Consider the following 144,179-nt stretch of genomic DNA (forward strand, 5'->3'; position numbering starts at 1 on the left):
TAAAGGGCTCGTCCACCCACAACCGCTGCACCATGAAGAGCTCTGCCCGTCTCTAACACAGTATATCCTGTAGATCAATTCTTTCTATTTTTTTTTAAATATCTGCTTCTTATCAGTGAATGGGAACATTGTAGTTTACCCCAGAGACTAGTAAAGAGCTGCTACCTCCAACAGCTGGTGGTTTGTTGCAATGTATAACTGTAGACAGCGAAGTCCATGACATGGCAGAGCTGTGTGTGTCCTATGATGTCACAGCGTGGTCATGTTATGTCACATGACTGGGAAAACCTGAATTACCAGCTGAGAGCGACTTACCGGAGAGCCTTCATATAGAAGAAAGAGGCCCCGGCGTGGAGATATTTGAGGTAAGTGACTCTGCTGCCAGCGCAAGGTGTGAAAGTATGAGGGACGCCTGCCAACAATACTGAGGGGGGGATAGCGAGATCTGGGGGCACTTTATGTCTCGTCCTATAAGCTCACACTCTTGTCGCCCTCCTCTGTTGCAACTGTCAAGTTGCAACTTTTTTTCTGCAACGTTTTAATAAGATAAGTTCCAGTGACTAATCTGGAGTGAAGCTCATTAACATAGATGGCCACGCCCACTCTACGACTCATTTTTTTTTTAAATTGTAGTGAGAGGTGTGAAAATAGAAAAAGTTGCAAATTTTTTGCTGAGCCCCCAAAAAAAATCCGAACATTTTGCAACTTTTTGAAGCCAAAATTCGGGAGTAAAGACATGGATAAATCAGGGCGTCTGTTCCTATGAGCTCAAATACATGGATCCATCCCGGTCTGTGTGTTGTACTTACTTTGGGTTAAAAACACCAAAACTGGACATCCAGAGATGAATTATTAAGACAAAGATATTTAATAGTTTCTATTCCAGAACAGAAAAATAACGCAAAGTCCTTGTAGTCATGAAGTCCCGTGTCTCCATGGAGGCGCTCACCATAACGAAGACAACATCTGACATGTACTCGACGAGAGCCAAAGAACCTCCACAAAGTTAAACTGCAAGTAACCAGTCACAAATCCTCCCATGACATCACTGATATGGTGGCGGCCAATCATAATGCGAGACACTCCAACACTGAAGGCCCACAGGACGAGGAGAACCCGCAACGGGATGGCGAGCACTAGATGGTTGAGGAAGAACTTGGACACCATAGTGGCCCGACTGGCATGTCCTGCTGGGAAGGCATAGACATCGAGAACGAGATAATCCAAGATACTAGGATTAACTTCATATGGACCACGGCGTTTCATCAACTTCTGTAGTCCAGCCACTGTGAGAATGTCCAGAAGAAGAGCTGCCAGGGAAGGAAGGAGAATATGGTAAAATATAACTGCTATAATACTGCCTCCTATGTACAAGAATATAACTACTATAATACTGCTCCTATGTACAAGAATATAACTACTATAATACTGCCTCCTATGTACAGGAATATAACTACTATAATACTGCCTCCTATGTACAGGAATATAACTGCTATAATACTGCTCCTATGTACAAGAATATAACTACTATAATACTGCTCCTATGTACAAGAATATAACTACTATAATACTGCCTCCTATGTACAAGAATATAACTGCTATAATACTGCTCCTATGTACAAAAATATAACTACTATAATACTGCTCCTATGTACAAGAATATAACTACTATAATACTGCCTCCTATGTACAGGAATATAACTACTATAATACTGCTCCTATGTACAAGAATATAACTACTATAATACTGCCTCCTATGTACAAGAATATAACTACTATAATACTGCCTCCTATGTACAGGAATATAACTACTATAATACTGCCTCCTATGTACAGGAATATAACTGCTATAATACTGCCTCCTATGTACAAGACTATAACTACTATAATACTGCCTCCTATGTACAAGAATATAACTACTATAATACTGCTCCTATGTACAAGACTATAACTACTATAATACTGCCTCCTATGTACAAGAATATAACTACTATAATACTGCTCCTATATAACCACTATAATACTGCCCCTATGTACAAGAATATAACTACTATAATACTGCTCCTATGTACAAGAATATAACTACTATAATACTGCCCCCTATGTACAAGAATATAACTACTATAATACTGCCCCCTATGTACAAGAATATAACTACTATAATACTGCCTCCTATGTACAAGAATATAACTGCTATAATACTGCCTCCTATGTACAAGAATAGAACTACTATAATACTGCTCCTCTGTACAAGAATAGAACTACTATAATACTGCTCCTCTGTACAAGAATATAACTACTATAATACTGCTCCTATGTACAAGAATAGAACTACTATAATACTGCTCCTATGTACAGGAATATAACTACTATAATACTGCCTACTATGTACAAGAATATAACTACTATAATACTGCTCCTATGTACAAGAATATAACTACTATAATACTGCTCCTATGTACAAGAATATAACTACTATAATACTGCTCCTATGTACAAGAATATAACTACTATAATACTGCTCCTATGTACAAGAATATAACTACTATAATACTGCTCCTATGTACAAGAATATAACTACTATAATACTGCTCCTATGTACAAGAATATAACTACTATAATACTGCTCCTATGTACAGGAATATAACTACTATAATACTGCTCCTATGTACAGGAATATAACTACTATAATACTGCTCCTATGTACAAGAATATAACTACTATAATACTGCTCCTATGTACAAGAATATAACTACTATAATACTGCCTCCTATGTACAAGAATATAACTACTATAATACTGCCTCCTATGTACAAGAATATAACTACTATAATACTGCTCCTATGTACAAGAATATAACTACTATAATACTGCTCCTATGTACAAGAATATAACTACTATAATACTGCTCCTATGTACAAGAATATCACTGCTATAATACTGCTCCTATGTACAAGAATATAACTACTATAATACTGCTCCTATGTACTAGAATATAACTACTATAATACTGCCTCCTATGTACAAGAATATAACTACTATAATACTGCTCCTATGTACAAGAATATAACTACTATAATACTGCTCCTATGTACAAGAATATAACTGCTATAATACTGCCCCTATGTACAAGAATATAACTACTATAATACTGCTCCTATGTACAGGAATATAACTGCTATAATACTGCCTCCTATGTACAAGAATATAACTACTATAATACTGCTCCTATGTACAAGAATATAACTACTATAATACTGCTCCTATGTACAAGAATATAACTGCTATAATACTGCCTCCTATGTACAAGAATATAACTACTATAATACTGCTCCTGGTTGGGGGTCGGTTAGTTGATTGCAGTGGGTGACGTGCGCTCAGTGATTTGCTATGAGGACATCACTGGTTTTGCCGCGTGTCTCTGCTCTCGCTGCGCTCTCTCCGGAGGGTGCAGTCTCGTGGCCGTCTCTTTCTCCTGCTGTGATTCAGCAGGGGATCAGTTTGAGGGTGTCAGCACTTTAGACGCTCTACCCCCAGAAATAGCTGCAGGTGGTGCAGTCAGTCACAGATCACCTAATCCCGCTCCTGGTGTTCTTTGACCCAAATAATTAGGATCAGGGAGAATCGCCGGGCGCTGGCGTCCTGACACACTGTGACGGGTCTGCTCTCTGTCACACGCAGGGATCTCGCTGCCTCTGGACAGAATGTTCCTGAAAACATGAGCTAGAAAAGACTGTGAATTGTGGCGCGGGCTCATGATGTCTGTGTTTAGTGCTCAGCTGCACTGGGGCCCTCAGGGGCCCTACACCTGTGATGAACCTGTCACTAGGACAGTATAGACATATTTAAATATTTATGCCTCAAACCTTCACCATTTTCACAATCTCTGCTTGCGGTCAGTGAATGGGATTACTGCCAGAGGCTGACAACGCATCCTACTCTCCAGTTGATTTAATTCCTGATTTCGGTACAACGTATCGCATGATCAGGATGGGTCTTCAGAACATGTGCTCCAACTGACAGCAAGCAGAGATCTTCAAAACTGAGAAGAACTGAAACAATATTGGAGAAATTTACATAAAACTGGGCAAACTCTTCATGATATTCCTGCACTGTTATGTAGGCCCTGGGTGGCACAGTTATGTAGGCCCTGGATGGCAGTTATGTAGGCACTGGGTTGTCCTGTTATGTAGGCCCTGGGTGGCACAGTTATGTAGGCCCTGGGTGGCACAGTTATGTAGGCCCTGGGTGGCAGTTATGTAGGCCCTGGGTGGCACTGTTATATAGGCCCTGGGTGGCACTGTTATGTAGGCACTGGATGGCACTGTTATGTAGGCCCTGGATGGCACTGTTATGTAGGCCCTGGATGGCACTGTTATGTAGGCCCTGGATGGCACTGTTATGTAGGCCCTGGATGGCACTGTTATGTAGGCCCTGGATGGCACTGTTATGTAGGCCCTGGATGGCACTGTTATGTAGGCCCTGGGTGGCACTGTTATGTAGGCCCTGGGTGGCACTGTTATGTAGGCCCTGGGTGGCACTGTTATGTAGGCCCTGGGTGGCACTGTTATGTAGGCCCTGGGTGGCACTGTTATGTAGGCCCTGGGTGGCACAGTTATGTAGGCCCTGGGTGGCACAGTTATGTAGGCCCTGGGTGGCACAGTTATGTAGGCCCTGGGTGGCACAGTTATGTGGACACTGTGTGGCACAGTTATGTGGACACTGTGTGGCAATGTTAGGGCTTGTTCACACGACCATATGGCTTTTTCAGTGTTTTGAGGGCCGTTTTAAACGGATCAGTTTTTACGTTTTTTGTTTCAGTAGTGTTTCCCGGCACTGGGTGGTCCTGTTATGTATACACTGTATGGCACTGTTATGTAGGCACTGTATGGCACTGTTATGTAGGCACTGTATGGCACTGTTATGTAGGCACTGTATGGCACTGTTATGTAGGCACTGTATGGCACTGTTATGTAGGCACTGTATGGCACTGTTATGTAGGCACTGTATGGCACCATTATTTAGACACTGTTATGTAGGTATATGACACTGTTATGTAGGCACTGTATGGCACTGTTATGTAGGCACTGTATGGCACTGTTATGTAGGCACTGTATGGCACTGTTATGTAGGCACTGTATGGCACCATTATTTAGACACTGTTATGTAGGTATATGACACTGTTATGTAGGCACTGTATGGCACTGTTATGTAGGCACTGTATGGCACTGTTATGTAGGCACTGTATGGCACTGTTATGTAGGCACTGTATGGCACCATTATTTAGACACTGTGATGTAGGTATATGACACTGTTATGTAGGCACTGTATGGCACTGTTATGTAGGCACTGTATGGCACTGTTATGTAGGCACTGTATGGCACTGTTATGTAGGCACTGTATGGCACTGTTATGTAGGCACTGTATGGCACCATTATTTAGACACTGTTATGTAGGGACTGTATGGCACTGTTATGTAGGGACTGTATGGCACTGTTATGTAGGCACTGTATGGCACTGTTATGTAGGCACCGTATGGCACTGTTATGTAGGCACCGTATGGCACTGTTATGTAGGCACTGTATGGCACTGTTATGTAGGCACCGTATGGCACTGTTATGTAGGCACCGTATGGCACTGTTATGTAGGCACCGTATGGCACTGTTATGTAGGCACCGTATGGCACTGTTATGTAGGCACCGTATGGCACTGTTATGTAGGCACCGTATGGCACTGTTATGTAGGCACCGTATGGCACTGTTATGTAGGCACCGTATGGTCCTGTTATGTAGGCACCGTATGGTCCTGTTATGTGGACATTGTATGGCACTGTTATGTAGGCACCGTATGGCACTGTTATGTAGGCACCGTATGGCACTGTTATGTAGGCACCGTATGGTCCTGTTATGTGGACATTGTATGGCACTGTTATGTAGGCACTGTAATGTGAGTACTGTTATGTAGGCACTGTATGGCACTGTTATGTAGGCACTGTATGGCACCGTTATTTAGACACTGTTATGTAGGGACTGTATGGCACTGTTATGTAGGTACTGTTATGTAGGCACCGTATGGCACTGTTATGTAGGTATATGGCACTGTTATGTAGGCACCGTATGGCACTGTTATGTAGGTATATGGCACTGTTATGTAGGCACCGTATGGCACTGTTATGTAGGTATATGGCACTGTTATGTAGACACTGTATGGCACTGTTATGTAGGTATATGGCACTGTTATGTAGACACTGTATGGCACTGTTATGTAGGCACTGTATGGCACTGTTATGTAGGCACCGTATGGCACTGTTATGTAGGCACCGTATGGCACTGTTATGTAGGCACCGTATGGCACTGTTATGTAGGCACCGTATGGCACTGTTATGTAGGCACCGTATGGCACTGTTATGTAGGCACCGTATGGCACTGTTATGTAGGCACCGTATGGCACTGTTATGTAGGCACCGTATGGCACTGTTATGTAGGCACCGTATGGCACTGTTATGTAGGCATCGTATGGCACTGTTATGTAGGCATCGTATGGCACTGTTATGTAGGCACTGTTTGGCACTATGTTATATGGGCCCTGTAGGGGCCTTCACTGTCTTGATCTCGTCTGACTTAAAGGGGCAGGCCGGGCTGTAGAGATGACTGCCCCCCCATGTGATATGCCCGCTCCAGGCGGCACTACGGCTGCACACAGGTCTCAGTGCCAGGCTTCTATTTCACTTGGGAATAATCGGAGGCAGAGGCGTCTGGTGGACGCTTATCTCCGTTGCTCCATTAACATCTCTTGCTAAGCTAAGGGGCCGCCGCCCGGCCTCCATCACTCCTGTCACAGGTCACGTCTGCACTTCTCGTGTCTTCTCCACTCACATCAAGAGCTGCTTTCAAAATGATACTGGTCGCCCTTGGAGACCCGCAGCCGCTTAGCTCCACCCCTCTTCTAGACATGTGACCTGACCTGTGAATATTATCTGCGCTCCCCTGATGCCATTCTCTGGATGCAGCTTTGGATGTGACTGGAGAAGAAAACATAATGTGGAGAAGGAAAGCAAAAGGCTGTAAACTGTATAAATCAAAACACGTGGCCTGAGGTGGTCACCTGACCCCCTGACCAGCTAGCCTGGGTAACGGGCTACAACCCCTGTGGCGGCCATATTGGTTTCCACTCAGCTTTCCCAAAAACAGATACAATCTAGAGATGGCTAAACTGAATTCGGAATGGATCACATGTAGTATAGACTTTCTGTTCCAATTCCTAATTCTTTTTAAGACCTCTGCTTGCTGTCAGTAAATAGGAATAGTCTTATTTACATCCATAAGCTGCCGTACACCCCTCCTGACCTGATCCTTCTCACAGCTGAGGGTTTGTTACAGTTGTTTCCAGTCTGTGGGCTGCAGACTGATACTTTGTAACAAACTGTCAGGACAGGAGAGAGATGAGCGCTGCTGGGGTGAGAGGATTGTGCAGACTGTAACAAACCCTCAGCTGGGATGTAAACAAAAGGCTCCTTTTCACTGACAGCAAGCAGAGCTACATGAGGAGGCGGCTAAGAGCAAAGTCTTACCCAGCAGCAGGTTCACCAGGACTTCTTGGCCGGCCAGAGTGTTGCTCTTCCACAGGCAGATCACTGTGCCCAGGATCCAGGGGAAGCCGTGGCTGGTTATGCCGATGAGCTTGACCATGGAGCGGGCGCTGCCCCAAGACGAGGTGCTGTGGGCACAGACGCCGAGCCTCTTGGACATGGCGATATCTATGGCGATGAGGGAGTTCCAGGCGATGCCTTTAAAGGACGGGTTGAGCTGCATGCAGTCCTCCTCCGGCAGCTGCTGGCTCTGCCGCCTCTCGCGGGCGCCCTCGCTGGGGTTGCCGTACTGCCCGCTCTGCTTCCTGTTGAAGTTTCTGCCCTCCTGGGGCGATGTCGTCGGCTGGTTCAGGGACATGAACTCCGGTCGGGCCAGCACGTTGTTCCGGTCCCGGACTCTGTTCCGTTTCTGGGGGGCTGGCATCTTTACGGGACCCCCAAAGCTGTGGGCACAGCTTTCTTCAAAAGACGGCGGGCACGAGAGAGGCTTTGTTGTATGGGCGAGGGCGCTGCTCCCTGCCACATGTCCCAAGTTATATTTAGTTAAGGCAGATGCCCCATGTGTTTATCCATAGTCCTGCCGACGAGCCGTCCAATGGGGAAGGCCGCCCCTTGGAAAGTAACCTGAGGCCTGACATGGGCTATTTAAACCCGAGGGCGCAGAGGATTCTGGGATTTGTAGTCACTGGCGGTGCCAACTCCACTTCTCACATGACGTGAGGATGAGCAGAAGCAGCTGCCCGGCTCACAGCGGGGTCACCTCAGTTCAGGGCTTTATCTACAGCTTATTTCTGGGTGACAACCAATATGGCCGCCGGGACGGCTCCCCAAGGGGCTCTTACTCATACATTGCAGTGGCCGTTCTGGAACCCTGGAAAGTTGGGTTTTATCAACCGATATCCTATAGACAAGTCATCAATATGTTGGTCCTGGAATAATCCTTTAAAATGTAAGATGACAGCTTGATGATTGTATCCAATAACAACCAGCAGAACAGTGAGTGCAGCTCTGGAGTCTAATACAGGATGTAACTCAGGATCAGTACAGGATAAGTAATGTATGTACACAGTGACTGCACCAGCAGAATAGTGAGTGCAGCTCTGGACCAGCTGTTCCTGAGCTGCGATTACCTGTGGGTGTGGTCGCCTGTGGCTGTGTGTAGCTGCTGCTGCTGCTGCTGCTCCTGAGCGTTTGGAGGAAAATCTATCCACCTGAGGCCGGCTCTCTCCTCCCCAGGGGGAGAGTGGGTTCTCAGGCATGAGCGAGGGAAGCAAGCCCCAGGCTCCTGTTCCCAGCGGCAGGCCTTCAGGGGATAGGAGAAGCCAGCGTTTGGCCTGCATGGAGGACTCAGGGGTAAGAAGATCTGGCAGGAGTCGCAGTAATGTGGCTTCTGTCTCCCCTGAGTCTGAGGGTAGTAGGAAGAGCCGCAAGGCTGGATCCGCTAAGGAGGACCCGAATGCCAGCATGGGTGAGAGTGGCCCTTCCGGGGCCCAGCAAAAGCCGAGTGTTCACGGAGGTGAAGCAGATCTTGAGGAGGAAGGCTGGGGCGTACTGAGGGCCCGGGAGTCCATTTCCACCTACGGATCCCGGGTCATGAGCCACCTCCGTGAGTACGAAGACGCGACTAAGACCCTGAGGAGGCTCCGGGAGGAGCTGCGCGGCTTGAGGTCTTGTGTTGGAGTGGCCCCAAAGAGGAAGAAGCAGGGGCTGGAGAACCAAATAAAGCAGCTACAAGCTGACATTGGCGAGATTGAGCAAAGGCGGACTGTACTCCGAGATAAAAGCGGCCCGTTTAAGGAAAAACTCCTAAACGAGGAACGTTTTCGGAAGATGGCGGAGGAGAAGGGGCAGATGGGGCAGCAGCCTGACAGCCAGGTGGAGAAGGAACCAGTCGTGCAGGAGGAGGATGATGATGATGACCAGCAAGATCCACCTGGCAGCCTGCAGGAGCAGATTCCGTACAGTGGGCCCCCTGCACGCCAAATAGCAAGGTCACCCAGCTGCGGCTCGGGGGATGAGTATGAGACCTGCAGCCCGGGAGGGGCCCTAGTGGAGGAGATCCAGCTCCTGGAGTCCCCAGTGCGTTTCCAGGACTTATGCTTTGGTGATGAGTTGCCACCGGAGACGCCTGGGGAAGGAAAGAAAAAGGCTAAGAAGACCAAGCTCCAGGAGCAGGTAAGATATGTATACACCCCCCTCCCTGGGACCCCCGGGTCGACCGCAGGGCCGGCTCACTGTATTAGCCCCTCTTCTCAGCCCAGCCCGTGTCCTGCAGTGGACTCGGTGCAGGAGAGAGGGGAGAGCGAGGTATCCGATATGGTGGTGAGCTCCGTCTCTGTTTGCAGTAACGGGGATGGAGCTGGTGCGACACCGGCTGAAAAGCCGGACAGGAAGGTTACTGCGGAGGATGAGAGAAAAATCTCTGGCGCTGGAGTTTGCTCCCTGATGGGAGGAGGGGGTGGCTCCACGCCACAGATGGCTGCAGGAGCTCCGATGGCTCCAACCGCTGATGACGCTGTTCCCTCGGGCCAGCAGAGGCATGAAGGAGCTGTCGGAGCTATGACGGTTACGCCTCCCAATGAAGGTCAAGAACTGATGCCAAAGCCTTTGTTTTGTATTGGCGCTGCTGGTCCAGATGAGCGGCGCCATGAAAGAACAGATCAGCAGCGTTTGGATCAGCGGCGCCCGGTAATGGATCAGCGGCGCCCAAAAGTTGTAAATGGTAGTACTGAGGAAGCGGAGGGCAATGATAAAAGTGGGGTTGGGGCTGTGGCCTGTCTTTTGGGGGCAGCTCTGACCCCAGGGCCCAGTGATGCTGAGGTACCAATAATTACACCAAAACACACCGGTTCAGCCAGTATGAGTGAGGGAGCAGGTGGGGGGCAGAAAATTATTTTTAATAAAAATATGTCTGGGGGTTTGGATGGTGGAGTGAATGGTGTTAGGAGGGAAGGAAGGGAGGTCGCAGAATCTGTTGTAAGTAAGGCTGGTTTGGGGATGGAAGATATGGAAGTGGGTGGTGGAGGGTCTTTGGTAAGCGGGGAGGGTGTGGAACCTGGTCCGGTTGCCCCCCCGGCTGTGGCAGCCCCTGTGCGCAGTTTTGCTACTGTCACGGCCGGGGTGAGTAGGGGACCCTCCTTGTCCTCTGGCTCTGGGGACGGCGTTTTGCAGCGGCGTCTTCTGGAGGCTCTAAAGAGAGGGGAGAGCACAATCAATGTAGAGGGGAGGGAGGTTGATCTATCCTTTTGGATAGATAGGCATGGCCTCTCAGCCTTCCGAGAGCAAAGGAGCGGGGAGACCACGTGGTCCCTCCCGACAGCTGGGCAGGGTGCTCTCCGTAGGAATGTGGTCCGTCTGAGGTGGAGGGGCAGTGATACATTTCCTTCAAGATCAGAAGTTGTTGAGCTCCTTCTAAAGATGGGCTTCAAGGCGACAGACATCTACGCCTTGATACATCCCTATGGGACCCCTGAGTTCGATGTCAGCTTTGTTCGGCCGGAGGGACTTGAGCTCTTCTGGTCGAACTATGAGATGGCAAAGGACGAGCCCAGCTGGCGAGATTTTGCCGTCCAGGCAGTGTCTCGTCAGAACAATGTGAAGAGGGTGACCGTTCTAACCCGTAACGAGTCACTCTCGTGTATCGACATCATGACGTGGCTCGGCCGATATGGGGAGGTGGTGGAGGTTCCCAAGAAGAACAGGGATGAACATGGCATCTGGTCTGGGGCCTGGACGTTCATGGTAAAACTTAGGCTTTTAGGAAACACAGTTACTCACATACCATCTGCCACCTTCCTTGGAAGGGATCGCATCCAGATTTTCTACCAGGGTCAGCCGAAGCTCTGTCACAGATGCGGCAGCCCCACACACTTCAGTGCTAACTGCACTGTACAGAAGTGCGCGCTGTGTGGGGAGATTGGCCACCTCGCTGCATCATGTGCAGAGATTAGGTGTCACCTGTGTGGTGACTTAGGTCACCCATTCAGTCGCTGCCCTCATTCCTTTGCCAATGCGGTCAATGCCCCGGCGGGAGGAAGCCGTGAGGCCAATTCTACTGGGGCAGGGGCTGGCAGAAGTGAAGGAACAGAGGGGCCAGGGAAGAAAAGTAAGCAAAAGACGCCTGCCCAACTGAGGCGTCAGGAAAATCGCCGAAGGGAGAGGGAGATGGGTGAATCCCGGGAACCTCAGGCAACTGGGGAAGCTGGGATGACCCCTGATCTCACCCCTGAGACTGCTGCTACTGCTGAGGCCCAAAGGGACAGTGAGCTGGATGAGGAAATTAGGAGGATCCAGGAAGAGGAAGGTGCCATCTCCTCATTATCCCCCCATGACGGGGGAAGTGGGGGATGGCAAAAGCAGGGTAATAAACGTACAGGGAAAAAGGGAGATTTAAGATCTTCTCCCACCCGCCAGATGCCAAAGGAAGGTACAACCAACCCCCCTCTGATTAGTCTCTCAAACCGGTTCCAAGCCATTGGTGACACCTCCCCCTCCTCAGGGGAGGGAGCCGGTGGGGAGGTTTCGGGAGTCGCGGTGACACCTGGGCCTGCGGGGGACGCCGAGCCTCCTTCTACTGGGGAAAACATGTCCTCAGGGGTGGGGGCTGGCTTGGAGTCAGAGCACAAGGGCAGAGGTGAAATGGACACATCTGTTTGTTTGAAGAGGGGTAAGCCATCATCTGATGAAAAAGTTGGTGGGGGCAGTGGGAAAAGAAAGCCATCTAATTCAATCACCCATGATGGCGGCACTCACTCCGTTGACGCTGGCGTCCATTAATGTCGCCAGCATTAAGTCAGATACGGCTAGATTTGCGGCCTTTGATTTTTTCAGCCGGGTTGAAGCTGACATTTTGTTTTTGCAGGAGACCAGGCTGCCAGATTTGGCATCTGTATTTAAAGCTAAAAGGGAGTGGCGACGCGGATCCTCCTACTGGTCTCTTGCGGCCGAGCCGTATAGCGGGGTGGCAGTCCTTTTTACTGCACCGGTAGAATGCCGACGGGTTATTGAATTAGAAATGGGGAGGTGCCTGATCCTGGATGTCCTCATGAGGGGACAAGAACTTCGTCTAATTAACATCTATGGTCCCCAGTCCAAGTGGGACCGTAAGTGTCTCTTCATGAGGATCAAGCCCTATCTTTTTACAAGTCGGCAGGTGGTCTTTGGAGGGGACTTCAATACTGTCACGAGGCCCCAGGATAGGGGAGGTTCCAGGGACAAGCTGACTTACGACAGCATTGCGCTTAATAAAATAGCTAGTGAGGCTCGTCTGGTGGATGTCCACATCCGGCACACCCCAGGCCACCCGGGGTTCACCTATCATAGGGCTAGTTGTAGGTCTAGAATAGACAGGTTTTATTTAAAGGAGGAAGCCGTCTCTTCAGCCGTGTCCGCTGTGGAGGTGGAGTTCTCCGACCACTGTATGATTTTGTTTTCTCTGAATGTTGCAGAGACCCCCCGAATGGGAAGGGGCTACTGGAGGCTCAATTCGTCTCTCTTGGAAGAAGCGGAGATAAGACAGTCCTTTGAGGATTTCGTTCAGAGCCAGGTACCATTGCTGGATCTCTGCGGCAGTAAGTCTGAGTGGTGGGAGATCTTCAAGGAAAGGGTGGGGAGATTCTTCCGCCAGCTCTCGAGCCTTAGGAGTCTGAGTAAGTATCGCCTGTATCAGGGCCTGAGGAGGAAACTCGAACGTCTTGTCTCGACTGGGGGTAGCCGTGAGGAGATCTCCAGAGTGAAGTCTTTGCTTATGAGGTGTCAGTACGATAGGCACGCATCTTTGGTTTTTGAGAGGGATTACGGGAAATACCGCTCGCCCGACCCTTACAAAAACTGCAGGATGTCAGTGAGTAGTAAGATTGTGTCAGGACTGATTGATAGTACGGGTTCTCTGAGAAGGTCCAGATCAGGGATTCTGGAGGTTGTCAGATCCTTTTACTCACATCTCATGGCAAGGAGGGATCTTGATCGTGATAAGATATCGGCTTTCCTGACTGAAACTGTCCCTGAACCAGGGGTAGACCCCTCTCTTGACGGTTTGACGGAAATGATCAGTGAAGAGGAAGTCAGTCTGGTGATTGAGGGGCTTGCTCCCAAAAAATCACCTGGTCCGGATGGCTTAACATCTGAGTTTTACAAGACCTTTAAGGACACCTTAGTTCCCCTCTTGACTGAGGTATTAAATGAGTGTCTCTCCTCGGGTACTCTACCAAAGTCAATGAGGAGGTCGGCCCTGATCATCCTGTCAAAGGGTAAAGATCCTTTCCACATTGAGAATTGGCGTCCCATAGCGCTCCTCGGTGTGGACAGAAAGATTTTGGCAAAGGTGCTATTTAATCGGCTGGTGAAGTTTGCACCCCAGCTCCTTTCTGGGGCCCAGCATTGCTCTGTTCCCGGCCACAGTACTTTTAGTGCTGTGCTCAGTGTCCGGGAGGCCGTGGAGCAGGGCAGGGCAGGTCACTGGAAGGGGTACATGCTGTCCTTGGATCAGGCAAAAGCATTTGATCGTGTTAACCACGAGTACCTCTGGTCTGTCCTTCTGAGATATGGCCTGCCCGGGGGGTTTGTTGATTGGCTTAAGACCTTGTATGCAGGGGCAGAGAGTTTCCCGCTTGTGAATGGTTGGATTGGGCGTCCTTTTGGGGTGGGATCTGGGGTTCGCCAGGGTTGTCCTCTGAGCCCGCTTTTGTACGTGTTCGCGATCGATCCCTTCCTTAGAGGGGTTGATCGTGGGCCGTTGGCGGGCATCGGGATGGACCGGGCGGCTCCGGAGACTACACTGAGGGTGGTGGCGTATGCTGATGACGTAACTATCTTTGTGTCTTCGAGAGGGGAGGCAGAGTGGGTACTGTCTGAGGTAGAGCGCTACTCAGAGTCATCTGGGTCCAAGATCAACCGAGATAAGTGTGAGAGTCTCTGGCTGGGAGGTGGAGATCCTGGTTTTGATCTCCCGGACACCCTTCCAGAGCCCCAGGAATCTACAAAAGTCCTCGGCATTGAATTTGGCCAGGGGGATTACCCCCATCAAAACTGGGATAGCAGGCTTAAGATTGCCGCTCAGAAGGTGGACCAGTGGAAGGGTTGGTCTTTAACCCTCAGGGAAAGGGTGAACATTATCAAAACCTACCTGATCCCTTTGCTGTTATATCTGGGCAGTGTGTGCGTCTTGCCGGAACCTTTCTGGACTCGGGTCTACAGTCTGTTCTTCCAGATGTTATGGGGAAACAGACTGAACCTTGTCAAGAGGGAGGTTACTTACCGTACGAGGAGACTAGGAGGGTTGGGTATGGTCAACCCTGTGGTGTTCCTGGTGAACACCTTTATTAAGATTAATCTCTCGAACCTCTGGCAAGAGAGGGCTCCTCTGTGGGTAGCCTCCTGTCGGGGATGGTTTCGGCCTTTCTTCCAGGAATGGGAGACAGGGGGGCAAGTGAAGGATCTCCGCACACCACATGGGCATCTCCCGGCTTATGCTGCCCTGGTTCTGAAGGTATTACGTCGGTGGGGTCTGGGGATGTGGGAAATCAGGACTCAGTCAAGGAGACTCCTTGACCAGAGGGTTCTGTTGACCCATTTCCAGAAACCTCTGGCCCTCAGGGACTGCCCAGGTCGGGATCTGAGGGTTGGGTTACGGCTTTTAAATTCCAATAGGATCCCCTTGAAGTTCTTTGACTTGACTTGGCGCTGCTTCCATGGGAAACTGTGTGTGAGGGACAATCTGAAGTGTAGGAGCTCTGAGGACAGGGGGTGTCCCCGTGAGGAGTGCGGTGGTGTGCTGGAAAGCATGGACCACTTCCTGCTTCATTGTCCCTTTAACACAGAGGTTTACACCAGGGTGGGGACCTCCATTGGCTGGCCTAGGCTGGTCACTCTCTCCTATGCGGAATGGGCCTATGGAGCATTCAGACACCTGGGTGGTAGGGACCTTTGCACTTTATTCCTAGTCAGCTCAGTGGTCAGGTACTACACGTGGCATGCACGGTGTTTAGTTTCGACGCAACGCAAAATCCTCCCCGAGGATGAGGTGGTTAGGAACATTCTCGGAGACCTGGTGAAGGTGCGCTCTCTGGAGTACGAGAGGTTGGGGGCGGGTAGAGCCTCTCTCCTCTGGAGGGGTTTTGCCTTTAGGGTACCCTAGCCTGTTGTCTCCCCTCCCGGTGGTGGGCTGAAGCTGACACTGTAGATTTTTGTTTTGTTTTGGTGGCTGTATGAGGACATAGGGCTTGCAGGCGCCAAACTTGGGCTTTAATGGGTTGTGTGTGGCTGAAAAGCCTCACGGTGGGTGGTGAGGTTAAGGTCTACTATGTAATGTACTATGTAATGTAGTTTATATGTCTTTATGTCTATATATATATTTGTATATTTGTATAGGTTGAGTTGTCGGGTGTAGTGTTAGGTTGGGTGGTGGGTAAATGGGGGGAGGGTTCCATGGAACATTGGGGACTTTGGGACATATAAGAAAATCCTGGGCTGGTTCATGGACGTCTGTTATCATGTACTGGGGGCATGGGATGCGGGACCAGCTCAGGGACCAAAAAAAAAAAAAAAAAAAAAAAAAATATATATATATATATATAATATATAAAAAATAAAATAAATTGTGTGTTGCATTGGGGTGGTGGTGGGTGGGCTTTTTGTAAGTTTAACTTCTGTATTTGTTAAGTGTAGGTAGGTGCAACCGGATCAGGAAGGTTAGTACATGTACATAGGTATTGTAAATATTGTACATAGCTGGTGTTCTGTGGCGAGTGGGCTGGACCGGTGCTGTCTGCGCCGCGCTGAGGAGCATCATGTCCTGTATGGTTGGTTTGGTCTCTGTTTTATATATTTATTTATCTGTTTGTTTTAAAATTTTAATAAAAGAAATACAGGATGTAACTCGGGACCAGTACAGGATAAGTAATGTATGTACACAGTGACTGCACCAGCAGAATAGTGAGTGCAGCTCTGGAGTATAATACAGGATGTAACTCAGGACCAGTACAGGATAAGTAATGTATGTACACAGTGACTGCACCAGCAGAATAGTGAGTGCAGCTCTGGAGTATAATACAGGATGTAACTCAGGATCAGTACAGGATAAGTAATGTATGTACACAGTGACTGCACCAGCAGAATAGTGAGTGCAGCTCTGGAGTATAATACAGGATGTAACTCAGAATAAGTACAGGATAAGTAATGTATGTACACAGTGACTGCACCAGCAGAATAGTGAGTACAGCTCTGGAGTATAATACAGGATGTAACTCAGGATCAGTACAGGATAAGTAATGTATGTACACAGTGACTGCACCAGCAGAATAGTGAGTGCAGCTCTGGAGTATAATACAGGATGTAACTCAGGATCAGTACAGGATAAGTAATGTATGTACACAGTGACTGCACCAGCAGAATAGTGAGTGCAGCTCTGCAGTATAATACAGGATGTAATTCAGGATCAGTACAGGATAAGTAATGTATGTACACAGTGACTGCACCAGCAGATTAGCGAGTGCAGCTCTGGAGTATAATACAGGATGTAACTCAGGATCAGTACAGGATAAGTAATATGTACACAGTGACTGCACCAGCAGATTAGCGAGTGCAGCTCTGGAGTATAATACAGGATGTAACTCAGGATCAGTACAGGATAAGTAATGTATGTACACAGGGACTGTACCAGCAGAATAGTGAGTGCAGCTCTGGAGTATAATACAGAATGTAACTCAGGATCAGTACAGGATAAGTAATGTATGTGCACAGTGACTGCACCAGCAGAATAGCGAGTGCAGCTCTGAAGTATAATGCAGGATGTAACCCGGGATCAGTACAGGTACTGCTGCACCCGATTCCCCACCTACAGCCCGTCTGACCCCGGCAGTGATATTTCCAGAGCTCGCGTCTTCTCCCCTCATTTTAATCGCATCGCTCTAATCCACCGGCGATTAAATAAATTCTGCATGTTTTTATAATGCAGTAAATCTGGGATTTACGATCCGCTGCAGACGAGGCTGAGACACTGCAATGGTCTCACTACGATCCTGGCGTCCATTACAAGGGGCAGCAATTACGTAATTAACTCCTGCTCCTCCGGTTCCTCCAGGGATGGCCTGGTCCTGACATGATATAATTATAAGGAAGTTGACTGATTGTAATCTCGTGTAACTGCATTAGCCGCCATTATCCGATGCACGCAATCAGCGCTGAGCGCAGCGTCGACGTTCAGATTCTATACCGTCAGTTCAACGACCGGAAACTCACTGTGGGTTCATCTTTTCCACTTTTTCCGGAAATATCGCGCTTCCCACAACCTACACGTGACATGTGAGATATAGAACTACGATACAGACTGCGGAGAAGATTTCCGAGAATGCTCTTGTCCGCCGTAGGCAGCCATTCTGCGGGCCATGGCATTGATCTTTGGTCACCCGGTCACCCACTTGTTCACGCAGACGCTTCGCCGCTCTTCCCCTCCATGCCCATCACACGTTTTTCTCCCTCATGTGGCCTCTTGGATTAGTCCTCTGCTTCAGAGGATTCTTAGTTTTCTCTGCTCCTGGGAAAGCTGGGTGACGACCCTTGTGGCCTCCATTACAGCTTCCAGTTCTGCCCCCTGCTTTTCTGGGCTCCAGATCCAGCAGAGAGGGATGTATCACTGCAGAATGAGACTCATTTGCCCTTCTGGGTCTGGAAAAGCTGGGTGACGAGTCATTTCATGACTGAACAGAATATGGCCACTGTCTAGAGACCGATGACAAGTGCACAAGGCCCGACGCCCAGGGGCCCCGCTCACAGCGCCCTTCAGACATCACCCAGCAGCAGCTGTGCAGGGATTTAGTGCAGCAGCGAGGAGGATGGGGGCTGTCACCAGAAAACAGACCGATAGGCTGCACTGCAGACAGCATGCATGATGAGAGTTGTCTATCAGCAGACGGGTCTTTGAAGATTGTATCATCCTAACTCTTGTCCCCTAATACTGCTGGGTGGAGTAGTACCCTGCACTGCAGAGTCCCTCCATGGGAGGATAAGGATGTATGGGCATTAAACCAGTGAGTATTCCTGCAGCTGAGCCCGGATGATGACTACTCCAGCCTCCTGCAACACAGAATCTAGACCATGACTTCTTCAGCTGAGACCCTGGATGATGACTACTCCAGCTGCTGGGACCCTGGATGATGACTACTCCAGCTGCTGGGACCCTGGATGATGACTACTCCAGCTGCTGAGACCCTGGATGATGACTACTCCAGCTGCTGAGACCCTGGATGATGACTACTCCAGCTGCTGGGACCCTGGATGATGACTACCTCCGTCTCATGCAGCTGAAACTCTGGATGTTAACTATTCAAACCAATTGAAGCTGAGACCCTGGATGATGACTACTCCAGCTGCTGAGACCCTAGATGATGACTACTCCAGCTGCTGAGACCCTAGATGATGACTACTCCAGCTGCTGAGACCCTAGATGATGACTACTCCAGCTGCTGAGACCCTAGATGATGACTACTCCAGCTGCTGAGACCCTAGATGATAACTATGTCAGCCAATTGCAGCTCAGAGCCTGTAAACGGATGATGACTACTCCAGCTGTGGATCAGGATGATGACTAATTGGCCTCTTGTATCTGAGACCCTGGATGATGACTACTCTGGCCTCCTTCAGCCGATGCCCTGGATGATAACTACTCCGGTCTCTTGCAGCTGAGAAAATGGATGTTGATTACTCCAACTAATTGAAGCTTATACCCTGGATGATGACTACTCCAGCTTCCTGCTGCTGACCCTAGATGATGACTACTCCAGACTCTCACACAGCTGAGGATCAGGATGATGACTACTTCAGCCTCACACAGCTGAGGATCAGTATGGTGACTACTTCAGCCTCACACAGCTGAGGATCAGGATGATGACTACTTCAGCCTCACACAGCTGAGGATCAGTAGGATGACTACTTCAGCCTCACACAGCTGAGGATCAGGATGATGACTACTTCAGCCTCACACAGCTGAGGATCAGGATGATGACTACTTCAGCCTCACACAGCTGAGGATCAGGATGATGACTACTTCTGCCTCACACAGCTGAGGATCAGGATGATGACTACTTCTGCCTCACACAGCTGAGGATCAGGATGATGACTACTTCGGCCTCACACAGCTGAGGATCAGGATGATGACTACTTCAGCCTCACACAGCTGAGGATCAGTATTGTGACTACTTCAGCCTCACACAGCTGAGGATCAGGATGATGACTACTTCAGCCGCACACAGCTGAGGATCAGGATGATGACTACTTCAGCCTCACACAGCTGAGGATCAGGATGGTGACTACTTCAGCCTCACACAGCTGAGGATCAGGATGATGACTACTTCAGCCTCACACAGCTGAGGATCAGTATTGTGACTACTTCAGCCTCACACAGCTGAGGATCAGGATGATGACTACTTCAGACTCACACAGCTGAGGATCAGTATGGTGACTACTTCAGCCTTACACAGCTGAGGATCAGTATGATGACTACTTCAGACTCACACAGCTGAGGATCAGGATGATGACTACTTCTGCCTCACACAGCTGAGGATCAGTATGGTGACTACTTCAGCCTTACACAGCTGAGGATCAGTATGATGACTACTTCAGCCTCACACAGCTGAGGATCAGGATGGTGACTACTTCAGCCTCACACAGCTGAGGATCAGGATGATGACTACTTCAGCCTCACACAGCTGAGGATCAGGATGATGACTACTTCCGCCTCACACAGCTGAGGATCAGGATGATGACTACTTTTGCCTCACACAGCTGTGGATCAGGATGATGACTACTTCAGCCGCACACAGCTGAGGATCAGGATGATGACTACTTCTGCCTCACACAGCTGAGTACCAGGATGATGACTACTTCTGCCTCACACAGCTGAGGATCAGGCTGGTGACTACTTCAGCCGCACACAGCTGAGGATCAGGCTGGTGACTACTTCAGCCGCACACAGCTGAGGATCAGTATGGTGACTACTTCAGCCTCACACAGCTGAGGATCAGTATTGTGACTACTTCAGCCTCACACAGCTGAGGATCAGTATGATGACTACTTCAGACTCACACAGCTGAGGATCAGTATGGTGACTACTTCAGCCTCACACAGCTGAGGATCAGTATTGTGACTACTTCAGCCTCACACAGCTGAGGATCAGTATTGTGACTACTTCAGCCTCACACAGCTGAGGATCAGTATGATGACTACTTCAGCCTCACACAGCTGAGGATCAGGATGATGACTACTTCAGACTCACACAGCTGAGGATCAGGATGGTGACTACTTCAGCCTCACACAGCTGAGGATCAGGATGGTGACTACTTCAGACTCACACAGCTGAGGATCAGGAGGGTGACTACTTCCGCCGCACACAGCTGAGGATCAGGATGATGACTACTTCAGACTCACACAGCTGAGGATCAGGATGATGACTGCTTCAGACTCACACAGCTGAGGATCAGGATGATGACTACTTCAGCCTCACACAGCTGAGGATCAGGATGATGACTACTTCCGCCTCACACAGCTGAGGATCAGTATGGTGACTACTTCAGCCTCACACAGCTGAGGATCAGGATGATGACTACTTCAGACTCACACAGCTGAGGATCAGGATGATGACTACTTCAGCCGCACACAGCTGAGGATCAGGATGGTGACTACTTCTGCCGCACACAGCTGAGGATCAGTAGGATGACTACTTCAGCCTCACACAGCTGAGGATCAGGATGGTGACTACTTCAGCCTCACACAGCTGAGGATCAGGATGATGACTACTTCAACCTCACACAGCTGAGGATCAGGGTGATGACTACTTCAGCCTCACACAGCTGAGGATCAGTAGGATGACTACTTCAGCCTCACACAGCTGAGGATCAGGATGGTGACTACTTCAGCCTCACACAGCTGAGGATCAGGATGGTGACTACTTCAGCCGCACACAGCTGAGGATCAGGATAATGACTACTTCAGCCTCACACAGCTGAGGATCAGGATGGTGACTACTTCAGCCACACACAGCTGAGGATCAGAATGATGACTACTTCAGCCACACACAGCTGAGGATCAGTATGGTGACTACTTCAGCCACACACAGCTGAGGATCAGAATGATGACTACTTCCGCCGCACACAGCTAAGGATCAGGATGGTGACTACTTCCGCCTCACACAGCTGAGGATCAGGATGGTGACTACTTCAGCCGCACACAGCTGAGGATCAGGATGGTGACTACTTTTGCCTCACACAGCTGTGGATCAGGATGATGACTACTTCAGCCGCACACAGCTGAGGATCAGGATGGTGACTACTTCTGCCTCACACAGCTGAGTACCAGGATGATGACTACTTCTGCCTCACACAGCTGAGGATCAGGATGATGACTACTTCAGCCTCACACAGCTGAGGATCAGTATGGTGACTACTTCAGACTCACACAGCTGAGGATCAGGCTGGTGACTCCTTCAGCCGCACACAGCTGAGGATCAGGCTGGTGACTACTTCAGCCTCACACAGCTGAGGATCAGCATGATGACTACTTCCGCCGCACACAGCTGAGGATCAGCATGATGACTACTTCAGCCTCACACAGCTGAGGATCAGCATGATGACTACTTCAGCCTCTTGCATCGGAGACACTGGAAGGGACGCTACTCCAATCCATTGCAGCTGGGTGATCTGCACGGCAGGAAGAGGACATCCACAAGACCCTGGAGGTGACTGCTGAGACTTTCGCCGCCTTGTCCAGAGAAGAGACTGTTGGGTAAATGACACCCGTACCGTACATGGTGAGGAGGCAGCAGGGGGCAGGTGCCTGCTGTGGGCCTTCTATGGGTAGAGGCTGCTGCAGCTCCTTGCCCCCTGTGCAGGGGCGTAACTACCATAGTGGCAGACCATGCGACTGCTATGGGGCCCAGGGCAAGAGGGGCCCCGTTGGGATCATCTCCTCTTCTACTGGTCAGGACTCTATCCTCTAAAGGAACAACTTTTAGTAAATGAGGCAGTGAAAAAAATGGCCCAAGGGTCATTGAAAGGGGTTTAGGCAGAAACCCCCCTGTGCTGTGTGGGGGCCCTGGCTATGGGGCCCTTACTTCTCTATGTACTGCAGAGCAGAGTTTTTATGGGGAGACCCCGCTCCAGCCTGTGCAGACGGCTCCTCTCCACTGCAGAGTCCCTCCCAGGGGGAGGAGGAGGGGAGCCCCTATGAGCAGGGTGCTTCTTGTAAAGTTTCCTGTGCTTGTTACAGGGCGGGGAGTTTGCTCACATTTACAGAGCCGCGGTGACAATGAGAGGCAGTGACAAGGACACGTTGGTGCCAGACTCATCCTGACTGCTAGGAGGATGGCGGGGGGATCCCCACTCACCCCTGCTTGGCAGAGCTGGGCATCCCTGCTGTACGCTCAGTGCTGCTGCAACACCACAGCCTGCTGACTGGCACCGTGGAGCATGCCAGGCTCCAGAGAAAGTGCCACCTCGAAAGCTGCACCCCCTCCAGACGCTGCTGCTGCCATCAGACACAGGTACTTAATATTCCATATTTTATTAATGGCTCCAGTCTCTGCTTACCCTCCGCCAGCTATACATTTCATCTGCGGCGACCAGCAGCCCTATGTATTAACCCCTTATAGCCCCCCCCCCCCCTTCAGTATTGCAGATCCTTCCTGAGCGGTGAGGTGGAAAGGTTCCCGTCTTCTCTCCCTCTTGGTGCATTATGCTACAGCAGAGGATTGCACCGAAATGCTGAGCCATGCCGTCAGCGGCAAAGGAAAGGGGTCACATACTAATGCAAGCGACAGAGGCGGGTGCATGGCAAGGGTTAACTGACAACCCCCTTCAGGTCTGCAAGTGCACTAAGTCAAGGGTTAATGCAATGCAGAGTATATTTGATGGCATCCCAGGGGGTCGGGGGCAAGGCAGGTGCTCAGGGGCTTGTTGTATCTGATTCTGGGAAAGCTGGGTGCCAGGTGGTCCACAAGCAGAATGTGTGACCAGGAATCCGAGTAAGCCGGGGGCGACAGGCGATGTGGTGGCGGTAATGGCAGACATGTCGGTTGCCACCCAGCTTTTCCAGAAACGGATCGTCTCCGTCGCTCTGCTTGTTGTCTGTGACATGGTGGATTCTCTTTCATTTACAATTCCGTGTGATGGCGGCATATGTTGGGACTACCTGGCGCTGATGTGATGCCGCTTTGATGCCAAACCTGTCACCAGGAATCCTCAGCAATTCTTCTCCCACCCAGGAATATCTGCCACTCTCTCAGTAATGAGGAAAGGCGGAATAGATCCAGCATTAGGGTTAGAACGAAGGAATAGAATGCAAGAGTCGCAGTGAAGACTGACAATGGCACCAGCAATTAGTAACTATACAAGTGTGCATTCAGGATAGGCTTAGAGACTTTACACAAAACCCTGACTGTAAACTTCTAGTATACTTTGTACTTCGGTTCTGCAGGACATCTCTGCTTGCTGTCAGTGAATGAGATTGCATTATGACACATTCTTCGTTGCAGGTACCCAGGAGCACCCCATTAGCGTGCAGCACTGAGATGCTCGCCAGTCCATCTCTATGGATATAACAAAAGAAATCTACCATCTGAACTACAGCCATCGGGACGAGGTGTCGCCCGGCTGCGCCGCGCAGGGATCCGGCTGGAGGAACGCGCAGGTCTTCATGCGTCGTCGGCCCCAGGACTGCCTGAGCCTGCTGGAGATTGCCCTGGTGTTAAATACTATGGGGTGCATCCATAGCCTAAGCTGCAAACCCAAAGTCTTCCGAGAGACTATCGCCGTGCTGGACGTCAAAGCCTCCATCGACTCCACCCCCACCAGCATCGACGAGTCCTCCAGCGTCGTCCTCCGATACAGGACCCCCCATTTCCGAGCCAGCGCCCAAGTCCTGGTGCCTCCGATCTCTGGGAAAGACTCGTGGCGAGTGGGCTGGATCCAGGCCTGTAACCACATGGAGTTCTACAATCACTACGGGGACCTGGGAATGTAAGTACCCCTCCAGCCTCAGTCCAATAATCCGGCATGCTGAATGATCCGAATCTTCTGGCAGGCGCTCCCTTACGTCTGGCTGGGGTCCCGGCTCCATTTGCAATGGATGCACAGGTAAATTTCTGCTGGGAGGCGATTATGCTAACAGGGACGAACACATAGCCATCAAAACTGTCCCCATTATTGTGGCTACCAATATGGCCGCCATTACAGGTTGTCACACATATGACAGGCGAGATGTGAGGAGGTAAGAGGAGCCTGCGATTTAATGGTGCAGACCATGCAGTCTTTCACAAACGGGTGGAGTAGACCTACTATCAGTCCAATCTCCTGTCCAGGAAGTGACCTTTTATGGCCTACCACTGCTTCCTGTATGTGAATTGCAACCTTTCCCTCCAGTCTTGGCAGGATGTGGTCTACAGGCCGGTAACTGCAAAGCGTATCCACCTATGAAGTGACACGTGTCTATAATGATGGCTTCACTCAAAACGCGTTGTCAGAAGTGGTGAAAATGTGGGGTAAATTGCCCTTCAATTCCACCAAAGCAATGAGAGATACAAGTAGAAGGGGCGGGGCCGTGACAACTTTCTGTTCATTTCTAGCTCTCATATGGAGAATGGGGCTTGGAACCCAGTGCCTAGCTGTCAGAGTTTGCTGAAACTTGTGGTTCCACGACCCCCAGCCCACCCCAGGTCACATAGAAGGTTCTTATCATGTTCATAAAATGATTATAAGCGCTAGATATAGGAGACATGACGTGGCGGGATGTGAGCGAGCGCTGGAACGGAATCCTCCGTATCATATTCTCATCATCTCCTCCATCAACATCAGCTGCTTATTCTGGGAATTTTCTTCTTCTTTTTTTTTTCTTTGACCTTCTTAGATGTCGTAAAATATTCATCGTAATCTTCCTGCAGTCGGCGTTTTCGACGATACTTTAGCTTCTCCTTGAAGGTTTCCTGGTGCGTTCAGCCTTATTTATGGGGAGACTAGAAATGACTTCTGTAAAGGAGCGAGGTTGCGGGATGTGTCCTTGTAAGACGAGTCAAAGAAAAGGGCACCGCCATGGGCACGTCACTCAGCCCAGCCATGTGGAGAGCTTTGTGTACACCTTCATGGTCCCAGTGTCGCCTCAGCAACCTTGCAATTACCCCATTAAATCAGTATACGCCCCAGTACCTCAGTCTGTGTGTACCCGAGTAATTCTTCTAAATCCTAGTAAACTTATCCTGATGCCACTAATCCTATGTAAACCCCACAACTTGTACTCCATGTTCACTGAAACCTTATTCTCTGTTCATTAAGCCAAAATACACCCCAATAACTTCATCGTCGCCCCATTTGGTTTGCGTCATGATTCACCATTGACCTCGCATGCTCCCCGTCACCTCAGTCATCACCCTACTAACTAGCCCAAAACTCCATGTACCCCCAAGACATTGTACCCAATGACGCTCTCCTTCACCCCACTAACTCATATGCTTATTCTGACCTTGTGCACACCCCAGTAATTCTGTGTTGATTGTATTCACCCCTCTAATTACTCCATCTCCTTATTTCTGGTGTCACCCCACTGTCTATCTCTGCTTGCTGCAGGATCTCCTCCTGTACCTTCTCTGTCGTCTCTGACCCAGTGTAAGGTCGTGGTTTGTGGTAGTGTCAGGCCCGGGATTAGATACCTGGGGATCCGGTTTCCTGCTGGAAATTCCATTCGAGTGGCTTCCTTTCCTGCCTTGATAATTCCAGATTTCAGGGGTCCCCCGCACTTCCCAGCCATTGTATACGTGACATCTATTTTTAAATTTCCAGGACAAGGACATAAAGTGAAATTTATTTTTTTTCAACTGTATTTTCTTTCGTAGCTGCAGGAGACGCTCAGAGTCACGGTCTGGGCTGCACATCCAGAACCATCTAGGTTTTGTCCGTGTCAGGGGTTATCTGGTGGAAAAGGGCGTGATGCTTTATACCACTGACGCAGACATACACGGCCCAATAGCAAAACTTAGTATGAGCCCCCTGCACCTAGTTTCCCACCAGTATATGCAAGTCGATCGCTCCCAGGCCATGCAGAACACGTGCAACGGGACATATTTATGATGAATTTACGTGTTTTTTTTTTATCAAGTAGAAGACATTTTAATTAAATAAAATAGTTATAAGAAAAAGTTACTTTTGTCCTCACCCACTTTATCTGACTTTTTATGTAGATGTTTCAAATATATGGTGCTCATTCTGAAGAACATATTTCTCAATGTGTTTACACCAGAAAATTGGCAAAAATACATTGATAAATCTCCTGCTTCTCTTCTATTACCAAGTTATCTGGCTGCCTACAGCCACCACTAGGGGGAGCTCAGTGAGTAGAAATGAATACAACTACCATGGAAGCTGTAGGAATCTCTTTGAATTGAGTTCCCCATAGTGGCGACTGTGTGAAAGTGCAGTGTTTTCACAGGGGGAGTAGTAGAAAAAGTTCCTCGCCGGCCCCCCCTCCCTCCGGGCCCCATAGCAATCGTATGGTCTGCTTCTATTGCAGATACAGCAGTGTGTGCACCGTTTCTTAACATCTTCTATAGTGAAATATGATTGTTTGACTCTACAGGCCCAACGCCTGAGGATGCACTACTGAGGCTCTGGTGAGAACTCGTGTTCATCTGAACTAATGAGACCTTGAGTAGATCAATATCCATAACTACATCCTACCCAGCCTGAGCAGCGACATCAGTGCCATTGGTGATTTGGACATGTTGTCTTCAGAGTCTCTCAGTAGTGCAGCCTCCTGTGTGGTCTTCTGTCCAGAGCAGGACATCAGCCTCATATCCTCACCGTGCAGACCACAGAGCCCGGCCATCCTATTCTCTTGCCACCTGCATGCCTATTCTCCCTCCTTACTGACTCCATTCATACCCCCCTGCATTTACCGCAGCTGCTGACTCTTCCGCTCAAAGATCCTGTTGTCATTCTCCTCAAGTTATTTTTCTTAGAAGATCTGTCTGTCTGCGGAAGTGTCCTAGATGCAACCGAGCACAGGAAGACCGGTCGGGGGAGAGGAAAAGCAGCAGAACACAATCCCCTGCAATGAACAGAGTCTGCATTTGAAACAGCAGGAAGTGCACAAAAAGATAAAGCAAACATGTCAGCAATCTGATAAAGAAGATGGCCCTGATGTGAGAGCGATCTGAGGAAGAAGATGGCCCTGATGTGAGAGCGATCTGAGGAAGAAGATGGCCCTGATGTGAGAGCCATCTGAGGAAGAAGATGGCCCTGATGTGAGAGCCATCTGTGGAAGAAGATGGCCCTGATGTGAGAGCGATCTGAGGAAGAAGATGGCCCTGATGTGAGAGCGATCTGAGGAAGAAGATGGCCCTGATGTGAGAGCTATCTGAGGAAGAAGATGGCCGTGATGTGAGAGCCAACTGACGAAGAAGATGGCCCTGATGTGAGAGCCATCTGAGAAAGAAGATGGCCCTGATGTGAGAGCCATCTGAGGAAGAAGATGGCCCTGATGTGAGAGCCATCTGAGGAAGAAGATGGCCCTGATGTGAGAGCCATCTGAGAAAGGAGATGGCCCTGATGTGAGAGCCATCTGACGAAGATGATGGCCCTGATGTGAGAGCCATCTGACGAAGATGATGGCCCTGATGTGAGAGCCATCTGAGGAAGAAGATGGCCCTGATGTGAGAGCCATCTGAGGAAGAAGATGGCCCTGATGTCGGAGCCATCTGAGGAAGAAGATGGCCCTGATGTCGGAGCCATCTGAGGAAGAAGATGGCCCTGATGTCGGAGCCATCTGAGGAAGAAGATGGCCCTGATGTCGGAGCCATCTGAGGAAGAAGATGGCCCTGATGTCGGAGCCATCTGAGGAAGAAGATGGCCCTGATGTCGGAGCCATCTGACGAAGCAGTTGGTCCTGATGTCGGAGCCATCTGACGAAGCAGTTGGTCCCAATGTGACAGCGATTTGATTAAAGACATGGTCCTAATGAGAGTACACTGGCATGACAAAGAAACTGTGCCCTCAATCGACCATGAGGAAAGGGGCATGGCGTGATCAATAAAACATGGCACAGCTGGTCGTTAGTCCTTTCACTAGCTCAGATAACTGTCCAGTGTCTGGTGTAAAGATGACACTTCTCAGGAAACAAATGACAAATTTACATACACTGAACAAGCAGGGGCTGCTCGAAGGTTCACTTACAATATACATGCTAAAAACCTTGGCCTATCCCAATCTGTTGTAGGAGGGCATCTGTATAAAGACCTGCATTCTAATCAGATTTTCATGGGGATCAGCGGCATCTTTGGCCCCTGCGCAGGGTTCACATGGCTGACATTTAATGATCCAAAATCCCGATTGTCTGACTATGACGGGTGGAGAGTCGAGCAGCAGCTCAGGCCATGACCTCTACCAGTCTGTGCCCAGCTGCGACCAGGTCAGGTGTTTTTCTTTTTTTCTTTTTTAGCTTCTGTTGCAGAATTTTTTATGTTTATCTTTTTACTGTTGATTTTTCAAAATTTCTTTTGACCAAAATTGAGAAGTACAAAGTTTTCCCTTTTACTTCTCTTTTAGTTTCCACTTCTGTTTTTGGTTAAGACAGTGAAAACTGCATAAAAATGTATGAATTGGGTCAAAATGAGTGAATGAAGGAAGGATTGTTACAATGCATGTGTGCTGCTGATGTATTGAGCTCACAGAGGATTGTCTGCACTGATACATTGTAACAAACTATCAGAACAGGAGAGATGTGTGCCACTGATGTATTCACCTCCACAGAGGATCCTTTAGACTGGATATAGTTTCTAACAAACCCTCAGGTTTTAGAAGTATTAGGCCAGGGACAAAAAGAAGAATGGTCTCATTCACTGACAGCTAGTAGAGGTGTTGAAAATGGTGAAGAACTGGAACACAAGGTACATTAGAACCTTGCAGGGTACATCTATGGTTACGTCTCCTCACATTTGGATCTCTTTTTCTTCAGGTCTAGTTGGGAACTTCCGGATCTCCTGAGTGGTAAGATCCCCGCCATCAGTGACTCAGACGGCGTCAACTACCCCTGGTATGGCAATACCACCGAGACCTGCACTGTTACCGGCCCCACCAAGCGGGACACCAAGTTTACCGTCAGTATGAATGACAACTTCTACCCGAGCGTGACGTGGGCAGTGCCTGTCAGCGCTTCCAATGTGCCTATGTTGACTGGCATCCAGAGGGACCAAAGTTTTACCACTTGGCTGGTGGCCATCAACCTGTCCAGTGGTGACCTGGTCATCCTGCACACCATCAAGTGGAGGATGAAACTGGAGATCGAGGTCAAGCCGACCTTACCGCTGGGACAACGAGCCAAACTACAGGAACCTTTTGCACAGGAACAGCCACGAGTCCTCAACAAGAACGAGCCCGTACCTCCCAGCGCTCTTGTGAAACCAAATGCCAACGATGCCCAGGTGCTTATGTGGAGGCCTAAGAACAAACCAGCCGTGGTCGTGATACCCCCAAAGAGGCGGTGAACCCAGCAAACCAGGCAATAGCTGCTAAGAAAAGACTTAACAACCAAAATCCTCGCCTAAGGTCCTGCTGTTATTTTGTGCAGTTCTCAGGGCATCACTGTGGTATTTTATGCTGGTGGACCTTGGTTTGGGACACGATGACACTGAAGGTGGTAGTTTCTGTAGACCCTCCACCAGCTTTTATCGGGCGCCCGGTCTGCCCGCTGCACTGCTCCATGTCAGGTTGGACGTACAGTCCATTCTTTCCCATGACGCATGAAGCTCGAGACGTTCTCCGTACTTCATTCTCGTGTGATATTTATGACTTTTTTCCCCCCACAAATGTTGTTCTCATCGTCAAGAAGTTGCCAAAAGATCCTCAGCTCCCTCAACCCCCTAAGAGGCACTGTTCTTGTCTGCCTTTCATAAAGATGGAGGACTTTGGAGTAGACCTTAGTGAAGCTGAGCTATGGGTGGAGACCTTGATGAACCTCAGGTATTGGAGTAAGCTTTAGTGTAGCTATAGTATGAGGCGGGCTTTATTGAAGCTGAGGTATGAGGTGGGCTTTATTGAAGCTGAGGTATGAGGTGGGCTTTATTGAAGCTGAGGTATGAGGTTGGGTTTATTAAAGCCGAGGTATAAGGTGGGTTTTACTGAAGCTGAGGTATGAGGTGGGCTTTATTGAAGCTGAGGTATGAGGTTGGGTTTATTAAAGCCGAGGTATAAGGTGGGTTTTACTGAAGCTGAAGTATGAGGTGGGCTTTATTAAAGCTGAGGTATGAGGTGGGCTTTATTAAAGCTGAAGTATGAGGTGGGCTTTTTTAAAACTGAGGTATGAGGTGGGCTTTATTGAAGCAGAGGTATGAGGTAGGCTTTACTGAATCAGAAGTATGAGGTGGGCTTTATTAAAGCTGAGGTATGAGGTGGGCTTTATTAAAGCTGAAGTATGAGGTGGGCTTTTTTAAAACTCAGGTATGAGGTGGGCTTTATTGAAGCAGAGGTATGAGGTAGGCTTTACTGAATCAGAAGTATGAGGTGGGCTTTATTAAAGCTGAGGTATGAGGTGGGCTTTATTAAAGCTGAGGTATGAGGTGGGTTTTACTGAAGCCGAGGTATGAGGTGGGTTTTACTGAAGCCGAGGTATGAGGTGGGTTTTACTGAAGCCGAGGTATGAGGTGGGTTTTACTGAAGCCGAGGTATGAGGTGGGTTTTACTGAAGCCGAGGTATGAGGTGGGCTTTATTAAAGCTGAGGTATGAGGTGGGCTTTATTGAAGCAGAGGTATGAGGTGGGCTTTACTGAATCAGAAGTATGAGGTGGGCTTTATTAAAGCCGAGGTATGAGGTGGGTTTTATTAAAGCCGAGGTATGAGGTGGGTTTTATTAAAGCCGAGGTATGAGGTGGGTTTTATTAAAGCCGAGGTATGAGGTGGGTTTTATTAAAGCCGAGGTATGAGGTGGGCTTTATCGAAGCAGAGGTATGAGGTAGGCTTTACTGAATCAGAAGTATGAGGTGGGCTTTATTAAAGCCGAGGTATGAAGTGGGTTTCACTGAAGCCGAGGTATGAGGTGGGCTTTATTGAAGCCGAGGTATGAGGTGGGTTTTACTGAAGCCGAGGTATGAGGTGGGCTTTATTAAAGCCGAGGTATGAAGTGGGTTTCACTGAAGCCGAGGTATGAGGTGGGCTTTATTAAAGCTGAGGTGTGAGGTTGGGTTTTATTAAAGCCGAGGTATGAGGTGGGTTTTATTGAAGCCGAGGTATGAGGTGGGCTTTATTGAAGCCGAGGTATGAGGTGGGCTTTATTAAAGCCGAGGTATGAGGTGGGCTTTATTAAAGCCGAGGTATGAGGTGGGTTTTATTAAAGCCGAGGTATGAGGTGGCTTTTACTGAAGCAGAAGTATTCTGTTCATTAAAGCCTACCTCATACTTATTAAAGTGAAGGTATGAGGTGGGCTTTATTGAGCTGAGGTATGAGGTTTGTAGTGCGGCACGGCTGATGGAACGCTGTTGATAGGCCAATCTCAGGGGTAATATAGATAGCAGGGGGATGGGCGAGCATTGCAGGGCATTGCTTCCATGTCCCTTACTTGATGCAGCTGCTTATTTATTTTTTGAGAATTATGGTACAAATGACAACACATGAGCCGCTGCCATCAGGGCAGTACTGGCGGTCCTGCAGTCAGGGGCCCGGACTGATCTGTGACATTGGCCGCCTCATGAATATTCACTTCTGTGCAGTAAATAGTAGTAAGGCGGCATCTCCTGCTCCAGATGGGGGGGGGGGGGGCCTTCCCCAGCACAGAGATGTTTTACTAAAGAAACAAATTGACAGACCTTCTGTGTAGCAGGCAGGAGACTTACCATCACACTATAGTCCTGCCATTCTGAGGAGACAGTATTATTATTTTGTGCTTAAGGAGCTGTTTTCTTCACAGACCTAATATTAAATAAATAGTATATTACTGAAATGGAGAAAACTTATGGCATTTTTATTTACATAAATAATGTGTTCTCAAAACTGTAGAAGTTAACAAAAATGTTTTCATTTCCTGTAGGCAGCACAGTCACGAATGGGTTAAAGCCCTCTAGGTAACTAGACAGAGACAGGTTAATAAACAGTAGTGATCAATAAACCAATCGCCATGGCCCCTATAAACCTCAGCAGGAGGAAGGAGCCGGTGTCCTTCAGCGGTGCTGCCTACGGACTGCAGGAAATCACAATTTCAGGTAAATACATTTTCCTGGATGTCCTACGGCAGCACGGTCACGAATGGGACTTATAAGGCAGTGTATGTTGTGAGGATGCCCAGCTTGTGATCCTTCATCTATGGCGAAGATGGTGACCAGTGGTACGTGGCCCAGATCAGCCCAGTGTGTGGCAGCTAAGCGGGCAGAGTGACTGATGAAACTGGTAGCATTTCTCAACAGATCCCCTGAGCTGGTGGCATTACTTGTTCTCTGGCCCTTGATGCTGAAGAAACAGGGTCTCAGATGTTCTGAAGGTCACTGTCCTTTCCATATATATTAAAGGGCTTGTCCCACCATTTTACCCAGGCAGCCCCTGATATGAGCATCGGAGCATTTCATGTGTTCCCGGTGACGTCACTGGCACTGATGGGCGGTCTACAGCTGTTTTACAGGCTAGGGCAGCACTAAAGCCCGCCCATTAGTGCCGGTGACGTCATCGGGCTCACTGCTGGGCGGAAGCCTCCGCCTAGCAGTCCCTATGGAGAGCCCGGTACGTTTCCCTGCACAATTCAATGCAAGGCATGAAATGCTCCAATGCTCATATCAGGGGGGCTGCCTCTGGTGAAATTGTAGGAATGTCTGGGGTTCAGCTCTGAACATGGACAATCCCTTTAAGACACCGGCTGTGTCTTCCTGCTCAGGTTTATAGGGGCCACGGTGACTGGTTAATAGATTGATCATTACCGATTTATTAACCTGTCTGTCTAGTTGTGCTGCCGTCCAGGAAACTATTATTACGGGGATAACAATTACTGTTTTGTGATATTTAATTCTAAATATTTATTGTAATCGGTTTTGCTCTTTTTTTTTTTTTTGTTACATTAAATCAAAATATACTTAAATATTACTTTATTATAAATATAGCCCCAAATACCTTTCATTAGTTATAATGGCTGGCTTTATCAAGGGAGCAATCATCAGGAGAAATAAAATGGCCGCCGTCCTATTAGTACACACAAAACCTGTCCTAATCACAGGAGGACAAGTTACTTCGGAGCACTGAGCTAACAAGCTGCCTCATCCTCAATACATACACAAATCTGATAAGATCTTCAGCTGAATCTCTGTGGGAATATAACAAAAGGTATTTGGGAATATATTTATAATAAACTAATATGTAAGTATTTTCATTTTCTTAATTCTCGAAGAACCGCTTTAACTTTGATAAAATATTTTATAAAACGGTCAAATTTTTCTGTTAACTTTTAGCAAAGAAATTATTTCACAGGTATATGGTGGGAACCCAAGACATTACATATAGAAGGCAGCAGCCTTACCCACTACTGCAAGATTTCCTGTGTATAAATAGTAATACTGTTGTCTCCAAAGGCAAACAACGGAATACTACTTAGTAGCTACCAGGCTCCGACAATTCTATTCAAACTGCAGTGAGTGAGGCTATTCCACAGGTCTAGGCTTCAGTCCCCAGTACATATACTTTAATTTTCCTCCTTCCTTTTATGGTAAAATATTTTTTATATTGTTTACGAAGAAATAATGAAGCAAAAACCATTACAGAAACTGCATTTTTGTACCATAATGTATTTGTCGCCCTATAACACACACCTAGGAGTTAGAGGAGGAAAATAAGAGAAAACAAAATAGTTCAGACCTCAGATCAGACCCCCAATGTTAATCAGACCTCAGATCAGACCCCCAATGTTAAACAGACCTCAGATCAGACACCCAACGTTAATCAGACCTCAGATCAGACCCCCAATGTTAATCAGACCTCAGATCAGACCCCCAACGTGGATCAGATCCTAAATGTTAATGAGACCTCAGCTCAGACCCCCAATGTTAATCAGACCTCAGCTCAGACCCCCAATGTTAATCAGACCTCAGCTCAGACCCCCAATGTTAATCAGACCTCAGCTCAGACCCCCAATGTTAATCAGACCTCAGCTCAGACTCACAATGTTAATCAGACCTCAGATCAGACCCCCAATGTTAATCAGACCTCAGATCGGACTCCCAATGTTAATGAGACCTCAGCTCAGACCCCCAATGTTAATCAGACCTCAGATCAGACTCCCAATGTTAATCAGATCTCAGATTAGACACCCAACGTGGATCAGACCCCCAATGTTAATGAGACCTCAGATCAGACCCCCAATGTTAATCAGACCTCAGATCGGACTCCCAATGCTAATCAGACCTCAGATCAGACCCTCAACGTTAATGAGACCTCAGCTCAGACCACCGTTAATCAGACCTCGGATCAGACCCCCAATGTTAATCAGGCCTCAGATCTGACCCCCAAGTTATTCAGGCCTCAGATCTGACCCCCAAGTTATTCAGACCTTGGATCAGACCCCCAATGCTAATCAGACCTCAGATCAGACCCCCAATGTTAATCAGACCTCAGATCAGACCCCCAATGCTAATCAGACCTCAGATCAGACCCTCAACGTTAATGAGACCTCAGCTCAGACCCCCAATGTTAAAAGTGGAAGGAAATTATCTTACTGAAGTGTATGGCAAAAAGGCCTGAGGCAAAAAATTTAAATAAATGTATGACTGTTATGGAGGGAGGGGGAAGGGGGGGGGGGGCAGGTCACATGGTCTGTCTATAAGGTATTCCAAAATTCCTGTCTGTCGAGGTGTTAACAATTGTCTAGGAAAGCTGGGTCAAACCAACATGGCCACCACTGTGGCTTGGCCACCATTCCCAGAAGCCTGAACGTCACATCGGCCTAACTGGATCTATAACCCCCATAGGATCTATACTGGCAGTCATACTGGTCACTCAGCTTTACCTATTACAGACTACAGGCTGTCTAAAAGGGACTTGGTGTCAAAAATAAATGTAGACTTACCATCATTTCCTGAGGCATCCATCTTGTCACCTCATACGTCAGAGCAGACAGATCCCTGACCGGGAGGGAGGAAACAGATTCCTTCCGCCATACTACTTCTAGAAACATGGCAAGCAAAACCCCGGCCCTATAGATAAGACAGGACAAAAATTTCCACTTTAGGGTACATTATTTATAAGCCCCTCCCCTTTGAGGAAAAAATCCTTTAAAAATGGGACAATCGGATGAATCTCCACTTTTTTTTCATTCACATTTTTTCTTATTTCTTAGTGTCCCTTTAAATTACAGTCTGTAGTCTGCAGAGGACCCTGCATGGAACGGATTCCAGTTGCTATGGGCAACAGCTCCTCTTTTTCTCTAAACCCATGTTGGGTTTGGCTGGGACTACGGGCGACTTTGGCCACGACAAGTGTCATGTGACCAGAGATCGCTCTGCAGTCATTGAAGTGAATGAGGTTACAGTGCGAGTCGTAAGTTGTTGCGACCGCGACCTTAAAATTGCAAAAACTTAGTCGCACAACACATGTCGAAGCCTATGTCGATGTGTAGCCCCAGCCTAAGGCGGCAGTCTGCAATCTGGGGTTCTCCAGCTGTTGAGATACTACAACTCTCATCAGGCTCTGATCGCTAGAAGAGCCCCAGGTTTCAGATCACTGTTTGAGAATGGAAATTGCTTGTTCGCCAATGAACGCCTTTGGGTAATCACCTGCGGCGGTGCGACCGTCCATCTGCGCAGACATTTTCGCAGTACCAGCTTGCACTGTTGTCGGGGCACTCACTGCGCTGCAAAATGAAAATAAAGGGATTTTATTAAATGTTAAATGTGTTTTTTAATTTCATTTATCATTTGCCCCATGGCAAACACTAATAACAGCCAGTACAGCACCCAGCTGAGGGATCACACAGCTCTCCATACCCCCCACTTCTTCTCTTGTAATGCTCTGCCAGTGTGTCAGTCTTCACTGTACTTCTGGGATTCTATTCTTGCACCAGGAGGTTCAGGATAAACAGTTCTGATTTGAAGAAGACAGAGAAAAAACAATGAAGAAACATTTAGAGGAAGATTTATCAAAACTGGTGATGGAAAATTTATCAAAAACGGTCTTAGTTGCCCATAGCAACCAGATTTCACCTTCCGTTTTTCACAGCTCCTTTGGAAAATGAAAAGTGGAGTCTGATTGGTTGCTATGGGCAACTAAGGCAGTTTTTCCTTTACACCAGTTTTGATAAATCTACCCCTTAGGGTCCATTCACACGTCAGTGGTGTATTGTGGATCTGCAATAAACCCGGCCGGCACCCCCCTATAGAACTGCCTATTCTTTTCCACAGTTGCGGACAAGAATAGGACCTGTTCAATTTTTTGGCGGAGCCGCATCCCGCAAGTTCAGGGCTGCGCTCCGGAAATGCGGATGTGGTAAACACATAGTGTGCTCTCCGCATCCCGCTCTGCCCCATTGAGAATGAATGGATCCGCACCCGTTCCCGATATTGCGGAACAGATGCGGACGTGTAAATGGACCCTTAGTCTTTGCTTCACATGCCCTCATGGATCGGCGCAGCATCGAATGGAGGCCCCGCTGTCCAACCAATAGGAGCTCAGCTTTCATTTACTAATCTGCTCTGAGAAAATGTAAGCAGAATTCTGATTGGTTGCTATGGATGACAAGGCTAGATGAATGAAAGGGCAGTTAGAATGGCTCATAGCAACCAATCAGATTCTAGATAACATTTAAAAATTGCTTCTTACAAATATAAGGAGTGATCTGATTGGCGGCTTTTAGGAGTGTATCTAGTCCTATCGTGTGGTACTGCTTGCTGAACTGGTATAGCTGACTATTATGTATAATACCGTCTGCTGAGCTGTGTATCTAATCCTATCCTGTGTGATACAGTCTGCTGAGCTGTGTATCTAATCCTATCCTGTGTGATACTGTCTGCTGAGCCGTGTATCTAATCCTATCCTGTGTGATACTGCCTGCTGAGCTGTGTATCTAATCTTATCCTGTGTGATACTGTCTGCTGAGCTGTGTATCTAATCCTATCCTGTGTGATACTGCCTGCTGAGCTGTGTATCTAATCCTATCCTGTGTGATACTGTCTGCTGAGCTGTGTATCTAATCCTTTCCTGTGTGATACTGTCTGCTGAGCTGTGTATCTAATCCTAACATGTGTGATACTGTCTGCTGAGCTGTGTATCTAATCCTATCCTGTGTGATAATGTCTGCTGAGCTGTGTATCTAATCCTGTCCTGTGTGATACTGTCTGCTGAGCTGTGTATCTAATCCTATCCTGTGTGATACTGTCTGCTGAGCTGTGTATCTAATCCTATCCTGTGTGATACTGTTGGGCTGTGTATCTAATCCTATCCTGTGTGATACTGTTGGGCTGTGTATCTAATCCTATCCTGTGTGATACGGTCTGTTTGTGGTGCTGCGGCGTCCCGTCCTGTGAACAGGTGCAGGACATAGTGGGGTCCGGTCTTCGCCCCCGGGAGTCGATTCTCTTGTTACCGACCCTCCATAAATTAAGATATTTCTATTCGGGCTGCGGCCGGGCGTTTTCTGGTCGGTGTCACAGATAATGGCGTCTGTCATCAGTACTCGCTTTACATTGGGGGTGCTCCTGAAAAGTAAAGGGTTAACGCTCTAGTGAGGCGCCCCATGCCTCCTTACAGCAGACCTTTGCATTCGCCTATCTGATCTACTGTTCCGCCCCTTTAAGAGCTCCGGACTCCCTCAGCCACAACACGTTCTCTGCACTTCTCGGCGCTGGATCCGCACCTGCGGCCGAGGGCTTGCGCAATGACTAAACCGAAAATAGATAAGCGGATCAAGTGACGGCGAAACGAGGAAGCAAGATTGTCCGGGGAGAAGTTGCGGCTTCGTGTTGTGCAGGCGCTGGTATCACAACCTCGTTATCAGTATGGTATGGCGGTGGTAGCAGAAAAAGACCTGGAGGATGGCGGCATAAACTTCAAACGCAATCGGATTTACGACATTGGTTGATATCATGGTCACATGACGTTCAAGGCCTGTACAGCCGTGAGCGGCACGGTCGGATCCGCTGCGGTTCATGGCGGCGAGCCTGTACGGGAATGACGCCGCTGCTGGGAGCGGTGACTCCAGACACACCGCATACCCTCTGCATGATAATAATGGCGCAGCACCAGACGCCGCTGCAAGGGCATCGTATCCGTCCTTGTCCTGATGCCGAGCGCTGATTAAACCCGATAAGTAATCCGAGGACGCGGCTAATGAACAGATATCGAGCGGGCGGCTCGCAACTGCTCATCAGCCCACAACGATGACACACATTTCCCTGGCAGCAAGGACGCTGCTGGGTATTAACCCCTTCCATTTCCAAGTGGAACTTTTTTTTTTAAAGGTGCACTCCAGGCAGAACAGTGATTGGTGCACAGACCAAAAGAGGGCGGAGCATGACAAAGGGATTTAAAGGGAGTGTCCTGTATTAGAAAAACATGGCAGATTATTTTTGTTATCTATGGCTTGCGTCTGGTATTACATCACAGCTCCATTGAAGTACTAAGCTGCAGTACCACACACAACCTGTGGAGAAGGGTGGCGCAGTTTTTTCTAATCCTAAAGAATTCCTTTAAATCCATGTCATGCTCCACCCCCTTAGGTCACACACTAGGTAATACAAACATGGGGGTCCCACAGTGTGCCAGTATAGGCCATCATACCCCTCCTTCTGAACCCTCGTAGAAAAGAATGGGGTCACTCTACAACTGTGTCCCCCTCACCTCTTGGGCAGCTGAATGTATTACAGGGGTTCATCTAAATTAGGGTGCATCCTCCTTACCCCAGTGCAACCCCTGGAAAATAATTTACAAAAAGTTGCAGGTGATGTTTTACGACTCTTGTGCTGCCATAGTGTGGACTCCCACCATTCCCCTCTATCAGCCCCCCACCATGCTATATAACGGTTGGGACTGGAGCGAACACTACAGTCTGCCCCCCCTCCCCAGTCCGAACAGTGGCAAAATGGTGACTAGAAGAGACTGTACATGCGGCCATTGATCCCGGCCTTCTGTAATCCATGGACGCCTCAGGACGTTACCACAGCCAATCAGTGACCCCCCAGCATATGCTGGGAGGAGGGGGCACAATAATAACCGAGGCAGGAATGAGTTAAAGATAAAGGACAGTCAGATGGCCTGAGGTGACCGATACAACACCCCAAGAAGCGGACCTCTGGAATACTGGATCCTATAGGGCTACACAACACTTCAGCACCATCTACTGCCTGGCACTATTATAGCAGTTATATTCTTGTACATAGGAGGCAGTATTATAGTAGATATATTCTTGTACATAGGAGGCAGTATTATAGTAGTTATATTCTTGTACATAGGAGCAGTATTATAGTAGTTATATTCTTGTACATAGGAGGCAGTATTATAGTAGTTACATTCTTGTACATAGGAGCAGTATTATAGTAGTTATATTCTTGTACATACAAGCAGTATTATAGTAGTTATATTCTTGTACATAGGAGCAGTATTATAGCAGTTACATTCTTGTACATAGGAGCAGTATTATAGTAGTTATATTCTTGTACATAGGAGGAAGTATTATAGTAGTTATATTCTTGTACATAGGAGTAGTATTATAGTAGTTATATTCTTGTACATAGGAGGCAGTATTATAGTAGTTATATTCCTGTACATAGGAGCAGTATTATAGTAGTTATATTCTGGTATATAGGAGGCAGTATTATAGTAGTTATATTCTTGTACATAGGAGGCAGTATTATAGTAGTTATATTCTTGTACATAGGAGCAGTATTATAGTAGTTACATTCTTGTACATAGGAGGCAGTATTATAGTAGTTATATTCTTGTACATAGGGGGCAGTATTATAGTAGTTATATTCTTGTACATAGGAGCAGTATTATAGTAGTTATATTCTTGTACATAGGAGGCAGTATTATAGTAGTTATATTCTTGTACATAGGAGGCAGTATTATAGCAGTTATATTCTTGTACATAGGAGCGGTATTATAGTAGTTATATTCTTGTACATAGGGGGCAGTATTATAGTAGTTATATTCTTGTACATAGGAGCAGTATTATAGTAGTTATATTCTTGTATATAGGAGGCAGTATTATAGCAGTTATATTCTTGTACATAGGAGCAGTATTATAGTAGTTATATTCTTGTACATAGGAGGCAGTATTATAGTAGTTATATTCTTGTACATTAGTACAATTAAAGAGTAACATGTTTTAATAAAAAAAAAAATATATATTTTAGTATGTTACTGCGGCAGCAGCATTATGCATAAAGCAATCTTTAGTTTCTTCACATACCACTGTTTTCCTTTAGTTACTGCTGTTTAAACATTTACAATATGAGGACCTTCTCAAGATGGCTCCTCTGCCAGTTCTGAGGCCAAAACTGCTCTCCCTCACTTCCCATACACACTTGCTGTAGCCAGCAGCTCCCTCCCAGCCAATCAGATTGGATTACTGGGAGACACGCCTCCTCACTCTGAAGCCGAGTGCAGGCCTGCAGTGTGAAGGACCGCCCCTCCGTCTTCTTAGCCGGGGACAGACAAGCCCTAGCATCTGTCTTTTAGGGAGCAGTGGAAAGGGACGGGGACATTAATGAAAGCTGCTATTATAAGGTAATTACAGGTCTTTGGACAGTCATTGACAGACTCGGGTACACATGCCGAGCTCTAATAAACTAGCAAATAAAATATAAAAAAAAAAGACAATTCTACTTTAATATAATAAGTAAAGGAAACCATTTAATAAACATGGAAAGTCCTCAGTAAAACATGTTGTAACAGATGATTTGGAGGGGGGGGGGGGGTTACAAATGCAGAACATATCCACTGAGGGGGCGGCGCTGTGAAGAAGCAAAAACAGAAACCAAAGGAAACGAGTCATCTTCCTCTTGCACGTCTTTGTTCTCTCAGCCCCTCCAGCCTCCGCCGAATGCTGATGAAGACCTGCGAGACAGGAAACATGGCGGTGTGAAGAGGAGCACTGCTCCACAATAAAGCCTTTCTACAGGGGCCGTTAGGTGCAACTGTCACATCGGAAATGGACACCGATCATACATGACTATGGTGGAAGTCCTTCACCTTCAGACCCCTCTAGTAGAAGCAGCTCATTTCCCTGCCAAAAAAGCACTGCCCATGTTGAAATCCAACAGCCTGATCCCCTCCCCCGGTCCAGCCACCGTTCATCTGATGTGTAAGGGCCCCACGTGTCAGTCCACGGGCAGCGACGTCTCACCTTCACATTCTGGGTATACTTACTGGTTTGTGGCGCCAAATGAGAAACCTGCAAAGCAGAAGGACACCGGTTACTGTCAGCCCGTGACAGAAGGCACAGGGGGAGGAGGAGAGCTGGACGACTTACCTCCGCTGCTTCCAGGCGCTGGCCCGCTGCTGCCAGGACCAAACCCAAAGCTGCTACTTTGGCTGCCAAAGCCACTGCCCTGCTGAGAGAGGACGCCAAAGGATGGGGCATTCTGAGTGGCCATGCTGCCGAACGAGGAGCCACCGCTTCCAAACCTGTAGGAGGAGACCGGAGAAGAAGTGAGGACAGCCTACACCACCAGTATAACCCTCACCGGGTGTCATCTGTAATGTTACATAGGACTGCATCATAACCCTCACCGTGTCACCTATCATGTTACATAGGACTGCAGGTAGAAAAGGTACTACACCAGTATAACCCTCACCGTGTGTCATCTGTAATGTTACATAGGACTGCAGATAGAAAAGACACTACACCAGTATAACCCTCACAGTGTGTTACCTATTATGTTACATAGGACTGCAGGTAGAAAAAGGTACTACACCAGTATAACCCTCACCATGTGTCACCTGTAATGTTACATAGGACTGCAGTATAACCCTCACTATGTCACCTATAATGTTACAGGTAGAAGTACTACACCAGCACTGTGACCCACATCCCTCTCCCTGTAGCCCCTCATGGTCATGGAGCTTTATTAAAAGGCGAAGTAAAATCAGTTCTTACCCGAATCCTCCCGTGGTAGCGGCCGCCGTACCTTCCCCGAACACTCTGCCACTAGTCGAGCCCAGAGGGCTAGAAAAGCTTTGGGCTGTGCCGAATGTTGGCGTCCCTCCAAAACCAGGGGATCCCCCAAAGGTTGGAGGGCTGCCAAACACCGGAGCAGCGCCGAACCCACCTGAGCAAAACAGGGGCAAGAAGGAAAAAAAGAGGGGAGAGACAAGGGAATATACATCACATGCACGGTAGTGGCAGGCAAGAGCAGTAGTACAATGCAGGCACGATCCAGCAGGGGGCGCCGTACACACACACTATGCGGACTACATCAACCAGAGGACCAGACCGCGGGAGGCAGATACAACACAGGGAAGGGGCAACGCCACGTATGGGGGGGGGGGGGGGGGGGGGGTGCAACTAGAGCTGCTACGCGGTAAGAGGGATGGATGGCGGCTTCCAGTATCTTGTTGGAGGGTCTACAAAAAAAAAAGACTAAGGATTTTTGGTGCACTGGTTCCCTGTCACTTTCAAGACCGATGCTTGCTGTCAGTAAAAAGAAACATTCTTGTTTACATCCAGAGGCTGAAAACCCGTTCGGACTTCCTATTTCTTGCAGCTGAGGATTTGTTACAATTATATCAAGTACAGACAATCCTGATGCACCGATACACTGTAACAAACGTCCAGGACAGAATACAGAGTTGTGCTGCAGAGTATGGATACTATGTAACAGACCCCCAGCTGTGAGAAGTATTAGGCCAGGATGGGATTTTCAACTTCTGGATAGTAACACAAATGATGCCATTCACAGAAAGCAAGCAGAGATCTTAGAGGAGGCAAGCAGGGAGCTTCAGCTGAACGACAAGTGGAAATCATCTGGTTTGCTCATAGACCCCTCAACATAAAGGGACTACTGTACGGTCATCACGGAGAGTCTGGGTCCGATTGGTCGACAACATATGGCCTTTACCCTGCGGTATAGGGATTCTGACTCCAGCTCATCTACATTGTTGGTTAGGAGCCTGAGGTAGACTCAGGCTGCTACTCCGTCCTCCATGCTTTAAACTGCAGCTGTGAGTGTTCGGACTGACGAATGGTTACACGCTTCGGCCTCTTTCACACGAGCGTGACAGATTAGGTCCGGATGCGTTCAGTGAAACTCGCACTATTTTGCAAGCAAGTTTTGTCTGCGATTGCGTTCAGTTTTTTTCCGCGCGGGTGCAATGCGTTTTGATGCGTTTTTCACACACGTGATAAAAAAAAAAAAAAAAAAAACACTGAAGGTTTACAAACAACATCTCCTAGCAACCATCCGTGAAAAAAACACATTGTATCCGCACTTGCTTCCGGACGCAATGCGTTTTCTCTGAAGCCCCATTCACTTCTATGGGGCCAGGGCTGAGTGAAAAACGCAGAATATAGAACATGCTACGTTTTTCACGCAACGCAGAACTGAAGCGTGAAAAAAATAAATAAATAAAAATGCTCATGTACACAGCCCCATTGAAATGAATGGGTCAGGATTCAGTGCGGGCGCTATGTGTTCACGTCACGCATTGCACCCGCGCGGAAAACTCGCTCGTGTGAAAGGGGCCCTAGTAGGAGGTCAGTTTTGCCATTACAAGGCACAAATGATAACTACAAGAAACTGAGCCAGACTGAGGGGAGGAGCCTGAGCGAAAGGAGGGGCCTGAGCGAGAGGAGGGGCCTGAGCGAGAGGAGGGGCCTGAATTTTTCTTTGGCTTATAATACAAATCTACCGTCACAAGACACGGTCAGCCACCAACATAACAGAAAGGAAGCCGCCATATTACATGAAATGCAAATAATTTACCCAGTGTACGGCTATTAATAAATCAGACAACTGAAGATGCATATGACGCGCGAGACCACCTTCCGGCAGTATGAGGGGAGTGGGGAGGGGGATGCCACATTAAGGGCAATGGGGAGCAACGACACGGTCTATCTCCCGACTGTCCAGTGGAACTTCACCATGGAAATTTAAAGCAATGTCCATGGTCTGTGGCACCTCACGGCGGCTCCTCAGCGGCTGTCACAGTGCCTCAGTGTCCGCTAGCTTACAGATCTGCCCAGAATGTCAGGCAGAGGGTAACAAGGCACCGACACTCGCCAAAGAGCCACCAGATGCTGAAGCAAGTCTGCACAGAGCAGGGACCATCATGAAGGACTGAAATATTGTAGGGAAAGCGTTTGTATAGAACTTCTTTATCATATAGGTTATTAGAGGAAAGCAGCATCCGCTCCCCATTCAGCAGACTCGATGGAGGTGGGGGATGCGCTGCAGCACCTCTGCCTCTGTGTGCATTACACAGCATGCTGTGAGAGGGGAGAAGGGGCAGCCAGCACGCAGCAGAGCTCTGACGGGACACTACTGAGAACCTGCCTCCTCGGCATGCACATAGAAAGAAGTTCTGCCTTTACAGAAACCAGGAGTGGGACCCGAATTCTACGGCTTCTAATGGTCAGCATCTGTGCAGAGTTTCAGTGCCTCATCAGCGCAGGTCTGTCTATTCCTTCCTATGTGACTGGAGGGGTGCACTCATACGGAGGAGAATCGCAGGATGCCCCTGGTGCTGCCATTACCGGTTTTGCTGGGACTGGAGAACCCGAACCCCTGAGAGGCCACACTTCCTCCAGCGCTAAACGTTCCTGACTTCTGCTCTCCAATTGTTGAGCCGCCACCAAAGCTAAAAGACTTGGCCCCGCTGTTACCAAACAGGCTGCTGGCGTCTGCGAGACGGGGGGAACCGAGTCAGAAGAGCGACCTGAAGGGAAGTCGCACAAACAATCAGGACCGGTACTCACTGGAGGAGCCGGAGGCGCCAAACGCTGCATCGGCTGATCCGAAGGGATTCTTGTTAGCCGCTTCTTGGCTGGGTTTGCCTCCAAGACCACTGAAGAAGCCCCCACTGCCGCTAGCACCGCTGCTTGCACCAAACAGGCTCCCGGAGGAGGACGAGGACTGAAGGACACAAACATATGGATATAGAAGAATCAGGGTCAGAAGCCGCAACGAATTATAATGGGGGTCGTCAGATTTCTGGCATTTTGAACAGCAAGAATCCCCACTGCAGAGCAACTACTCTCGCCATAAAAATACCAGGACCCTAAAAGGGAATCTGCAGGACTAGAGAAAAAATGGTGCCCCACAGGTAGTGTGTGGTTTAGCATTTTAGCCACAATCACTATGCAATACCAGGAGACCCAGGGACCAGCGTGCAGCTGTGACTAAGACGGAAGCCATGATTTTCTAGTCCTCAACAACCCTTTAACAAAGGCAAAATGTGAACAGAGGGTTAAATGCTGGGGCCCGGGAGAGGAAGATTTAACAACGTGGGCTCTGCCTGGTACTGGACTGTATATAAGGCGTCACCCTGCTCTGGGCCCCGTTAGGGCAAGGCGTCACCCTGCTCTGGGCCCCGTTAGGGCAAGGCGTCACCCTGCTCTGGGCCCCGTTAGGGCAAGGCGTCACCCTGCTCTGGGCCCCGTTAGGGCAAGGCGTCACCCTGCTCTGGGCCCCGTTAGGGCAAGGACGTCACCCTGCTCTGGGCCCCGTTAGGACAAGGCGTCACCCTGCTCTGGGCCTCTTAAGAAGGTTGTTGGTCCCAATGAAATCAGATGGGACATCCCCAGTTGGGACCCTCTCTACCTCCCTGAGCAGACAGCTCCCGCCAACAGCAGCATTTCGAATCGTCTGTGTAATGCATCTACATCCCAATGGCCGCCGTGTAACACTACATTTGACCTGCAGATGCCTCTGTAGAGAAAACGTATGGCCACCTACGGATCACTGCCGCTTGCTGGGGGTGAGGATTGGGTCGTACAACGTAGTGTAATCATACCCTCTAAGGCCCTTTTTTTGCATGGGCAGAGTTCTGGCCATTACCAATGTAGGAGGTTGCTGGGTGCTCGGTATGTGCCACCTACATGCGGCAATCACAGGGACAAACCATGGTAAACATAATCCTTAATCTGCATACACTTCTCCTTTGCTGGCAGACATTAAATCTGTACCTGTGCGAAGAGACTTGGACCGGTGTTCTGAGACTGGCCAAATATGGATCCAGAAGAACTTGACGGAAATCCTGGCGTGTGCAAAAAAAAAAAAAAAAAACACAGATTAGTGCTGCCCTAGATATACAGAGAGAAGCAGAAGTAGCAGCCGATTCTCACCTGCAGACTGTGCAAAGCCAAACACCGAAGACGACGTCGTAGTTGTAGCCGAGGAGCCCGCACTGCCAAAGGCTGGTGTCGTCTGGCCAAAGGTGGAGGGGCCCTGCCCAAACGCTACAGCACTGCTCTGTCCAAAGAGACCTCCTCCAGCCGTGGAGGTACTGCTGCTGGACTGCGGTGCGAAGGAGAATGCATTTGCACTGCTAGTAGTCGCAGAACTCCCAAACAGCCCCCCGACGCTGCTACTACCTGCAGCAGTAGTGGTGGGAGTCTGGCTGAAGGGCAGCTGTGACGCAAAGTTGGATGGTTTGAAGGAAAAGCCATTGGCAGAGCTGGGAGAGGTTTGCCAGAAAGACCCGGCCTGACCAAACGCCGGCTGTCCGAAACCGGCACTTCCTTCGGTCACCCCAAATGCTGAGGAAGCAAAAGCAGAGGCCAGAGCGGTAGACTCAGAGGTGGTGGTTGAGGTGCTACTCTGCTGACCAAACAGAAGAGGGGCTGAAGCAGGTGCCGGGCTCTGACCAAAGACTGGGGGGGCTGCAGAAGCTGGTGGCTGGACAAATGCAGGAGCTGGAGTGGTGGCTCCTTCTCCTGAAGGGACTTGTGTGCTGGGTGCACCTGAAGAAGCTGCAGTGACCAAAGCTGGAGAAGATAGACTGGTGCTGGCAGGAGCAGTCAGAGGGCTGACCACTGCTGGTGTGGAAGTAGTGGCTGCATTTTGCCCCAAGTTTACGGTGGCTGGAAACGTGGACACGGGAACAGTCAATGTCTTTGGGTCTGCAGCAGGTATAGAGGCGGCAGCCACAGGTGTCGACACAGTGCTGTCACCTGCTGGGCTTGGTGCTGCTTCTTTACCCCCCTCGCTTGGCTGAGCCAAAAGTGCTTGCAACTGAGAAGGAGCAAAAGAGTCAGGAACTGATTTTTCAGGTCCCGCTGCCTGTTTAACATCTAAGCTAAACGCTCCAGGAGCTGGAGAAGGCACCGGTATTGGAGCGGCAAGTGTCTGGGCCGCAGTTATAGTAGGCATGAAACCAAACGCTACTGAAGCTTGTACGGCTGAGGGCGCACCGCTGGCTGGAGGAGCCGAGCCGGCTGGTGCCATAAAAGAGAAGCCAGACTTGACGCCTGGGTTAAATATCCCGGCCAATAATGGGACATTCAACATAGAAGAGGCACCTGCAGTTGAAGCTGGATCTCCAGGCTTTGAAGAACTGACCATGGAGCTGACACCTTGCGGTGCAGATGGGGCAGCTTTGGATACATCCTCGACTTGACCAACCCTTAGTCCAGAAAAGCTTCCTAGAGTCTCCCCCGCAGGGGATGTGGCTGAGGCTGCAGACGTAGCAACTGGTACCTGCAGTGACGCTGGCTTAGCGCTGGTGGAGGAATCAGCAGGGGCTAGAGATGGTGGCATCACAGACAAGATGGAAGGTGACATATTGGGCGGAGAGACAAGCTGCTGCTTCATTCCTCCCGCACTCATGAAGTTTGCAGGCTGGGTGGTATCCTTGTCTGAAATAGGAACGATAAACAAAGTAATTACCAGTGATCGTGTGCAGGCCTGAATACATCCCCACACGAGGAGACTTACGCTGCAGGTGAGGGGCAGGAGTGATAGGTTCAACTGAAGAAGATGGCGGCAGACATGACAAGAATGAGATAGACGTCTCCGACCCAGAGGCAAAGGGAGCCTTGATCCCGGGAGCACCCGTAAAACCTGGAGGCTGATGAGACTCCTTTCCTGAAAAAAAAAAAAAAAAGACAAGAAACTCCAGCAGCCGAGAGTCTGACACTGTAGATCTAGAGCATTGTCACATTGTAACTGCTGGGGGTCTGACATCAGGGACCCCCACAGATACTGAGAACAAACTGGTTTAGTGCTTAATCCCCATCACTTTAATGGGGCCACAATGCAGTTCCCCACACATCAGGTGCTCTAGCACTGCAGCCCTGGGGGGATTGTACCAGAGGTCGGTCCCCACCCATCAGAAAAGAAGGCAATATAAGATGGCAATGTCCTTTGCATCGCCAAGCAATCTATTAACCCTCGAGCAGACAGCACTGGCCACAAATGACACATGAAAATGGTTCCCAGAAGGTTTGCAATTAAAAGCTTGTTGCAGTTTGTCAATGCAGGCAAAAGCAATCTCCTCAAGATCCGGGCCGGAAGGTTATTTTACACGGATCCATTGTAACAAATCATTTGTGTGAGAAACGCTTGTTAGGCCGAATGCACACGACCGTGGAACACGGACGTGAGCGGTCCGTGGTATCCCGGCCTGGCATCCTGCTGAGAGCAGGAGCGCACGGCGTCCTTGGTTGCTCCGACGCCGTGCGCTTCGTGCCGCCGCTGCAGTACAGTAATACACTCGTTTAGATCATACCAGTGTATTACCGTACTGCAGCGGCGGCAGGAAGCGCACGGCGTCACAGCAACCAATGACGCCGTGCGCTCCTGCTCTCAGCAGGATGCCAGGCCAGGATACCACGGACCGCTCACGTCAGTGTTCCACGGTCGTGTGCATTCGGCCTTAGTCTTTGAATGTCAACAAAAAATGTTTCTATTCTGACAGCAAGCCGAGATCTTGAAAACGGTTGAAGAATTGAAACAAATGCTTTTAGAAAGCTGCTGTAGAAATTTAAACCTTGATAAGACCGTATGGGGGCAGGCACAGGTTACCTGGGGCGAAGCTTCCGAAAGTGGAGGTGGGTGCTGACGTGGTGGCGGCGGCGATGACAGGGAACATACTAGAAAGCAAACAAGCAAGAGATAATTACTAGAAATAATTCATGGATCAGACTGAGCACCCTAGCATCATGCTGCTGTGGGACCAGCCACATAAAGTGGATTTGTCCTATGTGGAGAGTACCCCTTTATAAAAAGAGTAAGGAAGCAGCTGGTCCTCTCCAAAACTGTTCCAGCCAAGCGGTCATATTTAAGCGGTTCAAACTGTCCGACTGGAGGGCACAATGATAAATACACAAACCTGGGAGAAGAAAACTGGAACCCTTTGTTGCCAGGGGCACCGGCTGCCATGTTGGAAGATGAAGGGGCTGCGGGGCCTACAGAAAACAAGAGCAGCGCCATTATCAAGTGGATGAGGTCTTAGAGGGTATGCATGCTATTCAACCAGCGCAGGACACGGGATATGACACTAGTCTGTAAAGAGTGCTGATGAGAAAGAAGCAGCATACAACTCGGAGTGATGCGCTTCCAAGATTACTCCACTCCTTTGTATACGTCTGTAGGTTAGTAAAGAGAGGAGTAACACCCGACTGCAGGATCAGACTACAGTGGATTCTGTGTAGTCTGTTACCACGGAGACAAAGAGCTCTGCAGAGAAGCTGCATGCTATGGAAACAATGTATCAAAGCATAATAAGGGTTATTCTGTTCCTCATGTCAGAATAGTCATCACCGAGGTCATCAGCCAACTCACCCATCACCCTGCTGGGTGCCAACCCCGGTCCTGGCTGGGGAGCGCCAGATGGAGCCTGAGCAACTTTCAACCCGCCAGAGGGAGGAACCTGGAAGTAAGACAACTGTAATGAGAATCAAACCAACGGGACAAGACTTATCCATCAGACTCCATACATCTGGAGGACGGAATCTGACACCCCGCCATGTCACTCCAGGCAGCAGCAGTGTCTGACCGAGGAGGAAACAAGGTTGGATGTGTCCAGATCTAATCCTTTGTTACCAGGAAAGATAAGCAGCGTCAGGAGTGTAGGGAATGCCATCATTTTATGACTAGTGGTGGTCCAACCTGTGTGACCTCCACTGATCCTAAGGCCTCCTGCACACAACGGTAGGTGTCCCGCAATACACGGGCACTGTTCTGTGTGCATTCCACATCACGGATGTGGACCCATTAACTTCAATGGGTCCACAAATCTGGAGATGCAGAATGGTGCGGAACGGAAGCACGGAACCCTGGGGTTTCGTCCTGTACGTCCGTTCCGCAAAAAGATAGAACATGTCCTATCTTTTTGCGATCCGCTGCGGCTGCCCCACGGTGGGTGTTAGTGCATTGCAGCCCGCAGCACGGCCACGGGGCACACACGTTCATGTGCAGGAGGCCTAAGAATGTGTCTGCACTGCTGGCGTACTGCTTCAGCCCCTTCCCAGACACTGACTTTATGGGTACCTGCAGCCATCACCACTTCAATAAATGGCACCGCAGCTCCCTGCACAGTGGGTGGCTGGGGCGCCGGTGTGCAAGGAAAAACAGTGGAGGGAAAGCAGCATTAAAGGGGTTGTCTCATCACAGACAATGGGGGCATATCGCTAGGATAAGCACCTATATCGAGAACGGAGCCCTGAAAGTGGTGGAGAGCGCACTGCGCATGCGCAGCTGCCCTCCATTCATTTTCTATGGGGTCGCCGAAAATAGCAGAGCACTGGCTTGGCTATTTCCGTCGGGCCCATAGAAGTGAATGGGAGAGGTGGCCGGTCATGCGCGGTGCGTCCCACTCACTTCTATGGAGAGAGCGCTCTGGTCCGGCCACAACACTGAGGCCTCTTCTGTCTCAAGATCGTGGGGGATAAGACCCTTAAGTGGTGACATATCCTAGCGATACTTCCTCAATACTGCTTTAAGGCTTCACATTTCACATTTTGAGAAGGACGCTATTCCAGCAGTTCACGGTTTGGTACCTGTTTAGCCTGGACTGCGGCAGCTTTGTTTGCTTGGTTATTAGCCTGAGCGACGGACTGCGGGTTGGTGGGCCTGAAGGGGTAAAAGAGATTAGATCAAGAAGCAACATGTACAGAGAGCAAGTGACATCTGTATTCTGCCGATCCCATGTCTTCACTCTATAAAGGTAAACATGGACGTCACCACGCTGGCTCCATAAGGGGTACCAAGTAAGATCATCTCTCGTTTTGGCAGACCTGGCCCATCCACAAAATCTGCTATTTGAATGTAAGACATTTCTCTAGCAGTTGCTGCTGCAGAGAAAATGTACGGACTAAGAATAACAGGGGGATCACTGATCGTCTCATCGATGGAGTCAAAGACTGCAATGTTCTATGGCAGGGATCAGCAACCTTCAGAACTCCCAGCATGCTCCTTTCACTTCAGAAAACAGCCAAGTGTGCATGATGGGAGATGTAGTTTCACAACACCTTGAGTGCCGAAGGTTGCTGACCCCAGTTCTATGGGGTCGGCTGAATGAACAGTTGTTGTGCTGCCACCTGCAGGCAGGGACGGTCATTGTTACTTACGCCATGACTAATTGAATGTTCGGTCCGGGCCCATTCCCTTTCAGTTCTTTCACATTCACTACTTTGGGTACAGTTTGCAAGGTGGATTCAGTGAGTGCGGCTGCAGGAAAAAGCAAGGTGACATACGCTGATCAGCAATAAAGCCGGAGCGACGTGTGAATATTTAAAGGGATGGTTCAGGGTACCTGGCGCCAGGCTGGTCACCTGCTGCCTCCTCATGGCGGCGTTGGCTGCTGCTTGTGCTGCAGGGACGGTCGGCGCGCCGTGCTTCACGGTCTTGGTGGCCAGCATTGTGCTGTCGGCTCCTTGCGGGATGACACTCATTGAAGGCACAGATACCATAGCTGGATGGAGAGGAGCATGCGTTAACTTTCCACATTGCACTATTAACAGAGCAGCGTTTACTTCACCAAATACGTACGAGTGCTGGTGAAGGGTCCAGAGCTCGGCTGAACCTTTCCAAGCTGAGGCGCTGGTGTCGCAAATCCTGGCTGCAGGGAGACTGTGCGTGTAACAGGGGCGTGACGCACGGCTCGCACAGGGGAGGGCTCCGGCGGTGGAGTCTCCCGTCTTACTGGCTCTGACAGTCCCCCCTGAGTATCCGTCGCTTCTGACAGGGAAGATGAGGAACTGACGTCGTCCAGATCTTCTATGTAACTTGGGTTCAAGAAGGAGGAGCGGCAGAGGTTGGCTGAAATACGGAGAAAATAAAATAGGACACTAACAGGACGGCTACAAGAGAGGGGCGTTCCCCAACCGGATGGGACAAATGCAAGTATTACTGATCTATCCCCAGAGGTTACACAGGACGGAATGAATCCCAGGCCCGGCCATGGTAGTCACTGACTAATGTTATGTACCTGGAGCGAGCGATCTAACCGGCGGCACCTTCCGCTTAGTGAGGAAATTTCTAAGTTGATTCTGCTTCACTGGAGATAACTTGGCTGCAAAAACAGAAGAAATGTTAGTAAAGGTCAATGCGTCACTGCTTCCACTAAAAGGGGTGTCCAAGATTAGAAAAAAAAAACATGGCTGCTTTCTTCCAAAAACAGCGCCACACCTCTCCACAGGTTGTGTGTAGTATTGCAGCTCATGCATGTCGATAGAGCTGTAATACCTGGCACAACCTACAGCCATGTTTTTCTAATCCTGGACAATGCCTTTAACACAAAAAATAGCATTTTATTGTTCAGGGCACTCAGAACCATTATGACTGGCAAAGTGCAAGTTAAAGGGGTTGTCAGACTTCAGCAAATGGCATTTATAAAGTAAATGCACATAATCCAAGGCCCTTCCTAATGCATTGTGATTCTCCATATTGCCTTGACTCATTTTTCCATCACATTATACACAGCTCGTTTCCAGGTGTTACGACCACCCTACAATCCAGCAGCGGTGGTCGCGCTTGCACACTGTAGGAAAAGGTGCCATTCTCGCTGGTGGCCAGGACAGTGGGAGTACGCACAGGACAGGGCTTTTTCCTAAACTGTGCAAGCATGACCACCGCTGCTGGATTGCAGGGTGGTCATGACCATGGATATGAGCCGCGTATAACGTGATGGAAACATGAATTAGGCCAGCAAAGGAGGCAATATGGAGAATCCCAATACATTAGTAAGTGGTTTGTATTAACGGTGTCTACATGATGAATGCCATTTGCTGATGCGAGAGAAGCCCTTTAAAAGGGATTGTCCGGTGTTAGAAATAAATGGCCGTTTTCTTCCAGGAACAGCGCCACCCACGTCTATAGGCTGTGTCCTGTACTGCAGCTTGGCCCTACTGATGTGAATAGGACTCAGCTGCAATACCACACACAACCAGCGGAGAGATTTGGCGCTGTTCCTGGAAGAAAGCAGCCATGTTTTTTTTTTATTCTGTCCAAACATTTTAAATGGTAAGTTATGACAGACCTACTGAAATAAACCCACCAGTACCATACCCCATACTGGTGGGAACAATGATCCCCTCTGTAGAGCCCCTTCATATGGCGAAATGAGGGGCTGAGAATAAAGCACATTACAAAGCTGAGAAGTCACATGATTAATCACATGACCACTTTTCATCCATCAGCTGCTCATGGGTCATGTGATACGATTAGACTGCCATTTCCAGTCAGGGAGGGATCACGTGATATACCCAGGGTCATTTATAAACACCGGCGATTTATACGGTGGTCTTAATAACCCTGATGCGCCAGCCTCTACAGGACTTTGACGCTTGGTTCCGACATGGTTTAAACTATGCCAGCTTCCTTGCTGGCATAGCTTAAGACCATTTTCCACGCCATAAACTGACGTAGAAAATGGTAAACGAGACGGAACGGCTGGCCCGCCTTCCTCGTCACCCACGCCACGCTCCCTTACATAAACAAAAAAGTGGTGTACATTTCATAATAAATGACCCCCATGTCTCCCACATCGCAGATTTGTGCTTACGTGGCAGCTTCGGAGCCAGCTTGATGGTGGTATCTATCATGGTCTTTGACAGAGTGTCCTGTAGGCTTTCTATCTCCACATCGTGGCTGTAAAAATAAAAAAGCAGCGACAACATCAGCACAAAGGCCATTTCCGGAGGGCAGGGTGAGGTCTTGCTGTGGCTCGTGGCTCCTCTCACCTGCAGAAGGAGGATTCGTCGCTCGTCACTTTCCACTTCGAGGTGCAGTTGTAGAGACGCAGGTGGTACAGACTGTCCATCAGCTGGTTCAGACGCTGCCGCTGCTGGTTGATGATCTCCCGGTTATTGGCCAGGGTATTAAACAGCGTCTCGCGGTCCGATACGGCATATCCCCTATTAACACCAGAGCACAGAAAGGGGGGCACAGTCAGCAAAGGCCAGGAAGACCTTCAGATGATGCGCTAACCTCAGGGTTGTCCTGGGAACCAACTGTTAAAGGGGTGAGCCCATCTTACAGTGGTGGGACCCTGAAGAGGTGCAGCACCAGTATAGCACATTCATGGCAGGAACTGCAGCATGGCCCATGCATTGGAATCCAGCTGTGCAGGGACTGTGAAGGAGTTGGACATTGATGGCCTGTCCTCAGGATGGATCATCAGTATGTGATCGGTGGGGATCTGACTCCGGGCACATCTGCGGATCAGCTATTTGTAGAGGAGGCACGCTCCATGATCGCCACGGCCTCCTATCATACCAAGCATAGCGCCTTCCATTGGACAGTGGCTGTGCTTAGTATGTCACATCAGGCCCATTCACTAGAATGAGGCTGAGCTGTGAACGTGATGTCGCTGGCCTAGGAAGAGGGTGATGTCAGCAGGCGATATGCTGGGAGCTGTGCCCCCGCCGATCTGATATTGGTGATGACCTACCTGAGGATAATTCATCCGCATTGAACTTCTAGAAAACCCCTTAAGCTTAGAGCACACATATTTGTTGGTATTTTTCCTCTCACAACCCCTTTAACTGCCCCCCCACCTCACATAGGAGGCAGATGATCACGCACTTTTGTTTTCTCTCGGATTCCACGAAGCGGTCCCACTCCAGGTCCAGGACATCGCTCACGCCTTGAACTTCATTCCTTACGTACTGGTGGAGCCTGCGAATCTCCTGCAGAAGATGGACAAGAGGTTTGTGGATGTGCGGGCCCCTGCCATATGGTGACTGGCACTGAGCCTCATCCCTCTCCAGCCTTACCTGCATCTGGGCCTCGCTCTTGGGGTCCAGGGGCTTCTTATATAAAAGACGGCGGTATACAGGGTCACTTAACCGCTCCTTTTGCTCTAGCGCACTCTCCGCATTGGCCAATCCTTCCAGAACGGTGGTTTTCAGACAGCCGATATCTCCATGGTGCGACTGAAAAAAAAAAAAAAGATAAATTAGGGTCCAGTGGGGGCCAGGATGAACAATGCTGTCAACACTAAGGTGTGAATCCTCATATGCACTGATCCCCCTCCTCTGATCCCAGCCGTTGGAGCAGGAGCCAGGCCGTCATTAGACCCCCCCCCCAAATAGATATCTAATCAGTAACGGGCACTGGAGCCTCCATCACATTTAATCTACTGGAAGAAATCAATGAAGGCTCCTTTTGAATGACAGCAAGCAGAGATCTTGAAAACTATGAGAACTAGATACAGAAAGCATATGAGGAAATGGTATAATTTATATTGTGGGAATTTTAAGTGATTCTAATATTAAACCTGCAGGGGATGTGACCCCCTCTAACTATGTGCAGAGACAACCCCCCCCCCCCCCCCCCCCCCCATCTGTCCATTGTTACCTTTGTGGTTTCCTGGATTTCCAGAAGGAAGGAATGGAGATCATCACACTCGGTCCTCAGCTGCCTCATCTCATCCTCCGTCCCTACGGTAAAGCAAGCCTTCGCCGTCCGCAACTTGAGGTCATCCAGCTCCTTCTGAAAGTGAGCAATCTGACCCCACAAAGACACACATCTAGATAAATGAGGCCACTGAAAACCTTCACCCATCCACCGCCCAAAGTACTTGCCTCCTCTTTAATTCCATTGTGAATAGGATCTTTACTGTCCACGGATTTATCAAACGATCCACTCACCACCGGCTGCAAGAGACAAAATATGGTGACATTGTGATTGTCCCCTGTTATCAGCCATTTCAGGGGAGAGGATGACTGTAGGACAGGAGAATACAGTCTATTGCCCCCTGTTATCAGCCATTTCAGGGGAGAGGATGACTGTAGGACAGGAGAATACAGTCTATTGCCCCCTGTTATCAGCCATTTCAGGGGAGAGGATGACTGTAGGACAGGAGAATACAGTCTATTGCCCCCTGTTATCAGCCATTTCAGGGGAGAGGATGACTGTAGGACAGGAGAATACAGTCTATTGCTGCCTGTTATCAGCCATTTCAGGGGAGAGGATGACTGTAGGACAGGAGAATACAGTCTATTGCTGCCTGTTATCAGCCATTTCAGGGGAGAGGATGACTGTAGGACAGGAGAATACAGTCTATTGCCCCCTGTTATCAGCCATTTCAGGGGGGAGGATGACTGTAGGACAGGAGAATACAGTCTATTGCCTCCTGTTATCAGCCATTTCAGGGGAGAGGATGACTGTAGGACAGGAGAATACAGTCTATTGCCCCCTGTTATCAGCCATTTCAGAGGAGAGGATGACTGTAGGACAGGAGAATACAGTCTATTGCCCCCTGTTATCAGCCATTTCAGAGGAGAGGATGACTGTAGGACAGGAGAATACAGTCTATTGCCCCCTGTTATCAGCCATTTCAGGGGAGAGGATGACTGTAGGACAGGAGAATACAGTCTATTGCCCCCTGTTATCAGCCATTTCAGGGGGGAGGATGACTGTAGGACAGGAGAATACGGTCTATTGCTCCCTGTTATCAGCCATTTCAGGGGAGAGGATGACTGTAGGACAGGAGAATACAGTCTATTGCCCCCTGTTATCAGCCATTTCAGAGGAGAGGATGACTGTAGGACAGGAGAATACAGTCTATTGCCCCCTGTTATCAGCCATTTCAGGGGAGAGGATGACTGTAGGACAGGAGAATACCGTCTATTGCCGCCTGTTATCAGCCATTTCAGGGGAGAGGATGACTGTAGGACAGGAGAATACAGTCTATTGCTCCCTGTTATCAGCCATTTCAGGGGAGAGGATGACTGTAGGACAGGAGAATACAGTCTATTGCCCCCTGTTATCAGCCATTTCAGAGGAGAGGATGACTGTAGGACAGGAGAATACAGTCTATTGCCCCCTGTTATCAGCCATTTCAGGGGAGAGGATGACTGTAGGACAGGAGAATACAGTCTATTGCCGCCTGTTATCAGCCATTTCAGGGGAGAGGATGACTGTAGGACAGGAGAATACAGTCTATTGCCCCATGTTATCAGCCATTTCAGGGGAGAGGATGACTGTAGGACAGGAGAATACAGTCTATTGCCGCCTGTTATCAGCCATTTCAGGGGAGAGGATGACTGTAGGACAGGAGAATACAGTCTATTAGCCCCCTGTTATCAGCCATTTCAGGGGAGAGGATGACTGTAGGACAGGAGAATACAGTCTATTGCCGCCTGTTATCAGCCATTTCAGGGGAGAGGATGACTGTAGGACAGGAGAATACAGTCTATTGCCCCCTGTTATCAGCCATTTCAGGGGAGAGGATGACTGTAGGACAGGAGAATACAGTCTATTGCCCCCTGTTATCAGCCATTTCAGGGGAGAGGATGACTGTAGGACAGGAGAATACAGTCTATTGCCCCCTGTTATCAGCCATTTCAGGGGGGAGGATGACTGTAGGACAGGAGAATACAGTCTATTGCCCCCTGTTATCAGCCATTTCAGGGGGGAGGATGACTGTAGGACAGGAGAATACAGTCTATTGCCCCCTGTTATCAGCCATTTCAGGGGGAGGATGACTGTAGGACAGGAGAATACAGTCTATTGCCCCTGTTATCAGCCATTTCAGGGGAGAGGATGACTGTAGGACAGGAGAATACAGTCTATTGCCCCCTGTTATCAGCCATGTCAGGGGAGAGGATGACTGTAGGACAGGAGAATACAGTCTATTGCTCCCTGTTATCAGCCATTTCAGGGGAGAGGATGACTGTAGGACAGGAGAATACAGTCTATTGCTCCCTGTTATCAGCCATTTCAGGGGAGAGGATGACTGTAGGACAGGAGAATACAGTCTATTGCTCCCTGTTATCAGCCATTTCAGGGGAGAGGATGACTGTAGGACAGGAGAATACAGTCTATTGCCCCCTGTTATCAGCCATTTCAGGGGAGAGGATGACTGTAGGACAGGAGAATACAGTCTATTGCCCCTGTTATCAGGCCATTTCAGAGGAGAGGATGACTGTAGGACAGGAGAATACAGTCTATTGCCCCCTGTTATCAGCCATTTCAGGGGGAGGATGACTGTAGGACAGGAGAATACAGTCTATTGCTCCCTGTTATCAGCCATTTCAGGGGAGAGGATGACTGTAGGACAGGAGAATACAGTCTATTGCCCCCTGTTATCAGCCATTTCAGGGGGAGGATGACTGTAGGACAGGAGAATACAGTCTATTGCCGCCTGTTATCAGCCATTTCAGGGGAGAGGATGACTGTAGGACAGGAGAATACAGTCTATTGCCCCCTGTAATCAGCCATTTCAGGGGAGAGGATGACTGTAGGACAGGAGAATACAGTCTATTGCCCCCTGTTATCAGCCATTTCAGGGGAGAGGATGACTGTAGGACAGGAGAATACAGACTATTGCCCCCTGTTATCAGCCATTTCAGGGGAGAGGATGACTGTAGGACATGAGAATACAGTCTATTGCTTCCTGTTATCAGCCATTTCAGGGGAGAGGATGACTGTAGGACAGGAGAATACAGTCTATTGCTCCCTGTTATCAGCCATTTCAGGGGAGAGGATGACTGTAGGACAGGAGAATACAATCTATTGCCCCCTGTTATCAGCCATTTCAGGGGAGAGGATGACTGTAGGACAGGAGAATACAGTCTATTGCCCCCTGTTATCGGCCATTTCAGAGGAGAGGATGACTGTAGGACAGGAGAATACAGTCTATTGCCCCTGTTATCAGCCATTTCAGGGGAGAGGACGACTGTAGGACAGGAGAATACAGTCTATTGCTGCCTGTTATCAGACATTTCAGGGGAGAAGATGACTGTAGGACAGGAGAATACAGTCTATTGCTCCCTGTTATCAGCCATTTCAGGCCAGGGAACGGCATTGAGCCACCATGACTGATTTAGGCGCTCGTTTTACCCCATAGAGGGAGATACCTGAGGTGGTGCTTGCTTTGCTGCCCCTGGTAATACCCGAGCTGTCTTCTGGGCCATCGCTGGTTGTGGGGGAGCGCCCGGTCCTGACTGCGAGACTGCAAGGATAATAACGGAGATCATCAAAATACCATCATACATTAACACATTGCGCTCCAGGTGGCAAGACACAGGCCTAACGCAGCTTTATTTACCAGCAGAAAACGGCCTGCTGTGAGTCCCCGTGGACTGGGATGGAGCGGACATGGGAACGTTGCCTCCCAGAGCTGTCGGGGTTGTGGTCTTGGCTGGAGGGGCAAAGGAGAAGCCTGGAGCGCTTGGGGCGAAGCTTGGCTTAGGCTGGGAGCTGTCCACTGCACCAAATCTGAGCCGACAAGGAGAGAAAGTTAAACATACACAGAGGGTCAGAATGTATACGTTAATTCTACCTTCTCTGGTGGTGTAGGGTAGTGGCAGGGGGTTCACATCTACTTCCCTGGTGGCGTAGGGTAGTGGCGGGGGGTTCACATCTACTTCCCAGGTGGTGTAGGGTAGTGGCAGGGGGTTCACATCTACTTCCCTGGTGGCGTAGGGTAGTGGCGGGGGGTTCACATCTACTTCCCTGGTGGCGTAGGGTAGTGGCAGTGGGGTTCACATCTACTTCCCTGGTGGCATAGGGTAGTGGCAGGGGGGTTCACATCTACTTCCCTGGTGGCGTAGGGTAGTGGCGGGGGGGTTCGCGTCTACTTCCCAGGTGGTGTAGGGTAGTGGCGGGGGGGTTCACATCTACTTCCCTGGTGGTGTAGGGTAGTGGCAGGGGGTTCACGTCTACTTCCCTGGTGGTGTAAGGTAGTGGCGGGGGGGGGGGTTCACATCTACTTCCCTGGTGGTGTAGAGTAGTGGCGGGGGTTCACGTCTACTTCCCTGGTGGTGTAGGGTAGTGGTGGGGGGTTCACGTCTACTTCCCTGGTGGTGTAGGGTAGTGGTGGGGGGTTCACGTCTACTTCCCTGGCGGTGTAGGGTAGTGGCGGGGGGTTCACGTCTACTTCCCTGGCGGTGTAGGGTAGTGGCGGGGGGTTCACGTCTACTTCTCTGGTGGTGTAGGGTAGTGGCGGGGGGTTCACATCTACTTCCCTGGTGGTGTAGGGTAGCTGCAGGATAATTCTTGCTTTTCTAGTGGTGTAGGGTAGTGGTAGGGTTAATGCCTGCATCCCTGGTGGTGAATGGCAGTGAAGGGGCCAACAGCTGCTTTTCTGGTGGTCTAGGACAGGCATGCTTAACCTGCGGCCCTCCAGATGTTGTAAAACTTCAACTCCCACAATGCCCCTCTGTATGATGATACCTGTAGGCTGTTCAGGCATGCTGGGACTTGTAGTTTTGCAACAGCTGGAGGGCCGCAGGTTGAGCATGACTGGTCTAGGACATTTCAAGGACTGACTAGGGGGAAGCTCTACCCACCCCACAATACAAACATGTAATAGTGACCAGTGAACAGCTTTTTCAGGTCTTTGTAATGTCGGTGAGTTGCACGTACTTGTCCTTCAGGTTCACCCGGACAGAGGATGGCGCTGGTTGGGCACCGGATTCTGCAGCTTGGGTAGAACTACCAGAGTTTTCAGAGTTTGACGTTGCTGCCCCAAAAGCGCCTCCAGGCAGCTCCGAGGTGAAGGAAGACACTGGGGCCCCTGGCGGCTTGTGAAAGCTTGGGGCTCCGACTGAAGCACCAAACAAAGCAGAAAAAGAGCTGGCTGGGGCGGGTACAGGAAGGCTGGCGGGGGGGACACTAAAAGCGGGCGAGGGCTGAGGTCGGCCTGCAAATGAACTGTCCTGAGGGTTGAAAGAAAAATTAGCAGGCATGCCGAAACCGAAGGGAGCCGTCTGAGGGTTGTTAGGGAGGCTGGAGGAGGACAGGGTGAAAGCAGAAGTAGACTGAGGCTTCCCGGGGAGGGTAGCGGAGAAGCTGAAGGCGGCCGCGGTGGGTTTTGTAGAGCCAGTAGCAGCGGGCAGCGGGAAAGCAGGGGCAGCGGCTGGAGATTTCACAGACACATTAGCAGCGGGCACGGCGAAGGCAGGAGCCGGAGGATTTATCGGGAGGCCGAAGGTCGGGGCAGTCGATTTTCCAGGGAGCCCAGCAAAAGATGCATTAGTAGCACTGCCGCTAACTGCACCAAGTGGAGGAGGGTTAGCAACGGCGGGTCCGGGAGTGGCGGAGAAGGACGCTGCAAACACAACAAGGACACGTTACGTTACCACACGGCCATCGCCAACCGCAAAACATCAAATCCTGGGTTCTAATAGAAAACTGCATTGCTCGGCCAAAGACCTTAATCATCACTGGCGAGACGCGGTCACATGATCCGTCACCCAGGATACACACAAACCCAGTGTACGGGTGTTAAAACTAACGCGGTCCTCTACAACTGGACCGTCATGTGATCGCGTCGTCCCTCCATAATGCCGCCGCAGGAGACGCACACGGACAGGCCTCACTCACAGTACAGACAGCGCCAATACCTGCAGCTTTAACGAGTCGTTCTCCCGCCGCAGGAATTCGCTCCGGTATTACCGTCAAAGACTTTGATCCTTCGTTGGAGTTAATCATGTGAAAGGGACAAAGGACCCCGTCGGTAGAAAGCAGCAGAAGGACCGGAGTGGGGGGCAAAATCTTCTCCTCACCTGCACGGGAGAAACCGAGAGCGTCAAAGGGGCAGAGATAAGCGATAAAGCAGGAGGTCAACAAACCCCCAGTCTGACCTCCACCAGCACACTCCTCTCCTGAAATCCTCTGTGCTGCTGAGGACCCTGCTCCTTCCACTATGTAACTCTCATCCTGTAACCTCCACAAGATTAGCACACTGCTCTCCTGAAATCCTCTGTGCTGCTGGGGACCCTGCTCCTTCCACTATGTAACGCTCAGCCTGTGATCTCCACAAGACCAGCACACTCCTCTCCTGAAATCCTCTGTGCTGCTGGGGACCCTGCTCCTTCCACTATGCAACGCTCAGCCTGTGACCTCCACAAGATCAGCGCACTCCTCTCCTGAAATCCTCTGTGCTGCTGGGACCTTGCTCCTACATCATGTAGCCCTCAGTAGGTTTGTCTTTAGTGAAAGGCACCCCCTCCCTCACCCCAATTTTATTTTTCTCTAGGACCTGCTATTATCTACAGAAGACCCCCCAAAGAGAAGGAGAGCGCACCGTATACACGCGGTCACCCCTCCATAGGTATTTTTATAACTGCCAGAGTAGTGAATGGAGAGGTGGTCGCGCATGTACGGTGCGCTCTCCTTCACGCTGGGGGGCTCTTCTGTAGATAGCAGCGAGTCCTAGAGGTGGGACCCGCACCTGACACTGGTGACATCCCAGCGATACGTCACCCATGTCTAAGGTGATGTAACCCCTTTAAGCACTGCAGGCTCCAGGTCTCCCCGTTCCGTCGGCGGCCATGATGGCTCTTATCGTGCTGCACGCGGCTCATGCGACGAGAGGTACGTACTGATAAAGACGCTCAGCTGGCTGGTGTAGGAGACCACAACCCCCATGGGCAGCGTGTCCTCGCTGTTATCAGTCACCGGCAGCTCTGCTCGGCTGGAGTCTTCCAGTAACCACAGCTCCCACAGGCTCTGAAGGGAGATCAGCGGGTGAGATCAGCGACACAACGAGGCTCCAGACGGGCAACTCTATCACCCCGGGGGGCATGAACCGTCCTATTCTGGGCGTGTATACTTCCGCAATCAATTATTTCATTGCAACAACACATCAATTGATTAAAAAAAAATAAGTTAAATTTGCCGTTTTGGGTCTACAGCTCCCATGCAGACTAAGAACAAATCTGTGTAATCTGACATTAACCCTGCAATCCTCATTAACACATGACCGCAGGATCAGATTACAAGGATGCACTTGTCGTCTGTAGCTATGGAGACACATAGTTATGCATGAAAGCTGTGTGCACAAAACGGGAGATCTCTCTTTTTCTTATGAAGACTAGTTGCAAAGTTTAGCTTTTTCTTTGATGCTTTTTGGTTGCAAATGTATACACACCCATGACATGTGGAGCTATTTCATGAGCTAGGCACCATTGCACCCACTTCCCATCTTCGAAGAGTGCCCACCCAGAGGAAGGGGGGACGGGCACCGGCAAATCCGTACCTGATCAGACAGCCTGGCAATCACACTGACTTCTATGGAAGCCGCCGATGCCCCGAGAAGAACATTCCTAAGAGAAGGGAAGAGATCTGTCAGTGAGGACTCCTGATGCCAGCTTTGTGCCAGGTTGGGCGGCAGGTGCCCGGGGTGTACAGCTGGCAACGTACCAGTCATCGATGTAATTCATGAAGAAGTGGTGCTGCCGCTCGTTGCAGCTGCTGTAGCAGGTCTCCGTGAAGTTCAGGAAGCGTTCTCCTCGCCTCTCCTCCTTTTTCTGCATCAAAAAAAAAAAACGCGGTTATTGGCAGATCGACCACAGGAGGCGCCACCCCCCACAAACCACCAGAATAAAAGGCGGCCATGACACCCTGCAGGAGATGCAAGACGGACTCACCGGAAGCAAGACCATGACGAGCTGGGGGGAGGTCTCCAGGGATCCATCAGCAGCCGCGTACACCACCGCAAAGACGTACGTGCTGACCCAGAGGATGTCCAGCACTGAAATCACACACAACGACACGTATTACCCAGGCATGGCATGCAACTGTGACAAACCCTCAGCTGTAAGACGTCTCAGGTCTGTAGCATTATGCAGCGGGCGCTCTGGTGACAGGAGGCATCACTGACCTACCTCCTGCACACAACGTGAACGATACCAGACTTACCTTTCACTGGGTCCGACTCGTAGAACGGAGGGCAAGGGATCACCTTCCTCTCCTCCAAGGTCTGAAAGAGGAAGAACAGTGAGTGCAGCTCTGGAGTATAATACAGGATGTAACTCAGGATCAGTAATGTATGTACACAGTGACGGCACCAGCAGAATAGTGAGTGCAGCTCTGGAGTATAATACAGGATGTAACTCAGGATCAGTACAGGATAAGTAATGTATGTACACAGTGACGGCACCAGCAGAATAGTGAGTGCAGCTCAGGAGTATAATACAGGATGTAACTCAGGATCAGTACAGGATCAGTAATGTATGTACACAGTGACGGCACCAGCAGAATAGTGAGTGCAGCTCAGGAGTATAATACAGGATGTAACTCAGGATCAGTACAGGATCAGTAATGTATGTACACAGTGACTGCACCAGCAGAATAGTGAGTGCAGCTCTGGAGTATAATACAGGGTGTAACTCAGGATCAGTACAGGATAAGTAATGTATGTACACAGTGACTGCACCAGCAGAATAGTGAGTGCAGCTCTGGAGTTTAATACAGGATGTAACTCAGGATCAGTACAGGATAAGTAATGTATGTACACAGTGACTGCACCAGCAGAATAGTGAGTGCAGCTCTGGAGTTTAATACAGGATGTAACTCAGGATCAGTACAGGATAAGTAATGTATGTACACAGTGACTGCACCAGCAGAATAGTGAATGCAGCTCTGGAGTATAATACAGGATGTAACTCAGGATCAGTACAGGATAAGTAATGTATGTACACAGTGACTGCACCAGCAGAATAGTGAGTGCAGCTCTGGAGTATAATACAGGATGTAACTCAGGACCAGTACAGGATAAGTGATGTATGTACACAGTGACTGCACCAGCAGAATAGTGAGTGCAGCTCTGGAGTATAATACAGGATGTAACTCAGGATCAGTACAGGATCAGTAATGTATGTACACAGTGACTGCACCAGCAGAATAGTGAGTGCAGCTCTGGAGTATAATACAGGATGTAACTCAGGATCAGTACAGGATAAGTAATGTATGTACACAGTGACTGCACCAGCAGAATAGTGAGTGCAGCTCTGGAGTATAATACAGGATGTAACTCAGGATCAGTACAAGATAAGTAATGTATGTACACAGTGACTGCACCAGCAGAATAGTGAGTGCAGCTCTGGAGTATAATACTGGATGTAACTCAGGACCAGTACAGGATAAGTGATGTATGTACACAGTGACTGCACCAGCAGAATAGTGAGTGCAGCTCTGGAGTATAATACAGGATGTAACTCAGGATCAGTACAGGATCAGTAATGTATGTACACAGTGACTGCACAAGCAGAATAATGAGTGCAGCTCTGGAGTATAGAATAAAGCACTTACCGGGACGTACTGCACCACTGTCCCGTTCTGTTTGCCCACGGCCAGTTGCTTCCCCTTCGGGCTCCAGCACACTGCAGATAACGACATTACAGGTTTTAGAGTTTTTTACGGCTCCGCTTTCTGGGTCATTTTCATCATCACTCACCACACGTCACGCCCAGTGAGGCTGGCAGACTGGCATACAAAAGGACGGCGTCAGTGACCTGGAACACAGAGATGCTGCCGTCACTGAGGCACACCGCCACCATGTTGGACACCACGGGGTTCCACTTTAGATCTGTGACAAAACTGCCGGGTTCCCTGGAGAGCGGCTGGGAGGCAAAGGCTTCCTTCGGCTGCTTGGACTGCAAGAGACAGGATAGACCATGAGATCGGGCATCTGCAGCCTGTGCCTCTCTAGCTGGTGCACAACTACAACTCCCAGTATGCTCTTAGAGCCGCAGCCTCTCTGGGCTTAATGGGAGTTGTGGTGTCACAACAGTTGGAGCGCCATAGTTTGCAGATCCCTGCATTAGATGCATCCCCCCCCCCCCCCCCCCCCGCGGAACAGAAACCAGCAGTCATGTGACTCTTCCTAGCCAATAGCACGTGTGGTTGCCCTCAGTCGGGGTGTAGGGCGTACCTCGCCCACCAGCGTTCGGATGTCATAGAAGGCGATGGAGGAGCCGCAGTCAGCGGACGACATGCAGACAGACAGGGTGAGGTTGTCAGAGCTCAGGGTCACGTGGTGCACCCGATGCCTCGTCGGTACTTCAATCCCCGGAGGAGCCGCCTCTGCTCAACAAGAAAAACTTTATTAGCTAACAATGACTACAAGAAGCATTGAAAGGGGTGCCGCCATCTTAGGCAGCAAGATGCACCAGCATGTACCGTCCCTTTAAGAAACCAGTCATTCATTCTTCCTCCTACCGATTTTATTGGGGTCCTCCCCTGGGTTAATTGGGACGAGGACATCATCTGTCCGGAAAATCTTCAGCCCGGTCGGACCGCCTGCAAACAGGAAGCCATGTTTGTTGGAGACAGCCAGAAGATTCGAGCGCTCCTTGGGCAGATCCGGCGGCGCCGGGAAGATCCGTTTCTTTTTCAGTTGACGGAACTGGAAATCCTATAAAAAAAAAAAATCATCAAAGTTCTCAGGACTGACACACTGTAACAAACCATCAGCGCAGGGCACATCAGCTGCTTGAGGACCGTCTACACTGGACGCTACGGGAACAAAACCTCTGCTGCGAGAAGTACAGGGTCAGGAGGGGGGTTACTGGATGTAAAGAAAGAGTTCTACATTCACTGACAGCAAGCAGAGATGAGGAAACGCATATAAAGGGGTAAAGGTATATAAAGCAGCGGTGAGGAGGGCGTTCTGGGGGTGACGGCGCCTCCTGTAGGTGGGTGGGGGCAGAGTTATCAATCAGTCAGGAAAAGGGGGCGCCGCTTATCTCTGGCGATTATATCATATCACAGGTCGCGGTATAAGCCTATATCAGCCAGCACGGCCCCAGCCGGGCGTCAGAGGTCCGGGCCCTAACTTCTGGGGGCCCCCGGTTACCTTGGTTTCCCTTTCCTGAGGGACATCTGTATCATCCTCCATTGAGACTCACAATTAGCGCCCAAAAACGTCGCGGAGTGACGCAGTAAATGCGCGCGTGGCGAACCGCCTACGTCATCGGCCCTGCGACCCGGCGGCGGCCTCCTCCTCCGCCTCCGACCGCGATATAGGGCGGCTGAGTACCGTGAGCGCGGGCGGAGAGAAGCGGCGCTCCGGGTTAGGGGACTGCGGGATCCCGCTGTACGGGGCCTCGGGGAGATTCTCCGGCAGTGGGCGCCATAACCTCCCTAGTGTGTCCAGCAGGTGGCAGTACTGTTTATACTGGTTATAACGAAAACCTCCAGCAGGTGGCAGCAGTCATCATACTGGTTATAACTGATACGTCCAGCGGGTGGCAGTATTGTTTATACTGGTTATAACTGATATGTCCAGCAGGTGGCAGTATTGTTTATACTGGTTATAACTGATACGTCCAGCAGGTGGCAGTATTGTTTATACTGGTTATAACTGATACGTCCAGCAGGTGGCAGTATTGAATATACTGTTATTACTAAATATCTCCAGCAGATGGCAGCAGTCATTATACTGGTTATAACTGCAGCCTTCCCTCAGCTGACCAAGCACAGCGCTGTACACTGTATAATGGCCGTGCTTGGTATTGCGCTCAGCCCTGTTCACGTCTATGGGGATCAGCTGCTCCTAGGCTACGTGTATGGTGTACCAATATGCCTTAGACTTTTCCTGCCATTATCCAGCGCAGGGCACACTGTGTACGGCACAGGCAGCGCAGGGCGCACTACGTACGGCACAGGCAGCGCAGGGCGCACTATGTATGGCACAGGCAGCGCAGGGCGCACTATGTATGGCACAGGCAGCGCAGGGCGCACTATGTACGGCACAGGCAGCGCAGGGCGCACTATGTACGGCACAGGCAGCGCAGGGCGCACTATGTACGGCACAGGCAGCGCAGGGCGCACCATGTACGGCACAGGCAGCGCAGGGCGCACCATGTACGGCACAGGCAGCGCAGGGCGCACCATGTACGGCACAGGCAGCGCAGGGCGCACCATGTACGGCACAGGCAGCGCAGGGCACACCATGTACGGCACAGGCAGCGCAGGGCGCACCATGTACGGCACAGGCAGCGCAGGGCACACCATGTACGGCACAGGCAGCGCAGGGCGCACCATGTACGGCACAGGCAGCGCAGGGCGCACCATGTACGGCACAGGCAGCGCAGGGCGCACTATGTACGGCACAGGCAGCGCAGGGCGCACTATGTACGGCACAGGCAGCGCAGGGCGCACTATGTACGGCACAGGCAGCGCAGGGCGCACTATGTACGGCACAGGCAGCGCAGGGCGCACTATGTACGGCACAGGCAGCGCAGGGCGCACTATGTACGGCACAGGCAGCGCAGGGCGCACTATGTACGGCACAGGCAGCGCAGGGCGCACTATGTACGGCACAGGCAGCGCAGGGCGCACTATGTACGGCACAGGCAGCGCAGGGCGCACCATGTACGGCACAGGCAGCGCAGGGCGCGCTATGTACGTCACAGGCAGAGCAGGGCGCGCTATGTACGGCACAGGCAGCGCAGGGCGCGCTATGTACGGCACAGGCAGCGCAGGGCGCGCTATGTACGGCACAGGCAGCGCAGGGCGCGCTATGTACGGCACAGGCAGCGCAGGGCGCGCTATGTACGGCACAGGCAGCGCAGGGCGCGCTATGTACGGCACAGGCAGCGCAGGGCGCACTATGTACGGCACAGGCAGCGCAGGGCGCACTATGTACGGCACAGGCAGCGCAGGGCGCACTATGTACGGCACAGGCAGCGCAGGGCGCACCATGTACGGCACAGGCAGCGCAGGGCGCACCATGTACGTCACAGGCAGATCCGGGCGCACTATGTACGGCACAGGCAGCGCAGGGCGCACTATGTACGGCACAGGCAGCGCAGGGCGCACTGTGTACGGCACAGGCAGCGCAGGGCGCACTATGTACGGCACAGGCAGAGCAGGGCGCACTATGTACGGCACAGGCAGCGCAGGGCGCGCTATGTACGGCACAGGCAGCGCAGGGCGCGCTATGTACGGCACAGGCAGCGCAGGGCGCGCTATGTACGGCACAGGCAGCGCAGGGCGCGCTATGTACGGCACAGGCAGCGCAGGGCGCGCTATGTACGGCACAGGCAGCGCAGGGCGCACTATGTACGGCACAGGCAGCGCAGGGCGCACTATGTACGGCACAGGCAGCGCGCTGAATGCAGGCAGGATCTCCTCGCTAATGATAAAGTACATGGAAGATAGACTATACTGGACTGTAGGATTCAGGGTGAATTGTTGGCACGTTACTATGGGTTTTGGGTTACAGTTTGGGCCCTCGGTCTCTATAAGCTTTGCCATCACTGTCCTCGGCCAAGTGACCGATGAACGTGACGTCGCGGACCTAAGAAAAGCAGAGAGAAGACTTTGGCGCTTACAGGAGATCCAGTGCCCTCAGCTGATCGGCGAGGGTCCCGGGTGTCGGACCCCCACCGATCAGATACTGATCACCTATCCAGAGGACTGTCGTCAGTATGAAATTCTTGGAAAACTCCTTTAAGGGTGCAGTCACATGACTTTGTATTTTGCGGATGCACAAAAAATACGGATAATCCGCGTTGCATTTGTTTATTTATTTATTTGTTCAACGAATAGGACGCGTTCTGTCTTTTTTGTGGGCGGGGTGGGCTGTCCGCAATTTTGCGGCCCCGTAGAGGTGAATGGGTCTGCATCTGATCCGCTAAAAACGCAGAGCAAATATACGTTCCTGTGAATGGGGCTTAACCCAGGGTCTGGCTGCACGTGGCATAATGGATTTCAATGGTGTCACAACTGCGACTGGATTTTTTGCGACTGCCGTGTTGCAGTAGTTTCATAGCCACCATTAAAATACAGTACATGAAATGTCACGTGACACACGCGCCGGACCGTAATGTAGCCAGCAGGTGGCGGCATTTATTATACTGGCTATAACTACAACCTTCAGCAGGTGGCGGCATTTATTATACTGGCTATAACTACAACCTTCAGCTGGTGGCGGCATTTATTATACTGGCTATAACTACAACCTCCAGCAGGTGGCGGCATTTATTATACTGGTTATAACTATAACCTCCAGCAGGTGGCGGCATTTATTATACTGGTTATAACTACGACCTCCAGCAGGTGGCGGCATTTATTATACTGGTTATAACTACGACCTCCAGCAGGTGGCGGCATTTATTATACTGGTTATAACTACAACCTCCAGCAGGTGGCGGCATTTATTATACTGGCTATAACTACAACCTCCAGCAGGTGGCGGCATTTATTATACTGGTTATAACTACAACCTCCAGCAGGTGGCGGCATTTATTATACTGACTATAACTATAACCTCCAGCAGGTGGCGGCATTTATTATGCTGGTTATAACTACAACCTCCAGCGGGTGGCGGCATTTATTATACTGGCTATAACTACAACCTCCAGCGGGTGGCGGCATTTATTATACTGGTTATAACTACAACCTCCAGCGGGTGGCGGCATTTATTATACTGGTTATAACTACAACCTCCAGCGGGTGGCGGCATTTATTATACTGGCTATAACTACAACCTTCAGCAGGTGGCGGCATTTATTATACTGGTTATAATTACAACCTCCAGCGGGTGGCGGCATTTATTATACTGGTTATAACTACAACCTCCAGCGGGTGGCGGCATTTATTATACTGGTTATAACTACGACCTCCAGCAGGTGGCGGCATTTATTATACTGGTTATAACTACAACCTTCAGCGGGTGGCGGCATTTATTATGCTGGTTATAACTACAACCTCCAGCAGGTGGCGGCATTTATTATACTGGTTATATAACTACAACCTCCAGCAGGTGGCGGCATTTATTATACTGGTTATAACTACAACCTCCAGCAGGTGGCGGCATTTATTATACTGGGTTTAACTACAACCTCCAGCGGGTGGCGGCATTTATTATACTGGTTATATAACTACAACCTCCAGTGGGTGGCGGCATTTATTATACTGGTTATAACTACAACCTCCAGCAGGTGGCGGCATTTATTATACTGGTTATAACTACGACCTCCAGCGGGTGGCGGCATTTATTATACTGGTTATAACTACGACCTCCAGCAGGTGGCGGCATTTATTATACTGGTTATAACTACAACCTCCAGCAGGTGCGGCATTTATTATACTGGCTATAACTACAACCTCCAGCAGGTGGCGGCATTTATTATACTGGTTATAACTACAACCTCCAGCAGGTGGCGGCATTTATTATACTGACTATAACTATAACCTCCAGCAGGTGGCGGCATTTATTATGCTGGTTATAACTACAACCTCCAGCGGGTGGCGGCATTTATTATACTGGCTATAACTACAACCTCCAGCGGGTGGCGGCATTTATTATACTGGTTATAACTACAACCTCCAGCGGGTGGCGGCATTTATTATACTGGTTATAACTACAACCTCCAGCGGGTGGCGGCATTTATTATACTGGCTATAACTACAACCTTCAGCAGGTGGCGGCATTTATTATACTGGTTATAATTACAACCTCCAGCGGGTGGCGGCATTTATTATACTGGTTATAACTACAACCTCCAGCGGGTGGCGGCATTTATTATACTGGTTATAACTACGACCTCCAGCAGGTGGCGGCATTTATTATACTGGTTATAACTACAACCTTCAGCGGGTGGCGGCATTTATTATGCTGGTTATAACTACAACCTCCAGCAGGTGGCGGCATTTATTATACTGGTTATATAACTACAACCTCCAGCAGGTGGCGGCATTTATTATACTGGTTATAACTACAACCTCCAGCAGGTGGCGGCATTTATTATACTGGGTTTAACTACAACCTCCAGCGGGTGGCGGCATTTATTATACTGGTTATATAACTACAACCTCCAGCAGGTGGCAGCATTTATTATACTGGTTATATAACTACAACCTCCAGCAGGTGGCGGCATTTATTATACTGGTTATAACTACAACCTCCAGCAGGTGGCGGCATTTATTATACTGGTTATAATTACTACCTCCAGCGGGTGGCGGCATTTATTATACTGGGTTTAACTACAACCTCCAGCGGGTGGCGGCATTTATTATACTGGTTATAACTACAACCTCCAGCGGGTGGCGGCATTTATTATACTGGCTATAACTATAACCTCCAGCAGGTGGCGGCATTTATTATACTGGTTACAACTACAACCTTCAGCGGGTGGCGGCATTTATTATACTGGGTTTAACTACAACCTCCAGCGGGTGGCGGCATTTATTATACTGGTTATAACTACAACCTCCAGCGGGTGGCGGCATTTATTATACTGGCTATAACTACAACCTCCAGCGGGTGGCGGCATTTATTATACTGGGTTTAACTACAACCTCCAGCGGGTGGCGGCATTTATTATACTGGTTATAACTACAACCTCCAGCGGGTGGCGGCATTTATTATACTGGCTATAACTACAACCTCCAGCGTGTGGCGGCATTTATTATACTGGTTATATAACTACAACCTCCAGCAGGTGGCAGCATTTATTATACTGGTTATATAACTACAACCTCCAGCAGGTGGTGGCATTTATTATACTGGCTATAACTACAACCTCCAGCAGGTGGCGGCATTTATTATACTGGCTATAACTACAACCTCCAGCAGGTGGCGGCATTTATTATACTGGCTATAACTACGACCTCCAGCGGGTGGCGGCATTTATTATACTGGCTATAACTACAACCTCCAGCAGGTGGCGGCAGTCATTAGACAGATGAGGAGGACGTATATGGGGGTCGCAGAGATGGGGGGTGAGAGTGAGGCTTGGATTAGATGATCATGGCTGCCAGGGCACAGGCGAGGTCTGTCTACATTTCTGCTGGGGTCTCCGTTGACCTGTCGTCTCCTGTTAGCCTTCTGTGTGGTTAATTTTCTCCATGAACCAGGAAGATCAGGATGGGCATGCATGGTAGATATAGAGCCTGTAATTGTTTATTACGGCCACTAGATGGCGATCTTCACTCAGTTTTCAGATTTTGCTACAATCCAGACTAAATTCTTACATTTTCCATTGGTTTATTGCCGCCTGGCCTCAGGGCATGCTGGGAGTTGTAGTTCCCCCGTAGCTGGAGGCCTCTGATATAAAGTTTGCTGTGTTGTAGCGCATGGTGGGAGTTGTCATCCTCCTCCTCCTCACTTGGTTCACTGCGCTGCTGGAGATGTTGTGACTACGTCCTGCAGAGTGTCGCGCCCCAACAATGTGATGCTCGTTGCGTTTGCAGAATGCGGACTGAGTGTGAGAGATTTGTAGATGCAGCTCTGGATGCGACTGGAGTAGAAAGTGTGATGGAACTCAACAAGGGGCAATTACTGGAATATATCTGGGGGGGAGGTTGGTTCCAGGTGAGATCTGGTCAGGAAAGCTGGGTGCCGACCAATATGGCCGCCATTAGAGCCTTTCTAGTCCTGCCTAGCTATACACTGTAATGGCGGCCATATTGGCTGTGGGGAGGAGCCTGACACAACCACACCTCCAAAGAAGACTGCTGTGGTTGGGGGAGGGGGGGTGAGATCACATGGGGGTTATTAGAGGGCGCCCCCCCCCCCAATTGATGATATCTCGCCCGTCTATAATAAGATTGGAGAAGTGACGGATTTCACAACATCCCGCTTCCACTTCATATCTCCTCCGTCAGCGAACTCTGAGGAAGCGGTGCGATGTTCTGCAGCCGGCACAAAGAGGAACTACAACCCCCCTCCTCCAGCACCGCAGACACTCCAGTCCAGGCCCTTCTCCCCCACCAGTAAACCCAATTCTTATCACTGCTGAGGGTTTGTTACAGTTGTATCCAGTCAGCAACAATAATCCTCTGCTCTACTCGAGTCACATCCAAAGCTGCATTCACAATCGCCGGCAGCTCACTGCTGATCCCCTGATTGGTTGGCCGCTTTGCACGGTGGGAGGTGTAGTCTTTTAGGAAGTTCTGAAAAGAGCTGCGTTTCCCATGATGCAGTGCTGTGCGGGATAGTAGGGTCAAATTCTGACTGCAGCTCTGGATGTGACTGGAGTATTAGATCAGTGCAAACGAAGCTCAGCCCCGTCTGTAGGACATTAGCCGGGTCTTGAAGGCTGACAATTCCATGAAAGTTGTCAGAGCCCAACTGCTATTTCTTGTATCGCTTAGAGAGCTGCACTGATTTAAAGGGGAACACCACAAAAACGTGTCCTAGAAATATGGCCTCCCTCAGATGTGTAAGATCTCCGGCATCCATCTCCGTTTGCTGTCAGTGACTGGAGACATACAGAACTCATTGAAAGTGAGAGATGGGATACACTGTCACGACTCCTGGACATGATCAGGTTTGCAGCCGCGTGTTCACTGACAGCAAGCAGAGATCTAAGCGCAAGCTATAATAAAAACCCCGGACACTGAATAGTATAGACGGCTCTTTACAAAATATACAATATTATGAAGAAAACGGAAAGAAACACAATTTCGTTCTACACTGGTCCACGCCCCAAGAGCTGGCACTCTAATGGCTCGCACAGCTGTGGGGAAGACTGTAATGTTATCTTACAGCGCGAGGACCAGCAGTCCCTGTAATAAATAATGGATCCTCTAGGGGGCGACGCCCGGAGGTCGCTCAGAAGGCACTTGGCTGGTCACAGTTCTTGGTCGCAGACTTGGCTTTGAGGTCGCTGGTTTATGGCAGGCTGCTGATGTCTCTTCTGGGTGGGGGGCCCACGGGTTTTGGGGGGGCTTCATAGGCTTTTCCTTCAAACATCATGATGCTGGAAAGATAAAGAAAGGGTTAAAGAGGAACCAACAAAACACAACATCAATGAAAAGCAATGGATTGTCCTCTCAGGCTGCAGCCCTGTCTTCTCCCCTCTCATGCACCTCAGCCAGGAAGCCCCCGAGGAGGGGGCTGGGATCAGCCGGGATAGCCTACGTCCACACAGCGAGAGCCGCCATTTTGTCGGAAGGAATCTTCTAGTTACTAACAGTATAAGATAGATTTGTGTTCCCGCCATGTGGATCTGTAAAGGAGTCGGCAGGATAATAAATCTACCAAGATAAATCCCCCTTCCCATTCCTAAATGGTGCCATAGTGGGACAGATTTGTCTTCCAGGTTCCAGGGAAAGCTGGGTTACCATCATGTGGTGCTATAATAGACTGCAGAATTCTAAATCTACCCAAAAAATCCCCCTCCCACTAGGGCTGAAACAATTACTTTCATTGAATCGAGTAATTCGACACAAAAAAGTCCTTGATGCAAATTTTTGACCACGGAGCGGGAGTAAAGCGCTTGCTATTAACGCTCCGTGGTCGCCCGCCGGCCCGCACCGTGCTGCACTTTCAGGCCTGACACCTCGTCAGGACGTAGTACACGTAAGCGTGCACTGTGACCCGCCGCTGTGTGACGTCAGGACGAGCAGCGCGCGGGAGAAGAAGATGGACGAGCTGTGGAGCGGCGCCCCTACAGGAGAGGTAAGTATTTTATCTCACTGGCGCTGGGGACATGGAGGGGGCACTGGTGGCACTGAGGGGACAAGCTGGTGGCACTGGGGAGGATCACGCTGGTGGCACTGGGGAGGATCACGCTGATGGCACTGGGGGGGCAGCTGGTGAGTTTTTATAAAGAAAAATGTTCTTTTAATTTGTTTTTTGTTATTAGAGTACTCGATCAATAGAATACTTGATTACAAAAATAGTTGATAGTCGATAGCCGCAGCCCTACTTCCCGCTCAGGTTCCTGGGAAAGCTGGGTTACTACCATATGGATCTTTAATGAAGTCTGGAGATTTCTAAATCTATCAAGAAAAATCCCCCTTCTCACTCCTAAATAGTGCCACATCACTGTGCTTGAGGATCCTGGGAAAGCTGGGTTACAACCATGTGGAACTGTGATGACTGCAGAATACTAAATCTGCCAAAATAAATCCCCCTCCCCATTGCTAAATGGTGCCATAGTGGGACAGATTTGTCTTTCAGTTTCCTGGGAAAGCTGGGTTATTACCATGTGGAATTGTGATAGAGTACTGAAGTGTGTAAGAATGTTATTATGGGGCATCAGTGGACATTATATGGAGAGGGGTATTAGCGGACAGAACTACAACTCCCAGCATGTTCAGACTGTTTTTATGGGGCATCAGTAGACATTATATGGAGAGGGGTATAAGAGGAGAGAACTACAACTCCCAGCATTTTCAGACTGTTTTTATGGGGCATCAGTGGACATTATATGGAGTGGATATATATGAGAACTACAACTCCTAGCATTTTTAGGATGTTATGAGCTATCAGAGGACATTACAGGGAATGAGTATAAGGGAAGAAGTACAACTCCTAGTATTTATCAACTTATGGGAGGAAACACTAAGCATGCCTACACAGCACAGGAGCTCCACCCACATGGTGACATCACTTGTGTCCTTACAGGTCCTTCACCACTTCTCTGCACTGCTGAGCTCTGCCTCATTGAATAAATGATAGATCTCAGGGGAGGGAGCAAGAGTGGCTGCTGGGGACCAAGGGCAGGGACTGACAGCATTTCAGTGCAGCTGGTTAAGCCCCGCCCTTCCTGTTCAGTGTGATGATGTCATGCTCGGTCACCCAGCCGTTCTGTAACCGAAGATAGAGAACATTTTCAGGGTTTGGTTCCCCTTTAATATGGAGTCTGTGCCACTTAGGGGGTGAGACCCATCAAGGGGGTGGGGGGTCCTGATTGTCTGTGTCCATTCTGGCTATGGGTGGGAATCAGGCTACTGGGGGCGTGAGCACATGGGAGGGTCCCCCACCCCTCTGCATATGACCCTGCTTCAGTCCAAGGGGTAACCCCGAAATAACCATGGCCCGTATAACTGCCCGGCCTTCTATGATCATGCCTGTCTTCCAGTGTGGAGCGGGCCCCATCAGTGGTGGCAGGAGCCAGCTCCAGGAGGGGCCCCTCTCCCCTAGGTACCCCCTGACTCAAACAGAAAGACCCCTCACATTCTGCAGCAAATACTGGGCCATAATATGTGTATTACAGAGCAGCCACGCGGATTCGGGGTGAACGTCCTCATCATCTCCTCCATGTTCTCACTTCTTTAAAAAAAAAAAAAAAGGAACAAAATCAGAACATCCAGAAATTCTTCGGTGACGCATCCCAGGAGTAAATGCTGAGGCTGTAGCTTTAAGAGGTTTAAGTAACAGCAGCTTCTGGCCCAGAAGATATAGGGAGATGAGACCATGATCCACAGAACTGGTCAGCGGAGACCCTGCAGGAGGTCAATCAACTTGTGACCAGCAGATGGCGCTGCAGCCTCATTCTATTCAGGTTTCTAGCATTGTGCTGTAGGACAGGAGAATACAGTCTATTGCCTCCTGTTATCAGCCATTTCAGGGGAGAGGATGACTGTAGGACAGGAGAATACAGTCTATTGCCCCCTGTTATCAGCCATTTCAGGGGAGAGGATGACTGTAGGACAGGAGAATACAGTCTATTGCCCCCTGTTATCAGCCATTTCAGGGGGGAGGATGACTGTAGGACAGGAGAATACAGTCTATTGCCCCCTGTTATCAGCCATTTCAGAGGAGAGGATGACTGTAGGACAGGAGAATACAGTCTATTGCCCCCTGTTATCAGCCATTTCAGGGGAGAGGATGACTGTAGGACAGGAGAATACAGTCTATTGCCTCCTGTTATCAGCCATTTCAGGGGAGAGGATGACTGTAGAACAGGAGAATACAGTCTATTGCCCCCTGTTATCAGCCATTTCAGGGGAGAGGATGACTGTAGGACAGGAGAATACAGTCTATTGCCCCCTGTTATCAGCCATTTCAGGGGAGAGGATGACTGTAGGATAGGAGAATACAGTCTATTGCCCCCTGTTATCAGCCATTTCAGGGGAGAGGATGACTGTAGGACAGGAGAATACAGTCTATTGCCCCCTGTTATCAGCCATTTCAGGGGAGAGGATGACTGTAGGACAGGAGAATACAGTCTATTGCCCCCTGTTATCAGCCATTTCAGAGAGAGGATGACTGTAGGACAGGAGAATACAGTCTATTGCCTCCTGTTATCAGCCATTTCAGGGGAGAGGATGACTGTAGGACAGGAGAATACAGTCTATTGCCCCCTGTTATCAGCCATTTCAGGGGAGAGGACGACTGTAGGACAGGAGAATACAGTCTATTGCTCCCTGTTATCAGCCATTTCAGGGGAGAGGACGACTGTAGGACAGGAGAATACAGTCTATTGCTCCCTGTTATCAGCCATTTCAGGGGAGAGGACGACTGTAGGACAGGAGAATACAGTCTATTGCCCCCTGTTATCAGCCATTTCAGGGGGGAGGATGACTGTAGGACAGGAGAATACAGTCTATTGCCCCCTGTTATCAGCCATTTCAGGGGAGAGGATGACTGTAGGACAGGAGAATACAGTCTATTGCCCCCTGTTATCAGCCATTTCAGGGGGGAGGATGACTGTAGGACAGGAGAATACAGTCTATTGCCCCCTGTTATCAGCCATTTCAGGGAGAGGATGACTGTAGGACAGGAGAATACAGTCTATTGCCCCTGTTATCAGCCATTTCAGGGGAGAGGATGACTGTAGGACAGGAGAATACAGTCTATTGCCCCCTGTTATCAGCCATTTCAGAGGAGAGGATGACTGTAGGACAGGAGAATACAGTCTATTGCCCCCTGTTATCAGCCATGTCAGAGGAGAGGATGACTGTAGGACAGGAGAATACAGTCTATTGCCCCCTGTTATCAGCCATTTCAGGGGAGAGGATGACTGTAGGACAGGAGAATACAGTCTATTGCCCCCTGTTATCAGCCATTTCAGAGGAGAGGATGACTGTAGGACAGAAGAATACAGTCTATTGCCCCCTGTTATCAGCCATTTCAGGAGAGAGGATGACTGTAGGACAGGAGAATACAGTCTATTGTCCCCTGTTATCAGCCATTTCAGGGGGGAGGATGACTGTAGGACAGGAGAATACAGTCTATTGCCTCCTGTTATCAGCCATTTCAGGGGAGAGGATGACTGTAGGACAGGAGGATACAGTCTATTGCCTCCTGTTATCAGCCATTTCAGGGGAGAGGATGACTGTAGGACAGGAGAATACAGTCTATTGCCCCTGTTATCAGCCATTTCAGGGGAGAGGATGACTGGAGGACAGGAGAATACAGTCTATTGCCCCCTGTTATCAGCCATTTCAGGGGAGAGGATGACTGGAGGACAGGAGAATACAGTCTATTGCCCCCTGTTATCAGCCATTTCAGGGGAGAGGATGACTGTAGGACAGGAGAATACAGTCTATTGCCCCCTGTTATCAGCCCATTTCAGGGAGAGGATGACTGTAGGACAGGAGAATACAGTCTATTGTCCCCTGTTATCAGCCATTTCAGGGGAGAGGATGACTGTAGGACAGGTGAATACAGTCTATTGCTCCCTGTTATCAGCCATTTCAGGGGAGAGGATGACTGTAGGACAGGAGAATACAGTCTATTGCCCCCTGTTATCAGCCATTTCAGGGGAGAGGATGACTGTAGGACAGGAGAATACAGTCTATTGCTCCCTGTTATCAGCCATTTCAGGGGGGAGGATGACTGTAGGACAGGAGAATACAGTCTATTGCCCCCTGTTATCAGCCATTTCAGGGGAGAGGATGACTGTAGGACAGGAGAATACAGTCTATTGCTCCCTGTTATCAGCCATTTCAGGGGAGAGGATGACTGTAGGACAGGAGAATACAGTCTATTGCCTCCTGTTATCAGCCATTTCAGGGGGGAGGATGACTGTAGGACAGGAGAATACAGTCTATTGCCCACTGTTATCAGCTATCGTCTTCATTTTTCATTAATGATTTGAGTGACATGAGGACCCCATATCTACAGTGCATATATATTTATATCATATATGGCTGATATCAAACGCTTTTGCACCGTAATAAGATCTGGACTTAGTGTTACCGGCCCTTTAAGTAAAAGCTTTCCAGTGTGTTTATCCCCTGTTTATATGCTTGGGATTAGGAGCGGCCCGACCTGCCCCAGGTTATGTGCAGAGGTAGGTTATGTGCAGAGGTATATATGGTATACAGGGATGTTCTGCAGCGTGATACAAGCTAATAAATCCTGAGTAATATAAAGTGATAGCAGAGCGCAGTAGAGTGCAATCACGTCAGCCTTCTCCTAACCCAGTGATGGTGAACCTAGGGCACGGGTGCCAGAGGCGGCACTCAGAGCCCTCTCTGTGGGCACCCGCACCCTGGAGAAAGTCTATGGTGTACCAATATGCCTTTTCCTGCCATGCATCAGCAGAGGGCGCACTATGAACAGCGCATTGAATGTAGGCAGGCTATTATAGCTAAATGATAAAGTACCTGGAACATATACTGTATTAGTAGTCAGGTTAAATTGCCATGTTGGAACTTTGCGATAAATAAGGTGGTTTTGGATTGCGGTTTGGGCACTCGGTCTGTAAAAGGTTCGCCATCACTGTCCTAACCTAATAGAGCAATTGCAAGATGAATGGTGAAGCATCTGCCCACCTTCGGACCCCCTGAGCGGAGTCTGTGCATCCGGTAACCGTACGTTTATGTCTGAACCCCTCATCGTATTCGGCAGCTCCCTTAAAGCTGTATACCCACATTTTACTTGCGCCTCCACACCATTCACCACCCAAGCTGCAGCACAATGAAAGGCAGACTCCATACAAAGTGCAGAGAAGAGCTGCCAGCGCGCCCCTCCCCTGAGCCCCCCAATTTCCTTCTCACGGAGCTCTGGTTGGGGCGCCTCATGGGAATGCATTGAAAGAGACAAGACGCACAGAAAACGGATTGTCTGGAGGTTAGGCAGCGTGCCACATGTGAGGGGGTCTCAGCCACTCCAGAGCCCGCCGCCCCGGCCGCAGATAATGGCTGATAACAGGGAGGGATGAGGGGAGGACATCCGCACAAAGGGCCGCACTGTTCCCACCCGGTGCGGCAGTAACTGGAGGAGAGCCCCCGATACTGGAGCCTCATCCTCCGAAAGGTGACGGGTTACCTGATCCCAAAGACTCTGATGTCTCCAGAGATAAGAGAATATGATCCCCCTGAGGGGTCACATGTGGTGAGGAGCGGCCCCTAAAATCAGAAATCTCATCAGTCAAGGGGAAAGCTGGATCACAACCACCGGGTCATCATTATGGCCCCCACAAGGGAAATTATCCGGCTCTCCTGAGTGGGGGATGTATCTGCTGCTCGGGGCAGTAGGAAAGCTCGGTGGTCATCCCTGAAGGCCAGGGTGGTGGTCTCATAACTAAACGGGCTGTGAGAACAAAGGGCGACTAATAATGTAGGGACCACCTGGAATAAGGCACTAGAGGAAGCACACATAATGGGGGCCTGGCCCCCACACACCAATACAGACTGCACCCCCATAATACAGGCCAAAGTGCCATCAACCCCCCATTAATAGTATCAGTAACGTGCCCCCCCCCCCCCCCCAACCATATCCAGTAATACTCACTGTATTTAAACAGATTATACAGCCACCACTAGAGGGAGCTCACTACATACAGATTATACAGCCACCACTAGAGGGAGCTCACTACATACAGATTATACAGCCACCACTAGGGGGAGCTCACTACATACAGATTATACGGCCACCACTAGAGGGAGCTCACTACATACAGATTATACAGCCACCACTAGGGGGAGCTCACTACATACATATTATACAGTCACCACTAGAGGGAGCTCACTACATACAGATCATACAGTCACCACTAGGGGGAGCTCACTACATACAGATTATACAGCCACCACTAGAGGGAGCTCACTACATACAGATCATACAGTCACCACTAGGGGGAGCTCACTACATACAGATTATACAGCCACCACTAGAGGGAGATCACTACATACAGATTATACAGTCACCACTAGAGGGAGCTCACTACATACAGATTATACAGTCACCACTAGAGGGAGCTCACTACATACAGATTATACAGCCACCACTAGAGGGAGCTCACTACATACAGATTATACAGCCACCACTAGGGGGAGCTCACTACATACAGATTATACAGCCACCACTAGAGGGAGCTCACTACATACAGATTATACAGCCACCACTAGAGGGAGCTCACTACATACAGATTATACAGCCACCACTAGAGGGAGCTCACTACATACAGATTATACAGCCACCACTAGGGGGAGCTCACTACATACAGATTATACGGTCAGTACTAGTGTTATGTGCTGCTGTCTGCTCTGATATATCTTTTGAGGCACAGGAATGTGGGGTGTGAAGGGGTTAATAATGCTATACACGCACTGGTTTTTGCACCTGTCGTACTCAGTTATTCTTGTGCTGCTCCATAGGGGTAGCGACGTTATCTAGTGACTTTACGTTCAGTCTTAAGATATATTTAGATGTCGCTTTGTTTTGTCTGCGCCCCAGGATTCCTCAGGGGGACGCCTAATTGTGCGGTGCCTGCTGTGAACAGCTGCGCTCCACCCTCCACATCAGTCCTGGGAAGGGTGGAGTCCGGGGACCGCGACAAACACAAAGCTGCTCTTCAAGTGCATGGGAGTGGGGGGACTTTACTTCTGCGGCACTTCTTATAGACCCCATGATGTCTGATAGTGGATTGAGACCTGTCCCTGTGTGCAGTATCTAATCCTATCCTGTGTGATACTGTCTGCTGAGCTGTGTATCTAATCCTATCCTGTGTGATACTGTCTGCTGAGCTGTGTATCTAATCCTCTCCTGTGTGATACTGTCTGCTGAGCTGTGTATCTAATCCTATCCTGTGTGATACTGTCTGCTGAGCTGTGTATCTAATCCTCTCCTGTGTGATACTGTCTGCTGAGCTGTGTATCTAATCCTATCCTGTGTGATACTGTCTGCTGAGCTGTGTATCTAATCCTATCCTGTGTGATACTGTCTGCTGAGCTGTGTATCTAATCCCATCATGTGTGATACTGTCTGCTGAGCTGTGTATCTAATCCTATCCTGTGTGATACTCTCTGCTGAGCTGTGTATCTAATCCTATCCTGTGTGATACTGTCTGCTGAGCTGTGTATCTAATCCTATCCTATGTGATACTGTCTGCTGAGCTGTGTATCTAATCCTATCCTGTGTGATACCGTCTACTGAGCTGTGTATCTAATCCTATCCTGTGTGATATTGTCTGCTGAGCTGTGTATCTAATCCTATTCTGTGTGATACTGTCTGCTGAGCTGTGTATCTAATCCTATCCTGTGTGATACAGCCTGCCGAGCTGTGTATCTAATCCTATCCTGTGTGATATTGTCTGCTGAGCTGTGTATCTAATCCTATCCTGTGTGATACTGTCTGCTGAGCTGTGTATCTAATCCTATCCTGTGTGATTACTGTCTGCTGAGCTGTGTATCTAATCCTATCCTGTGTGATACTGCCTGCTGAGCTGTGTATCTAATCCTATCCTGTGTGATACAGTCTGCTGAGCTGTGTATCTAATCCTATCCTGTGTGATACAGCTGCTGAGCTGTGTATCTAATCCTATCCTGTGGGATACTGTCTGCTGAGCTCTGTATCTAATCCTCTCCTGTGTGATACTGCCTGCTGAGCTGTGTATCTAATCCTCTCCCGTGTGATACAGTCTGCTGAGCTGTGTATCTAATCCTATCCTGTGGGATACTGTCTGCTGAGCTCTGTATCTAATCCTCTCCTGTGTGATACTGTCTGCTGAGCTGTGTATCTAATCCTCTCCCGTGTGATACAGTCTGCTGAGCTGTGTATCTAATCCTATCCTGTGTGATACTGTCTGCTGAGCTGTGTATCTAATCCTATCCTGTGTGATACTGTCTGCTGAGCTGTGTATCTAATCCTATCCTATGTGATACTGTCTGCTGAGCTGTGTATCTAATCCTATCCTGTGTGATACTGTCTGCTGAGCTGTGTATCTAATCCTCTCCTGTGTGGTAGTCTGCTGAGCCGTGTATCTAATCCTATCCTGTGTGATACTGCCTGCTGAGCTGTGTATCTAATCCTCTCCTGTGTGGTACTGTCTGCTGAGCTGTGTATCTAATCCTATCCTGTGTGATACTGTCTGCTGAGCTGTGTATCTAATCCTCTCCTGTGTGGTACTGTCTGCTGAGCTGTGTATCTAATCCTCTCCTGTGTGGTACTGCCTGCTGAGCTGTGTATCTAGTCCTCTCCTGTGTGATACTGTCTGCTGAGCTGTGTATCTAATCCTCTCCTGTGTGATACTGTCTGCTGAGCTGTGTATCTAATCCTCTCCTGTGTGGTACTGCCTGCTGAGCTGTGTATCTAATCCTATACTGTGTGGCACAGTCTGCTGAGCTGTGTATCTAATCCTATCCTGTGTGATACTGTCTGCTGAGCTGTGTATCTAATCCTCTCCTGTGTGATACTGTCTTCTGAGCTGTGTATCTAATCCTCTCCTGTGTGGTACTGTCTGCTGAGCTGTGTATCTAATCCTCTCCTGTGTGGTACTGCCTGCTGAGCTGTGTATCTAGTCCTGTCACTTCTGTGCTACATTCTGCTGCAGGTGGCAGCGCCCGTGGGTTGGCGCCCGCTCTAGCGCTCTTGTACCGGTCGGTGTGGGAGGCGGCGTTCTTGTGAGGACTGCGCCACTGTGTGAGATTATGAAGACCTCACAGATACACTGCCTGAGATGGAGCCTGTTTTCTTGCTGTCAGTGAATGGAAACATTCCTGTTTACCTTCAGAGGCTGAAACACTTCTGGAAGTAATGTTTCTCACAGATGGGGGTTTGTTACAATGTATCCCGTCCAGACTATGGGACTCCAGACTGATACATTGTAACAAACTATCAGGACAGGAGGGAGATTTCTGCTGCTCAGTTGATTGTCTAGGCTGGATACAACTGTAACAAACTCTCTGCTGTGAGAAATAATAGGTCAGGATGAGGATGCTGTAGTTTACTGACAGCAAGCAGAGATCTTGACCCCTTCCTAATCTGCCAGTATTTGGCATTGGACGGCGGCTATAGCACTGCACAGATCTATATGTGGTCGGGGGTGTCCGCCGTCTGTGGAGTTGCCCTTTAAGCAGTCATACCTCGTCAGGGGACACTTATGTGGTAGAACGGGTTCGGCTCTGCGCCACCGGCGGTGACACAACACTGGGAGTAATCGGGGTACAGTCATAGGAGGCAGATTGCCAGCTATGCATATAGGTATCCGGATGGTATTCCGCGCTCCCGATAATACCGGTGTATCTAACCGAGGCGGGTGCGGCTCGGATACCTGTCACGGGTCAGTGATCAGGTAGAAGGGTTTGGTGATGACGAGCTGCAGTTCTCTGGTGTCAGCCATTAATTCCCCCCACTGAACCGAATGTATGTGGTCTGTCCTATAAAATGCAGGAAGCGCAGCTCTGGAGCACAAAATGTGTATCTGAATCTAGTATATGAGATGTAATACTCTAGTCACCACCAGAGCTGCACACCAGTGCTTCACAGCACACACTGGACCAGCAAGCAGATGTCAGGTTGCGGGACCCGATAACCAATAGGATAGCAGCAGAATTGCCAGTGCAGCTTTGGATATAACTGGAGCATAAGACATGATGTAACTTTAGGATCTCTCTCCCTTGTTTATTGTCCTCCACAACTGAGTGTCATGGCCGCCATCTGCCTGGCACTCGGTTGGTACATGACGGGTGATGCCAGCTGCCGCCAGCTGCTCTGTTGTGACCCAGCACATTCCGATGCCGGCGTCCTACACACTGGAATGAGATGCCCACGATCCATGAACCGCAGTGGGCAGCACATGCCAAGAATGAATCCCATTAACCCCGGGTCACCCCCGTACACGCAGCCCCCCCCCCCCCCCCTCATTCTATCCGCAGCGGACAGATATAAAGCCTCAAAGCTTAGAACGTTACGTCACCTTGTAAATACCTACCTTATACTATGCCTTATCCTCCAGTCACACCCAGAGCTGCATTCACAGTTCTACATTGTGGTTGTCTAGTCTGTTAGGTCACATGGCGCCTGCTTTTGCAAGGGGAAGCAGGGTTGTGAATGCAGCTTTGGCTGTGAGTAGAGTATATCATATTGTTCAGCTGTTGTTGCCATGTTCTGGGGCTGGGAGGCATTGCTGATAAATGCTCGCCTCCGTCTCCTCCAGGTTCAGCCGGTGACCTCCTTCCAATGGACAGGGCGGCAGTCACAGGGACGATCCTGCTGAGGGCGAGTAAGTTCGCCACCTGCTTTTGAGACAAGTGTTGAGCAGCAGACGTGCTGCTTGAGACGACTGCTGCCTGCACCACCTGTCACCAGAGCTGCCCCCCATGGGGGACTTTGGGAATGGTTACTACACACTGCTGTTATGGCGTATGCTGAGGACAGGTCATCGGTATCAGAACGGCGGGGGTGGCAGGAGTCGGGCCCCCGCCGATCAGCTGTTTGGACAGGCCGCTGCACTTACTGAGCACAGCGCCATCCATAGGATTGTGGCCACACTTGGTATTGCAGGTGAGCCCCATGCACTTGAATGGGACTGAGCTGTGCCTAGGTCACGTGACCCATGTATCATGACGTCACTGGCCTAGGAAGGGGCCTAAATGCTCACGGAGCGCCGTGGCCTCTTCGCCGTCAATATCACGTTCCCAGAAAACCCCTTTAAGATTTGCTTGTATCGGAGTTACTCCTTTAGGGTAGGTTCACACGGAGGATTTTCTGTGCTGAAATAATGGATCCGCGTAAAAAATGCGGTTTTGACATGGATTTTCCTTTTCTGCCCATTTCAGTGGGAATTCTGGACGTGGATTCCCGGCAGAAGACTTCACAGGACGCTTACGTTTTTTTCTGCTGTGAGGTTTTTAAAAACTACAAGCGGGAAAAAAGCGCAGTGGGGAAGACCTGCTGTGTTTGGCGCAGAATCCACTTACATTTTTAGGATGGAGGACCTCTTTCCCACCACCATCTTGATGAAGTCTCTGTAGCTGATGGTGTCGCTGGCGCCTCCGGTCACTTCGGAGATCATCTTCTTCATTTCTAGATGGGTTTTGGGGACCCCAAGCTTCTCCATCATCATCTTCAGTCCCATCATGTCTAGAAGGAGCGTCGGTAGGTTAGTCAATGCCGCACTGTATCGTCAAGATATTAACGGGGGGGTCTAAACCGGGGTACACACATTGGGGGCCATTCCCTGGCATAGGGTGGCGGGTAGGACCTCTACATGTCTAGCTAGGAGCAGGAATTTCATTTTTGGTGCACAGACAGCAGAAAGTGGGAGTCATTTATTAAGTGGCGCACTCCGCGTAATACATTGGTCGCTGTTTCCTCCAATGGGGCTTATACTAAGACCTGTGTGTGAAATGCCCGGTCTTTAGTGAATGACCCCCACTACGTAGACACAGATGGATGTGCGATACCGATTGCAACCTGTGCACTGCTAACATTGTGCATATAGGGGGCGATTTATTTTCAGGGGAGTCTGAAAGGCGGGGCGACAATCGGCCATGGGAGCCATGACACATCACTTACCGATTTCTCCTTGATCGTTTAAGTCAAATTCCATGAATTTTTCTAGAACAAAGAGAGAGCGGATGATGAGGATGATGATGAATCGTATACAATGAATCAAGGTAAACATGGTGACATTGTGTCCTGTTACATTTCGTGTCATTGGCTCCTCCCCCCGCGCCATCCGCATTACAGAATTGTTACAATGTTACAGAACAATGCAGACAATTTCAGGATTGTCAATCACCGACCCGTACATGTCGGCAATCACTGCAGGAAACGCTCATTATGCCGCCATACAACAATGGCCATGAGCGCTGAATCAGCGTCGACACACCTGCGCCAGAGGCTGTATGTCCGCCCGATCCGGGCCATGTCTTCTTTCCTGTTCACTACTTATTATCTATAAGAGTTAAACATTTACAAACATTTTTATGAGGCAGCAGAGACCTTCTCCTACTCCAGCTGAGAGGCAGCAGAGACCTTCTCCTACTCCAGCTGAGAGGCAGCAGAGACCTTCTGCTACTCCAGCTGAGAGGCAGCAGAGACCTTCTCCTACTCCAGCTGAGAGGCAGCAGAGACCTTCTCCTACTCCAGCTGAGAGGCAGCAGAGACCTTCTCCTACTCCAGCTGAGAGGCAGCAGAGACCTTCTCCTACTCCAGCTGAGAGGCAGCAGAGACCTTCTCCTTCTCCAGCTGAGAGGCAGCAGAGACCTTCTCCTTCTCCAGCTGAGAGGCAGCAGAGACCTTCTCCTACACCAGCTGAGAGGCAGCAGAGACCTTCTCCTACACCAGCTGAGAGGCAGCAGAGACCTTCTGCTACTCCAGCTGAGAGGCAGCAGAGACCTTCTCCTACTCCAGCTGAGAGGCAGCAGAGACCTTCTCCTACTCCAGCTGAGAGGCAGCAGAGACCTTCTGCTACACCAGCTGAGAGGCAGCAGAGACCTTCTCCTACTGAAGCGGAGAGGCAGCTTTCTGCAGCAGAGACCTTCTCCTACTCCAGCTGAGAGGCAGCAGAGACCTTCTCCTACTCCAGCTGAGAGGCAGCAGAGACCTTCTGCTACTCCAGCTGAGAGGCAGCAGAGACCTTCTCCAGCTGAGAGGCAGCAGAGACCTTCTCCTACTCCAGCTGAGAGGCAGCAGAGACCTTCTCCTACTCCAGCTGAGAGACAGCAGAGACCTTCTCCTACTCCAGCTGAGAGGCAGCAGAGACCTTCTCCTACTGAAGCGGAGAGGCAGCTTTCTGCAGCAGAGACCTTCTCCTACTCCAGCTGAGAGGCAGCAGAGACCTTCTCCTACTCCAGCTGAGAGGCAGCAGAGACCTTCTCCTACTCCAGCTGAGAGGCAGCAGAGACCTTCTCCTACTCCAGCTGAGAGGCAGCAGAGACCTTCTCCTACTCCAGCTGAGAGGCAGCAGAGACCTTCTGCTACTCCAGCTGAGAGGCAGCAGAGACCTTCTGCTACTCCAGCTGAGAGGCAGCAGAGACCTTCTCCTACACCAGCTGAGAGGCAGCAGAGACCTTCTCCTACTCCAGCTGAGAGGCAGCAGAGACCTTCTGCTACTCCAGCTGAGAGGCAGCAGAGACCTTCTGCTACTCCAGCTGAGAGGCAGCAGAGACCTTCTGCTACACCAGCTGAGAGGCAGCAGAGACCTTCTCCTACTCCAGCTGAGAGGCAGCAGAGACCTTCTCCTACTCCAGCTGAGAGGCAGCAGAGACCTTCTCCTACTCCAGCTGAGAGGCAGCAGAGACCTTCTCCTACTCCAGCTGAGAGGCAGCAGAGACCTTCTCCTACTCCAGCTGAGAGGCAGCAGAGACCTTCTGCTACTCCAGCTGAGAGGCAGCAGAGACCTTCTGCTACTCCAGCTGAGAGGCAGCAGAGACCTTCTCCTTCTCCAGCTGAGAGGCAGCAGAGACCTTCTCCTTCTCCAGCTGAGAGGCAGCAGAGACCTTCTCCTACTCCAGCTGAGAGGCAGCAGAGACCTTCTCCTACTCCAGCTGAGAGGCAGCAGAGACCTTCTGCTACACCAGCTGAGAGGCAGCAGAGACCTTCTCCTACTGAAGCGGAGAGGCAGCTTTCTGCAGCAGAGACCTTCTCCTACTCCAGCTGAGAGGCAGCAGAGACCTTCTCCTACTCCAGCTGAGAGGCAGCAGAGACCTTCTCCTACTCCAGCTGAGAGGCAGCAGAGACCTTCTCCTACTCCAGCTGAGAGGCAGCAGAGACCTTCTGCTACTCCAGCTGAGAGGCAGCAGAGACCTTCTGCTACTCCAGCTGAGAGGCAGCAGAGACCTTCTCCTACACCAGCTGAGAGGCAGCAGAGACCTTCTCCTACACCAGCTGAGAGGCAGCAGAGACCTTCTCCTACTCCAGCTGAGAGGCAGCAGAGACCTTCTGCTACTCCAGCTGAGAGGCAGCAGAGACCTTCTGCTACTCCAGCTGAGAGGCAGCAGAGACCTTCTCCTACTCCAGCTGAGAGGCAGCAGAGACCTTCTCCTACTCCAGCTGAGAGGCAGCAGAGACCTTCCCCTACTCCAGCTGAGAGGCAGCAGAGACCTTCTCCTACTCCAGCTGAGAGGCAGCAGAGACCTTCTCCTACTCCAGCTGAGAGGCAGCAGAGACCTTCTCCTACTCCAGCTGAGAGGCAGCAGAGACCTTCTCCTACTCCAGCTGAGAGGCAGCTTTCTGCAGCAGAGACCTTCTCCTACTCCAGCTGAGAGGCAGCAGAGACCTTCTCCTACTCCAGCTGAGAGGCAGCAGAGACCTTCTCCTACTCCAGCTGAGAGGAAGCTTTCTGCAGCAGAGACCTTCTCCTACTCCATCTGAGAGGCAGCAGAGACCTTCTCCTACACCAGCTGAGAGGCAGCAGAGACCTTCTGCTACTCCAGCTGAGAGGCAGCAGAGACCTTCTCCTACTCCAGCTGAGAGGCAGCAGAGACCTTCTCCTACTCCAGCTGAGAGGCAGCAGAGACCTTCTCCTACTCCAGCTGAGAGGCAGCAGAGACCTTCTGCTACTCCAGCTGAGAGGCAGCAGAGACCTTCTGCTACTCCAGCTGAGAGGCAGCAGAGACCTTCTCCTACTCCAGCTGAGAGGCAGCAGAGACCTTCTCCTACTCCAGCTGAGAGGCAGCAGAGACCTTCTCCTACTCCAGCTGAGAGGCAGCAGAGACCTTCTCCTACTCCAGCTGAGAGGCAGCAGAGACCTTCTCCTACTCCAGCTGAGAGGCAGCAGAGACCTTCTCCTACTCCAGCTGAGAGGCAGCTTTCTGCAGCAGAGACCTTCTCCTACTTTTCCGCCAGCAGTTGTAACCTATAACGCCTTTACCTGCTTACTGAAGGACCCCCCCCCCCCCCCCCCTAAGATGAAGCACTCTATTATTATTATGTAGATCCCTGCTCTGTTTTCAATGGCCCCCGGCTGAGAGCTAGGGGCCCCGCTGTTTATTTTTGCTTCATTTTTCATTCAGTCCCTCATCTTCTTTCCTGCGGCCGCTCCCCGCCATTGCTCTGCTATTACTCCTCTCAGAGGTGATTATACATTATTAAGTCCGCTAATAAAAATGTCCTCAAATATGAAAAACAGGATTAAAACTCAGAGGAGCTGATGCTGCGAGTGACTAAAATCTGCATAACTGGCGATATGTGATAATAATCCCGCCACAGCCTGCCGACCCATCACACTGCAGGCTGTATCACACAGGATGGGATTAGATACACAGCTCAGCAGACAGTATCACACAGGATGGGATTAGATACACAGCTCAGCAGACAGTATCACACAGGATAGGATTAGATACACAGCTCAGCAGACAGTATCACACAGGATAGGATTAGATACACAGCTCAGCAGGCAGTATCACACAGGATAGGATTAGATACACAGCTCAGCAGACAGTATCACACAGGATAGGATTAGGTACACAGCTCAGCAGACAGTATCACACAGGATAGGATTAGATACACAGCTCAGCAGACAGTATCACACAGGATAGGATTAGATACACAGCTCAGCAGACAGTATCACACAGGATAGGATTAGATACACAGCTCAGCAGACGGTATCACACAGGATAGGATTAGATACACAGCTCAGCAGATGGTATCACACAGGATAGGATTAGATACACAGCTCAGCAGACAGTATCACACAGGATAGGATTAGATACACAGTTCAGCAGACAGTATCACACAGGATAGGATTAGATACACAGCTCAGCAGACAGTATCACACCTGATAGGATTAGATACACAGCTCAGCAGACAGTATCACACAGGATAGGATTAGATACACAGCTCAGCAGACAGTATCACACAGGATAGGATTAGATACACAGCTCGGCAGTCAGTATCACACAGGATAGGATTAGATACACAGCTCAGCAGACAGTATCACACAGGATGGGATTAGATACACAGCTCAGCAGTCAGTATCACACAGGATAGGATTAGATACACAGCTCAGCAGACAGTATCACACAGGACAGGATTAGATACACAGCTCAGCAGGCAGTATCACACAGGATAGGATTAGATACACAGCTCAGCAGACAGTATCACACAGGATAGGATTAGATACACAGCTCAGCAGACAGTATCACACAGGATAGGATTAGATACACAGCTCAGCAGGCAGTATCACACAGGATAGGATTAGATACACAGCTCAGCAGACAGTATCACACAGGATAGGATTAGATACACAGCTCAGCAGACAGTATCACACAGGGTAGGATTAGATACACAGCTCAGCAGACAGTATCACACAGGATAGGATTAGATACACGGCTCAGCAGCCAGTATCACACAGGACAGGATTGGATACAATGTCTACCTTTGCTTTGTTAATCTCTGCACCTCTTGTGCTATATCTTTATTACTAACTACTCCCCTCAGCATCTCCCACATTTGGTAACATTGCCGCGCACTTCCTTGGCTCTGCTTTGTGGCGCTATCATAGCGAACAGTGACAACCTTCCATGGTGACTGTAGTTGTCAGAGCGGGCGCTTCCATTATGAGGCAATATGTTCTATTACATTAGAATGGAAATTCCGTGAGACAGACGACAACCTGTCTACCAGAAACTGGCGACGTTTCCAGGAAAGCAGAAGAGGCCGCGCTGAGCAGTTCCTTGAAGAGACGTCTTGGGGCTCTTTCACACGAGCGGATGCCGTTACCCTTTAATACGCCATGTCTCTGCTGTCCGGAGCGCGGCTTGGCACGCTTTCACGCAGCGGATTACCCGCACGGCATCCGCTCATGTGAAGGAGCCCTTACGCTGTCCTCACTTATGTCACCCTGCCAGCCGCACCCGATGATTGTGAACGTGCTCCTGCGCGGTTCACACAGGCCTCAGGTGACGTTGCGGTCTTGCGACGTGTGACTAGGAGTTGCTTCAGATTCTGCTCCTAAACCCTGGTCGTATCCTCTAATATTCTGCCTGCAGTGTAAATCAATGAGGGGTTTTACACCCTGTTCACACACCGCAGAAAAACTCACCCAGAAGATAAATGAGCGCATTCATTCTTCTCGTGAATTCCATTCGGAAAATCCCGCGGATTATCCTCATGGAGCGTCGGCATCTATGCATCCACCTCTGGATGGCCACGTGTGAACGGGGGCACATTTACTAAGGGACTCGCAACTAGTTTAGGCAACTTTTTTAACTGACCGTGTGACAATATTTAGTCTCACGGATGCTTTTACGCCGTGTCCGCCAGTTGGGCATGGCGGGGGCTGGCGTAGTTTTACACCAGGCGTAAGGACTGCCACAGATGCGCCTAATTTCTGACGAATCTAACGGCAGCGCAGGGGGGAAACTAAGATTGGCGTAAAAAGCCGCTCTTAGTAAACGTGTCCCAATGTGTCCAGACAATCCTCCGGAGATTGAGAGAAGCTTCCCGGCTCCACACTGACACACTGTAACAAACAGGACAGGTAGACTGGAGCGAACGCTCTGAGCCATCCTCCCGGACGCTTCTCCTTCCTCTCTCATCAGCTTTGGTGCAGTGGATGAGCGCTGACATCTGCCATTTGTACCGGCGGTTCCCCTGTAGATCCAGCGTCAGCCGGGGGAATGAGCGAGCGACTCCACATGATGCCCCCGGCTACACCGCCATAGAGAATAGCACATCAATCACCGCACTACTCCATGAGGGGCCCAGATTATCCATCTCATATCTATTATCCAGGGGCGTAGCTATAGGGGAAGCAGGGGAAGTGGCTGCTTTGGGGCCCTGACCCAGAAGGGGCCCATCCAGGAGGAGGACTAAAAGATTTGGTCAGGGCCCCCTCAACAGTATTACTCAATGACATCATTTACAGTGGCAGTATAGACGGATGGAACAGCGGCCGCGCCCGAGAGCGATCTCTACCAGCCACAGGAATGGGGGCGGCATGAAAGGAAGGGGTTGCGAAAAAAATTACTGGGGGAGGAGGGCCCCATTCAAAAATGAGCTGTGGGGCCCAGTCATTTCTAGCTACGCCACTGCTATTATCCATCTAATTATCTCTCATATTTATCTAATATCTATCTCATCAATCTATCTCCTATCTCTCTATCTATCTATCTATCTATCTCTCTAATATCTATCTCTCTATCTCATATCTGTCTATCTATCTATCATCTATCTATCTATCTGTCTATCTCTCTATCATCTATCTATCTATCAATCTCTCTAATATCTATCTATCTATCTATCCATCTATCTAATATCTATCTATCTATCTATCATCTATCTATCTATCATCTATCTATCTCTCTCTCTATCTATCTATCTATCTACATATCTATCATCTATCTATCTATCTACCTCCTCTATCTATCTATCTGTCTATCATCTATCTATCTATCAATCTCTCTAATATCTATCTATCTATCTATCTGTCTATCTATCCATCTATCTAATATCTATCTATCTATCTATCTATCATCTATCTGTCATCTATCTATCTATCTATCTATCTATCATCTATCTATCTATCTATCTATCTATCTATCTATCTAACTATCTCTCTAATATCTATCTATCATCTATCTATCTATCTATCTATCTATCTATCTATCTCTCTAATATCTCTCTCTCTATCTCACATCTGTCTATCTAGCTCTTATCCCTCCATCCATCCACGGCTCTTCCAGGTCTCCGTATGGCATGTGTTGCCCCCACAGTCAGCCTCCTGTGCGTTCCTCTAGGTCAGGCATGGCCAACCTGCGGCTCTCCACCATGCCCTGCTGTAGGCTGATAGCTGTAGACTGTCCGGGCATGATGGGAGTTGTAGTTTTGCAACAGCTGGAGAGCCTCAGGTTGGCCATCCCTGCTCTAGGTGTCCGTTCACATTAGGACGTCAGGATCGGCTCCAGCTCTTAGTTTCTATTCATTTTGGTGAAGGCTACAAAGCAGCCATAATATTATACCACGAAATGATATTTTAATAACGCACCCGGAGGCTCAGCGAGAATGACTGCGGTAATAATGGAGATCTGCTGGGCGGTATCTTTCATTCTCAGACCTTCCTGTTTCTCTAATCGGAGGCCGCCACAAATCCCCCCCCCCCCCTCCGAATTCACCCACATGATGTGCTTTATGTGTCCTTGACCGTCCTGAATCATGATGGGGAGGGGGCTTCCTCTTTTTTGCTGGATTTGTGTTTTCGGGGGGTGATGACTTTTGCATCAAGCTCATATTTTATTGCCTCTGAGTTCTCAGAAAATCCAAGTGAAGTGAGAAAGTTTGAGTTTAGCGCGACATCACTCGCCTCCTTCACCCCGATCCTCCTTTACCATCGATGATCTAAATCCCAGAAACAGGGTCACTAAAAACCACAAAATGCAATTTTAATACCGGCTACTAGCGGGAGGCGGAGCTGTGACAATAGGGCATGGTGAGGTCAGGTATGTGACCAAGTTGTCAGTAATACTGATACATGTTACCTGCACTGATACATTGTAACAAACTATCAGGACGGAGGAGAGATCAGTGCAGCTCACAGAGCATTGTCTAGACTGGACACATTGTAACAAACCTTCAGCTGTAGAGTACTAGGTCTGTATGGGTTTTCTGCTTGTAGATGTAAGAAAGGTTGTTCTCGTTCACAGCAAACAGAGATCTTGAAAATAGTGATAGCATATTCTGCCCCAGATGGATGAGGGTTTCCTATGGTGGAACCCTAGCTGACATACTCCACCCCCTAGCAGCTGATTGGCTGAGCATCTCACATCCGGTGATGTCACTACATCAGACATGATGATGTCACCGCAGTCCAGTCCTGCCTGTGACTAACATGTGCTGGCTCAAGCAGTTGGCAGCTTTATAACAGTGATATGTAGGAAACTATGTGAACCCCAGCGTCATGTGGCGGAGAACAGAGGGATAAGCGGCAGATGTGTAACAAGACTCCCATTGTGCTGCTGGATCTCGTCCCTGCCCCATGTTTGGCTTCTCTCGTCCCTTCCCCAGTGGACACTGAAGATTCCTGGCCCTGACCTTCCCCGTCCCCTCAGCACTGCAGCCCCCTAAGACGGAACAGCTGAGCGTTCCAGTGCAGGGCGTTGGAGTCCACACAATAGGGACCTTGTGGAACCGCGGTGAGGAAATCATGAGAGGAGGCCGAAGAGTCAAGGCTTCCAGTGTGCGACAGCGAATAACCCCCCACCTACAGTCATAACATTACCAGAGCTGCGAGCGGGGAGAGAAAAACGTACACCGGCTGTACAGATATAATTATATACAGGCGATGCCCAGGTTATACCAGCTGTACATATATAATAATATACAGGAGATGCCCAGGTTATACCAGCTGTACATGTATCATTATATACAGGAGATGCCCAGGTTATACCAGCTGTACATGTATCATTATATACAGGAGATGCCCAGGTTATACCGGCTGTACAGATATAATTATATACAGGAGATGCCCGGGTTATACCAGCTGTACACATATAATTCTATACAGGAGATACCCAGGTTATACCAGCTGCACATATATAATTATATACAGGAGATGCCCAGGTTATACCAGCTGTACATATATAATTATATACAGGAGATGCCCAGGTTATACCGGCTGTACATATATAATTATATACAGGAGATGCCCAGGTTATACCGGCTGTACAGATATAATTATATACAGGAGATGCCCAGGTTATACCAGCTGTACATATATCATTATATACAGGAGATACCCAGGTTATACCGGCTGTACAGATGTAATTATATACAGGCGATGCCCAGGTTATACCAGCTGTACATATATAATTATATACAGGAGATGCCCAGGTTATACCAGCTGTACATATATAATTATATACAGGCGATGCCCAGGTTATACCGGCTGTACATTTAGAGTTAATCTCTCCACCATTCTTTACAGTGCAGGTCTGTTTGTTCACATTGGCTGCTCTGTGTTATTACCTGGATATAATATTTTCCTGGCAGTAAGAAGAGAATGATTATAAACTAAAAGGTCTAAACCCCCAGACGGTCACCGTTGGATGAAGGCGGGGCTTAGACAAGGGGGAGGAGCCTGTGTGATTGCATTGATGGTAGTTTGGCACTTACTCTTAGCGGATGTCAGCTTTTCCTCTATGTCCTCCATATCCATGTACTTTTCATCTGTAAGGAATTCCTGTAAAACAGAATAAAAATGAATATCCTCTAAGAATCCTTCGTTTTTACCTTCTGTTCCACGGCCCGTGCTGTGCAGCTCTGATCTCCGGAGTCTTTAGGACAGGGATTCTCAACCTGCGGCCCTACAGCTGTTGTAAAATTACAACTCCCACAATGCCCTTCTGTATGATGATAGCTGTAGGCTGTCAGGGAATGATGGGAGTTGTATTTTTTCAACAACTGGAGGGCCGCAGGTTGAGCATATTAATTGCTGTGACCTGCAGTACCTCCTTTTACCATTTTGCCAGTAATTACTATGTTTTACTAAAGAAAAGACTTGCAACAGCGCCCCCTTCCCTGAACTAGTAACTGAATTGATTTTCAGAACACCGTAAAAGTGGAAGAAAGCGTCAGCTGCAAATATCAGCCGCATTGTTATAATCTGCGAAACTCAATCTATGACCCGGACACCGTTAGAAAATCCAATCTTCTATCCCTTTTATAGTCACATACAGTCTGGCTGGCGTATAATGGGGGTTGTAGTGACTCATTAAACCTGAGTGTGCAGCCATAACAATGTTTGTTCTGCCTCGCTCTCTTTGATGTTAGATCCTCTTCTAACTTCCCTTTAATCAGCAGGAAAAACAACAAAATAATCTAAAAAAATAAACCTTGCAATCCACGTGATGAGGAAGTAAGGGGTTAACAAGGGGATTGTCCCTGAGAACAGAAAGAATGTCCCTAAAATAAAAATAAAAATCCCCAGAGAATATAAATCTTGGAGACGTCTTCTGCGGACCAGCGGGGGTCGTCATTTATTAGGCCTCATGCAAACGACCGTATTTTGTTTCCTTGTCCGTTCCGTTTATTTTTTGCTGATAGGATGCGAACCCATTCATTTCAATTGGTCCGCAAAAAATGCGGACAGCACACCATTTTTTCTAATTTGCGGACAAGGATAGGCATTATTACAATGGATCTGCAAAAATAACGGATCTGCAAAAACAATACGGACGTCATCCGTTTTATTCGCTGATCCGCAATTTGCGGACCACAAAACACATACGGTCGTGTGCATGAGGCCTTAGTGATATCTGTTTCTGGCAAAGCTGGGTGACAACCAATATGGTCGCCGCTACAGCCCTGCAGACGCCTCCACGCACCTCAATGACAGATCATTTTTCTTCTTAATGGAAGATAAAGACAAGTGTTCTGTCACGCTTGGTGCTATCGGTTTTAGCGCTTGAGGGGTTAAATGCGAGAAGAGCCGGGCCCTGTGGGCTCTTCTCCTCCATGACTGGCATACATCAATACGCGCAGCGGTCTCTGGGACGCCGTCGCAGCATTGTCTCCCCCCCCAGCTATTCAGTCTCTATTCATGTACGGTGGCGGCTGCCGGCGGGGGTCTACAGCGAGGCTGTGGGAACGCTCAAATCCGTGCAGAAACTTCCCAATGCACTCCCCCTCCCCCGTCCTCCGGCCAGAGTCAGGCTGGTATTAATCGCTGCGCCAAGTTGGCCTGTGGGCACCAGTGCCTTTAGAGTTGTAGATCTGTCCATCCAGAGCTTGAACAGAATGCCAGAACTGCAGTGAATACTGACACAGGCAGGGTTGTAAATTGGCAGGTCGGTAACCACTACGGGCTACGTCATGACGGCCTAGTAGTGATAGTACGCCTCCTTAAATCCGCTGCCCGTCTCATGAGTCTTCCCCTATTTCAGCCCAGTCTAAAAATAAGAAGCTTTAATTCGCCGTCGGTAAAAATAGAATTTATCTGTCGCCATCTCCTTATAAGTGGAAGATTGGCGCGATTCTGTGGATGGCGCGTCTCTCCCCCACGCAGGGCAGATAACCGAGCACAGATAAGGCTAACGTCACTCTCGCCAGCATGGATCCGAATTAAGATTCCTGGTGGATAACGCATGGGGGCCGTAGGATATCTGGCGACTAAGAGGATAATCGCACTGAAGCCCCCGATAATGAATCCGCAATACGAGGGTGAAGGGGGGGCAGATATAAGAGGCTCAGGTTGGTCACTAAATGGCGCGGTTTTGCAGGTGTTCCACTTTTAACGCCTTTCCAAACATTTCCTTTAAAGTACTGTAGCTTTTGTGTTTATACCATAGGGCAGGTTATAAATAATGCCCATAGCAACCAATCACAGGGCAGCTTTCATCTTCGAAGAGCAGGATATGAGATGAAAGCTGTGCTGTGATTGGTTGCGATGGCAGCAGTAGACAGTAAGCACAAAAATTCTCTGTTAGGTCTGCAAAAATAAAACAAATCTCATTTCCAAGGCTTTTTGGAAATGTTTCACGACTTTGGCGCCATTCTAGTATCAAATGACATGCAGAGAGAATAGCCCATGGTAACCAATCACATCCCAGATTTAGTTGTCTTATCACAGGTTATTAAATGTAAGAAGCGATCTGATTGGTTGCTATGGGCAACTTTTCCAACAGTGAAAGAGGATCATAGATAGCAGCCAATCAGATCTAAGTTTTCATTGTTTTAGTGCCATTTAGAAAGTGCAAGAAGCCTCCTGATTGGTTGCTAAGGAAAACCTCATCACTTCTTGCTTGTGCTGTTTTTGGGCATGATTCCTGCACCTGGAGTGATTGCCCATAGCTACCAATTAGAGCCCAGTTCAAATACAGGTTAGGATATAGAAGGAGAGATCTGATTGGTTGCCACGGGCCACTGCTTATTTGCACTAATCTTTACATAGGAGGCCTCAGAGCACAAAGCAGCCAGTAAGATTCTAGCTCTCATGTTTCTAATGTAAGCTAGAAAATGAAAGGAGAGATCGGATTGGTTGCTATGCGCTACTGCTTATTGGCACTGCTCTTTACATAGGAGGCCTCAGAGCACAAAGCAGCCAATCACATTAAAGCTCTCATTTTTCCATAGTAAATTAGAAAATGAAAGGAAAGACTTGATTGGTTGCCGTAGGTCTCTCCTCCCGTTGTGGTCTCTGTCTTGGTTTTCATTCATGAGGCCCACCATTCCCTCACTCAGCTTTCTCCTCTGATAGGGAAGCTGCCATTTCCCATAAAAGGAGCCTGGAGCTCGTACCCTCCTGGGATTCGGCTCCTTTCTCCGTCTGGAATCCCAAATATTCCGGCTTCACAGAAGCTTTAGAAGAATCCTTTCCTGCGAGAAGTGGTTACGGTATCCGTGTCATTTGCCCCTCGAAGCCACGCCGCAGACACAATTACGTATATTTAATATTTCACAGTACAAATGCCGAACAGTGGATATTTTCCGAAAGTCGTGACATAATAGACATATACGCCACTGGGGTTGTTGGATATGGCGCTAAACGCAGCGCATGTCGCTATCTGTTGCAGGGAAACCTGGATGACAACCAATAGGGCCGCCATTAAGCGGTTACGCAGAAGTTCTCACCCAGTCGTGCATAGCAGGTGGGCCCATTCATGCTCCACGCCAATATGGCTGCACACGTGAAAAGATCTGCCATCCAGGGACCTGGCAGGTTCTATGAGGCTCTAATAATCCAGAATATCTGACAATCCGACACCCTTCACATCCCAGCGAGGCCAGATTAACGGAGTGTCCTGCAGGGGGATTTTAGGGACGGGATAGGAGGGACAGTTAATTATTAGTGTTGTGGAGGATCTCCGGGGGAGGCGCGCTCAATGCGCTGCGGTTTTAGGGGCGCTATACATTTCTTGTTATGATCGGCAGCGGTAATAATTAGTCGTTGCAGGCGGCGGCTCGACGGTTTCCTAATAATACACGTCGTGTTCTTTCATCGATGAGTCACTGGAGGGGGGGCCCTCATAAGGGTTGTCAGGGTTGTCACCCACACTTTAAGGGCCCATAAATCAAGATCCCTGCACTCTGTTTCTCCCTGATCACTATGCGTGTCAGTCTTCACTGCAGTTCTGAAATTTTGTTTGTGCACCAGGAGGCCCAGGATGAGCAGGTCACGGAGAGGCTAGTGTACCATGCTGCATACTGCGATCTATGGGGCTGTAACACAAGCATGCCAGTTTGCAAATCGGCGCCAAACCCCCAGCATTTACGCTAGCAAAATCGGCGCCAGTTGGTATGGATTGTGCTGCTGCGGATAACGACGAATTCCGGGTGTATCTACCTTTTAAAGGGGCCCAGTGTCGGTGGGCGCTGTCACATGATCACCACGTTTATTAACCCCTTTCTGTCCCGGTGTAGTAGATAGAACTATAATTAACTAAGCTCCCCTGGAATTGGGGCAAATTCATTATTAACCCTTGGAAGTACAGAAAAGCTTTGTCTGAGTTCTGTCAGTTTCCAGAAAAGCTGGGTTTGCGATGCGGAAGCCTTAGAAAGTTGGGTATCTGCAGTATGAGACGTATCACCCCGAAAACTTGACTTTACGTTTACCTGTTTTCTGTTCCTGGAAAAGCAGGGTGACAATCAATATGGCTGCCACGGTCACATGGTGTCATGTAAATGGCATTTAGAGAGGGCGGGGGTGGGGCGGGGAGGTTTCGGCAACATCAGACAGCGATAATTAAAAGCCGTGATGTCGGGTATAATTAGTCAGAGTTTATACAGTGATTATAATCCGCTGTAGATTATAAGACAACAGGCAAAATGTCGCCATTAAAAGCTCGCACATAAGGGGCGCACGGCATCCTGCACATCAGGGGCCCCAATGGCGATGCCCATATGGAGAGGGGTCTGATAAAAAGCTAAATCATTCTAGATCTCTGCTTGCTGTCAGCTCACTGATTCAGTCTTGTTTCAAGACGCCAAAATGACCTTATACTTGTCACAGCTGAAGGTTTGTCACAGTTGTATCCAGTCTAGAACAATCCTAAGCACATCAGCAGCACATGTCCTTCGCCTTTCTTGAGTGTTGCTACAATGTATCAGTCCAGCCTGCGTAGTGGCAGAGCATTGTGTAGACTGGATACAATTATAACAAACCCTCAGCTGTGAGAAGCGCAAGGTCACGGCAGGTTTTAGCCTCAGGAAATAATAGTGTGTTCCTGTTCACTGACAGCAGACAGAGATAGTGAAAATGGTGAGGAATTCAAGTCAGAGTCGGATATAAAGTTGCAGATGTTTTTAGTGTGAAAAGTGGCGTCTTCATGGTGATTTGGACCCCGAGTCATGTGACCGCAGACCCGCGATTCGATGACAGGCGCGCCCAGACAGGTGCATTTTTGGCACAATTTGGTGTCTCTAGTCTCTATAGAGTTAGACAAAAGTGTCTGCACCAGAGGTATCATCAGCCCCTGTGATCAATCTGGGGAAGATCTAAGATCACACCATCTACAGGATAAGGTCTCATGCACACAAACGTATTTTGTTTCCGTGTCCGTTCCGTTTTTTTCTGAGGATAGGATGCGGACCTATACATTTCAACGGGTCCGCAAAAAACGCGGACAGCACACCGTGTGCTCAGGAGGTCAGGAGAGAGATCTGTGCTGCTGCCAGAGTAAGGCCTCATGCACATGCCCGTGGTATGTTTTGCGGTCCGCAAATCGCGGATCGCCAAAACACGGATGGTGTCCGTGCGCGTTCCGCAATTTGCGGAACGGCACGGACAGCCTTTAATATAAATGCCTATTCTTGTCCGCAAACCGCGGACAAGAATAGGACATGTTATATTTTTTTTGCGGGGCCACGGAACAGAGCAACGGATGCGGACAGCACACGGAGTGCTGTCCACATCTTTTGCGGCCCCATTGAAGTGAATAGGCCAAAACGGCGGCTCGGATGCGGACCAAAACAACGGCCGTGTGCATGAGGCCTAAGGGTCCATTCACATGTCCGTGTGTGTTTTGCGGATCCGCAAAACACGGACACCGGCAATGTGCGTTCCGCATTTTGCGGACCGCACATCGCCGGCACTAATAGCATATGCCTATTCTTGTCTGCGATTGCGGACCCGGAAGTGCGGGAAATGAATGGGTCCGCAATTGCGTTCCACAAAATGCGGAACAGAATTGCGGATGTGCGAATGGACCCTAATGCCTGGGCTGATACACTGTAACAAACCCTCAGCTGTGAGTAGTATTCGGCCTGCACAGATATCATTAATTTAAACAAGAATGTTTCCATTCCCCGACAACATGCAGATATGTTGACTATTGTGAGGCACTGATACAAGTCTATGAACTTTCCATGATCGGAGGCTGGCGCTGTATGTGCCCGTTTTCCCGCACCGCTCTGATGTACAGGGTTGTGTGTGCTGCACTCACTCTGCCGGGTGCAGGAAATCTCTGCACGGCCTTCATGAATATATTCATGGCTGAAGCAGCGGCCGGGATCATGGTCTGTATCACCTGCCGGATCAAGGGCTTCAGCTGCGGGAATTGGATTTTGCAGGTGTATTCTTTGCCGCGATGCGTGTATCAGAGATGGAACGTCCGGAGATAAGACCCGGTGAGTAGAGGAAGTCATAAGTAATCAGCGGTGACACTGCCGGAGACACGCCGCTGGTACAGGGCCCACACCGCAGGCCGGGGCTACACTCGGAGGCTTGAAGGGGTTGTCTCATCATAGACAATGGGGGCATATCGCTAGGACATGCCCCCATTGTCTTATAGGTTGCACCTATATAGAGAACGGAGCCCCGGAAGCGAAGGAGGGCGCACTGCGCATGCGCAGTCGCCCTCCATTCACTTTTATGAACCCATAAAAGTGAATGGGAGTGGTGGCCGGTCATGTGTGGTGCGCTCCCATTCACTTCTATGTGGTGGCCGGACCACTACCTTATGGAGCTCCGTTCCCGATAAAAGTGCGGGTCCCAGCGGTAGGACCCGCATCTATAGGGATGAGGAATCGACCTGTCGGATGAAACATCAGAAGTCGATTTGCATAAAACTTTGTTTCAATACTGTACAGAGCGAACGCTTCGACAGTATTAGAATGTATTGGCTCCGATGAGCCGAATCTATTACTTTGCGAAGTCTCGTGAGACTTTGCATAATAACTTCAGAAATTGATTTATACTGTAAAAAAACAATTTCCCAAACTCAGTTTCAAGGTACCACTTGGGACCGAACCCGAGTTCAGGAAATGTTTTTTTACAGTATAAATCAATTTCTGAAGTTATTATGCAAAGTCTCACGAGACTTCACAAAGTAATAGCTTCGGCTCATCGGAGCCAATACATTCTAATACTGTACGGAGCGCTCGCTCTGTACAGTACTGAAACGAAGTTTCATCCGAAGTCGATTCCCTCATCCCTGTTTATGAGCAGAGATAAGGAGCCGTAGCTCCTCAGATGACGGAAAAGAGAGAAAATCCACAGGCTGCTACTACAGCATCTCAGCTCTGTACAGAGAAAAGGGCTCTAGATTTTATATTATTTTTAGCTCAAATTAAGTACAAATGCTGTAATAAAATAAAAGGTGCACATAGCCTTAAAGTCATATCATACCATTCGTACCATGTCATACCTTACCACATCATATCATACCATGTCGTATCATACAATATATATCATATCATACTATGTCATAACATATGTATCATATCATAACATACCACATCATATTATACCATATATAACATATCATATACTATATATCACCATGCCACATAATGCTATAACACGTCATACCATACCATGTCACATACTATATATATCACCATACCACATCATACTATTCCACGTTATATCATATCGTACCATATATTACATCATATCGCACCCCATAATGGCATACCATATCACATGACATAATACTAGATCATCTCCTACTAATACTAAGCAAAGTCACCCAATCTGTGGATGGAACTACAAGTCTCACAATCCCCGGCAGAAGTAACAGCAGCGCACCCTCATCTCCTATGAAAGTTATTCTACAGAAAGTCACCAAAAGTTTTCCTGGAGCGCGTTACAGTGCCACCCAGAGTGCCCGCCGCCGCCTCACCTGGTTCACCTCATCCAACCTCTTCTCTTGCTGCGCCTTCAGGAGGCCAAAGGCTCTGCCACCTGTGTGCAAGGAATGAGAGGAACAGAATGAGGGTCTTGTCTGCATCATGCACACTGGAGCCCCCATAGCCAGCCAGTGATTTGTGAGGAGGACACTTTGGGGCTGCTTTTACCTTGGGTGTTGTTGTTGCAGGTCATGCTGAGCAGAGTGCTGGGACTTCCTTCAGGACTGGATTCTGATCTCCTGAGCTGTAGATGCAGACGCCTCTGTCTCCTTCACTCTGCAGCAGATGGCTACAGGCACCCGCTTACATAGGCTGCTGTATCCAGCCCAGCCCAGATAACACAACCATCATGCCTTCTTACTCATCCTCAGCATTAACATACCACCCCCTGCTGCCCAAAAAAGAGAATGCAACCAACTGCCCGGAATTCTATTCTGCAAGATCAGATACAGCCCATGAGCTAGGGTGGCACCCAGTCTGCAGCCATTAATTTCCTCTTTTAGGTGGCATTTCATGGGGTGAACACCTGGTGACCATAGAAATAGTATTCCCCCCGAATGTCCTGTCCTCTATTTGGGGCCTTAGGTCTCTCACTGGTGTATTCGCCATTGCCGCCTTTGTCTGCAGCCATCTTGCTGCAGCTCGTCTTCTTTCATTTTTAGCAACTTAGAATTCAGTGTGAGCCTGGAGTGAGACCCCATTGCGGTCCCCTAAAATGTCTGCTACATGGAGGTCCTTACTCCACAGCGAAGTGCTGAGGTCCTTGTCCTCTCAGGGGTCTGCACGGGACACCATCACCTTGACAGAATCCAGCAAGGACTTACTATACAGACTCCATTATAAGGCTTCTGCGGTGTCATGGAGCCAAGCCAGATTTGGTGAATTGTATACGAGGGGGGCAAAGACATCGCTAACAACATCAACCCATGGGGCAGGACAGTGGTCAGTACATGAATAACGTTGTCCCAATTCTTCTTCTTCACCCATTGTTCAATGTAAACACGAACAGGAAGAAGACTGATCAGCCTAGGAGGTGAAATATCACGTGATGCAGCACATGCTTTTGGAATGGGCCCCATGTGCCTCACATTAATAGCAAGTGACCCCCAAAGTATGGTACCTTCTCAAATAATGGGCAACGTGGGGTTAATGTGAGTTACAGAATACAGGCCACTTATTATTAAGGTGAGGCACATGGAATGACGGAAGTCAAAATTCATAAGACTGCGTGCCGATAACACTGACTAATGTTTACAGTGTTTACATATTGTTCTGATTTTTTTATTTATTTTTATTTTAATTATTTTTCCTATTTTCACCCGCGTCTTATTGGGCGAAAAATACAGTAATTGGAAAATTTAATAATTGTAAATAAAATGTTACTTTCTAATACTTGGTTGTAACCCTTTGTTGGCAGTGACTGCCTGGAGTCCTGACCTCATGGACATCACCGGACGCCGTTTCCTCCTCTTTTCGGCCGCGGTTTTCAGTTGCGGTTTGTGGCCTTTCTGTCTGAAGTTTAGTCTGTGACCAGTGACGCGCTCTATTGGGTTCAGACCCGGGGACTTGGCCGTTCTGGAATATTCCACTTCTTTAATAAACTCCTGCGTCGCTCTGGCTTTATGTTTCGGGTCATTGTCCGTCTGTATCAGTTTGGCTGGATCTGAGCGCACAGTCTGTCTCTGAAGACCCCAGAATTCATCCGGCTGCTTCTGTCCTGTGTCCCATCATCAATAAGCACGAGGGCCCCGGGGCCACCGGCAGCCATGCATGCCCGAGCATCGCCCTGCCTCCGCCGTGTTCTACAGACGATGCGGTACGCTTTGGATCATGAGCTGTACCGAGCCTTCTCCATACTTTTTTCTTTCCATCATTCTGGTAGAGGCTGATCTTGGTTTCATCCGTCCACAGAACGTTCTTCCAGAAGTGTGCGGGTTTTATAAGATGTTTTTTTAGCACAGTCCAATCCATCCTTCTTATTCTGGAGGCTGATGAGTGGCTGCACCGCGCAGTGAACCCCCTGTACTACTGTCATGCCGTCTTCTCTTTATGGTAGATTTGGGTATTGATCCGCCGATATCCTGGAGAGCGTTGTCACTTGGTCGGCTGCTGTGAAGGGGCTTCTCTTCCCCGTGGTATATATTCTGCCATCATCCACCGCTGGTGTCTTCCGGGGGCGTCCAGGTCTTTTTGGATTGTTGAGGTCACCAGCGCTTTCTTTCTTTCTCAGGATTGACCTGTAGATTTTGCCGCTCCTGATAGCGCAGCAATTTCTCGGATGGGTTTTTCTGGTTTCGCAGATGAAGGACGGCTTGTTTCACCTGCATGGAGCGCTCCTGTGACCGCGTGTTTACTGCTCAGCAAAATCTTCAAAATGCAAGCACCGCGCCTGACATCAACTCCAGGCCTTTTATGTGCTGAATTGAGAATGAAATAATGAAGGAACTGCCCCCAGCTGCCCATGAAACAGCCTAAGAGTCAAGTGTCCAATTACTTCTAGTCCCTTAAACACGGTGCCCCATGTAAAGGAGTCGAAACTCCTAAACCCTTCATCCAATGTTAATGTGGATGCCCTCAAATGAAAGCCAAAAGTCTGGACTTTATGTCCATGTCCATTATATAACTATAACTTCAATATGTTTTAGTAAACAGGTAATAAAAACTAAATTTGTGTCAGTGTCCAAATATATATGGACCTAACTGTACATTCTGTACTGATCCTGAGTTATGGTGACTGTTGAATAGAATTCCAGGACTGACACTCATGTGCAGACCTGTGCAGTCAGGGTATGTGGACAGTTAGTATCGGTGTGTGGTGGTTATTCTTGGGTGTCACTGCGCCCCTTCGGCTGTAGATGAGGGGTAGTTGACCCCTGCAGCACATTGGGGGCTCATTTCTGCTCTGGCCTCATGTCTGTGACTTTATGGTCAATGTGAACGGATGCAGTAGACCGTCCATGAAACGCGCAGTCACGCGTAATCTCCGTTCCTGTGAGAGGTTCCATGAACCAGGTGTGACTGACAGATCCATCACTGACTCCCCTCAGCTGACTCTTCATCTGCCACGACAAGGAGACGTCCTGGCCGCACGTTTAATCTGACACATTTTGGATTAGTGAGCATCTGTTTGCATATATTTTGGCGCCCAGCCGAGAGCAGTTCTTGGGGAGTGTAGCGGAGGATGCGGAGTATTGTTTGCTGGAGGCTGCAGTATAGATTGTCAGAGAAGTCCTCTCATTATCCTCAGCCCTGGGATTAGAGCCTCGGCTTCATCTCCAGTGCCTGCAAATAATCAGAGATGGGGGGGGGGGGGGGGGGGGGCGACGACAAGGAGACCGCCGGACACACACAACCTGCTTCTAGGACATGATCTGCGGAATCTTCATAAAACGCGTTTCAGGCCACCTTGACCCTAAGTTTACACCTGAGCGTTTTATAGCGCGTTCAAACGCGCTGTAAAACGCTCAACACGTGAAAACCAATGCTTCCCTATGGCCCTGGTTCACACTTGAGCGTTTTACAGCGCGTTTGAACGCGCTGTAAAACGCCCGACGCATAAACAAGTTCTTGAGCTTTTTTTCGCGCGTTTTGGCCATAGACTCATTGGACAACACTGCAGTCAATCACTCAAACGCGCGTTTACTATTGCAAAAAACGCGCAACAAATACGCGCGTAAAACACGCGTCTCAGAAACGCTCAGGCGTGAACCCAGGGTGAAGGATTGACGTGCAAAACATGTTAGCTCGCCATCTTACAGACCTGAACCACAAGTCCACCTGACAACACAGATCATTCTCAAATCACTTTTCAGCTGTTTGGTTGTCAGCACCCATCCCCCACGTGACAGTGAGAGGAAACAGACTGATTGTGGCTCTGAAGCACGCATGACAGTCCAGTACCCTGAAATCGGCATGTAGTTCTGATATAGCCTTACACGGAGCTCCCTGTATCCACATCCCCATCAGTAAGTACAGGGTGGAAATCCCCTTTAAGGCTGGGTTCACACCTGAGCGTTTTACAGCGCGTTCCTACGCGCTGTAAAACGCTCAACAAGGAGAAACCAATGATTCCCTATGGGAATGGTTCACACTTGGGCGTTTTACAGCGCGTACGATCGAGCTGTAAAACGCCCGACGCTCCAAAAAGTACATGAGCGACTTTTGGGGCGTTTGTGGCCATAGGACACTGTAGTGAATCACACAAACGCGCGTCAAACGCGCGTTTACTATTACAAAAACGCGCATAAAAATGCGCGTCAAAAACGCGCGTAAAACGCGCGTTTGCGCAACGCTCAAGTGTGAACCCAGCCTTAGAAAGCGACTCCACTTTCTGTACAAATGACCAGAGAGATCAGGCAGGCGTCCAAACAGTGAGGCGATCACTCGGGGGGCTCCGGCTGATCCGAACTCCTCTCCACCCAACAGATGTTGAAACGAGGCGTCAAGGACCTTAAACCGCCTTGCGTTGCGAGCGGACACGTCCCCTGCGCCAGTAAACAGCCTCGCCGCCTCCAGCTATTCATTCCCTCTCACTGATACCCGTCCCGAAGACATAAAAAATGACCTCAAATAGGGAGTTAACACAAAGCAAGTGAGAGGCCAGAAGCAAGGCCTGGCCATGTCAGATAGTCTGAGCCTGGAGCAGAAAACGATGAGAAATAGAGAAGAGACGCGAGGCTGAGAACGCCTCAAAAATGGACCAGGAATTGCCGCCAGATAACACAAGAGGAGGCGTAAAAAAAAAAGAGTCCTGCGATAGTGGTAACCTGCGCTTTAATTGAGCACGGACTCGAGGCGTGAAGGGGCTCAGTCACTGACATATTGTGGAGGGGAGCGGTTTATGGGGTCATCATTGATACATCCGTCCAGTTATCATCGGGCACAGATTCTGCAAATTTGTTATATTTTCTAGCCGCCTGAGGGGCGTTTCCTACTGGAAAGCGGTGGGGCTTAAAAATGTCTTCTGATTTGGGGTTCAAACACTAGAATCTTGCCTTTGGGATCCATAGGCTCCATTACCCATGTCTTAATGGGCCCCAGATGTCAAATAAAAGGGCCCCATGTGCAACACATCTGCAGAAAACTTCAGGCTCCAGTTCTGAAAGTTTGATACAATTTATCAGCGCAGGAGCAATGGATCAATCTGGAGTTCAGACTGTTAGCTGACTTACTGTCTAGACAGGATCCAACTGTAGCGAAACCTCAGCTGTACGAGGTGGAAACACAGACTATATTGTAAGGTAGCAGAGCTCTTCTTTATATAATGATTAAAGGGGTTCTCCAGGACCTTAGGATAGGCCGGTAATATTGTATCACTTAAGGGGGCGACTCACGGCACCCCCCTGATCAGCTGAACATGGCTGCATATCAATCATTATTAGTTATGACATAGCTATTGATGTGGAAGGTGATTAGGATCCACACCTATCCCTATGACAACTCTGAACTGACCAGACAGCAAGGGTTTGTCATAGGGCCACTAGAAAATAGAGATTCAGAAACCCCTCAATGAATGACACAAACGTGGACATTAGTAGTGGACTGTAAAATGTGGATCCTCAGCTGTTGGGAAACTACAACCCAACGTGTCCTGACAGCCGGTCAGAAGCTCCCCAGTCCATAAGCTTCATTATTAATGCTGTATTCCAGCCAAGGATGTGGGATGAAAGCTCGTGAAACGCGTCAGCAGCAGGAACCTCTCTAGTTTTCACTGTCACCCACCTGCCGTGTTTTTAGCTTTATTCCGGTTGCTCACTTTCCATCTGAATCTACACTTAGTACAAATGTACAACGTCTGCACTAAGCAAGGCGCTGCTAATCTGTATAACGACACCATTATCCCCGGATTGCAGAGCTGGCCTCTCTGCCTGCTAACTAGATTTAGGGTTTAGTGTCAGATCTCATGAGAGGCAGGGATGCTGAGACAGACACCTCACCATGGAGGAGGGGGCAGAGATGTCACCACCTGTTCTGTCAGAGAGCTTCTTCTCCAGTCTGCAGAGACCACGACCTGTGGAGTAATTACCCGACACTCTCAGACTAATAACTGCTCATATCCTACAGAGACTGGTGACAGAAACCATGTGTACAAGACTATAATATAATACCGCCTCCTGTGTGTACAAGAATATAACTATTATAATACTGCTCCAATGTACAAGAATATAACTACTATAATACTGCTCCTATGTGCAAGGATATAACTACTATAATACTGCTCCTATGTACAGGAATATAACTGCTATAATACTGCCTCCTATGTACAAGGATATAACTACTATAATACTGCTCCTATGTACAGGAATATAACTACTATAATACTGCCTCCTATGTACAAGAATATAACTACTATAATACTGCCTCCTATGTACAAGAATATAACTACTATAATACTGCTCCTATGTACAAGGATATAACTACTATAATACTGCTCCTATGTACAAGAATATAACTACTATAATACTGCCTCCTATATACAAGAATATAACTACTATAATACGGCTCCTATGTACAAGAATATAACTACTATAATACTGCTCCTATGTACAAGAATATAACTACTATAATACTGCTCCTATGTACAGGAATATAACTACTATAATACTGCTCCTATGTACAGGAATATAACTACTATAATACTGCTCCTATGTACAAGAATATAACTACTATAATACTGCTTCCTATGTACAAGAATATAACTGCTATAATACTGCTCCTATGTACAGGAATATAACTACTATAATACTGCTCCTATGTACAAGAATATAACTACTATAATACTGCCTCCTATGTACAGGAATATAACTACTATAATACTGCTCCTATGTACAAGAATATAACTACTATAATACTGCTCCTATGTACAAGAATATAACTACTATAATACTGCCTCTATGTACAAGAATATAACTACTATAATACTGCCTCCTATGTACAGGAATATAACTACTATAATACTGCCTCCTCTGTACAGGAATATAACTACTATAATACTGCCCCTATGTACTAGAAGCGGAACGTCATTTATGAGTAATGTGCCATTGGCCGCGGTCTGCGCCTCGTTCTGTTGGTCACATGATCTCGGGGTAGATTCTAACATCACATCTATTTCTCTAGAACAAGGACCCCGTGACATGCTCGGCATATGGAGCGGTGAGATTCATGCTCGGTGTCTGGCGGTACCAGCTGGGGTCTATATCTCTTTCTGAAGGCCTACCTATTATTGATGAGACATTTTTGAGCCGCGAGGCGCGGGTTTTGCGGTCCTCCAGACGATCAGAGGGGTCGGACACCGCGCGGCTGTTCTTTTTTTTATGATTCTCAGTCAAAGCGTCACTTTGAGTAATGGGGATCTGTTTTTACCGCCCAGTCGCAGTATTTCCATGCCCCCCCCCACTCATATATTTGACAGTGGGCCGCCGATGGATTTGCACTGGATGGCAGGACCTCCTTGGTGGAATTTTCTCTATTGCGTAAATTATTGCCGCGCCGTAATTCTGCGCGCTCTGTTTTAACTTTTAGTGTTGATTCGCTGCCGGCAAAAAGTACATTCTGTCCTTGTTAACTTCTGCATGTAAAGGCCATGGTTCTCAACACTCCGCTGACCGACTTAAAGGAGAACTCTGCTCACAGTTCCGCGGTATTATTTTTATCGATCTGGTAATGTCTGACTTACCTAAGGTCATGTCACCCTGGGGATGTAACTACCTACCTGCAGCGAGAAGGAACATGCAACTGTAGTGATGCAAGCAGGTCGGTTGTCCCTGTACGGGTTCGGAGTGGGGAGAGGGTCGGGGTTCTTATAATTCACCATTTTCTTTCTCCTGATCTGTGTATAATTAACCTGTCATTTTACCCGATTATGAAATTGTTAGCTCAGGATCGGAGCCGCAGGCGGTTGAGAACGTGCCACGTGAATAACAACCTCGCTGCGGATAAGTAACGGCCAGCGGAGGGGGAGGAGCTAAAAGAGCGACAACCGCTGCTGTGCACCACATGCGCCATGCCACTGTCATCAGCGACGATCCATGTGTGGAGTCCGGAATCAGCGATAAAGCGGATGGACGGCGTCCAATATTGTGCTTTGATTTGCTCATTTGCATACAGCTGTTTATATGTATCAGTTATGTTTACAATGTAGCACTGCTGCTGCCTGCACTCTTATCCGTTTACAGGGGCGTGCCGGAAAATCCACCATGGGGGGCTCCACACCTGATCGTAACTCCCCCTACCCTGGTGCTCCATATTTGTTATCGTGGTGGACCCACGTACTGCCCCTCGCCCACAGCGTTCTCCATGGCACTAAAACTCTCGCTGATCTACGTCCTTGGATTCATATTTATCGCCCTCCCCACCCTCGCCCTGATTTCCTCTTCTGGCTGGAGTCATATTTCTTCCCCTGACGTACCCTTGTATATGGCACTCCCTGTCCTTGGCCCTCAGATCTGATGTACAGAATGTGCGCACGGTGCCAGATGGTTTCCTGTCTTGGGCCCCCCCCCCCCCCCCCTGCACCCCCAAAACTGCTGTAAATGATTGCAAGCTCACCAAACAATATGGAGTCACTGCTGTTGCTGCAACCACAAGCTTCCAGGCTTTCTGCAGCGTATACACTACACTAGTCTTTGGGCAGATCGGCCGCTCAGGGGCCTGGGAAATTTGGGTGGGATTGTAGACCAGATTGCTTGTCACCCAGCTTTCCCAGAAGATGTGGAGTCAGGGACCGTTCCTCTGCATCAGTGTAACAAAACTTGTGTCTCATTGTATGTTGCAAAACCACAACTCCCAGCATGCCCAGACTGTCAGAAGTGGTCCGTGCATGCTGGACGTAACAGCTGGACAGCCACATGGTGGGCACACTGGCAAGGTGGGCACACTGGCCTTAAATAGTAAAAACCACTTCTGTCGGTCGCTTCCCACGTTCTACAGCAGGGGGCAGCAGTGACCATAAGATACAGCTCCCCCTACAGTAAGCAGAATCTCTGCAGGGGCCTGATGGATGACAAAAAGGGACAGTGTTGGGCTGGGGTACTTGGGGCCACCAGTGTAACTGATCCTGGGGGCCCACCTTAGGGCTCCTGCACACAAACCTATTTTTTTTCCATGTCTGTACCGTTCCCTTCACTTCAATGGGGCCGCAGAAAAAAAAAGACTCCGTGTGCATTCCGCGTCTGTATGTCCGCATGGCCGTTCTGCGAAATGATAGAACATGTCCTATTACTGACAAGGATAGGACGGTTCTATTAGAGGCCGTTCTGTTCCACATAATGTGTAACGCACACACCCGGTATCCATGTTTTACGGATCCGCAGTTTGCGGACTGAAAAACATCCAACATTCGTGTTCATGAGCCCTTACCGCGATAACAGAAATATTACAGATGAAGTATGATGGCGGATACTCACAGCAACACGCACAAACATACATGTGGCAGAAGTTACACATATATGGGTCAGTCAGAAACAAGACACGTGCAGCGCTCACCAATCACTCACTGGACACATGTGGCACACAAGACACTTATCCGTGGCTCACATGCCACGGATGCATGTCACATGCTGCACATACACCACTGATACATAGAACATATATGGCACACACCAATCTCACATAGGAAACACGCAATGCACACACCAAGACATGTATGCCTAACCCTATTACGTGTAGCAGACTTAAAGGGGTTAAAGGGGTCCTCTCACTTCAGCAAATGGCATTTATTATGTAGAGAAAGTCAATACAAGGCACTTCCTAATGTATTATGATTGTCCATATTGCCTCCTTTCCATGACATTATACACAGCACGTATCCATGGTTACGACCACCGTGTAATCCAGCAGCGGTGGCCGTGCTCGCACACTATAGGTGAAGGTGTTGTCCTATGAGCACTTCCAGCCTTTCCCTATAGTGTGTAAGCACGGCCACCGCTGCTGGATTACACGGTGGTCGTAACCATGGATACGTGCTGTGTATAATGGGATGGAAAGGAGGCAATATGGAGAATCACAATACATTAGTAAGTGCCTTGTAGTAATTGCAGGATAAATGCCATTTACTGAAGTGAGACAAACCCTTTAACCCCTTTAGGTATAAATGTCTGGCATGGAATTTACCAAATCTTAACCTCCTCAGATTGTACATAATCTACAGTATAATTATAAGGGTTGTCCGACCACAATGGCCTCTCGCCCGTCTACAGGATCGGTGATACATATCAGATTGCTGGGGTCTGACTGCTGGAACAAAGGGTCCTGAGACATTCAGTTACATGACCGCCAATCTATGTACACGAGGGTCTTAAGACCACCTTCCCTTGATCATGGGGGTCCCAGCAGTCAGACACTTATCGCCTGTCGCGTCATAGGTGTTGGACCTTTTCACATTCCCTAAACTTAAAGGTTTTCTTAGAATGTAAATAAAAAAAAATAAAAAAAGGGAATGAATGGAGCAGCAGGGCGGATGTGCGGCCGGTCACGCCATAAAAAGGGGGAACAGGACCCGTTCCTGGGATCAGTGGGGGTTGCAGAATCGCACCCCTCTAATCATATAGTTATGTCCTATGGTGTGGAGAGGATAAATTGAAAACCTGGACAACCCCTTTAAATCCTCCACCACTGCACCACCAGTATCTCTTTACATGGCAGCAGAGATGCCTGTAAATACGGAATATCATCACTGCCGCCATGTAAACCGTACGTGTCAATACTGGAGAATGTGACGCACTGGGCAGAATTTTTCGGGCATAAGTCCAACCCCCTTTGCAGGTCATAACCTTTAACAAAGCTCAAGCAAAGGCGCTAGAGGAGCAACGGAGGGTCTTAACTGAAGCAGAGGCATTAGGGTCACCGGAGGCAGGGTAATAGTGGGGGTCCTGGAGCAGGGGCATTAGGGTCACCGGAGGCAGGGTAATAGTGGGGATCCTGGAGCAGGGGCAACTGGAGAAGAGGCAATATTAGCAGTGCATTTAGAGTGGGGGCACCTGGAGCTGTGGCACTAATAGGGGTGCACATAAAGCAGAGGCATTGGGGGGACCTAGGGCAGAGTCCCCCCAATGCCACTCTGAACTCTGCATGGAGCAGCACACAAACACAGATCTGAGTCTGCTATAAACAAATCCCCTATTTCCCCCTTACGGTCTCCTACAGCTCACTACTGTCACACACCGGAGCAATCAGCCCAGCACCGCAGAGGGGACCTTCTCTCCAGCAGCCACAGTTTTCTGACAGCAGGGAGGGCAGGAGGATGGCCAAACATGTTCTCACCTCCTTCACTGCCAGCAGCCCCAGAAGTCTAGAAGACACTGCGGGGCCTTCTGTACAATGTTCACCAGTAGGAGGCTGCATCGCTGTGCAATACTGCCACCTAGTGGCTACAATTATTATCTCTCCTGAGAAACAAGATAAATATTTACTCCTCCGCGCAGGAGACTGGGGGGCCTATCAAGAAATCCCCCGCCTCCCCGGGGGGCCAGTCCAAGCCTAAGAAGGGATGTAGTATTATTACTGCTGTCACCAAGGAAAAGAAGGAAGGATCCCGGCTCCAGTTATATTAATATCAGCAGTAAATGGAGTTGCCCTTTAAGGCCATAAAAACACTTTATGGCATCACAGCAAAGTTTCTAGAGGAACAAGTCACAAGAGACCAATACAGCTTCATGCTACTGTTGTCAGCAGATTATCACCCCCTCATCGCTCAGATTCTTGATGGGTCCCCAGAGCTAACTGGTGCTTGAATAGCTGATTATATTCAATTTCACATAAAGGCGACAAAACCGAATAAAAGACGCCAGACATAGGAAAGTGAACAACTGAGTTACATCCTGTATTATACTCCAGAGCTGCACTCACTATTCTGCTGGTGCGGTCACTGTGTACATACATTACTTATCCTGTACTGATCCTCAGTTACATCCTGTATTATACTCCAGAGCTGCACTCACTATTCTGCTGGTGCAGTCACTGTGTACATACATTACTTATCCTGTACTGATCCCGAGTTACATCCTGTATTATACTCCAGAGCTGCACTCACTATTCTGCTGGTGCAGTCACTGTGTACATACATTACTTATCCTGTACTGATCCTGAGTTATATCCTGTATTATACCCCAGAGCTGCACTCGCTATTCTGCTGGTGCAGTCACTGTGTACATACATTGCTTATCCTGTACTGATCCTGAGTTACATCCTGTATTATACTCCAGAGCTGCACTCACTATACTGCTGGTGCAGTCACTGTGTACATACATTACTTATCCTGTACTGATCCTGAGTTACATCCTGTATTATACTCCAGAGCTGCACTCACTATTCTGCTGGAGGAGTCACTGTGTACATACATTACTTATCCTGTACTGATCCTGAGTTACATCCTGTATTATACCCCAGAGCTGCACTCACTATTCTGCTGGTGCAGTCACTATGTACATACATTACTTATCCTGTACTGATCCTGATATACACCCTTTATTATACTCCAGAGCTGCACTCACTATTCTGCTGGTGCAGTCACTGTGTACATACATTATATATCCTGTACTGATCCTGAGTTACATCCTGTATTATACTCCAGAGCTGCACTCACTATTCTGCTGGTGCAGTCACTGTGTACATACATTACTTATCCTGTACTGATCCTGATATACACCCTGTATTATACTCCAGAGCTGCACTCACTATTCTGCTGGTGCAGTCACTGTGTACATACATTACTTATCCTGTACTGATCCTGAGTTACTTCCTGTATTATACTCCAGAGCTGCACTCACTATTCTGCTGGTGCAGTCACAGTGTACATACATTACTTATCCTGTACTGATCCTGAGTTACATCCTGTATTATACTCCAGAGCTGCACTCACTATTCTGCTGGTGCAGTCACTGTGTACATACATTACTTATCCTGTACTGATCCTGAGTTACATACTATATTATACTCCAGAGCTGCACTCACTATTCTGCTGGTGCAGTCACTGCATACATACATTACTTATCCTGTACTGATCCTGAGTTATATCCTGTATTATACTCCAGAGCTGCACTCACTATTCTGCTGGTGCAGTCACTGTGTACATACATTACTCATCCTGTACTGATCCTGAGTTAAATCCTGTATTATACTCCAGAGCTGCACTCACTATTCTGCTGGTGCAGTCACTGTGTACATACATTTCTTATCCTGTACTGATCCTCAGTTACATCCTGTATTATACTCCAGAGCTGCACTCACTATTCTGCTGGTGCAGTCACTGTGTACATACATTACTTATCCTGTACTGATCCTGAGTTACATCCTGTATTATACTCCAGAGCTGCACTCACTATTCTGCTGGTGCAGTCACTGTGTACATACATTACTTATCCTGTACTGATCCTGAGTTACATCCTGTATTATACTCCAGAGCTGCACTCACTATTCTGCTGGTGCAGTCACTGTGTACATACATTTCTTATCCTGTACTGATCCTCAGTTACATCCTGTATTATACTCCAGAGCTGCACTCACTATTCTGCTGGTGCAGTCACTGTGTACATACATTACTTATCCTGTACTGATCCTGAGTTACATCCTGTATTATACTCCAGAGCTGCACTCACTATTCTGCTGGTGCAGTCACTGTGTACATACATTTCTTATCCTGTACTGATCCTCAGTTACATCCTGTATTATACTCCAGAGCTGCACTCACTATTCTGCTGGTGCAGTCACTGTGTACATACATTACTTATCCTGTACTGATCCTGCGTTATAGCCTGTATTATACTCCAGAGCTGCACTCACTACTCTGCTGGCTTTAGAGCTCACATTCCCCAGCATTCCCTGCTTGCGTAGTGTCTGCACAGACCTTTTGCTGGCGGGTGGCATTCTGTGAATGTATCTTTTCAGCAGGTCCAACATTCATCTATTGATTGCAAAAGAATTGTGATTGCAGCTCTGGCATGTTTCTATCCTGGGCTACCTAACTGAACAGAATTCCAGAGCTGTGGTGAAGACTGACATTATACCATTATACGCCCAAAGAGCGGTGGGGGATGATTTTAGTATAATAATTCTATTGGAGAGCTGGATGACATCCATGATGTGCACTGTCAAGGCTGCGCTCTATAAATCGCGGACCGTTGTGCTCAGATTCTATTTGCTGCTCGCTGATGGCGGAGAGGATCGGGGGGGGTCCCCCGGGTGCACCCCCTGATTTTTGGTGTGCCAATGGCAGAGCACTTCTCTTCTAATCAGTGGCTGTGGCCCCATCGGTGACCAGGACCTCCCGGTACCTGCGCGCCCGCATCCTCCACCACATGCCCTGCTCTTCTCCGGCTCCAGCTGAGCCGCCTGATTGTAATGTTGAGAATGTACGTGATTTACGGGTTTAATTTTTGTCGTAATCTCCTGGGCGCCATCGCCACTGTCTCGGCATTACCGCTTTTTATTTTCTGCGTTTTGCTCTCTGTAAGGAGTCTCTTTCGGATGTTCTACCCTCTGGGGGCTGGGAACCCCGGCGGCAGCTTTACAAAAATCCCCCCAAAAGCCCATCACATCCTCTTTATTGGATTCCATGTCGCCCGCGTCCGTTACCTGCGCTGCCCACCGTCTACGTCTCAGGATTACAATGCAAATATTTGTTTCCAAAGACAGATGGATGAGGTTAAATGGCGCTTGATGGCCGACGCCTTTACATGACGGAGAACAATGGAGGGAAAGACCCCCGTTATTTCTCATAGTGACACATGGGGTGCAGACAGGGTGCCGGGTGTCGTATGGGCTGCGGCCAGCAGGTGGCAGACTTGTGTCGCACATCGGCCCCTGCAGCTGCAGACAGGCTCCATGGTTCTTTAGGGACCGTTCAGATAAAGAGCTTTGTCCCTGATTTGGAAGAAGTCTCGTCCGATTCCTTCCAGCAGGGAACGTATTCACATTCACGAGCCATTTGTTTTCCTGGAAGCGCTCAATCTCATATAATTTAGAAAAAAGATGACGGCGCCAGTCGTAGCATTTGGCGGGGGCCCCGGGTGTCGCGCGGCTCATTCACGCTCTAAACTAATCTCACTGTACGGAATCTGATTTGCTTCAATCGTATAAATGAATCATCATACAATGTGAAAAGCGAAAACCGTAACACATTGTAACGCCATACAGGAAACCGGGCGAGAGAGGGAAATGCGCCCTAAACCTGTTCATCATCATACAATGTGAAAAGCGAAAACCGTAACACATTGTAACGCCATACAGGAAACCGGGCGAGAGAGGGAAATGCGCCCTAAACCTGTTCATCATCATACAATGTGAAAAGCGAAAACCGTAACACATTGTAACGCCATACAGGAAACCGGGCGAGAGAGGGAAATGTGTCCTAAACCTGTTCATCATCATACAATGTGTAAAGCGAAAACCGTAACACATTGTAACGCCATACAGGAAACCGGGCGAGAGAGGGAAATGCGCCCTAAACCTGTTCCTCATCATACAATGTGAAAAGCGAAAACCGACACATTGTAACGCCATACAGGAAACCGGGCGAGAGAGGGAAATGTGTCCTAAACCTGTTCATCATTATACAATGTGAAAAGCGAAAACCGTAACACATTGTAACGCCATACAGGAAACCGGGCGAGAGAGGGAAATGTGTCCTAAACCTGTTCATCATTATACAATGTGAAACGCGAAAACCGTAACACATTGTAACGCCATACAGGAAACCGGGCGAGAGAGGGAAATGCACCCTAAACCTGTTCATCATCATACAATGTGAAACGCGAAAACCGTAACACATTGTAACGCCATACAGGAAACCGGACGAGAGAGGGAAATGTGTCCTAAACCTGTTCCTCATCATACAATGTAAAAAACGCGAAAACCGTAACACATTGTAACGCCATACAGAAAACCGGACGAGAGAGGGAAATGCGTCCTAAACCTGTTCCTCATCATACAATGCAAAAAGCGAAAACCGTAACACATTGTAACGCCATACAGGAAACCGGACGAGAGAGGGAAATGCGTCCTAAACCTGTTCCTCATCATACAATGCAAAAAGCGAAAACCGTAACACATTGTAACGCCATACAGGAAACCGGGCGAGAGAGGGAAATGCGCCCTAAACCTGTTCCTCATCATACAATGTGAAAAGCGAAAACCGACACATTGTAACGCCATACAGGAAACCGGGCGAGAGAGGGAAATGTGTCCTAAACCTGTTCATCATTATACAATGTGAAAAGCGAAAACCGTAACACATTGTAACGCCATACAGGAAACCGGGCGAGAGAGGGAAATGTGTCCTAAACCTGTTCATCATTATACAATGTGAAACGCGAAAACCGTAACACATTGTAACGCCATACAGGAAACCGGGCGAGAGAGGGAAATGCACCCTAAACCTGTTCATCATCATACAATGTGAAACGCGAAAACCGTAACACATTGTAACGCCATACAGGAAACCGGACGAGAGAGGGAAATGTGTCCTAAACCTGTTCCTCATCATACAATGTAAAAAACGCGAAAACCGTAACACATTGTAACGCCATACAGGAAACCGGACGAGAGAGGGAAATGTGTCCTAAACCTGTTCCTCATCATACAATGTAAAAAACGCGAAAACCGTAACACATTGTAACGCCATACAGAAAACCGGACGAGAGAGGGAAATGCGTCCTAAACCTGTTCCTCATCATACAATGCAAAAAGCGAAAACCGTAACACATTGTAACGCCATACAGGAAACCGGACGAGAGAGGGAAATGCGTCCTAAACCTGTTCCTCATCATACAATGCAAAAGCGAAAACCGTAACACATTGTAACGCCATACAGGAAACCGGGCGAGAGAGGGAAATGCGCCCTAAACCTGTTCCTCATCATACAATGTGAAACACGAAAACCGACACATTGTAACGCCATACAGGAAACCGGGCGAGAGAAGGAAATGCGCCCTAAACTTGTTCCTCATCATACAATGTGAAAAGCGAAAACCGTAACACATTGTAACGCCATACAGGAAACCGGGCGAGAGAGGGAAATGCGCCCTAAACCTGTTCATCATCATACAATGTGAAAAGCGAAAACCGTAACACATTGTAACGCCATACAGAAAACCGGACGAGAGAGGGAAATGTGTCCTAAACCTGTTCCTCATCATACAATGCGAAAAGCGAAAACCGTAACACATTGTAACGCCATACAGGAAACCGGGCGAGAGAGGGAAATGCGCCCTAAACCTGTTGTACATAGGAGCAGTATTATAGTCAGGGCCGTCTAATATTGGATTGGACCCTGGGCAAGCGTTTACTTGGGCCCCCTGGATCCGGCCTTCCCGCACCCTGGCAGGCAATCACGCCCTCCACCTCGTAGAGTAGTAAACTGTAGTAATGATGAGCGGCCACTAGAGGCTCCTCGGCAGTAATGGAAATACGGCCTATGTTCCTGATCAGGCAGTGTTCACATTGAAGGGATCGGTCACCTGGTTTCAGCACATTAAGGTGTTACTCCTGCCAGGTACAATATAAACAGCTTCAGATGTGTCACCGAACATGCGCCAATGTAAAGCTGTCGCCCTCAGGAGCTTCTACATGGCGCAGGCAGTCCGCGGTACTGCGCCGGCCTGAGATTTCACATAGCGGAGGGAGTTCGGGTGCGGCAAGAAAAGCGGTATCTTATTGTACATGGCAGTAGTAACACCTTAATAGGCTCAAACCAGGTGACAGATCCCTTTCAGAAGCTTGCAGAGACTACAGACACCAGAACTACCACGTTTAGCTGTCGGGGTTCCGGTGACTGTAGTGTCCCTTAATATAGAGGAAAAAAGAATCAGCACAAAAGTATCAAATAAAATGGCTCATTATTCAAAAAACTAAAGAAGCACAACTTCTGACACAAATACATAGTATTTTACAGATTACTTTTATTTACCACGTGCAGATAGTACTGTACTACTAACCCCTCCATCCACCCCTACATCCAGCGCTCATACCTCTTACATCCAGGGTAATACAGCGCCCCGTACCTCTTACATCCAGGGTAATACAGCGCCTTATACCTCTTACATCCAGTGTAATACAGCGCCTCATACCTCTTACATCCAGGGTAATACAGCGCCTCCTACCTCTTACATCCAGTGTAATACAGCGCTCATACCTCTTACATCCAGGGTAATACAGCGCCCCCTACCTCTTACATCCAGGGTAATACAGAGCCCCGTACCTCTTACATCCAGTGTAATACAGCGCCCCTACCTCTTACATCCAGGGTAATACAGCGCCCCCTACCTCTTACATCCAGGGTAATACAGCGCCCCCTACCTCTTACATCCAGTGTAATACAGCGCCCCTACCTCTTACATCCAGTGTAATACAGCACCCCATACCTCTTACATCCAGTGTAATACAGCACCCCATACCTCTTACATCCAGTGTAATACAGCGCTCATACCTCTTACATCCAGGGTAATACAGCGCACATGCCTCTTACATCCAGTGTAATACAGCGCCTCGTACCTCTTACATCCAGGGTAATACAACGCCCCATACCTCTTACATCCAGGGTAATACAGCGCCCCATACCTCTTACATCCAGTGTAATACAGCGCCCCATACCTCTTACATACAGGGTAATACAGCGCCCCATACCTCTTACATCCAGGGTAATACAGCGCCCCATACCTCTTACATCCAGTGTAATACAGCGCCCCATACCTCTTACATCCAGGGTAATACAGCACCCCATACCTCTTACATCCAGGGTAATACAGCGCCTCATACCTCTGACATCCAGGGTAATACAGCACCTCATACCTCTGACATCCAGGTAATACAGCACCTCATACCTCTGACATCCAGGGTAATACAGAGCCCCATACCTCTTACATCCAGGGTAATACAGCGCCTCATACCTCTTACATCCAGGGTAATACAGCGCCCCATACCTCTTACATCCAGGGTAATACAGCGCCCCATACCTCTTACATCCAGGGTAATACAGTGCCCCATACCTCTTACATCCAGGGTAATACAGCGCCCCATACCTCTGACATCCAGGGTAATACAGCGCCTCATACCTCTGACATCCAGGGTAATACAGCGCCTCATACCTCTGACATCCAGGGTAATACAGCGCCTCATACCTCTGACATCCAGGGTAATACAGCGCCTCATACCTCTTACATCCAGGGTAATACAGCGCCCCGTACCTCTGACATCCAGGGTAATACAGCGCCTCGTACCTCTTACATCCAGAGTAATACAGAGCCCCGTACCTCTTACATCCAGGGTAATACAGCCCCCCATACCTCTTACATCCAGGGTAATACAGCGCCCCTACCTCTTACATCCAGGGTAATACAGCGCCCCCTACCTCTTACATCCAGGGTAATACAGAGCCCCGTACCTCTTACATCCAGTGTAATACAGCGCCCCTACCTCTTACATCCAGGGTAATACAGCGCCCCCTACCTCTTACATCCAGGGTAATACAGCGCCCCCTACCTCTTACATCCAGTGTAATACAGCGCCCCCTACCTCTTACATCCAGTGTAATACAGCACCCCATACCTCTTACATCCAGTGTAATACAGCGCTCATACCTCTTACATCCAGGGTAATACAGCGCACATGCCTCTTACATCCAGTGTAATACAGCGCCTCGTACCTCTTACATCCAGGGTAATACAACGCCCCATACCTCTTACATCCAGGGTAATACAGCGCCCCATACCTCTTACATCCAGTGTAATACAGCGCCCCATACCTCTTACATACAGGGTAATACAGCGCCCCATACCTCTTACATCCAGGGTAATACAGCGCCCCATACCTCTTACATCCAGTGTAATACAGCGCCCCATACCTCTTACATCCAGGGTAATACAGCACCCCATACCTCTTACATCCAGGGTAATACAGCGCCTCATACCTCTGACATCCAGGGTAATACAGCACCTCATACCTCTGACATCCAGGGTAATACAGCACCTCATACCTCTGACATCCAGGGTAATACAGAGCCCCATACCTCTTACATCCAGGGTAATACAGCGCCTCATACCTCTTACATCCAGGGTAATACAGCGCCCCATACCTCTTACATCCAGGGTAATACAGCGCCCCATACCCCTTACATCCAGGGTAATACAGTGCCCCATACCTCTTACATCCAGGGTAATACAGCGCCCCATACCTCTGACATCCAGGGTAATACAGCGCCTCATACCTCTGACATCCAGGGTAATACAGCGCCTCATACCTCTTACATCCAGGGTAATACAGCGCCCCATACCTCTTACATCCAGGGTAATACAGCGCCTCATACCTCTTACATACAGGGTAATACAGCGCCCCATACCTCTTACATCCAGGGTAATACAGCACCCCATACCTCTTACATCCAGGGTAATACAGTGCCCCATACCTCTTACATCCAGGGTAATACAGCGCCCCATACCTCTGACATCCAGGGTAATACAGCGCCTCATACCTCTGACATCCAGGGTAATACAGCGCCTCATACCTCTGACATCCAGGGTAATACAGCGCCTCATACCTCTGACATCCAGGGTAATACAGCGCCTCATACCTCTTACATCCAGGGTAATACAGCGCCCCGTACCTCTGACATCCAGGGTAATACAGCGCCTCGTACCTCTTACATCCAGAGTAATACAGAGCCCCGTACCTCTTACATCCAGGGTAATACAGCCCCCCATACCTCTTACATCCAGGGTAATACAGAGCCCCGTACCTCTTACATCCAGGGTAATACAGCGCCTCATACCTCTGACATCCAGGGTAATACAGAGCCCCATACCTCTTACATACAGGGTAATACAGCGCCCCATACCTCTTACATCCAGGGTAATACAGCGCCCCATACCTCTTACATCCAGTGTAATACAGCGCTCGTACCTCTTACATCCAGTGTAATACAGCGCCCCATACCTCTTACATCCAGGGTAATACAGCGCCTCGTACCTCTTACATCCAGGGTAATACAGCGCCCCATACCTCTTACATCCAGGGTAATACAGCGCCCCATACCTCTTACATCCAGGGTAATACAGCGCCCCATACCTCTTACATCCAGGGTAATACAGCACCCCATACCTCTTACATGCAGGGTAATACAGCGCCCCATACCTCTTACATCCAGGGTAATACAGCGCCCCATACCTCTTACATCCAGGGTAATTCAGCGCCTCATACCTCTGACAGCCAGGGTAATACAGCGCCCCGTACCGCTGACATCCAGGGTAATACAGCGCCTCATACCTCTGACATCCAGGGTAATACAGCGCCTCATACCTCTGACATCCAGGGTAATACAGCACCTCATACCTCTGACATCCAGGGTAATACAGAGCCCCATACCTCTTACATCCAGGGTAATACAGCGCCTCATACCTCTTACATCCAGGGTAATACAGCGCCCCATACCTCTTACATCCAGGGTAATACAGCGCCCCATACCTCTTACATCCAGGGTAATACAGTGCCCCATACCTCTTACATCCAGGGTAATACAGCGCTCCATACCTCTGACAGCCAGGGTAATACAGCGCTCATACCTCTGACATCCAGGGTAATACAGCGCCTCATACCTCTGACATCCAGGGTAATACAGCGCCTCATACCTCTGACATCCAGGGTAATACAGCGCCTCATACCTCTTACATCCAGGGTAATACAGCGCCCCGTACCTCTGACATCCAGGGTAATACAGCGCCTCGTACCTCTTACATCCAGAGTAATACAGAGCCCCGTACCTCTTACATCCAGGGTAATACAGCCCCCCATACCTCTTACATCCAGGGTAATACAGAGCCCCGTACCTCTTACATCCAGGGTAATACAGCGCCTCATACCTCTGACATCCAGGGTAATACAGAGCCCCATACCTCTTACATCCAGGGTAATACAGCGCCCCATACCTCTTACATCCAGGGTAATACAGCGCCTCATACCTCTTACATCCAGGGTAATACAGTGCCCCATACCTCTGACATCCAGGGTAATACAGCGCCTCATACCTCTTACATCTAGGGTAATACAGCGCCTCATACCTCTTACATACAGGGTAATACAGCGCCCCCTACCTCTTACATCCAGGGTAATACAGCGCCTCATACCTCTTACATACAGAGTAATACAGCGCCCGGACCTCTTACATCCAGGGTAATACAGCCCCCCATACCTCTTACATCCAGGGTAATACAGCACACATACCTCTTACATCCAGGGTAATACAGCGCCCCTACCTCTTACATCCAGGGTAATACAGTGCCCCATACCTCTGACATCCAGGGTAATACAGAGCCCCGGACCTCTTACAGCCAGGGTAATACAGCGCCCCGTACCTCTTACATCCAGGGTAATACAGCGCCTCATACCTCTTACATACAGAGTAATACAGCGCCCCGGACCTCTTACATCCAGGGTAATACAGCCCCCCATACCTCTTACATCCAGGGTAATACAGCGCCCCTACCTCTTACATCCAGGGTAATACAGTGCCTCATACCTCTTACATACAGAGTAATACAGCGCCCCATACCTCTTACATCCAGGGTAATACAGCGCCTTATACCTCTTACATCCAGGGTAATACAGCGCCCCATACCTCTTACATCCAGGGTAATACAGCGCCTCCTACCTCTTACATCCAGGGTAATACAGCGCCTTATACCTCTTATATCCAGGGTAATACAGCGCCCCTGTATTACCGCAATTTGCGCCTAGACCCGCAGCTGCTTTCACATTACTGACATGGCAAGCGCTGCTCTCAGTGCAGCCATGTTCTTCTCAACAAAGCACAGGGGAGAAGGAGGCGGTCCCTCTGCTTGCACCGCTGCTGCCACCAATGGGCTGATAGCAGGGAGGAGGAGGGGAGGGGCTGTGGCCACTGCCCCACCAATGGGCTGATAGCAAGGAGGAGGAGGGGAGGGGCTGTGGCCACTGCGCCACCAATGAATATAGTTTATGCTTAATACAAACGCAGGCTGTGCTGCGGGTGCCAAACATTTCCCATGCCCGGCACCCAGCCTCTATGACTGTGCGCTGCGATCCTAACCCTAACCCGTCAGGTGCGGCATCTGAGGGGTTAATAGCGTTGGATCGCAGCGCGCAGTCATAGAGGCTGGGTGCTGGGCATGGGATATGTTTGGCACCCGCAGCACAGCCTGTGTTTGTATTAAGCATAAACTATATTCATTGGTGGCGCAGTGCACCGAACCCCCCTTCCCCCCAAGTATTATTATTATTGGTTGCAGCTTCCGATCGGAGCCCCAGCAGTGTAATGCTGGGGCTCCGATCGGTAACCATGGCAGCCAGGACGCTACTGAAGCCCTGGCTGCCATGGTCGGCTCCCTGCTGCTGTGTGTACAGAGCCCAGAGCCGCAGGGACAGTGCGAGGTCCTGGTCACCACAATAGAGATCTATCAGGGGGAACAGGACAAGGGATGAAAGATCCAGGTTCTAACCCCTAAGGGGGAAATAGTTATTAAATAAAAAGTGTAAAAAAAAACAAACACCAAAATATTAAGTTTAAATCACCCCCTGGCCCAATTTTACATATAGAATATATAAACAATAAAAAAATTATATAATCGCCAAGCCCGAAAAAGTGCAAACTATTAAAATATCTCCTATGCGGTGAACGCCATAACAGAAAAAACAAAACGTGCAATTTGCAATTTTTTTGTCACCTTGTCCTGACAAAAACATAGGTTAGGACTGTTCTATTATGGTCCAGACGTTCCATAAAATCTGGAATGCACGCAGCTTTTTAGGTATTTTTTTTATGTGGTATCGAGTATCGCAATACTTTTTTGTGGTATTGAAACCGAGTCAAAATTTTGGTATCGTGACAACCCTAGGTAAGACATGTGTGTGTTTTTTTTTATTATACCGTAATTATATGTATTTTTAATTTGGCTCCAAAATTTTTCAGGTTAGGAGCCAATGGCTCCTTGATATTTTTTGTTGTCTGGAGCCCAGTAATAGTGCTCCTACAGTGCCCCCGACATGTCCCCACTGTGCCCCAGAAGTAATAATGCTCCCATAGTGCCCAAACTAATAATCATGTTCACCATAGACCCTCAGTGCTCCTCTCCTCCCTTCTTCCTAGTGCCCCCCATAATGTGACCCAGTATAAAATGCCCCTATACAGAGCCCGCCATATAAAATACCCCTTCTTTGTGGCCTCAGTAGATGCCCCCACAGTGCCCCTCAATAATGTGCCAGTAAGATGTGCCCCCATACATGCCCCCCAATCATGTGCCAGTAACAGGTGCCCCCATAGATGCCCCCCAATCATGTGCCAGTAGTAGTACCATATAAAAAAAATAAACACATACTTACCTCCTTCAGGCTGGCAGCGATGCAGGCCTCTTCCGGCCTGTGTCCCGCGCTGTACGGCTCAGGCGGCGCGATGACATCATCCCGCCGCTTGCACTGGCCTCTGATACACTGCAGGCCTAGTGCCTCTCCCTCCCCTGCCCCACCGCAGCACTTGTACATAGGAGCAGTATTATAGTAGTTATATTCTTGTACATAGGAGGCAGTATTATAGTAGTTATATTCTTGTACATAGGAGGCAGTATTATAGTAGTTATATTCTTGTACATAGGAGGCAGTATTATAGTAGTTATATTCTTGTACATAGGAGGCAGTATTATAGTAGTTATATTCTTGTACATAGGAGCAGTATTATAGTAGTTATATTCCTGTACATAGGAGCAGTATTATAGTAGTTATAGTCTTGTACATAGGAGGCAGTATTATAGTAGTTATATTCTTGTACATAGGAGCAGTATTATAGTAGTTATATTCTTGTACATAGGAGGCAGTATTATAGTAGTTATATTCCTGTACATAGGAGGCAGTATTATAGTAGTTATATTCTTGTACATAGGAGCAGTATTATAGTAGTTATATTCTTGTACATAGGAGCAGTATTATAGTAGTTATATTCTTGTACATAGGAGGCAGTATTATAGTAGTTATATTCTTGTACATAGGAGGCAGTATTATAGTAGTTATATTCTTGTACATAGGAGCGGTAGTATAGTACTTATATTCTTGTACATAGGAGCAGTATTATAGTAGATATATTCTTGTACATAGGAGCAGTATTATAGTAGTTATATTCTTGTACATAGGAGGCAGTATTATAGCAGTTATATTCTTGTACATAGGAGCAGTATTATAGTAGTTATATTCTTGTACATAGGAGCAGTATTATAGTAGTTATATTCTTGTACATAGGAGGCAGTATTATAGTAGTTATATTCTTGTACATAGGAGGCAGTATTATAGTAGTTATATTCTTGTACATAGGAGGCAGTATTATAGTAGTTATATTCTTGTACATAGGAGCGGTATTATAGTAGTTATATTCTTGTACATAGGAGGCAGTATTATAGTAGTTATATTCTTGTACATAGGAGCGGTATTATAGTAGTTATATTCTTGTACATAGGAGCAGTATTATAGTAGTTATATTCTTGTACATAGGAGGCAGTATTATAGTAGTTATATTCTTGTACATAGGAGGCAGTATTATAGTAGTTATATTCTTGTACATAGGAGCAGTATTATAGTAGTTATATTCTTGTACATAGGAGGCAGTATTATAGTAGTTATATTCTTGTACATAGGAGCGGTATTATAGTAGTTATATTCTTGTACATAGGAGGCAGTATTATAGTAGTTATATTCTTGTACATAGGAGCGGTATTATAGTAGTTATATTCTTGTACATAGGAGGCAGTATTATAGTAGTTATATTCTTGTACATAGGAGCGGTATTATAGTAGTTATATTCTTGTACATAGGAGGCAGTATTATAGTAGTTATATTCTTGTACATAGGAGCGGTATTATAGTAGTTATATTCTTGTACATAGGAGGCAATTACTATTAGTAAAAACAAGCAAAAGTACAATAATACATTTCAGAATCAGAATGAACAAACAATTATTAAATTGAAATCATACTCATCATCTAAAGAATACATTTATAATAATTTTAACTTGAGTCCATCGCAAAATGGGAGAAAAGATGAATAAATAAACATAATTTCAGGATACATGAACCTAAATTACTCCAAATGTATATTCCTCCATAATTTTTTATTTTCTCCCTTTTTCCTAACCTCTATAGATCTGATCCACCTCAGCTCTGACAGGATGAGGTTTACGGCTTTCCTATGATTGCAGGGCTCACTGTGGATGGACACTCTCGTTCTTGCATGCCAGTGATAGTATTTGTTGGTGGTAATAATCAGATGCATGGTCCCCCGATCAATGTCCACTACCTGTGATGTTACACCGTATACAATGTCTGGGTAGGTCAGAGACTGCAGCCTTGGGATTGTTAGTTTGCTGTTTATCTGCTGCCATATCTGTCGCCCTCCCCAGCACTCGGTTATAAAATGTTCCATAGTCTTCTTCTGCTGACGGCCCAAGGGGCACATGCGATCTAAGACACTCAGAAATTTTAAATTGCCTCTGACAAAAAGCTTCCCATGCAACGACAGCCAGGCGATGTAAAAAAAACTTAGCAGGAAGCCTTGGTCCATTGAGGAACTTTAGACTTTCCTGCAAGGTGGCCATTGTGTAGTCTCTCAGTGCTGGCTGCAAGTTATAGAAGGTCCTACAGATCCTGATATAGAGATCCTTCCTGGTCTTAGTCTCCAGCTATACCTTCTCTATTCCCCACTTCTTCAAGCACCTAAGACCATGAAGCTACGACTCAACCGACCCCTCTTGAGACCACCGCCTCGCACCCAAGACTCTGCAAAAGGCAATGTCCAGTCCCTGACACTATTCACCCACAGGGAGCTGTTGTTTGAGTCCAAAATTAACTTTTAGAAACATAGAGCCCACCCTCTCTCCTCTGTAGGTAGGTGATCCCTCTTTTTATTGGGTTCAACCTGTTCCCCCACAAAAGTTGGAAGAACAGGCTAAAGAGCCTAGCCGAGAAAGATTCTGGCAAAGGAAAGACAACAGATACATACAAGAAGACAGGGACCAGGTAAGTCTTCAACATAGTAACCCTTTCTCTATAGGTCAGCCTCCAGTTCTTCCATCGCTGAACCTTTGCATTTCCGGATTCCAACTTTTCCTCCCAATTTATCCTGGTGTTATCATCCCTCCCAAATTTGACCCCAAGGATTTTAATATGGGCGGAGGCCTTTGCAAAATTGTGGCAGATCAAAATCAGGATCAGTACTTAAAGTCCAGAGAGCTTGACGCTTCTCAAGGTTGACCAGAAACCCTGAGGCCTCCGAGTAACTTCTGATGGCTGCAGACAACATCTCCACCTCAGGAGGTACAGATATCACCACCGTCACATCATCCGCGTAGGCAACTACTTTCAAAGGCAAGAAACGGGGGACCGGCACCCCCTGAAAATCACACTCCTGCAGCGACCTCAGGAACGGGTCTAAGGCAAACACATACAGTAGTGGACTCAACGGGCAACCCTGTCTCACCCCTGCCTCGACTTCAAAAGTGTCCCCTTGCCAACCACTGACCAGAGGAAAGCTCTTCGCCTCACAATATAAAGTTTTTAGTCAATCAAATTGTCCCGGAATACCGTACTTTGACAAAGTGGCCCATAGATACTCGTAGTCTACCCTGTCAAAGGCTTTAGCCTGGTCCAAACCTACAACATATCTCCCACACCTCAGAGCCTGACACCTCTCAAACATCTCCCTTATTGAGATGACTGCTCCAGAGATGTTCTGCCCTTTTACTGTGCCAAACTGACAGCCTGCCAACAGTGCCCGGGACAAACAGACTAATCTAGAATAGAGAACAGGATTTTTGCCAGGACAATCGGCCTCCAGTTCTTGATGTCGCTAGGCTCCTCACCTTTCAACAGCAGAATTAACGAGGACACCCTCATGGACGGAGGCATCAGGTGATTTTCTAGACAATTTTTGTACACGTCTATGAGGATTGGAGCTAAGTGGTCTCTGAACGTCTTATAAAATTCAGCTGTTTTACCATCTAGACCTGGTGCCTTCTTCAGATGTAACTGATCAATGGCCACTTTAACCTCCTCCACCGTTAATTCTGTTGTTAAAGGAGAAAAGTCCACATCATTAGTATCAGGGCCTGGAGTTGCCTCCAAGAATTGAGCCATTATTTTCCTTATCCAAAAACTTTTTCTGAAACAAGTCAGCATAGTAAGATCTCACCACCCCCAGGATACCCTCCCGATATTCCTGCAAAACACCCTGGGAGTCAGTGAGACCTGCGACCGATTTATTAGCCACACGTTCCCTGCAATTCTCAAAGGGATCAGGAGCCCCCAAGGACCCATAATCCCGTTCAAGAACCAGGGAGGTCTACCTGCTGTACTGATATGGCCTTATCTCAGATTTCAGTCGGTCGATCTTTTGTTTGTCATCCCCACCCGCCGAATACAGTGACTCCAATTCTCTCCGCAGCCTGAGATACTGGCTGTACTTACTCTTCACTCTTAACTGACAGTCCCTGTAAGAGGGATCTGATCTCCTCCTTGACGTCCTCCCACCAGTCAGCCATGTTGTTATAAAAGTCCACTCTCTGTAGCTGAACCTGAAAAATGGAGTGGACACAATCCTGGACATAGACATCATCCAGGATGCTGGAATTAAGCTTCCATAGCCCCCTACCAATATCAGAGCGTTTAGTGGCTCCCAAGCAGAAAACCAAAGCCAGGTGGTCAGAGTAGGGGACGACCTTCTCACTCATCCCACTAACAGTCTCTGTAGGATTCACAAACGCCATGTCTATTCTACTGCTCCTGTCAGCACAAGAATACGTGAAGTTTGGCTTCCTACCATCCCGTGCAAAGACATCACTTAGACCAGCCTGCAGAATCATGTTATGTAAGACTCTGGCCACCGCTCTGCCCGAGGATCTGTCACCTGATGACAAAGCAACATTAAAGTCCCCCGCCATCACCACAGGTATAGAGGTGAACAGATACTGATTCATGTCATTGAATAGATGGATTCTCTCAGCCACTGTCTGTGGGCCGTTGATGTTAGCGAAGCGGAGCCGTCTACCATGGATGGTCACTTCCAGCACCAGGCACCTTCCCATAGTCACGTCATTGGTATTAAACAATATGGCCACCCCGGCATAAGGCTCCACAGCCAGTGACCAGTAAGAAGGACCAGACCGCCATTCAATCTCAGCCTCTCGTAGATGCCCTAAAGTGGTCAAACGTGTCTCCTGTAGAAAGATGACCTCTGCATCCAGATATCTGAGGCTCCCTGCTTACCACCAGGCTTCTTCTTTGTTAGGGGGTCCCCTGTGTCTGCTTCAAATTCGTTGTCTATTCTCTGCAGATTATGATCATAACCACCATCAGACTCTGATAAAGCCTCATATCTGTTTGATAAGACCATGACTCCTGCACCGTTACTGACTTTTTTCTTGGTGTTTTGGCCCAGGTTATGTTCCTCCTCAGACTGAAGACTTTCCTCCTTTTGTTCCTCTTGGCCTCTTCATACACTGATGGTGATACAGAGGCGGCTGCCTGAGGCTGGTCCTGAGTGACCACCTCCATGGTGCCCTGTGTGTTCTCTGAAGGCTGAGGTTCGGGTGTTGTCTCACCTGACCCCTGTTGTACCTCCTGCCTTGTCAGTATGGTCCTCCTCCTCTACAGCGTCTGCGGCCTCCACTAATTCTTCATCTGGAAGCTCCCTGCATACGTTATGCCAGGCATCTGGGCAATCCTTAGGTGAGTGGCCTATCTGTCCACAGAGATTGCATCTAACATTCTTACACGTGGCACTCAGATGGCCGAGCTCACCACACAGGTTGCACTTGACCACGGTGCACACGTTTGAAGCACTTTCTAGGTTGCCCAGGATAGAAGCAGACGCCTTTCTCTCTACCAATGAAGAAGGAGTTAGGGAGATGTAAGGTGATGTTATTGTGCTGGCGCAGCTTCACCAGCACCTTCCACCCTCCAGTCCAGACACCATCATGGTCCCTGTTCTTGGTGAGGTCAGACACGAGGTCACAGTGCCTCCGGAGCCATACCACAATGTCCTGGGGAGGAACAGATTAATTCCAGAAGATGACATTGACAATAACTGTGTCTGGCTTGGAAATTGGAATGAAAATGGATTTATTCCAGCCCTCGGTGTCCCTAAACCTAGTAAAGTTTGGCCAGAACCTATCCAGACTAGACATGAGCTTAAAGCTGACATCATAGCCCTGCCTGTCTGGTAGGTTTATCACCGCCAGGATGTCCGCTGGAGCAAACCCCATCTGGTGGCACAGGAGTTCCCTCACTACAAACCTCCTATCAGGGAGGTCTTCTTTGGTGCCTCGTGTTTAAACCTCACCACGTTCTTCCTCTTAAACGCCTGGCCTGTATAGCCTGCACTGGGGGTGAAGGATGGAGCGGCTCCAGGCGTTTCTGGGAGGATCCTGACGTGGGCTCATTCCCCTGAGTATTGGGTTGCGTATCTGCTCTAGAGGGGCCTGATGGGGGATCACCTCCCTGAGTATTGGGGTGCGTGTCTGCACTAGAGGGGCCTGACGGGGGATCACCTCCCTGAGCATTGGGATGCGTGTCTGCACTAGAGGGGCCTGACGGGGGATCACCTCCCTGAGTATTGGGGTGTGTGTCTGCACTAGAGGGGCCTGACATGGGCTCACTTCCCTGAGTATTGGGGTGCGTGTCTGCACTAGAGGTGCCTGACGGGGGATCACTTCCCTGAGTATTGGGGTGAGTGTCTGCACTAGAGGTGCCTGACGGGGGATCACCTCCCTGAGTATTGGGGTGCGTATCTGCACTAGAAGGGCCTGACGGGGGATCACCTCCCTGAGTATTGGGGTGCGTGTCTGCACTAGAGAGGCCTGACATGGGCTCACTTCCCTGAGTATTGGGGTGAGTGTCTGCACTAGAGGTGCCTGACGGGGGATCACTTCCCTGAGTATTGGGGTGCGTGTCTGCACTAGAAGGGCCTGACGGGGGATCACCTCCCTGAGTATTGGGGTGCGTGTCTGCTCTAGAGGGGCCTGACAGGGGATCACTTCCCTGAGTATTGGGGTGCGTGTCTGCTCTAGAGGGGCCTGACGGGGGATCACCTCCCTGAGTAATGGGGTGCGTGTCTGCTGTAGAGGGGCCTGACGGGGGATCACCTCCCTGAGTATTGGGGTGCGTGTCTGCACTAGAGGGGCCTGACGGGGGATCACTTCCCTGAGTATTGGGGTGCGTGTCTGCTCTAGAGGGGCCTGACGGGGGATCACCTCCCTGAGTAATGGGGTGCGTGTCTGCTGTAGAGGGGCCTGACGGGGGATCACCTCCCTGAGTATTGGGGTGCGTGTCTGCACTAGAGGGGCCTGACGTGGGATCACTTCCCTGAGTATTGGGGTGCGTGTCTGCACTAGAGGGGCCTGACGTGGGATCACTTCCCTGAGTATTGGGGTGCGTGTCTGCACTAGAGAGGCCTGACGGGGGATCACTTCCCTGAGTATTGGGGTGCGTGTCTGCACTAGAGGGGCCTGACGGGGGATCACTTCCCTGAGTATTGGGGTGCGTGTCTGCTGTAGAGGGGCCTGACGGGGGATCACTTCCCTGAGTATTGGGGTGCGTGTCTGCTGTAGAGGGGCCTGACGGGGGATCACTTCCCTGAGTATTGGGGTGCGTGTCTGCTGTAGAGGGGCCTGACGGGGGATCACTTCCCTGAGTATTGGGGTGCGTGTCTGCTGTAGAGGCCTCGTCTCATCCTGTGTAGATTTTATTGAGGGGGGTAAATTACAGACATCATTCTGTACACTTTCCTGCCCTCCGTCCACCTCTATGTCCTCCTCAGATGGCTGCATATCCCACACAGACTGTACATTATCTCTGTCCCCGGTCTGTGCCCCAGTAACAGAGCTCTCCTGCGTCTCCGCATCACCCTGACCCATGGATCCATGTCCACTGTCCTGCTGTTGCACTGTCTCTGCTGGGACTTGTGGTGCCACAGCTCCATGATGTTGCTCAGGGACAGCTGAAGGTGTTTGCGGCTGCTCTTGCCCTCCTCCCTTCTGAAAAGAGAAGCTTGCAGGCTTCAGTATTGGTTGTGTCATACCCCGGGGCTCATCTGGGGACACGGACCCTGATTGTGCTCTAGAGGAGCCAGATCCAGAGTCACAGTTCTGTCTCTGCTGTCAGAACCGTTCCTGATTCCTGTAGGACTCGGCCAGGGGCCCCATCCTCTCCAGGACACAGTCCGTCTCCTTCACCTCCTCCGCCAGCTCTATGCTCAGTGAGTGCAGCTTGGTATCATACAAGGTGTTACTCTCGGGGTGCGCGGTTTTCAGGTTCTACACAGTCTATCTGCATCTGCAGCAGGTGTTTGTGGTGCTTTAACTCCCCCATTCTCCTTACCAGTGCCGGGATCTCCTCCGCTCGCATGGTCTCCTTCACCTGCTGTCCTGGCCGGGGCAGGGGTCCAGGCTGTGTGGAGTCACCGGTCTCCTGCAGCTTTGCCTTTCCAGCTTTGCTGCTAGTACCTGCAGTTGTATCTGTGAGGCCTGTTCACACTTTGCAGTGTTTGTAGACATGGCATTCCTGGTTACCTTTAGAGGCCTTGCTGCAGATCTGGTGCGGCCTTGGCAGGACATGCTGGAGACCACAACTTGTTGTTTCAGGTTCTCTTGCAAAGTCTGTCTGTGTCTGTGTGCACCTGCTGCGTGGCCTGTGCTCATCACCTCTGCACCGTGCTGACCGGCCTGGACACTGCTGCAATCTTCACTGCACTCACCTTCTTGGCTTCTTCTTTCTTCAGAACAACAATGTTACTTCCATCTTTTCCTTCTGCTGCTGACTGCAAACTTTAGGATTTGCATCCACTTTAGAAAGAGTTTGGGAGTTTTATCCCAGTGTAGGCCTGGAAGCCTGGGCCTTGCTGAGGGAAGTACCCCGCCTGGGGTGACCCCTCCCTGGTCTTTCTACTGACACACGTCCTCACAGCTTGGAGGCAGTATTATAGTAGTTATAGTCTTGTACATAGGAGGCAGTATTATAGTAGTTATATTCTTGTACATAGGAGCAGTAGTATAGTAGTTATATTCTTGTACATAGGAGCAGTAGTATAGTAGTTATATTATTGTACATAGGAGCAGTATTATAGTAGTTATATTCTTGTACATAGGAGCAGTATTATAGTAGTTATATTCTTGTACATAGGAGCAGTATTATAGTAGTTATATTCCTGTACATAGGAGCAGTATTATAGTAGTTATATTCTTGTACATAGGAGGCAGTATTATAGTAGTTATAGTCTTGTACATAGGAGCAGTATTATAGTAGTTATATTCTTGTACATAGGAGCAGTAGTATAGTAGTTATATTCTTGTACATAGGAGCAGTATTATAGTAGTTATATTCTTGTACATAGGAGCAGTATTATAGTAGTTATATTCTTGTATATAGGGGGCAGTATTATAGTAGTTATATTCTTGTACATAGGAGCAGTATTATAGTAGTTATATTCTTGTACATAGGAGCAGTATTATAGTAGTTATATTCTTGTATATAGGGGGCAGTATTATAGTAGTTATATTCTTGTACATAGGAGCAGTATTATAGTAGTTATATTCTTGTACATAGGAGCAGTATTATAGTAGTTATATTCTTGTACATAGGAGCAGTATTATAGTAGTTATATTCTTGTACATAGGAGCAGTATTATAGTAGTTATATTCTTGTACAGAGGAGGCAGTATTATAGTAGTTATATTCTTGTACATAGGAGCAGTATTATAGTAGTTATATTCTTGTACATAGGAGCAGTATTATAGTAGTTATATTCCTGTACATAGGAGGCAGTATTATAGTAGTTATAGTCTTGTACATAGGAGCAGTATTATAGTAGTTATATTCTTGTACATAGGAGGCAGTATTATAGTAGTTATATTCTTGTACATAGGGACAGTATTATAGTAGTTATATTCTTGTACACAGGAGGCAGTATTATAGTAGTTATATTCTTGTACATAGGAGCAGTATTATAGTAGTTATATTCCTGTACATAGGAGCAGTATTATAGTAGTTATATCCTTGTACATAGGGGGCAGTATTATAGTAGTTATATTCTTATACATAGGAGGCAGTATTATAGTAGTTATATTCTTATACATAGGAGGCAGTATTATAGTAGTTATATTCTTGTACATAGGAGGCAGTATTATAGTAGTTATATTCCTGTACATAGGAGCAGTATTATAGTAGTTATATTCTTGTACATAGGAGGCAGTATTATAGTAGTTATATTCTTGTACATAGGAGGCAGTATTATAGTAGTTATATTCTTGTACATAGGAGCAGTATTATAGTAGTTATATTCTTGTACATAGGAGGCAGTATTATAGTAGTTATATTCTTGTACATAGGAGCGGTATTATAGTAGTTATATTCTTGTACATAGGAGGCAGTATTATAGTAGTTATATTCTTGTACATAGGAGCAGTATTATAGTAGTTATATTCTTGTATATAGGAGGCAGTATTATAGTAGTTATATTCTTGTACATAGGAGCAGTATTATAGTACTTATATTCTTGTACATAGGAGCAGTATTATAGTAGTTATATCCCTGTACATAGGAGCAGTATTATAGTAGTTATATTCTTGTACATAGGAGCAGTATTATAGTAGTTATATTCTTGTACATAGGAGCAGTATTATAGTAGTTATATTCTTGTACATAGGAGCAGTATTATAGTAGTTATATTCCTGTACATAGGAGCAGTATTATAGTAGTTATATTCTAGTACATAGGGGCAGTATTATAGTAGTTATATTCTTGTACATAGGAGGCAGTATTATAGTAGTTATATTCCTGTATATAGTAGCAGTATTATAGTAGTTATATTCTTGTACATAGGAGCAGTATTATAGTAGTTCTATTCTTGTCCATAGGAGAGGATAGACGTGTGGTGCTGAGCTCCCTGCAGGGAGGGGGCATGGCTTCTGACCCAGGTGGAGGGGAGGGGAGCTGGGCTGATGATCCTGGGAAAGCCCAGAGCTTGGAGTGCGGCCTGCAGCATGGAGATGGTGGAAGCGATGATCTGGAAATGGTGACTGGTGAGTCAACTGAAACTTGTAGTGCTTCTGGATTAAGTACAACTGTGACAAAGAAAAGTTTATTTAAACTGGAAAGGCGCATTTCTAAGCTAAGAGATGAGATAAAGATAGAGGCTGATCCCAAGAAAAAGCTGATGAAGTATGAATGCCTGGATGACTGCACACGTGAACTGGATATATTAAAAGACAAATTAGATAAAGGTAAAAACACAATACCTAAAGTGGAAAGCTGGGCAATGGAGAAAAAGAGGGAGGCCAGAGCCCAGAATGTGAAGATAAAAGAAATCATAGAAATAAAAAGTAAAGATTACGGCGATGTGCATAATATGGTGAAGCAAGGAAACCCTCAGAGATGTGTGGGTGCAGCGCCTGGAGGGTCACTGCTTTCAGGGTCACTATGTATGGGGTCTGAGCAGTCAGTCTCTGAAAATGCTGGGAATACTATGGAGCAAAGTGAGCCATCCAACAAGGAGTTAATTGCAGTGGACTCAGCTTGTTTCTCTGGTGAAGTGAATGAGAACAGCAATCCTGTGTGTGAGCAGGAGAGTGCTTCATGTATGGACATTGTGGGTGAGACCCCGCTCAGCGCTGTGGAGGAGACCCCGCTCAGTGCTGTGGAGGAGACCCCGCTCAGTGCTGTGATTGAGACCCCGCTCAGGGCTGTGATTGAGACCCCGCTCAGGGCTGTGATTGAGACCCCGCTCAGGGCTGTGATTGAGACCCCGCTCAGTGCTGTGGAGGAGACCCCGCTCAGTGCTGTGGAGGAGACCCCGCTCAGTGCTGTGGAGGAGACCCCGCTCAGTGCTGTGATTGAGACCCCGCTCAGTGCTGTGATTGAGACCCCGCTCAGTGCTGTGATTGAGACCCCGCTCGATCGGCTCTCAGAGGAGACAACTGCACAGATTGGAGCAGACATGGAGGTCAGTATACAGGACCCTCAGCCGTCCACAATGTCAGCTGCACAGCAGTCTGGAGCAGACACAGGTGGATCTGCAGGACAATCTGGAGTCAGTAAGCCTGTAGAGGAGAGGCCCAGCACTGATCCTCCTGCTGACCGTCCACAACTCAGGAGACTGTTCTCCAATGTTACAAGGCCGGCTAACCCTCCACCTCAGAGGAGGAATGCTGTACGGATTAAGTATACGGGTCCAGAAGAAAACCTCCCCTCCAGACTGTACATAGGGAAAGTTCTTCTGAAGGACTTCATGAAATTTAAGGCATCTGAGGTATACGCCCTGATCCATATCCCCTCCAGCAGGATCTTTGACATCAGCTTTAAGCTTCAGTATGATTTGGACTTATTCTGGAATATATACAATGACACAAAAGAACAGTCAATCTGGGAGCATCTACAGGTGATCCAGCTGTCCAAGCCTCAGGTAGTGAGGGCCACCATCTTGTTCCAGTCTGAGGTGGTGGCGCTGGCAGATCTGGAGCACTGGCTGAGCAGACAGTGTCTGTTGAAGAGTCATCCTGTAAAAATCTATGATGAGGAAGACATCTGGAATGGCGGATACACCGTTATGATACAACTAGCGCAGAGTAATGGTGTGACCAGACATCTGCCACACTCCTTCTACCTGGGCTCAGAGAGAGGGATATGCTACTACCCCGGTCAGCCGCGGCTGTGTCACAGATGTGGGGGCAGGCACCTCGCCATCAACTGCTCCCGTATTAAGTGCTCATTTTGTGGACAGTTTGGTCATTCAAAGGACGACTGTACAGGTCCGGTCATCTGTAACCTGTGTTTAGGATCTGGTCATACGTTCCGGGACTGTCCGCAGGCAGATCATAATAAAGGCAGTGATGAGATCTTCTCAGAGGCCATGGAGGAAAGTCAGGAGGATGTCACTGCAAGAGCAGATACAGCCCCAGAAACTGGTAATCGTCCTGCTGAAGTAATGCAAAGTACTAGTGACCCTGCTGTAGAGAGTGGTGACCCTCCTGATGCACTACAAGTACCGGCAGAGTTGGAGACTGATAGCCAAACTACTCCATTACAAGTAACAACATCTGCTGAACCACAAATACCAGCTATTGAAAAGGCTTTGATATCCAGAAATCCTGCTGTGGAAACTAAAGTACCATCTGTAGCACTACAAGTACCAGTCACTGAAGAGAATTCTCATCTGCAGAGTAAAGTGACCAGTAAACCAGTTGCCAAACCACCTAAAGAACTGCCCTCTATGTCTACAAAGCCTGATGGTCCAGCTGCAGGGCTCAGGAAGCTCAGGAGGTCCTCTGTGGATGAAGAGGGGTTCCAGACTGTAAAAAGAAAGAACAGCGCTACAGCAAAGAAAACCCCTGATCCGCCAGTGCTGGCCATAACCTCCGGGCAGTATGGTGCGCTAGGGGAAGAAGAGTCAGAAGAAAAGATTGAAATGGACTATGTTTCTTCACATAACCCTGATGGTGACCCTCTGGAAGATGAACCTGGCCCTTCAGTGTCCACCAAAAGATGGGGTTCTAAAGGTCACAGCAGTGGAAGGAGAAAAAAGAATAAGAAAAACTAAGTGACCTGGATGAGGCTGAGAATCAGCTCTATAAATGTGAACAGTGTGAAGACCAAGAACAGGCGGCAGGCGATCTACCAACGTCTGTCTCAGGAGAGATCTGACATCTTCTTCTTACAGGAGACTTATTTGAAGAGCAATGCTCAGGTGTTTGCAGCCAAGAGAGACTGGAGACATGGAGCATCGTTCTGGTCCTTTGGGCTGGAGAGAAATGATGGTGTGGCGATTCTCTTCAATAAGATGGAAGTTGAGGTGGAGAGAGTCCTGGAGATCTGTCCGGGCCGCTGTCTGATGCTGGACTTCATACTGGACACTGTGTATTATAGAGCCATTAATGTCTATGCTCCTCAGACTAGAAAGGAGAGGAGGGAATTGTTCCAGCAGATGAAGCCATATTGTTTTACATCCAGGGTGTTTATAATGTGCGGGGATTTTAATAGTGTCTCCTGTAATGTGGACCGTTCCAGTAGTCATAAGCAATTGAAATATGATGAGAACTTCCTTAACAATATAGTCCAGCAGGCTCATTTAGTGGATCCCTATGGTTTGCGTGGCTCCAATAGAGCCTACACTTACCATAAGGCCGGTAACGCCAGTAGAATAGACCGGGTGTATATAAAACGTGAAGTGAGGAGCTCTGACTACAGGACGAGTCCCATAGAGTTCTCTGACCATTGTATGGTGAGTGTCACGTTGGATCTGGCCAGGGCCGTGGTCTGTGGTAGGGGCTACTGGAAGGTGAATGGCTCGGTGCTGCAAGATCCAGGGTTTAGAGAGGCCTTTACCACCTTCTATAATGACCGGAGGACCACCCAGTGTATGTGTGATGACACAGCGGAGTGGTGGGAGTGTATGAAGGGTGATATCAAGCAGTTTCTGATACGTGCTGCGAGGAGGCATAGTAATGTTGAGTATATGAGGTATTCTGCACTGAGGCTGCAGCTAAGCCGGGTATATGGTAAGACCAATAGTGGTGAGAAGATAGA

General features: G+C 48.7%; 4 protein-coding genes across 8 annotated transcripts; 1 reads left to right on the plus strand and 3 right to left on the minus strand.

Annotated features, from left to right (window-relative positions):
• Positions 1–845: 845 nt before the first annotated feature.
• LOC122919437 (inactive phospholipid phosphatase 7-like) lies at positions 846–8,192 on the minus strand. Its single transcript, XM_044268473.1, has 2 exons — positions 7,571–8,192; positions 846–1,310 (listed from the first exon to the last, which is right to left on the minus strand). The coding sequence occupies exons 1-2, from the start codon at positions 8,010–8,012 to the stop codon at positions 946–948; spliced, it is 807 nt and encodes a 268-aa protein (XP_044124408.1). The 5' UTR covers positions 8,013–8,192; the 3' UTR covers positions 846–945.
• Positions 8,193–22,591: 14,399 nt separating this feature from the next.
• Positions 22,592–33,189, plus strand: LOC122946284 (protein FAM78A-like). Of its 3 annotated transcripts, none has more exons than XR_006391229.1 (4): positions 22,592–23,117; positions 24,108–24,591; positions 29,573–31,648; positions 31,902–33,189. XR_006391229.1 is itself a non-coding variant. In XM_044305791.1 (3 exons), the coding sequence occupies exons 2-3, from the start codon at positions 24,164–24,166 to the stop codon at positions 30,099–30,101; spliced, it is 957 nt and encodes a 318-aa protein (XP_044161726.1). In that variant the 5' UTR covers positions 22,592–23,117; positions 24,108–24,163; the 3' UTR covers positions 30,102–33,189. The 3 variants fall into 3 exon arrangements, 1 of the variants encoding a protein (XP_044161726.1); XR_006391230.1 differs by having other exon boundaries at positions 29,573–31,641; positions 31,895–33,189; XM_044305791.1 differs by having other exon boundaries at positions 29,573–33,189.
• Positions 33,190–41,383: 8,194 nt separating this feature from the next.
• Positions 41,384–67,830, minus strand: LOC122946160 (nuclear pore complex protein Nup214-like). 3 transcript variants are annotated; one of them, XM_044305563.1, is made up of 37 exons: positions 67,599–67,830; positions 66,910–67,105; positions 66,623–66,774; positions 66,146–66,344; positions 66,001–66,071; positions 64,609–64,669; positions 64,338–64,441; positions 64,111–64,217; positions 63,947–64,013; positions 63,291–63,417; positions 62,310–62,471; positions 61,330–62,014; positions 60,011–60,180; positions 59,820–59,914; positions 56,541–56,612; positions 56,314–56,463; positions 55,731–55,889; positions 55,540–55,643; positions 54,696–54,869; positions 54,518–54,603; positions 52,943–53,026; positions 52,504–52,773; positions 52,268–52,426; positions 52,083–52,182; positions 51,513–51,585; positions 50,296–50,383; positions 49,844–49,919; positions 49,537–49,604; positions 48,448–48,597; positions 46,857–48,368; positions 46,698–46,768; positions 45,489–45,645; positions 45,267–45,413; positions 42,672–42,843; positions 42,045–42,199; positions 41,942–41,966; positions 41,384–41,629 (listed from the first exon to the last, which is right to left on the minus strand). In XM_044305563.1, the coding sequence occupies exons 3-37, from the start codon at positions 66,683–66,685 to the stop codon at positions 41,593–41,595; spliced, it is 6,000 nt and encodes a 1,999-aa protein (XP_044161498.1). In that variant the 5' UTR covers positions 66,686–66,774; positions 66,910–67,105; positions 67,599–67,830; the 3' UTR covers positions 41,384–41,592. The 3 variants fall into 3 exon arrangements, with proteins under 3 accessions (XP_044161498.1, XP_044161495.1, XP_044161497.1); XM_044305560.1 differs by having other exon boundaries at positions 67,547–67,830; XM_044305562.1 differs by lacking the exon at positions 45,267–45,413 and having other exon boundaries at positions 67,547–67,830.
• Positions 67,831–75,046: 7,216 nt separating this feature from the next.
• Positions 75,047–105,939, minus strand: AIF1L (allograft inflammatory factor 1 like). The gene is made up of 6 exons (XM_044268718.1): positions 105,785–105,939; positions 105,610–105,671; positions 97,664–97,730; positions 88,124–88,165; positions 87,526–87,688; positions 75,047–75,404 (listed from the first exon to the last, which is right to left on the minus strand). Exons 1-6 carry the CDS (start codon positions 105,807–105,809, stop codon positions 75,317–75,319), a joined length of 447 nt encoding a protein of 148 aa, XP_044124653.1. The 5' UTR covers positions 105,810–105,939; the 3' UTR covers positions 75,047–75,316.
• Between the last annotated feature and the right edge of the window lie 38,240 nt (positions 105,940–144,179).

This window comes from Bufo gargarizans, chromosome 9 (assembly GCF_014858855.1).
Source record: "Bufo gargarizans isolate SCDJY-AF-19 chromosome 9, ASM1485885v1, whole genome shotgun sequence".
NCBI classification, from domain to species: domain Eukaryota; kingdom Metazoa; phylum Chordata; class Amphibia; order Anura; family Bufonidae; genus Bufo; species Bufo gargarizans.

Bases quoted from the DNA above. Each gene is read 5' to 3' on its own strand.
- LOC122919437 (XM_044268473.1), bottom strand. From the start codon at position 8,012: ATGCCAGCCCCCCAGAAACGGAACAGAGTCCGGGACCGGAACAACGTG. The intron at 1,311-7,570 runs GTAAGACTTTGC...CTTCCCTGGCAG, and splicing joins CCTGGTGAACCTGCTGCTGG to CTCTTCTTCTGGACATTCTC.
- AIF1L (XM_044268718.1), bottom strand. From the start codon at position 105,809: ATGACCTGCAACAACAACACCCAAG. The intron at 88,166-97,663 runs GTAAGTGCCAAA...TCTTTGTTCTAG, and splicing joins AAAGCTGACATCCGCTAAGA to AAAAATTCATGGAATTTGAC. The intron at 75,405-87,525 runs GTAAGTGGATTC...TTATCTTTCCAG, and splicing joins AGGTCCTCCATCCTAAAAAT to CATCATGATGTTTGAAGGAA.
- LOC122946160 (XM_044305560.1), bottom strand. From the start codon at position 67,588: ATGGAGGATGATACAGATGTCCCTCAGGAAAGGGAAACCAAG. The intron at 66,775-66,909 runs GTAGGAGGAAGA...CTTGTTGAGCAG, and splicing joins GGAGGACCCCAATAAAATCG to AGGCGGCTCCTCCGGGGATT. The intron at 64,218-64,337 runs GTGAGTCCGTCT...TTTTTGATGCAG, and splicing joins TCGTCATGGTCTTGCTTCCG to AAAAAGGAGGAGAGGCGAGG.
- LOC122946284 (XM_044305791.1), top strand. From the start codon at position 24,164: ATGGATATAACAAAAGAAATCTACCATCTGAACTACAGCCATCGGGAC. The intron at 24,592-29,572 runs GTAAGTACCCCT...CTTTTTCTTCAG, and splicing joins CACTACGGGGACCTGGGAAT to GTCTAGTTGGGAACTTCCGG.